Below are 144179 nucleotides of genomic sequence, written 5' to 3' on the forward strand. Positions count from 1 at the left end.
CCTTCCTATATTTCTTAATTTTAAAGCAATTTTAGTAATTTTATTTGTTGTTTTAATGTTTCATACTGTTGTTTTTATTGATTGTAAACTACCTAGAGTTGCCTCTAGGCAAAGCGCATATAAGCTAAATAAATAAATATCTTTTTTCCAAGACCATTAAGTTTCCTTAGGCACATACTTATACCATACCAATGAACTTACATAATATAAGTATTATACACAGCTGGAAGTTATTCTTAAGACTTCACTACTCATTTTTCAGCTGTTATCAATCTTTCCCATTATACATTTTTTTCATTACAGTAATTCTAGGATTAGTTATTAATTTGGTCTTCTAGATGCTGTACAAGTCTGATCTCTACTTTTATTGTCTTCAAAATGTTTTAGTTCACTTACACAATATTATGCTATATTTCAATGGAAGGAGAAAGAAAATAATCTATTGTACTGGTCTCAGATGTAATTGACTTGAATAATTAAGTGCTTCCATGAAATCACCAGGAGCTGTGCTCAACTAGAGTGCACTTTTGCTTTTTATTTAAAATTAGCAGATGATGTATAGCAGTTGCATTTAAAATGAAATAACTGTATTGTGCAGAATAATAAACAAGGAATACACTCAAAATATTGTGTTGAAATGCTGTAATTTATTCTGGAGCATATCATATAACAGCCAAATTGCTATGCTCTTATATATTTTAAATAGTGCATATAATCAGGTTTCAGCGTCTTACCTTCTGCTGTAAAGATCAAATAAAACTGTGTCTGAATATGGATTGTCCCAATATCCAATTGTTCTCTCTCCCAAGAGCAGTGCCAGCTCTAGGGATACAAACTTTTAGGAGGCATCAGAAAAAGACTTTAGAAATTCACAATAAAAAAGTGAAACTAAGTAATGGTGCACTCTATGAGCCAACCTGCCTGGTCATGGATTAATTATAATTTTGCAGAATAGTTTCCATTTCACAGTGGGTGATATTATAATTAATATTTGTGTGAAAAGGATGAAAATGTCTGAAAAAATAAAACAATTCAAGGCTGAAAATTTTAAGTGTAAAGCTCAAAAACTCAAAGAAAAAAAAATACAAGGCCCCTTTTTGAAGTTCCTAAGGAAACAAAATTAAGAGATGAACCAAACCATAGAGAATGGCAGAATATGACCTTGGTGCCATCAAAGTGACTGGAGCTAGCCAAGACAGTTTAATTTATCTGGTCAGCACAACTGTAACTAATTTTCTGATCTTATCATAGTTCTTCATGTCATCAATTACATTTCAGTGTATGTGTTTTTCATGCTTTGATCAGGGGTGGGTTCCAAATTTTTTTACTACTGGTTCTTTGGGCGTGGCTTATTTGGTGGGTGTGGCTTGGTGATCATGTGACTGAGTGGGTGTGGCCAACTTGAAGTCACTCAGGGCAAGGTGGGGCTGCACCTTGCTGTGACATCAAGTTGGCCACACCCACTCAGTCACATGACCAATGCTGCAGAGACAGGGCGATTTCTCCTGGGGGACAACCAGAGCTTTGCCGCCTCCTCTTTTCCTCAGAGGAGCTGCCTCCAAGTCCTTGCAAAGGGACACACAAACACACATACACACACACAATACAACACAACACAACAGAGTCACACACAATGTAAAAACAGCTGCACTTCAGCCAAAATGGCCCCTGCAACAGCAGGAACCTCACACAGCCACAAAAAGCTCAAAAATCAACTTTCACACTTTACATACACACAACACAACACAATATAACTGACTCACACACACACAAACAAACACAAAAAGCCACATACATCTTTGTGAGATTTTGTGTGTTTGTGTAGTTAGAGTGAAACACTACAGAAATCTCCACCACTACACCAAATCTCAGAAAGCTGCACAAATATTTTATTTTATTATTTTATTTTATTTGTATTTTTTAGATCAGGGGTCTCCAACCTTAGTAACTTTAAGATTTGTGGACTTCAATTCCCAGAGTTCCTCAGCCAGCAAAGCAGGCAGATTGAGTTGCTCACTGAACAAGGATTGCAGGCAGGCAGATTCAGTTGCTAGCTGATGCAAGTGATGTAAAGCATGGCTTTGCGAGCCCGAAAGGAGCGATTTATTTATTTATTTATTTTATTTATTTAATCATATTTATATACCGCCCTATCTCCCGAAGGACTCAGGGCGGTATAATTAGGTAAGTGAGGAGGGGGGATTGGTGGGCAAGAGAAAAAAAGATTTTAAAAAGCTCCTCTGACAATCCCAGCTGAAGTTGCTTAATCGCAACCCAGAACCTCTTAGCTCAGCTGGGATCGCCAGAGGAGCCTTTTAAAACCTTTTGTTTTAACAACCTCTTTGGCCAAAGAGGTTGTTTAAAAAAAAACTTTTAAAGGGTTCTGATGATCCCTGCTCAGCTGTGCGATCATCAGAAGGTTTTTTTACTTTTAAAATCCTTTTTTTGGCTGAAGAAAAGATGCTTTTAAAAGAAAAGAAAAAAACCCCAAACCTCTGATGCTCGGGGAACCGGTTTGGGGGCGTGGCCAGCCAGCCATTACTACCGGTTCTCCGAACGCCAGCAGATTTTTACTACCGGCTCTCCAGAACTGGAGCGAACCGGGAGCAACCCACCACTGGCTTTGATGGATTAGTGACAAATGTAACAAGATGGATATAGTAAGGCTAACAGGTGTGTTATCATGTGTAACAATTCAGCAAATTCCTGAGGCTGAAGTGAGGTTATTGGCTCTTGCAATAAAGAAGTAAGCTAAAAGAAATGCAGGATGATTCTATAGGCATCTGATTGGGGGAAAAGAGGAAAGAAAACGTTTAGCTCTATAAAAAAATACTACAAATATGAAAATGGATTATTAAAATGTAAACTTTTCATTTATTTGAGACCAGTTATGAGCTTTTATAAAGCAAAGTTGCACTGATATAATTTCCTAAATTCTGTTAACTTTTAGCCTGTTAATAATTGAAATCTGGACCATATTAAGAAATTATTCACACTAACCGAAAAGCATAAATAGAACCTCAATAAAATTATAGAGGTGAAATTTAAATGGTATCAGGCATAGCAACCTTAAAAAAAGAAAAGAAACAGTAGAATTAAATCAATTATGGAAGAATTCTATAAGTATTTTATAGGCTTAATAATTCTTTGAGATGATGATAGTGATATTCCAAGGAAAATTGGAGCAGTAAATCTTACTTAAAACTAGGTAAGATCTAAGAGTCGAAGTTTGCTAAATCACATCCCACAGCTTGTCATGACTGACAACATTGAAAGCCTTTCTATAATCAAAAAAACACATGCTGACTTCTTTTTGCTATTCTTGTTTATTCTAGCATATGGTAACAATATCTCTTGTTCCTCTGCCTTTTTAAAACCAGCTTGAGCATTTGGCACCTCCTTTCCTATGGAGTACTTGGTGCTCTGTAAGTTTGGTTGCTTCTTTACAGATGTTTCATTACCCAGGTACTTAACATCATCAGTACTAAGGAGTTTACATTTATACCACAGTATTTATACAGAGTACCTTGCCCTGTCAGTATTGGTGAGAGTATAATTTTCCCCTTGGTAGTTCCCTAATGAGGACATTGTTTAGCTGGTGTCAATTCCTGCTCACATGGATGCAACCCAGCAGCCCACTTGGCAAGAAGCTCTTTCATCCAATCCCCAATAGACAAGAAGGAATCCTTGGCAGGCAGTAGCAGCTTGCAACCTTCCCTGCCAGCTCTCCCCCCCTCCCCGACTTTTTGTGGAAGCTGGTAGAGAAAATTGTAAAAGGCATTCATATGATTGTGGGGCCTTGGCAACCAGGCATAAGTGTGAACAGGTTGCCAAGCACCTAAAATATTGGCTGTGTAATTCTAGAGGGGCTGGTACAGTGTTTTACAACAGCTGGAAGTACTTTACAGGCAATATTTCAAATGATCATTAAACAACCATCATATGTCAGGGTCTACCTATCAGTGGTGGGTTTCAAATTTTTTTACTACTGGTTCTGTGGGCATGGCTTGGTGGGCGTGGCAGGGGAAGGATACTGTAAAATCTCCATTCCCAACCCACTCCGGAGGAAGGATACTGTAAAAACTCCATTCCCTCCCCAATCCAGGGGAAGGTTACTGCAAAATCATCATTTCCTCCTGATCAGCTGGGACTTGGGAGGCAGAGAATAGATGGGGGCGGGGCCACTCAGAATTTTTACTACTGGTTCTCCGAACTACTCAAAATTTCTGCTACCAGTTCTCCAGAACTGGTCAGAATCTGCTGAAACCCACCTCTGCTACCTATGTTTCCTGTCTGGTATACTGGTACTATATCTTTCATCTTACCTGCTCCTCTGTTGTAGAAAGCATGATGTTAGCATGCTCATAGGGGAGGCTATTATTGCCATTAGCTGGTGCCATATGTAATTAATCTTGTCTTTCTAGGGCACAGGTGTCAAATGCAGTCTGTTATTAACACAGCTGCCTGCAATTACAATTACTGCAGGTTCGAGTCCCACCAGGCCCAAGGTTGACTCAGCCTCCCATCCTTTATAAGGTAGGTAAAATGAGGACCCAGATTGTTGGGGGGCAATACAAGTTGACTTTGTATATAATATACAAATGGATGAGACTATTGCCTAACACAATGTAAGCCGCCCTGAGTCTTTGGAGAAGGGCGGGATATAAATTAAAAAAAAAAAAAACTCACCACATCATGTTGCCGTCACGTGATTTTTGCAGTGTTTTTCCCATTTGTGGAGCTGGGGTGGGTGTGGCCTGCACGTGATGCATCCAGTTTGACACCCCTGTTCTAGGGCATCATTTGAAGAAAAGCAAGCAACGTGTTTATTAAACAAAATGTCCCTTTGAATTACATTGTGAAGATTCGTATCCACAAAAAATCAGAATGATATTTAATTGATAAAAGGATAGGGTCTTTGGGATCTGATCAATTCCCCGTTGTCCTTGATTGCCATTTTATATTACTGGTATGCTCATTGATAAATGCTAGAGCTGTGATGGAGAACCTATGGCACACGTGCCAGAGGTGGCACACAGAGCCCTCTCTGTGGGCACATGCACCATTGCCAGCTGCTCTTCTGGTCTTCCGGGCGCTGGAAAATGGCCTGAAAACAGCCCGAAAAATGGCCAGAAAACAGCCCGGTCATTTTCAAGCTGTTTTGGGGCTGTTTTGAGGCTGTTTTTTAAACCATTTTCAGGCCACTTTTTGGATGTTTTGTGAACCGAAAAATGGCCTAAAAATGGCCTGAGAAAGGGCCAAAAAATAGGCATGCGTGCGCCGGCCAGCTGGTCTTTGGGTTTCCAGTGCTCCGGCGCATGCACAAGCACACACGCACTGTTCCGGTTTGGACACTTGGTGCCAAAAAGGGTTCGCCATCACTTCACTGGAGCAATATGCTTTGCAGGCTTTTGGATCAGTGGTGTTTGTGCAAATCCTTCTATTATTTATAAAATTTAGAATATTTGAATAACCTCTCCACTCATTTTCAACCCTAGTGCTGGTACATTGAAAAGGACCAACTTGTATTTTCTTTGGGTTGGTAGAACATTCTGCTGTATTCCCTAACATCAAGGTCAGGGATAAGAAAGAAGAAAGTTGGCAACTGTCCAAATTAGACACAGCATTTTGCAGTGTGTAAGCTGTTGAAATATTATTTAAGATAGATTTCACCTTTTGATTGGCGAATATCCGAATGGAGATAATTCTAAATGTGTGGGGAAAGGTCTTTATTTTAATTAACGAATTATTAAATTGCTGAAAAAAATCCAATTTCTATTCATAGTGGGAAGCCAGTTAATATGAACAAAATCAATGGCATGAGGCTGGCAGTGAGAATAGCTGGCACAAGAAAAAACAAACAGAGCCTCTGGAAGCCTATCTTCCTCCATTAATGTTATTACAACAGACAGAACTAACTGATTATGTTGATATATGAAGAGAGAATCCTTTTTATTGTCTGGGCTTGAAGGACCAGAATATTTGCTATTTTCAAACTGCTAATCAGTTGGTGGGATAATCAGCACAAAAACTCACTGAGAGTAATTGCTTTCTGTATCTCTGGTAACCATCCTGGGTAGGCATCAAACACTTTCTTCCAATCATTAAGTTTTACAGAGATAATTGCTAATTGCTCAGACAAGGCTATTATAGCCTGAGTAGTTAACAGACAATGTTTAGTCCAAAAAAATCTGAAGGGGTGTGTTCAGGAGGTATTATTTAACTTATCAGCTAGAATCTCATTGGAGATATAGAGCCAAATATTAGCTTCAAAATTTGCAGTGTGCTTGCTACAGGCAATATTTTCCTGGAAGTCATCAGTCCACAGGAATATGTCTCCCACATTGGGAAGGGAGTTTGGTGTTTTGATGCAGTTTGAATCTGTTTACAGAATTCCAAGAGCTTAAATCTACAGTTGAAATTTTTGAGGTAAGAAGGTAATAAATGGTTGTTTTGCTGCTTCTGCTGGTTATTATTATTATTATTATTATTATTATTATTATTATTATTATTATTATTATTATTATTATTATTATTATTATTTATTTGATTTTTATACCGCCCTTTTCCCGAAGGACTCAGGGCGGTGTACAGGCAGAAGTAAAAAAAACAGACAATACAATATACAGTTTTAAAATGCAAGTTAAAAAACTTATTATAATTAGCCTAAAAACTTTAAAATATATAAAAAACTAAAACCCCATTTAAAATTAGTAATCAGAAATTTAAAATCGATAAAACTTAAGCCAGCCCCGCGCGAATGAAAAGATGTGTCTTCAGTTCGCGGCGAAAGGTCCGAAGGTCAGGTATTTGGCGTAAACCCGGGGGAAGCTCGTTCCAGAGTGTGGGAGCCCCCACAGAGAAGGACCTTCCCCTGGGGGCTGCCAGCCGACATTGCTTGGCGGACGGCACCCTGAGAAGTCCCTCTCTGTGAGAGCGTACGGGTCGGTGGGAGGCATACGGTAACAGCAGGCGGTCCCGTAAGTACCCAGGCCCTAAGCCATGGAGCGCTTTAAAGGTCGTAACCAAAACCTTAAAGTGCACTCGAAAGGCCACAGGTAGCCAGTGCAGTCTGTGCAGGAGCGGTGTTACGTGGGAGCTACGCATAGCTCCCTCTATCACCTGCGCAGCTGCATTCTGGACTAACTGAAGCCTCCGAGTGCACCTCAAGGGGAGCCCCATGTAGAGAGCATTACAATAATCCAAGCGAGAGGTAACGAGCGCATGAGTGACTGTGAACAAGGCATCCTGGTCAAGGAAGGGGCGCAACTGCCGAACCAGGCGCACCTGGTGGAAGGCCCTCCTGGAGACGGCCGTCAAATGATCTTCAAACGACAGCTGTTCATCCAGGAGGACACCTAAGTTGCGCACCCTATCCTTTGGGGCCAATAACTCGCCTCCAACAGTCAGCTGCGACTGCAGCTGACTGAATCGGGATGCCGGCATCCACAGCCACTCCGTCTTGGAGGGATTAAGCTTGAGCCTGTTTCTCCCCATCCAGACCCGTACGGCTTCCAAACACCGGGACAGCACTTCAACAACTTCATTGGGGTGGCCCGGGGTGGAAAAGTACAGCTGGGTGTCATCAGCGTACTGCTGGTATCTCACCCCGAAGCCACTGATGATCTCACCCAACGGCTTCATATAGATGTTGAACAGAAGGGGCGAGAGGATTGACCCCTGCGGCACCCCACAAGTGAGTCACCTCGCGGTCGACCTCTGCCCCCCTGTCAACACCGTCTGCAACCGGTCGGAGAGATAGGAGGAGAACCACCGATACACGGTGCCTCCCACTCCCAATCCCCCCAACCGGCGCAGCAAGATACCATGGTCGATGGTATCAAAAGCCGCTGAGAGGTCTAATAGGACCAGGGCAGAGGAATAACCCCTGTCCCTGTCCCTCCAGAGATCATCCACCAATGCGACCAAAGCTGTCTCCGTGCTGTATCCGGGTCGGAAGCCGGACTGGAACGGGTCTAGATAGACGGCTTCATCCAGGTATTGGGGTAGCTGTCGTGCCACAGCACTCTCTACAACCTTCGCAACAAAGCGAAGGTTGGAGACTGGACGGTAATTACCCAAAATAGTTGGATCCAAAGAGGGCTTCTTGAGGAGGGGTCTCACCACCGCCTCTTTCAAGGCGGCAGGGAAAACCCCTTCCAACAAAGAAGCGTTAATAATCCTCTGGAGGCAGCCTCGTGTCACCTCCTGAGTGGCCAGTACCAGCCAGGAAGGACACGGGTCCAGTAAAAATGTAGTGGCGTGAAGCCTCCCCAACAACCTGTCCATGTCCTCGGGAGCCACAGGGTCAAACTCATCCCAAACAGACTCAACAAGACGTGCCTCCTCTCCCTCGCTTGGATCATCCCAATTTCGGTCCAGACCATCCCGGAGTTGAGCGATTTTATCATATAGATAACCACTAAACTCCTCGGCACATTCCTGCAAAGGGTCATCCCGCACCTCCTGATGAAGGAGGGAGCGGGTCACCTGAAACAGGGCGGCCGGGCGGTTATCTGCCGACGCAATGAGGGTGGAGGCGAGAACGCCGCCTCCTCACTGCCACTAGGTAGGTCCTAGAATAGGACCTAACTAGTGTCCGATCAGCTTCGGAACGACTGGACCTCCAGGTGCTCTCTAGGCGACTTCTCCGGCGTTTCATCTCCCTCAGCCCCTCGGAGAACCAAGGGGCCGGACGAGATCTGCGCCGGGTCAGAGGCCGCAAAGGCACGACACGGTCCAAGGCCCCAGCCGCGGCCTGTTCCCAGGCCACAACTAGTTCCTCAGTCGTGCCGTGGGCCAGATCCTCGGGGAATGGCCCAAGCTCCGTCAGGAACCTCTCGGGGTCCATCAGGCGCCTGGGACGGAACCAACGTATAGGTTCCGTCTCCCTGCGATGGTGAGTGGCGGTTCGGAAGTCTAGGCGAAGGAGAAAATGATCGGACCATGACATTGGTTCTGTTACTAAATCATCTAATTCAGATCATTTAACCACTGTCCAGAGATATAAATCAGATCCAGCGTGCCTCCCCCCATGTGTGTAGGGCCATCATTTATTCGAATCAGGTCCAAGGCCGTCATGGAAGCCTGGAACTCCCGAGCTGCAGTCGATAACAAGCCAGCTGATGGTAGGTTGAAATCCCCCATGACTATAAGTCTGGGGGTCTCAACCGCCCCAGCGGCAAGTACCTCCAACAGCTCGGGCAGGGCTGTGGTCACGCAGCAAGGAGCCAGGTACGCGATCAACAAGCCCAACTGATTCCTATGGCCCCACCTCACATAGAGGGATTCACAGCCGGCAATCTGAGGAACAGTGGCCTCCCTCGGCTCTAGATCTTCCTTAATGACAACCGCCACCCCCCCACCCCTACCTTGGGCCCTCGGCTGATGAAATGCTCGGAAACCTGGAGGGCACAGCTCAACAAGGGGAACCCCCCCCCTCTGGACCCAACCAGGTCTCCGTAATGCCCATAAGGTCCGTGGACTCCTCCTGAATAAGATCGCAAATCAGGGGAGCTTTATTAGCCTTATTGGTTGTTAAAAAGTTCCAAGACTGGTTCTATGCTTCTATTTTTTTCTTACTTATACTGCAGGGACTTTTAAATAAAGCTAATAAAATAAAATATTAAGACAGATTATAATAAAATAAATAAGGGATAAAGAGAAGGAAACAATAACAAAAATCAAATAAAATAAGAGCTTGTAAGGAATTTACAAAAAGTACACATAATTTAGTTTCTTCTTGGAAAAAAACAGAAGTTTTGTTATTACTTTTATCATTTACAAGACATTTTAAAGATTTAATCAGTTTCAAAAATTACTCTATCTCCCTAAGAGAGTTCTAAGTATCTAATGAAAGATAGAATTACTGAAGGATAACAGAGTGATGAAAGAATTAGATAAAATGGACATGGTAAAAAATGTAAAAAGTTAAGAAATTTGAGTTAAGAATTTTATTATTTGAAAGCAACTGTTTTACAAATAATGAATATTTGAAAAATAGTAGAAAGTCAAGGCAGCTATCATATGAATGCAATGCTTGATTGTATTATAAAATATATTTGCCCTATACAAGATTGAAATCTCTTCGAACTATGGTTGTATAATTGAAAGACGTTTCTAGATCGTGATATTATGTCCTATAGTCTCCCAATCTGAATGCCTTTCAAATATTTGGACTTCATTTCGCAGCATTAGCCAATCTTAGAACCACATTTTAAGGCCTTTCCCCCCCACATCACAAAACAAAACAAAAGCATATTTTTTAAAAAAGAAATTAAGGTAAATATTAATTTAATAAGTATATACTTTATTTTTAATTATCAAATGCTAAAACCATCCATCTCCCTCACAGATTATAAAATATTACAGGCAAAACATTACATACAGTGTAATAGATAGTCCTCATCTTACCACTTTTCCTTTAGTGACTGTTCAAAATTACAATGAAAAAAGTTACTTATGACCATTTTTCACACTGATGACCATTGTAGCATCCCCATGGTCGTATGATCAAAATTAAGTATTTATATATGTATTTTTGATGGTTCAGTGTCCTGGGGTCAATGTTTTTGCTATCTTCTGACAAGCAGTCAATGGGGAAGCCAGATTCACTTAATAACCATGTTACTAACTTAACAACTGCAGCAATTCACTTAACTGTGGCAAGAAAGGTTGTAATATAGGGCAAAACTCACTTAATAACTGTCTTGCTTAGTAACAGAAATTTTGGACTCAATTGTGATAATAAATTGAGGACTACCTGTAGTCGTTGACTTATGACCACAATTGAGCCCAAAATTTATGGGTTTTTTAAAATTTGCATTTATATCCCGCCCTTCTCCGAAGACTCAGGGCGGCTTACATTGTGTTAAGCAATAGTCTTCATCCATTTGTATATTATATACAAAGTCAACTTATTGCCCCCAACAATCTGGGTCCTCATTTTACCTACCTTACAAAAGGATGGAAGGCTGAAGGACCATTGACGTTGCAAAAAGTGATCATATGACCCTGGGACCCTGCAATGGTCATAAGTATGAACCAGTTGCCAAGCATCTGAATTTTGATCACATGATGCTGCAAAGGTTGTAACTGTGAAAAATGGTCGTAAATCTCTTTTTTCAGTGCCGTTGTAACTTTGAACGGTCACAGAATGAATTGTTGTAAACTGAGGACTATCTGTACTACCGTTTCCAGGGGAAGAGACAAGGAAGACATCACTGTAAAAGCTTTTGCTTTGAAGTATTTTTGTCGCTTATACTTTATTGGATGTTATGAAGGAAACAGTAGAGCAGGAACGGTAGGTACATTGGTGCTCTTATGCACGCCCCTTATAGACCTCTTAGGAAAGGGGTGAAGTCAATAGTAGACAGTTTTTGATTAAAGCTTTGGGGACTTTGAGAAGAGATCACAGAGTCAGGTAGTGTATTCCAAGCATTAACAACTCTGTTACTGAAGTCATATTTTCTGCAATCAAGTTTGGAGCGGTTAACTTTAAGTTTAAATCTATTGTTTGCTCTTGTATTGTTGTGATTGAAGCTGAAGTAGTCTTTAACAGGAAGGACATTGCAATAAACTATGAGTTAAACACAGGTCCTGTCGGAGGTGGCGGAGTACTAAGTTTTCTAAACCCAGGATTTCAAGTCTGGTGGTATAAGGTATTTTGTTGTATTCAGAGGAGCGGAGAACTCTTCTTGTAAAATATTTCTGGACACGTACAATTGTGTTGATGTCAGAAATGTGGTATGGGTTCCAGACAGTCGAGCTGTATTCAAGAATTGGTCTAGCAAATGTTTTGTATGCTCTGGTTAGTAGTGTAGAGTTTTTGGAAAAGAAGCTGCGTAAAATTAGGTTTACAACTCTTAATGCCTTTTTTGCGATGTAGTTGCAGTGGGCTTTGGCACTTAGGTCATTGGATATGAAGACTCCAAGGTCTTGGGGGTGGGGGTCATCTGTAAAATAATGTCCGTCAAGTTTGTATTTAGTGTTTAGATTCTTTTTTCCAATGTGTAAGACAGAGCATTTGTCTTACATTATGAAGCACAGGTGGGAAACCTGTGTCTTGTCAGATGTCGCAGAAGTCAACATGCTCCCCAGTGAATCCGGGGCTGCCAGGAGTTCAACAACATGCAGTAATCCGTTTATCAAGCCTCCGTCCATATTTAGGAATAACCAATCCATTTGCCTCCATGTGCACACAATCAGAAGGGACCAGTGGTACATACACCCTTTTAAGGCTGCAATTTATCTTCTCGTTCACTCGGGGCAGTGGGTTCCAGTGAAGTCGACAGGCGAGACTTTACTTTCACTAGACGTACCTAGAGCATCCGCATCGAGTGTTCAATCCCGTCTTCTGCGTACACACGTTCAATTCCCGATGCCTCGTCGCTTGCGAAGGAGAACCCCCCCCCCCCTTTATTAATTTTGAATTTTTTTTCGCGGTGCAGAACAACATTCCGGCACATTGGGCAAGAGTTAGGAAGAAGGAGCTGTTGCGAACATGACGGTGGATGTGAAGAAACCGCCTTACGAGGAAAGCTCGGTTTTATGACACAGGCTGGAATAATGGCATAGTTAGCACTAGTGCAGGCGCCATTCCCCAAGTATGTTGACTGCCTTTTAACGTTCCTTGTATGTGTAGGTTTTTGGTTTTTTTTGGCCGGCCTTTAGCTATTTCAGGGTTGGGAGGCGGAGGAGACGGGGAGACAGACAGACAGACAGACAGAGGCTGGCTCTGCTGGCGGAAACTTACTCCCGCCTCTCCTCCGAAGACCAAACAAAGCGAGAGGGACAGGAGCGACGGCTCCCCGGAGGGAAGGAGAGTCCTCGGCTGCTGCAATCCCTGCCGCCGACAGCTGCGCGGGAGAGTAACGAAAGCGCGGGGACGCTTAAGGCCTTTTTTTTTTTTTGGTGGTGGTCTCGCGGGCGTCGAAAGGCCCGGGTTGACGAGGGATCAGCCGCGGCAACGGAGCCGCGTATACATTCCTCCCCCACCTCCCCCGCGTGCATCTCAACCGCGGCCAGGCGGGCTTGAGGTGATATTGGCTGCCTGGGTGAAGGTGGGGATGGGAGGGTGGGGGGGCGGAAAGGCTGGGGACTGCGACTGCTTTTTGCCCCGGGTAGGCGCGCGCCGCGGCGGGGCTGCGCGAAAGCAGAGCAGAATGGTGGGGAGAGGGGAGGGAAGAGGTCGGAGAAGGCGAGGCGGGCGTGGGAAGAAAGCAAAGGAGGCGGCGTGGGAGGGAAGGAGGGGGAGCAGATGTGGGAGTCAACGGCGCTGTATAAAGGCGGGAGAGATGCGGCACGGCGAGGGGGAAAGGAGGCGGCGGCGGCGGCGGGGTGGTGGTGGTACGAGAGGCTTCCTCGACCCCTTTTTGGGCTCGGCTGTCCGGGTTCAGCTTTGAATGGGGTGACCGGCTTCTCAGTTGCGGGGAAACGGCGCGGGGGCGGCTCCTGAGGGGCATCTAAGCCAGCTTTGCCTCTGGGAGAGAATGCAAAAAAGACAGCCGGCTTTCGCTTCGCTTGGCCGCAGGTGTTTTAGCCCAGCCTGGTCAATTACTGAGGAGCTGATCAGCAAGAGCTGCGGCGGGTGTCAGATGTCCCTTGCCTGTTGACCCAAGACGCAGCGCGTGCTGTGGTGATTATGTGACGAGCTGTCTTTTTTTTTTTTTTTTGGTCGAGTTGTAAGATCCCCGGTTGTGTGAGACGTTGGAAGCTTCATGGTGAGACATGGGGTGCTTTTCTCATTCCATTCTCTTTTTCTTGACTGTCTGTTTACTCTCTCAGAGCATCAATTAAGGCTGTATTGTTACATGTAAAAGTGAGATTGTATTGCTAGCGGCTGTACAGGTGGGAAAGTCAAAGAAGAAAGCGAGTATTTAGATCCAAACAATGAGAAACCTGAATAACGAATACCGTATTTGTTAGTGTTGTTGATTATGAAATGACAAATAGGACTTCTCTTGTCAGATACAGAATGAGTTTATGATTTGCTTCAAATAGATCCTAAGGCTATTCTGAACAAATCACCAATAATCAAGATACAATTGCAGCAATTATCAGATATATAATTGCATACATTATGGACAAGAAAAGGGGTATGTACTTAATTGTAGACAGGGAAAGGCCATCTTGATAATTTGAAGATCAGCTACTATTTATGGTTAATTTTCAGAATAGATAGCTGAAAGATGCAAATATTTGTAAACTATGGGAGTTTGTTATGTAATTAAGAAACTGGGCGAAAGACTAGGAAAATAATGAGCAATCGCCATCCCTTTTCCCTAATGGAACATCGGATTTTGAATTATGCTGCACTTTCTTGTACCCAAAACACTGCATAGTATTTTCTGGAAGAGCAGAAAACATTGTAAGTTAGTATAGTAAAATGTTTGTGAACATTCACTGTAAGTCATTTAAAGTTCTTAAAAGGAAATTACAGATTTATTTTTAACTTAACTGTCTATACCAGTGGTAGTCAACCTGGTCCTTACCGCCCACTAGTGGGCGTTCCAGCTTTCATGGTGGGCGGTAAGGGTTTTATCCGATACTTAAGCACTTTCCTTTTTTTAAATTTAATTGACTTTTTAAAAAATTTTCATAGCATTATTTAAAAACATTTTCATTAAGTTTTCATAAAATTTCCCGTGACAATTTAATTTTCTGAAAATATACTATTTGTATCACCCGCACATAAGTTTAGTTCATGTTACGTAAGTGAAACTAAATGGCGCTATAGTGCGACGGCAAACAAAAGAGCCTCGTCCCAGAATAGCTTGCTCATCTCCTCCCACATCACCCAGCTGTAACAGACAAGCAAAGCTGGTAAGCGCCCCCCCCAACTCAATCCACGATGCGCAAGAGGCATGCGCAGAGGATGATACATTTTATAAATCACCATTACTGTGGGACTGGTGGGTGGTTAGAAAATTTTACTACTAACAGAGATACAAAAGTGGGCAGTAGGTACAAAAAGGTTGACTACCCCTGGTCTATACGAAAAAAAAAGATTAAAAGGATAAAACAATAAGAGAACTTGATGTGAATGAAGGACAATGTCAACTAAAGAACTGGCAGCTATATTGTGTATACTAATAATACGAGTAGTCCTCAATTTTCAACCATTCATTTAGTGGCCAAAGTTACAATGACACTGAAAAAGTGACTTATGACCAGTTTTCACATTTAAAACTGTTGCAGTAACCTGGTAGTCATGTAATCAAAATTTGGGCTCTTGACAACTGGCATGCATTTTTGCATGGATGTTAAGGATGTTAAGCTAAGTTGTCTCTCATTAGACTTTCATACTACAAGTTACATTTTAATAACTGGGGCCTATAATCTTGACAAATTTAGAAACCTGTAACACACTCCTTTAAGTGTGATGGCTGCAATCCCATGTACATCCTCAGCAACCCCCTCTCCTGAGATACACATAGTGCTCACTCTCCAAGTGTTCTTGCAAGACCCTTAAGATGGGTTCTTTCACCAAGTCTGGATTAATATATTTATGGAGCCCCTGTGATGCTTCTTGATTGTTACGATTCCTTGTCGTGGTTTTTATCCACTTTAATTGTATAATCTGATGTTGTGTAAAGCCACCCAGAAACTTCTGGAGTGAATAATCATAACAAATCTAAATAATTATTTTTATGTAACCAGGACTAAGCTCTGTTCAATGCAGTAAAAACATGTGTAATAGATCACTTGATCTCAAAAGCATTTCTACTCAGTTTGAATTGAAACCTACTAAATTATTCCTATAAGTTGTCTCACTTTTAAGCAGAACTGGTATCCAGATGTAATTCTTTTTTCTGCTTTCATTGCCTGTTTACCTTTTTCTCTTATTGTGAAAGCAGGGAGTGAGTGCATGAGTGAGAGAGTTTATCCCTAGGCAGCTGAGATTCTGAAATGTAAATTTTCTATCATAGTACACTACCATATTATGTCAATAAATATTTCAGGATTTGATATTTAAGTGTATAAATGTTTTCTGTATAAGCATTTTATTTGGAATTAGGAGGTGCTATGAGGGAAAAGTGCTTGTAATATATCCCACGTTGTATATACCATCTCAGTAGTGCAATTAGAGCAGTCCCTTATGTAAATTCAGTTCCATAGACTACTCAGCAGAAGGAATAAGAGGACTTGCCAGTAAAGAGGGTTTATTTATTGAAGTAAATATATTTTACAATCTAAGGAAATCTCTCATAGTGTAATTACCAAAATGTATTTCTAAAAACAAGTACTAAATTCAGCTTTCCTGAAAACAAATACTAAATTGAACATCAGAATTATTTTGTTTTAATCTATGCCTATTTACATGTAGCATTTCTTAGATATTTTACTTTGGATAACTATAGAAGTATGACCCTCTTGTCAGCTTGAACCTGATATGAAGGCTGGCTGCGTTTGTATGCATACTTAAAAAGAATTTAATCCAATTGAAATCTAAGTAATCCTTGTTAGGAGCAGATCACTTACAACAGGTTATTCTTTGGACTAGGTCTAGGATATAAGAGACACACAGATGCAAAGCTGTACTGTATAAGCATTTCTTAATTCACTAATTCAATCCTTTTGGTAGACTAATTTTAGATCTACTCCTAGGTTATTGCACAATTTTTCATAAGATTGGTCTTACTAGATTTCAGAGTGACTCTGTTTTATTTGCTTAAAGTCTGTGGGAAAACTTGGAGCTTGATTTTTAGTAAGACCTGTGGAAAAATACAGGCATGCTAAACTTGGAACAATTATTTTGGGTAATTGTGTTTCTTTTTTGGAGGGGAGCTATTTTATATGGGTGAGATGCTTTTCTTTTTAATTTTTATTTTGCATATTATCACTTTGGTACTCTTTCCAACAAGCATTGCTTTGGCATGATAGCGTAAGAGCAAAAACAATGTCATTCTGCAGAAGCTTAGTGCAGGGCCCCTTCTATGAGTCATCATTCTTAGCTTTTCAGATAAACTTCAGTTGCTACTTTCTTAGCACTGGATCACTCACTAAATGCTGAGAAGAGAAAATCTTCACCAGTAGTATCAGTAGTTCTGTGAAGGAGTAGATATGAAATTCACTGCGGGCAAAGAAAGGGTTTTCAAGTAATTTGGTGAAATTTCCCTGAGTTTTAAAAATTAATTATATATTCCCATGATTTTTTTTAAATTGTTTTTCTCCCTTTACCTTCAAATTAAATTCTGTATCTATTAGCCTTTTGCAATTTCAGATTTTGTGTTTAACTGATATTTGAAATATTTTGAAATAGATATTTTTAGTTTGTTTTTTAATTTTTAAAACATACAGTAATAAAAGTAAAAAAAATATTATTTTTGAATACATTGAATGTAGTAGATATTTCAGTCAGGCACAGCAACACTATTGGGTCAAGTTTCAGTATTGATTTACATGTGTCATAACATTCAGTTTATTTCTAACAGGCTTCATACAATGTATTATCTTGTGCTTAGTGCCATTGCTGTCCGTCTTTATTTAATATAAACGATTGAGTGCTTTTATTTCAGTATAGTATAGTACTATATTTTAGTATAGTACAGTTTAAGAAGCTGTGATCATTTCTACCTCAAAAAGAGATACCCTTCAAAATGTTATCATTTATTGTTTTCTACATTACTAAGAAAATAGCCATTACCACTCAGTATTTTCAGTAGAAAACCCTTTAACCTTGTCAAAATGAATTATGTGGTAGTAGATTCTAACAGAGAAAGACAGCCTGCTAGATTAGATTATGTGCTTTTGCAAGATTATGTGCTCTTCAATAATCTTTAACATTTGAGAATAGATGTAGATCTACATGAATGCCTATGAATCTACATCTAGGCTGTGAGTATTTGGACTTAGATACGCATACTAATTACGATTGTACATGATGAAGCTGAATATCATGAATATAAAGCTGACAAAGAACTCCAGCACTGCAAAGGATCATCCCAGCATGTTTATAGATATTACGTAACATGGGTGATCAGAATTTGATAGATGATGGTCAGTATCATCTTCTGATAGTAATGAAAGAAATTAGAGCTGGACTATTATGAACCAGTTGAAATCCAGTCTGAAAAATATTGTAGCAATGTTTGAATCTGTTACAATTATACATTTTTTAAAGAGTATTTTTCCTTCAAATTAAGGTGGGTTGTTAAGGTAACCTAAGAACCAAAGCAGACAGGCTTTCAGCATTAGGCCCTAGAGATATCTTTGGTCAAGCAAATAAAAAGGCTTGTCAGCTGTAACAGAGAAGACGCTTGCTCAATAGACCATATACCCATGTACCACCCAGAAATGTGCTAAGCTCGGATAACCACATCCTGCTGTTTTGCAGAAAATGTACTTTGCGATCATGGTAAACATGTTTGTGTGACCCCCTGATATGATATCGGTTCCCCATTTCTACTATTCCTGGAATTATACCCATATATGGAATGTAACTTGCTGAGACAATGTATTTGCTGCTTGCACGTAGCAATAAGGTATATAAAGCCTTGCTGGAAAGCCCCTAACTCGTTCAGACTCACAGCTTTGTTCTGTATTTGAACCTGCGCATATAATAAACCCTTCCTTCCCAGAGGAGCTGGCTTGTGTCTTGTCATTCTACAACAGCTTCGTGGCGACCGCGGCAGGACTACAAGCGAGACGACATCTCGTTGAGGGCAGCCCGACCCCTCGGGCCCACCCAGGGGTCACTCCTGAACATTCTCCAGGCGCCACGGGGGCCCAGCCTCCGGGAGACGGCAGTGACACCTTGGCGGGGACGACGGTGCTGACGGCTAGTCCAAGAACTCTTGCGGGAAGGAACGGTGGTCTGAACCGAATCCTGGCCAGGACGTGTGTGTGAAGACGCCGCAGGCGAGTATATGTAAACTGTTTCTGTACCTATCTCATTTGAAGATAGAAGAGGGGGCCCGATCACCCCCCTGGACTCGGGACGGCTGTCCTAACGAAGTCCGGTTAAGCTGTGTGGGAGGTTAAGCCAGTGCAGTTCCCATTTAGTGACCGTTGGAACGTCCGGCGCTACGGGTCATTGGCAGTGTTGTTAGGATGGGTGGAGGTAGTAGCACGCCAAGCACCCCCTTGGCTTGCATGCTGAAAGGGTTTGAGAAATATTTTTTTTTTTTTATATATTTTTTTTTTAGTTTTTTAATTTTTTTTTTTTGCAACAAACAAACAAAAAGAAAATACATTATTACACCCTTGTGCTATACATAAAAGGAAGATTTGGGTCTTCGGATATATCCTCATGATTGCCAAAATCCACGTTCTCGAGGTACAGGTACTGAGGCGTCCAATGTTCCAAGCGCAAAGTCCACAAATGGTTTCCAAGTCTTCCAGAAAATATCTTCTTTATACACACCACTTCTAATTTTAATATCACATGTCATTTTATCATTTAAAGCTAATTTCCACATTTCAGAATTCCACTCTTCTATTCTAAAAATCACATCTAGTTTCCAATATCTAGCTATTATAATTCTACCTATTATAATCATAATTCTAATCAATTCTTTTCATATTTTGTTAATTCTATTTCCTTAATTACCAACAATAATATAGTTTCCACTCTCAATGTTATTACTTTCCCCATCATTTCAAATATCATTTTCTCCAATTGTTGCCAAAACTTTTAACCTTATCACAATTATACCACATATGTTCATAAGTCCCCAATTCCATCTCACATCTCCAACATTTTTACTAGTTTTTATCCATTTGTGACAATCTTACTGGAGTCAAATACCATTTCCAAACAACTTTATAATTGTGCTCTTTAATCCTTATAGATAAAGTTCTCATAATTCTACTCTTCCAATTCACATTCCAATCTGATTCTGGTATTTCAATATTAAGATCTTTTTCCCAATTTGTCCTCATCACTCTTTGTAATTTTTCATCAGAATTTATAATCTTATAAACCCTACTAACGAGTCCCTTTAGCCCAATTTCATCTTTCATAATCCGAGATACTAAATATTCAAATTCAGTTTCACATCTATTTATCGAATAATTTTCCTTTAGTTTTTTGTCCATTTTCTATCTGTATTTTTCAAACCAACTTAACCCTAATTTTTCAATAATTTCTTTATTCCTCCTTTCATTTCCATAACTTTTATCCAATCTTTAATAATTTCTATATTTTCCTCTTTAATCACTTCATTACGTTTTATATTATTTTTAATCGGCCAAATTCAGTTGTCTCCCAAAAAGATTATATCCGGAATTAAAATTTTAACAAATTTGTTCCACATTTTACTTAATCCCTTTAACCAATAACTTCTACTTACACATTTTAAATTTGCTTTATCTAAAAACCACCTTGATCCAAATTTCTCTATATCCCTTAACTCTAAATCTCTCCAATAATTATCTTCACCTTTAAGTATTTTTACCACTATCCGGATACCATACGCACAGTAATAATTAAATAATTTGGGGATTCCTAATCCGCCTTCCTTTTGATTTTGATACCACATTTTCTTCACTAATCTGGGTCTTTTGCCACCATTGCAAAATTTATCCAGTTTTTTCTGATATCCTTCAATATCTTTCTCTGTCAGATTTAGTGGTAGCATCTCGAATAAAAAGTTGAACTTGGGCAGCAACATCATCTTACACATTGCAATTCTACCAAACCAAGACAACTTTAAAATTTTATATTTATCTATCTTCTTCTCAATTTCGTTAATCACCACATCATAATTAAGTTTTTTCAATTCTTTAACCTTAAGTGAAAGCACTATACCCAAATATTTCAATGTGTTTTAATCCTTATCCCAAATTGCTCTTGCATATTCTCAGACTCATTACCATTACTATCCATCAATAATTCTGACTTTGACCAATTTACTTTCAATCCTGTCATTTCTTCAAATTCTATCAAATGCTTATATATCTTTTTCAAATCTTTCTCTACATTTTTCAAAATAATTAAAGTATCATCCGCATACAAATTTATCTTATACCCCTTATATCCTTCTAATTCTTCATCTTTTTCTATCATTTTTGTCAATATTTCCATAGCCAATAAAAATAATGTTGGGGACAGGGGACATCCTTGTCTCGTACCAGCTTCTAATTTTATCTCTTCAGTTAATATTCCATTCACCTTCACTCTTGCACTGCTCTTTTGGTACAATTTTGAAATAACATGTATAAACTTATTACCAAAGCCTAAAGCCTCCACAATTACTTTAATTGTTTCCCATTGTACAGAATCAAAAGCTTTAAAAATATCCAATGATACTATACCATATCTATATATAGACTCTTATCTGCTTCTTCTCCTACTGTATCCTCACGACTCTTCTTCTGTTCAACCAACACAGGTGATATTTCTTTCCTCTTTAACCCTTTGGAGTCATCAAGACCCTCTGTAAAATTGGTTTGACTGCTGTCCTTTGATCTTCACTAAGACTCTTTGAAAAATTGGAATCCCAGTTTGAGAAATTTTTTGGTTTTTGTTTTTTTTTCAAAATGACTCAACAACTTTCAGAAACGCAGCAAATTGCTGCAGCTTTAAATAAAATTGGGGAAAAAATAGCAGCACTATCAGAGCGTATAGATAATTTGACATTTAAACTGACATCCGAAGTGCAAAATTTAAAGCAAGATATGGATGATAACTTTGCTAAACAAAAAGAGGAAATGACAATGATTAAAGATGAAATGGAGCAGCTGCATGTGCATGAGGCAAAAGCAGATCGGCAAATTGGCAAAATATTTTATAAAAATGAGCAGCAAGATAAGAGAATTTGTCTTTTGGAGGAAGAGATGCGGAAATATAATTTTGTTATCAGAGGAATCTCGGAAGAAAGGGAAGATAAATTGAAACAGCGGGTTTTGAAATGGATTAATGATTTGGATACGCAACTTACGTTCACAATAGCAGACCTGGCAAGCGTTTTTAGAATTGGATATAGAAGGCAAAATGGTTCTAACAGGAATGTGCTTGTCAGGTTCGCAAATCTTGGTGATAAGTTGGAAGTTATGGCCAAGTTAAGAGAGTTGGGAGATGCTTTGAAGTTTGAAGGGAAGACTATTCAAGTCTTCCCGGATATATCAAGAGAAGAAAGGGCATGGAGATTTTTTTTAAAACCAATTACAAAAGTTTTGAGAGATAATGGAATTAAATACAATTGGAGGCCACCACAACAATTGAAATTTTTTTATAAAGGAAGGATGCGTACAATCACCCCAGATATAGATGCATTATTATATTTACGGGAGCTTGGACTGATTGAGATGGAGGATTTAATGGAGATAAAAGATCAAATGCTTCAGATGGGTGGAACATACGTGGAAACATCAATCTCAGAAGAAGAAAAAGGGGCTATTTGAGAAATATTTTAACAAAACACAGTACAAGGTTCCCTACCCCCCGGTGACCAGAGAACGCCTGAAATACCTGTGCCAAAAACAGTGGCCACACCTGGGAACGGGCTGGCCAACCGAGGGCTCGTTTAAGTGCCAGACTATCAGTGACCTATGGAACCTGATAGCGGCCAATGAGGAAAAATACCCGAACCAGTTCCCTTACATTGACCAATGGTCTAATGCAGTGGACGAACAGGCAGATGACTTATTGCAGTGTCAGGCTGAGATGGTCCGTTTATGTGTAGCCCGCCCGAGGGGGAAGGGGAAAGGGAAAAAGATGGATGTGATCTCGAAGCGAGTGAAGGATGTGAAGGTATCCGAGACAAAAGTATCGGATACCAAAAAGCAGATATTGGTCCAGGAGGAGGAAACTATCCTGAGACCCCCGCCATATGCACCCCCGCCGCACCCAGGAGCGCCACCCCCACCTCAGCCACAGGCAGGGGAAGGAGAGGCGCAGGCCGAGGGAACCGCTGGGGATGAACCAGTGGTTCGACCTAAAGCGAAAAAGCAGCCAAAGAGGGGGAGACCGCCTAAGGCAGAGAGGGTATGTGAATGTTCATTTAGGCTGTAAATTCTCTTCCACTCTGTTTCAAAAAAGGCACTCATGAAAGACTTGGAAATATGAATATAATTTGAGCAGCATCAGTTGCAGAAAAATAATGCAATAAAATGTATTTAATTTGTAAACCCTATTTTTATTATACATAGGAGTATTCTGATTTCATTTTGTATTTGAACATTCTTTTTTATGCTTAATGTTGCAATGTTATCAGCTGAAACCGGCTGGTTCACACACCCATGCTCAATTGCACAATGGCAAAAAAGGGAAAAAATATCAGATTTTATTTTATCTAGCATTGCTACTATTGCAAATTAACAAATATGAAATTGTGGTCAGTAAAATGCAGGTGCATATGAATAATAGTTTAAAAAGCAAAACAGAAAAATTTTGCCATGAGAAACTTTGGGAAATTGTTTAGTACTGCAGTAAATCATGTAATAAAACATTCAATTTTAATATTACAAACTGAAAACAAGAAGTGTATATATACCAGTCTTTATCTGAACATGTTAAACTAATACTTTATTTGCAATTAAGAAGATGATACAAGTAGTCTTCGACTTGTTGGACTTGTTGGACAAGTAGGACTGGAAATTCCATCACTAAGTGATCTGGTCGTTAAGTAAATCATGCCTGATTCTACATCCTTTTTTTACCACAGCTATAAGTCATTAAGCAAATCTGGCTTTTTCCATTCACTTTGCTATTCAGAAGCCCACGAGTAGGTCACAGATGGCAATGATGTGACTCCAAGGATGTTGCAACTGTTAAAACTGCCAGTTTTATTTATTTATTTATTTATTAGATTTTTATACCGCCCTTCTCCCGAAGGACTCAGGGCGGTGCACAGCCAAGTAAAAACAACAAGCACATAGACAAAATTAAAAAGCATACTAAAAAACTGATTATAAAATGGCCAATTGAAATTAAAACTAAAGTAAAACAATCCTAAAACCCCACTTAAAATTTCCTCAAGCTAGCCCCGCACAGTGGAATAAGAAAGTCTTGAGCTCGCGTTTAAAGGACTGGAGGTTGGGGAGTTGACGCAACCCCGGAGGCAACTCCATAGGGCTGGAGCCCCCACAGAGAAGGCCCTCCCCCTGGGGAATTTTGATCATGTGACTGGAAGCACAGCAATAGGTGTAAGTGTAAGGGTCAGTCATGAGTCACTTTTTTCAGCACTGTTGTAATTTTGAAATGAATAGAATAGAATAAACTTTTTTATTGGCCAAGTATGATTGGACACAGAAGGAATTAGTCTTGGTGCATATACTCTCAGTGTACATAAAAGAAAAGATACCTTCATCAAGAATCATAAGATACGACACTTAATGATAGTCCTTCGGGAGTCCTTCGGGAGATAGGGCGGTATATAAATATGATTAAATAAATAAATAAATAAATAAATAAATAAATAGTCATAGGGTACAAATAAGCAATCAGGGAACAATATCAATATAAATCGTAAGGATACAAGCAACAAAGTTATAGTCATGCAGTCATAAGTGGAAGGAGATGGGTGATGGGAACGATGAGAAGATCAATAGTAGTGCAGACTTAGTAAATAGTTTGACAGTGTTGAGGGAATTATTTGTTTAGCAGAGTGACGGCTTTTGGGAAAAAACTGTTCTTGTGTCTAGTTCTGTTGTGCAGTGCTCTGTAATGTCGTTTTGAGGGTAAGAGTTGAAACAGTTTATGTCCAGGATGTGAGGGATCTGTAAATATTTTCACAGCCCTCTTTTTGATTTGTGCAGTATATAGGTCCTCAATGGAAGGCAGGCTGGTAGTAATTGTTTTTTCTGCAGTTCTACCCAAGGAGCTGCTGATCCAGTTATCCTCTGAAGTCTGTGTCTGTCTTGTTGGGTCACAGAACCAAACCAGACAGTTATAGAGGTGCAGATGACAGACTCAATAATTCCTCTGTAGAACTGGATCAGTAGCTCCCTGAGTAGTTTGAGCTTTCTGAGTTGGCGCAGAAAGAACATTCTTCGTTGTCCTTTTTTTGATGACGTTTTTGATGTTAGCTGTCCATTTTAGATCTTGCGATATGGTAGAACCTAGAAATTTGAAGGTTTCTACTGTTGATACTGTGTTGTCTGGTATTGTGAGAGGTGGAAGTATGGAAGGGTTTCTCTTAAAGTCTACCACCATTTCTACAGTTTTGAGTATGTTCAGTTCCAGATTGTTTTGGTTGCACCATGAGGCTAGTTGTTCAACCTCCCGTCTATATGCGGATTCATCATTTTCTCGAATGAGACCAATCACTGTTGTGTCATCTGCGAACTTCAGTAGTTTAAAAGTTGGATCGTTAGAGATGCAGTTATTGGTATACAGAGAGAAGAGAAGTGGGGAGAGCACACAGCCTTGGGGGCCCCCTGTGCTAATTGTACAGGTATCTGATGTGATTCTGCTTAGCTTTACTTGCTGCTTCCTGTTTGTTAGGAAGCTTGTGATTCACTTACAAGTCTGTTCAGGTACCTGTAGCTGGTTTAGTTTAGTTAGAAGAGTGTCTGGAATGATGGTATTGAATGCTGAACTAAAGTCTACAAAGAGGACCCTTACATAGGTCTTTGGAGATTGTAGGATGTTGTAGGATGTAGTGCAGAGCCATATTAATAGCATCATCTGTTGATCTATTTGCTCGGTATGCAAATTGCAAGGGGTCTAACAGCGGATCCGTGATGGTTTTCAAGTGGGACAGCACTAGCCTTTCAAAGGTTTTCATAACTACAGATGTTAGAGCAACTGGTTTGTAGTAATTCAGTTCCTTGATAGTGGGCTTCTTCAATATTGGGATGATAGTAGAGCGTTTGAAGCAAGAAGAAACATAGCACACCTCTAGCGATTTATTGAAGATTCGGGTGAAGATGGGGGCCAATAAGCAAGAAGGAGTTATCTTTTCTGGTCCTGGAGCTTTTCCTGGCTTTTGTCTGTGAAATAGGTCTTGCACTTTCTTTTCTGTGATCACTAGTGAACCCAATGGGATGGGTCAGTTGTAGGAGGCTTGGCTGTTGTTGTTGTTGTGTCTGAGATGGGGGCTGTGGAGGTAGGTGGCTGTAGTTTCCTTTCAAACCTGCAGTAAAACACGTTCAAGTCATCTGAATGGTCATAAGTCAAGGACTGCTTGTCCTGTATTTAGAGCAGCAATATATCTCCAGGTCAGACTTCCTAAAATTTATCTGAGAAGCATTTGGATTATCATCCTGTATCTACTTGATATCACTTAAAGATAATTAATAGTTGTTTATATAGGATTTGTTTTTAGATGGTGAAACATATATTACAGTAATGTATCCATTTAACATATTGATTAGTAATATAATTAAGTATAGTGAATGATACTATGGTTAAAACAAATTAATTGACATAAAAGGGGGCATACATTTAAAAGATGCATGTAATTGTTTTGTTTTTCAGATGCAAAAATGTCTACAGATGCTTCAAGACAAAAAGGAGTGTGGCGACAAACAAGAGCACTTTTTTATAAGAATTGCTTAGTTAAATGGAGAACCAAGAAGAGTAGTGTTCAGGTCAGTTGATCTGCAATTTTCTAAGGTTTGAAGAAGTTAAAAGATTAATCTTTTCAATGTTTTTTTAAAATAGTTAATGATAATAGTTTTATATATTTATTTTAGTTTTAATTATGCTGTCCAGAGTCACTTGTTTGTGAGATGGGCAGCAATATAAATTATGGTATCTAAATAAATAAATCATTTTGTTCATTGGTTTGAGCTCTGTTTAAAATTGTTACATCAGAATTATTCTTAGGCTTCTATGTCATTAAGTGATCGTATTAAGAATAATGCTTTAGTTTGGCAATTTCAATATTTGTACAAGTAATCTTCAACTTACGACTATAGTTGTGACAGGAATCTTGGGCATTGGGTGAAGTACCTGTTAAGTGAGATGTCCATGTGAACGCTTTGCTCAGATACTTTAATCCCAGCTCTCCCAGTTGTGGTCATTAAGTGATCATGCAACTCATTAAAGTGATTATGTGGGGATGCCTTGGGGTGGGAGAGGCTCTGGGAGGACCTGCGCCATTGGCTCGTGGAAACTCCCGTGGACCATGAAGTCTCCGCTGGCTACAGGCTGACCAGTACATGAAAAGGTGAAGAAGGTTGGGCCCTTTCCCTACCCCACCATGGCTGGGAGCTCCCACCCCTCCCCCCTGTACCACCATACACGGGTCAATTTATTTTTGCCTTTTTCTGAAACTGCTGAAAAAGCCTTTGTAGATTTCAAAACCATCACCTTTGCTAGCATTCTGATCATTCTAAACACCTTTAAATTAAAAATGAGGACATTCTGTAGGAATAATGATTCAAAGGTACAGAATTTAAGATAACACAATAAACAAGTCTCTGTTTTTACAAATTTCTTCAGAAACTGAAACTAGATACTGTATGACTTCTTCCACTGAATGGATTAACCTGATAATTTACCAAACCTTTGAGTAATTTTGAGAAATTTAAATATCGAATCGAACTATCAGTTATATTCAAAATATCCTCAATATATAAGAATATTCAGCTCCAGACATTTTTATATTTTATATACACAGTTTTGTAACTGTGTAAAATTAAACAAATCAGTGGTTCTTATATCAATTAAATTATGTCTTGTAATTTCCCAGTGTTGCTTCTAGGTGAGATGGGCAGTGTATAAAGCATATGCACCAAGACAAATTCCTTGTGTGTCCAATCACACTTGGCCAATAAAAAATTCTATTCTATTCTATTCTATTCTATTCTATTCTATTCTATTCTATTCTATTCTATTCTATTCTATTATTAAATAAATAATGAGAGGAAATAAAAAATATTTCCTGAGATATTTTAATTGGAGAACAAATAATTCCATTTGCAATCACAATAGATGGATTAAGATACTATATTTTATTCCAAGAAATTATCACGGGGGGAATCTATATCTCAGAAAAACATTAAAAGTTTAATCTGTACGACATCAAAGGCTTTTTCTACACCCAGTGAAGCAACTACTACACAATCTAGTTTCTCTGATTTTACTTTTAAAATATTAATCAGTCTAGTATTATCTGAAGCTTATTCTTTAATAAATGGCTTAGCCTTTTATAAAACCAAATTGTGCAGAATGAATTATTGTAGGTAATATATTATGTTTCTGAATGCCAGAAATACAAGCAAGATTTAAAGAAATCATGGATTTGCTTATACCTTTCTACAGGATTTTTTCCAGGCTTCAATATTACACTTACATGAGCTTCACAAACAAAAGAGTGTAGCAGTCAAATATCATTTAAAAATATTTTTTTAATATACCACCAGCAATATGAGAATAAAAATCTCAATATATACTGTATGGTATAGAATTCTACTGGATTAATCATGTGGACCAAGGTTTTTCCTCTCTTCATTCTGTTAGAATAAAAACTAAAAACAGATTAAGATACTGATACATATACTGGAGTGTAAAGAATATAATTTTGCTTTATTGGATTAAGCATATCCATTTTTATTGGGCACAAGGTATGGATTGTAACTCCAGTTTTATGTTAGGGATGTTTACAAATGAAAATTAAGCTTCTCTTTCAGCAATATTGCACTTAGACACTGGGACAGTTATTCATTTCCTGGGGTCAAGTATGTAATTGTGACTGAATAAGGCATGCTGAAATGTTATATTCGTATTAGTCTTAGCCTTATGACCACACTGAAATAGCTATATGTGTGAAGTTTTCACATGTAATTATTCTTGTTTAATTATTAATGATCTGTTCTATCAAACGTTCATATTTGCCAGAGAAAATATGAATGCTAAGACTATAAGCAGGACATTAAACTGTGGTTTGTGCATCTTTTCAACATTAGATGACCTCATGTTCTATTTTAATTTTATAAGTACACTAATTTAGCAAACTGCCTGCTCTGCTGGCCAATCAAAATTTGTTGTTGCCAGAGTGTAGATGTTATCTCTGAGTCCCTGTACAATAAGTGCCAGTTAAATCAAATCCCATCCTGCAAGAGAGTGGAAATTAATTCTGTCCCATCTTCAGCTCTAGATTTTGAAAAAGTCTAGATTTATGTTATTCAGAGAAAGCTTCTCTCTCATCACATGGGGAATAGTAGGCAGTATTAGTGCAGCATATGATTCTCTAGCCTCATATGCTGCACTGTGGCCATTCATTTATAAGCCAATAGGCAATGATTCTCTAGCCTCATATGCTGCAATTAGTGAATGCTATACAAATATCCAGATATGTAATGTTTAAATACTGAAATAACAGATTTTTAAGAAGAGACTCTGTTTCAGTGAGTATTATAAACAGCTGTAAGTGGTTGTTTCTGAGTGTTACCCATTTTAACATGTTGATTTTATTTGTGCAGGAAATTCTGCTTCCACTTTTCTTTTTGTTCTGGCTAATATTATTGAGCATGATGTATCCGAATAAGAAATATGATGAGGTGCCTGATTCTGATCTTTATTCTGTGGATCACTCTAGTATCTCTGAGTTTGTTGTTGGCTACACACCAGTGAACAATGTGACGAGAAAAATCATGCACAAAATGTCTGCAGAATATTTTACAGAAGGTATTATAAACAAACTCTTCTGTTCTCCCAAATGTTTATATTTTTTCTTGTATTTGCTAGGAAGATGCAGTTAGAAAAATAGATTAAACATGTTATTTCCATATAATAGCACACACGTTGTTATTTCATATTAAATATTTATAAATATTCTTTTATATTAACACCCATTTGTTTATTTTTGTTTTCCTTCTAAAGCTTATTCTAGCTATATGCCTCGTACTGGTGTCCCAAATGAATCAGTCATCCTATACTCTTTGTGAGCCATTGACGTTCTTTTGATTGGAGTGGGATACAAATGTGATAAATACACAAAATAAATAATAAAAGCCGTATTCTAATGTATCTAATAATAGAAAAGAGATTCAGAGGCTGCAGATCCAAATTTCACCTAGGATCCAGCAAGTTCCATGTGAACAAAACAAATCGATGAATGCCCCCTAACAGCAGGGACCAGAACCACTGGATATGTATCCAATGGAGTTAAACCTCATCCAACTGGGCACTGGCCAGGAGAATTGTTCTTATGTCTTTGTTCCTCATGATGAAATAATCTTGTTATAATGCAGTCTGTGTTGAAAACCCATGCTTTTTAGTATAGGTAATCCTCAATGTATGACTGCAATTGAGCCCAAAATTTCTTTTGCTAAGTGAGACAGTTGTTAAGTGAATTATACCCCATTTTACAAACTTTTCTTGCCACAGTTGTTCAGCGAATTAATTGCAGTTGTTAAGTTTAGTAAGACGGTTGTTAAAGTGAAACACACTGCTTACATTGCCTTACACACTGTAAGCTGCCCTGAGTCTTCGGAGAAGGGCGGGATATAAATGTAAATAAATAAATAAAAAAAACCCTGGCTTCTCCATTGACTTTGCTTGTCAGAAGGTTGCGAATGGTGATCACATGACCTCAGGACACTGCAACCGTCATAAATAAGAGTCAGTTGCCAAGTGTTTGAGTTTTGATCACGTGACCATGGGGATGCTGCAATGGTCATAAGTCTGAAAAATAAGTCATAAGTCATTTTTTTAGTGCTGTTGTAACTTCAAATGTTTGCTAAATAAAGTGTTGTAAGTGAAGAACTACCTGCATACAGAATTCTATTCTATAGACTTAAACTGATCCTTTCAAAATAAGTTTTTTATTTTGCAAGTATACGTTACTCTATTCATTTTAAAAAACCCTCGTTTTTAACAGAGACTTAAAAATTTAATTTGACATCAATATCTTCAGATATACATTAGGCTGAATGTTATATGTAAACCAAAAAATACTTTACAGTTAATAAATGAGACAGTTACAGATAGGTTTGCACTTGCATTGGTACAAATAATCGGAGATGAAAATAATTAGAAGAAATACTTTTCTTTTATAGGAATCACTACTGAAGAATTTCTAACTGAGCAAGAAATGCAAGAGGCTACATTTCGTAGTCCCCGAAACTTTGTGGGTGTAATATTTAAGGATTCTATGTCCTATCAACTCAGATTTCCTCCTACAAAGGTTCCCGTTTCTGCAATTCATGTGGAATCAAGAGGTATTTAAATGTATATATAAATATTTGATTTTTTTTCAGACATAGAAGTGATCTTTTGTAAAATTCTTTTTATAATTTATTACTCAGTAATATTTTTGTCTTAATTTCATTATGAGTTTTTTTTGTGAGTGCCTATTTGGAAGAAGGCTACGTTAAATATGACTTTCTTTACTCATATATTTTGTATGAAATCTTATATCCTAGTATGAAATTATAGATCAGTTTATTCATGCCAATATAACTACTTAGTTGAAGATAAAGTAACTTTTTCCATCTATATGGCAGAAATATTAGCCTATTTTTGATGTTGTGGAATAGTTAGAAAGCAAAAAAAATATTTTTTTAAAATTTTTTACAGCCAGTTGTCCAAATCCTTCCAAGATATGTGAAGCTGAAATCTACTGGCAGTATGGATTTACAGCTCTCCAGATCTGCATTGATGCAGCTATTATTCAGGTAAATATAAATGGTTAGCGTACAACTCAATATTTTTTGTATTAGTCAAAATACAATATAATATTTACTTCTTATATATGAAAATGCTTTATCCAAGTGAGCAGTTAAGCTAAGCAGTGATCTGAATTTGAAAAAAAAATACAACAGGTAATTTGGAACACAGAGCACTTCTTGACTGGTCCTTAATGCTATATTTGATTGAAGAAATGTTTCCTAGTCAAAGTTGTCTATCAAGTCTCCATATTATGGTTTTGTCTTCAAATCTAGACAGCGCACAAACTGTTTTGAGTTTTGAATTAATGTTCATACTTAATCGCTAAATATAAAATGCTTTTGCTTGAGATGCCACATGCATGTAAACAAAGTGTATTTTGGATTTATGATATATATCATTGTGTTTCCTTGTATTGACTGCTTAATTCATTATGCAGTTAAAATAAGTCCTTGTTGATTGTTGAGGACAATACGGTTATCTGTCTCTTTAGGTATCCTCCAACTGTGCACTGACGAGGACTTTTAATTGAATCCATCCACTTTGTTGCTGTCTATCTTCTGATTCTTTTTACTTCTGCCTTTCTAAAATTACATTTGCATAATATATTCAGAATATAAAAGCAATAACACTTAGAATTATATCCGTTTCGCAGTACTTTACAGACTTCTGTAAGTAGTTTACAGAGTTTGCATTTTGCCCCCAACAATCTGGGTCCTTATTTTACCCACCTCGGAAGGATGGAAGACTTACTCAACCTTGAGCTGATGAGAATTGAACTGCCGGCAGATGGCAGAATTAGCTTGCAATGCTGCATTCTAACCACTGCACCATCATGGCTGTTAATAATTTGTGCCCAGTCATGTGTGCCTCCTCTGGATTGACTTGATCTATAATACTTTTGTTTTCTTTTGTTTTTGCTATTGATAGAATTTCAACTGTCAGTACCACAGTTTATTCCATTCCGCTTGGAAACCATCCAGCCCAGGAACTGAACCATTCTGCAATGATTGGATCAGTTCCAATACTTGTTAAAATAAAGTGGCAAAGGAGCTTTCAAAATATCAATGTTACTTTGTGATATCGCTGAATATTTATCTGATTCATAAAGTGATTAATATATTAATTACCACTAATCCAATATATAAAATGACTTCTAAAAAAAGGGGAAAAATATTATTAAAAGCTTCTGAACCTAACAACTTCTGGTTATGAACTACAACAATTTCAGAAATTAAACTCTATTGGTTCTTTTGCTTCAAACAATGTGCCAACAGCTTAATAGCTTTTTCACCTGATTACCAGTAATTGAAATTCAGTCTCCTCAAAGAGGATTCAACCTGATCAGACTAAAAATCACTCGGCTGCAACTAGGCTAATGTAAATGTATTAGAAAGCTGATTTATAGGGCTGGTTTTTTTTTTTGCCTAATCCAGTAACTGTTCTTTAACCAAGTTTTCTATCCATGAATACAGAATACAAAACATTTTTTTCTTAATGCCCTCCTATTTTATTTATCCCACTTTTTCTGTATTCTAAAATTTGAGCTACCAATAGAAAAAAAGCAAAAATAAATATATAAAATAAACCAGACCTCCTTTGTAAAACTCAAAATACTTTGCGTGGAGATATAAAATAGATAAATTAGACTGGTTTTAAATTGTTTTACAGCTTTGGATATAACATTCATTAGCAGAAGCTATTCCAAAACCTGGTTTAACAATCGTTTTCTTTTTTCAGCTGAAGACCAATCATTCAGTTTTGGAAGAACTGGAACAAACAAAAGCTGTCATGATGGGGGAATCTGCTATTTTGGAAATAGATAATTTTCCCCGTGCCATCATTCTGATTTACTTAGTGATTGCCTTTTCGCCTTTTGGTTATTACTTGGCAATCCATATTGTGGCAGAAAAAGAGAAGAAATTAAAAGAATTTTTAATGATAATGGGCCTTCATGACACTGCCTTTTGGTGAGTAGGTTCCTTAGCTCTTCCTTTTAAACAACTGCAGCAGCTCTTGTTCAGTTGTACAATTTGAGAGAAAAGGTACAGCATCTTGATTGTGTCCCAAAGTAAAAAAGTCTCTCTTTAGAAAACATTTCAGGCTGCTCTCAAACTTTCCTAGACTATTTCTTTGTTTGGATAGATATGACTACATTGTGATATATTTTAAACACCGAGCTATGTGAAGAATGAGATGTAATTTTGAAAATAAAAATGACACTTGAAATGTTTGCAGTCTTTGGTCACAATTATATCATCTCTAGTCTAGAATAGAATAGAATAGATTTTTTTTTTTTATTGGCCAAGTGTGATTGGACACACAAGGAATTTTTCTTGGTGCATATGCTCTCAGTGTACATAAAAGAAAAGATATGTTCATCAAGAATTCTAAGGTACAACACTTAATAATAGTCATAGGGTACAAATAAGCAATCAGGAAACAATCAATATTAATATAAATTGTAAGGATACAAGCAACAAAGTTACAGTAATACAATCACAAGTGGAAGGAGATGGGTGATGGGAACAATGAGAAGATTAATAGTAGTGCAGATTTAGTAAATAGTTTGACAGTGTTGATGGAATTATTTGTTTAGCAGAGTGATGGCCATCGGGGAAAAAACTGTTCTTGTGTCTAGTTGTTCTGGTGTGCAGTGCTCTATAGCATCGTTTTGAGGGTAGGAGATGAAACAGTTTATGTCCAGGATGCGAGGGGTCTGTAAACATTTTCACAGCCCTCTTTTTGACTCACGCAGTATACAGGTCCTCAATGGAAGGCAGGTTGGTAGCCATTGTTTTTTCTGTTTTCTGGTCTATTATCACTGTGTATATATGTTATCAGAATTACTTTGTAAACGTACAAAGTTTATTTAGAAATGTCTCTTTAAATGTAAGCTGATTTGCTTTTCTAGATGATACTGTTATGCTGAATGCTTTAAAAAACTGACTAATGCTTGTTTGCAGATTCTTTCGGTGCATATGCGTGACAAAGCTTTAAATTGAGGGCAGATGTAAAGAGGATGCATGAAGCACTTGATTGGTGGAACTGCAGAGGCTTTCCTACCCCCTCTCCTTTTTTAAAAATGTAACTAATATGATAGAGATGTCTAGTTTTCTTCTTCTGGAAAATTTGGGGGAGTCTGATTTAAAAAAGGAAATATGTCCATTTGCAGCTATCTTTTCCTCTAAATAACATTCCCAGAAGTTTTAGTTCCACACTTTCGGTCTCTCTCTCCCCCTCTCCCTCCCTCCCTCCTCCCCTCATCAAATAGTATTTCAAAGAATAATTATGATAGCATTCTTGAAGGATTTGCACTAATTATCACAAAGCCTAGTTTTAAACAGTCTTTTGTTGAAATTTCTTAGATAAATTTCATAAACAAATTCCTTAAATAATATTAGATATTAGATAATATACTATATATACTTATATTAAATAAACTTATATTAACAAACATGATTTCTGCATATTTAAGGCAAAATTGTGTGTGTGTGTGTGTGTGTGTGTGTATGTTTTTGTAGGTTTTCACAGATATAGGTATGTAGGTCTTGGCACACAGCCCATTACCATTACAGGAGGTCACATTCCCAGAACTCAGGACGTTTCCACATAGCCCATTACCCAGGTTGTTACAGAAAACTAATGGGCACACAACTAGGACCACATCCACACAGGATGCTACAAAACAGCCAACTAATCTGCAAACATCCACTCCACCTACCAATCAAGATGCAACCACACAGCCAACAAGCAACAAAGCCAACACTCCACACCTCCCCACCAGTATTTATAGAGAGACGGCAGCTCTGACCATGCTTTGCTCGCACAAGCACGAAGTTGTAAGCACTAGTCTGAAGATGACAAGTGGAAGTCCACATGCCGTGCATGCTTGCTTTGCTCATGCGCGCGCATTACAAGCACGCACAGACCTTCAGCACATGCACAAAACCAGTGCATGCACAGAAGGTAAAAAACATGTTACTTCCTGGTTAAAACCAGGAAGTAATGAAACCTGGGCAGCGGGTGTCGCCGGGGGATCGCTGAATCACCGGTCACGATTGCTACCGGATCACGAGATCCAGTCAGAACCAGGAGCATTTCACCTCTGTATAAAACTTAGATTTATATATCACTTCACAGTCCTTTGCCGCCTTCTCTAAGTGGTTTACAGAGTCAGCCTATAGCCCCCAACAATCTGGGTCCTCATTTTACCGATCTCAGAAGGATGGAAGGCTGAGTCAACCTTGAGCCAGTGAGAATCGAACAGCCTGCAGAATTGCATTCTAACCACTATGCCACCATGGCTCTCTTATATATTAGCGATACATAGAAAAATACACTTGTATACTTGTGAATTTAGAAGCATCTTGAATTGATGCAGCAAGAAGATAAAAAAGAAAATTTTGGGAAAATTCAATGAACTTTATTTTAAGATACTATAAAAGGATTTTTCCAGCGCAATGACACTTTTGTGTAAAGGACAGGTCTCAAGGTATTCCTCTATTTTCTTGAAAAATCCAGATAGTCATGAAACAATTGCTACACAATTAAAATATGTTTTAATATTATTGCCGCTTCCTCTGCTGGGGTCAATGATGACTTGAGTTGTATGGTGTTTTGGATATGCTTTCCAAAGGCTGTTTTGGAATGTGCATAGGTATGAATGTAGTGCCTGCCTGTAACTCTTAAGACAACAGCATCTTTTCCCAAGAAGATAGTTTGCAAACAAATTCTTGTTCCTGTGCTCTAGAGCAGGGGTCCCCAACCTTTTGGACCTCAGGGACCACTAAGTCCATAATTTTAAATCCTGTGGACCACTAATACGAATCCAGCCCGCCACTTGCTGAAGCGCCTGGGCTCCCAGTGACAGAATGGGGTCCTTCAGGCACTGTCCCTCCTCTCTCTTTCTCTCTTTCTCCCCCTCCCCTCTCTCTCCTACTCTTTCTCTCTCATTCTCTCCCCCCCCTTTCTCTCTCTCCCACTCATTCTCTCATCTCTCTTTCTCTCTCCCCCCCTTTCTCTCCTCTCTCTCTCTCTCTCTCCCTCTTTCTCTTTCTCCCCTCTCTCCCTTGCTCTCCCATTCATTCTCTCTCATTCTCTCTCTCATCTCTTTCTCTCCCCCTCCACTCTTTCTCTTTCATTCTCTTTCTCTCCTCTCTGTCTCTCTCTCCCTCTCTTTCTCTCTCACCCCTCTTTCTCTCTCTCCCGCACTCTTTCTCTCTCTTTCTCTCTCCCCCCTCTCTTTCTCCCCCACTCTTTCTCATTCTCTCTTTCTCTCTCCCCTCCACTCTCATTCTCTCTGTCTGTCTCTCTCATTCTGATTCTCCACACGTCCCTTTCAGAGCCAGGTGGCTTCCAGCAAGAGCTACAAAGAGAGTGGCCCTCCTGGGCAACATCCCCAGGAAGGCGGGCAAGCCAGGCAGTGGAGCACCCTTCGAGTTTTCCCTTCGGCTGAGTAAGCAGCCCAGAGACTCCAAGAGGAGGAGGCGGTTAGAAGAGGGAAGGGGCGGAGTGCTCCGGAGAAAGAAGACGCGCTGGGAAGGACCACTGCCTGCTGCACCGACCTTGTGAAATTGAGGGAGAGGTGTTGATACTTAATGCAAGACATCCCCCTTTGGCCCCATCCCCGTACTTCTTCCAAAAAGGCGGTGCTTTCATTCTCTCTCATTCTCTTTTTCTGTCTCATTCTCATTCTCATTCTCTCTCATTCTCTCTCTCTCATTCTCTTTCTCTCTATCATCACATGGGCCAGCCAGTGTCTTGGGGCTGAGAGGAAGTCAAGCGTCTCCCCGAGAGACTGAGGTACAGGAGCACCAACAAGGGCCAGAAGAAACACCCTCGAGATCCAGCTCCCGCTCTGGAATATGGAGTGAATCTCCATTCCCCCCCTTCCCTTGCCAGGCGAGGAGTGACTAGGAAGGGAGGGCGAGGAGCAGGGACAGCCACTGGTGGGTTCAGCTGACAGGAAGCTACAGCAGGGGAAAGAAACAGCCCGGGGTTCCCGCCACCTGTGTCTTCGACCTGCCTGCACTGCCACCCCCCCTTGCACCATTATCTCATTCCGGTGAGGGCTGTGCTGCAAAGTTACAAATTGCCCGAACCTCCCTCAACAACGGAGATTTACAGCCTCACCACGAGCTGCCTGGCCAATCCCATTTTCCAGAGCTCTAGTCACAGGACTGGCCATTGCTTATCTGGGAGCAGCTCCTCGATCCGGGTGCACCATGGACCACCAACATTTTCTCAGGGACCACCAGTGGTCCACGGACCACCGGTCGGTGACCACTGCTCTAGAGCATCTTTTCGGAATTGCACACAAAAGACTTTGAAGTCCTACTAGATACTTACTACTTACCTTTACTTGCCTAGATATTTGCAAAGCTTTTATCTTTTGTATTAACAGTTTTGCAGAATTCTGTAATTCTTCATGTTAGGTTGCATGAATATTAATGGGCTACCTAGACACATTGATAACATTCACTAAATCAATTTCTTATGAACACAGGTTGTGGAACAAATTGTAATGGTTTGGTTTACACATAATACTGTCTGTGGACATGCCAAAAACAAGTAGTCTTCAATTAAAAACATTTCATTTAAAGGGGACTAGCCTAGTTTTATTCTACAAAAAAATCACTTGGTGAAATGGGCAACTATATAAATTGGATGGATGGATTGATGATAATGTTCACGAAAGATTCAGTTTTTAATTGCATGGTTGTTTTTTGAAAGAGCTAGAACATGGATTGGCAATAATGGGCAGTTATTATGTTATCACTGATACCACTGAATTATGTTCCTTGAATCCTCAATTAAAAAAAACCCAAAACTAGCTGACCTTCCCAGACAACAAAATATGGTAAAATATCTGTTGCTATATTAAACACCACAAGATTTCTGCCTTTTACATTTGTTAAATTTATTTTTTTGATGTCTTGCAACATTATGCAAAATAGCATGATGGTGCCTGCTGCTTGAAAAGATTGCTGATCTTTGAAGCAGAGGTAAGTTATTTTTGTGTAGTAATACTTATAGCTTTGAATTCATGAATCTTCATTGTATGTTTTCTTTTTTAGGCTTTCTTGGGTTCTACTGTACACCAGTCTGATGTTTGTCATGTCTCTTCTTATGTCGGTCATTGCAACATTCTCTTCGCTTTTCCCCAAAAGTAGCAGCTTTGTGATATTTCTTCTTTTTTTCCTGTATGGAATATCTTCCGTAAGTGTTTGTGTGTGTGTGTGTGTGTGTGTGTGGTCATTGTTATTATATTGTGGTTACCAGTAATGTTTGAGTCTTATTTGACCTACATACGCAATTTGCTGCTGCTATGGTTTTCTTTTCATTGAATGATAGTTGGCAGAGGTCTGATGCAATTTTATTTGCTTAGATTGCTTAACAGATATTGCTTCTTGTTTTTGTTTTGAGTATACTTTCTGATTTACCTAAGTGTTTTCTGTCTTCAGACCTGTGATGTTTTGTGATGATTACAGACATCACTATTAATAACAAATATTTATGTAGTCCAAAATGCACTAATATCAAAGTTATGTAAATAACATGACATTATTATATGTCTGGCTCTGTATATTGAATTTGTTGCCCATTCTTATAAAGGAGCAGTTGTGCAAATTATGTAATCAGCACATTGCTATCCTCATTTTTAATTACTTACACATCAATTAACAAAACTAAAAAAACCCATAGAATGTCATGACTTCAGTTGTTTCTCAGTCACTGACATTCCTGAACTGGAAAGGGCTCTGTTTGAAAAGGTAATTTGACCTTGGATACAGTATTATTTTTTCAACTCACAATGAAAACCTAACTTGCCTTTAGTAGAATCCTTTTATATATTACGTTATATATTTTTACTTATGCATAAAGTAAAATTGAATATTGCAGTCTATGAAAGCCAAATTATTCTATCTAGAAATTTATAAATACCTTGATCATCTCTGACTTTTAAATCCTCTGGACACCCCAAAACACGTAATTTGAAAATTAAAAAAATATATCAATCCAATGAAAACCATTGGTACGTTAAATTTTAATGATTCTAATTGTTGCGATATCAACATAGAGACCATCATTTCAGCATTTTACTGTAAAGTTTCTAATGCATTGAAATAATTGTTTCATTTCTGTTTAGGTTTTCTTTGCATTCATGCTGACTCCTCTTTTCAAAAAATCAAAACATGTTGGTACAGTTGAGTTTTTGTCAACCCTGGCTTTTGGTATTGTGGGTCTGACAATTTTCCTGGTAGAGGATATTCCAAAATCCTTTGTGTGGCTGGTAAGCCCTCTGTGTCAATGCACATTTTTAATTGGTGTTGCACAGGTTAGTAAAATACATTATTTGCATATTGCTATACAACTTTTTATGGTTCAAATCCCAGCTATAGACACTAGTGAGAGAAAGTCAGGCATAGATATAGTATTTGCCTTGTTCTATACTTGCAGTAAACATGTTACTTGCTATTTTCTTTATCAGTTAAAAATACTTTTTTTAAAAATCAAGGACTGGTTTGTGTAACAAACTAATAACCATAGAATAGGAATTGAAAGATATCAGACAGTTGTTGTTGTTAAGCAATGCAATGATAAAGCACAGGTCATGTAACCACACTTCTTAGTGATAGGGGTCCAAGTTGCTATCAAAACCCAGGAGCACTGGCAGTGCAGTGGTTAGAATGCAGTATTGCAGGCAAACTCTTCCTACAATCTGGAGTTTGATCTCAACGGGGCTCAAGATTGACTCAGCCTTCCATCCTTTCAAGATCAGTAAAATGAGGGCCCAGATTGTTAGAGGCAATATGCTGATACTCACAGTGTAATACAGTATAATGGAGCAATACATAAGTCTTAAGTGCTATTACTATTGCTATAACTCCCAAACGTGTGGTTTGGGTCATTAAATAGGAAGAGGCAAGACTCTGAGGTAAAAAGTGTGGGCAGTGCGGCAGATGAGTGCTAGGAAGCACAAGCAGGTCAGTGGGGTCACAGGAGGGCTGGTGAAGGCCAAGGGCAAATTGGCAGAAGCCATACAGGGGCCACAGGAAGGAGGGAGTGCCACAGGCAATCACATGCTATAGAGTGGTTGGCGTTGGGTGCTACAGAATAGGAGACTCTGAAATCTTATAGTCCATAGTGGGCTCCTTGTGAGAAAAGGTGGTGAAAGTGATTTACTGGGGTGTCTTGCGACCTTCCCTGTTGGCTTCCCCATTTATTTTGCTTGTGAGAAGACAGCAAGGAAGGTCACAAATGTGATCATGTAATGCAGCTTGCTGCAGTGTAATCATGACCCAAGCACCCAGATCACAACCATATCACAGCAGTCCAAACATCAAGGACTGATCATAAATCTATTTTTTCAGCACTAGTTTTGTAACTTCGAGCTGAAGCAGTGGACATAAGCTGAAGACTACCGATACGTAGGAAATGATTATTAGTTGCAATCTTGTTTAGAAGCTTTATCAACTACGCTTTTGTGAAACATTTCACATTTCACAAACATTTCATATTTTTGATGTAAACCCTGACATTTAGGTCATAATAAATTCATTACGTTACAGCAGGAACAACAGCTACTGTTCTTCTCTGGAAGCTATTTCTGTAGTAAATGTTTGCATGCTATATTCTGATCATTGTATTGCTTAATATTGCTTAATGGTTTTTTTTCATGACAGTCACTAGTTTATATGACATTTCAGATCAAAAAGCAAGGTTGCAATATAGCCAAGTTTTGAAATTTCCAATCAAAACTGTGGATCAACAGGATAAAAGCCTATGACCATTTGAAAACACGATGATGCTTATATGTGCAGTAAATGTGTGCTTATTTTTAATATAAATATTAATTGCCTGAGTTTGAAGATAAGAATTAACTTCAAGAATATTAAAATTAGTATGGGTAAAGCTAATTATAAAAGTAAACAATAAACAAGCTGTATCCAAAATACCCAAGCTAAACCAGATCAATGATGAATCCTTAAGAATAAAGTGGTTTCAAGTTCATTGCTAAAATGGAAGAATTCTTAGGTGCCAAGTTGTGCTAATTTGCAATGGAGTGCCCTAAATGTTAATTACTTCCCTAATATTTTAATGCTATGATGGTATTCCAAATAATATTCAAATTCCATATTTGTTTGCAGGTTATGCACTTAGAAGATTATGAAGAAGGAGTTAATTTTTCAAATTTAACTTACGGACCTTATCCACTTATTATTGCTATACTGCTCCTGGCTCTTGACAGTGTGCTTTATCTGCTATTAGCAGTTTACTTGGATCAGGTTATTCCAGGTATGATTGAATGTCTGACTAAGAAAAAAAGATTTCAACTAGAATCATTTATTTGATCTGCACTGGATTCAGAATTCAAAATATATGTATCAACAATGTGCATTTTATATATACCGTATATACTCGAATATAAGCCGATCCGAGTATAAGCCGAGGTCCCCAATTTTACCCCAAAAACTGGGGTAAACTGGGGACTCGAGTATAAGCCGAGGGTGGGAAATGAGGCACCTACCGGTTGGGGAAACCCTCCCTCCCTCAGCTGAGAAGGCTGGCGGCTCCCCCGCCCCGCCCTCTCACTGCACCGGCAGGGCTTCAGTCCGGTAAAATGTGAAAAAAAGAAAAAAAAAAACTCGAGTATAAGCCGTATATACTCGAGTATAAGCCGAGGGGCTTAAAAAAAAAACTTGAGTATAAGCCGTATAGACCCGAGTATAAGCCGAGGGGACGTTTTTCAGCACAAAAAATGTGCTGAAAAACTCGGCTTATACTCGAGTATATACGGTAGTTGTAGCAATACCTACATTCTGAAGGATCAGTGCATTTCTCTGCAGGGATTTTTTTTTGCAATCCGAGTACTTGATACAAAACTAGTATGATTGCTTCATAGCATTAGTACATTTGTTGAAAGTTAAATTTATGACTGTTTGTGGTGTTATTTCATATGTATTACAATATAACATTCAGTTTATTATATATTATATATATTTATTCAGTTTATTATATACTATATAATTCTTTGTATGATACCTACATATATTGTTGTGACAAAATAAATAAATAAATAAATAAACAGTTTTTTTTTTTAAATTGACACGTAATAAGCCTGAACTAACTGCTTTAGCCATTATAATTATAACATAACCCTTATTTCAGAGAAACTCAGCAAAAACGTATGAATAACTCTTAAGAGAGTTTATTAGATATTTGAACTGTTTCTTTATACCTTTTCTCTTGAAAAGTTGGAAGTTGTTTGATTTAATCAAAAAATAGCAATTTACATTCAGATGTCTGTTTTTAGTTTTAGGTTGTCAGCAAATCAGAATTTGCCATTCTGTTTAAAGTGCATATAATTATATTCCAGTCCAAAACCACTTCTAGTTTAACAGAGAACATTTCTCTGTATGTTGAGGTAGAGAAAATACTTAACCATGGAGTTAAAGTTATAAGTAAAACTTTTACTTGCACATTGCATTTGCAACTTTCTAATGTATCAAAGGCATCAGAAAGTATAAATACTTGGAATGCATGAGAATAAATTCTGCCAGTTGATGAATTTTATTGTGCATAGTTTATTTCATGTATACCCATGTTACATTAAAAAAAAAGTTCACCACAGATGGGTTCATTCTGAATGTTAATGTTGTGACCCAGGCCCAAGTAGGTAGCAGTAATGCAGTCAGTCCAAAAACAAACAGACTTTATTAGAACAACTGAGAATTAACTCATTCTCAGCATAGTCCAAACTAAATCAAAGCAAATTCTTCATAACACAATTCTTCAGTCTTATCACCAATCTTGGTCTAATTAGGCAAACCACCAAAGGCTTTTCTTGACAAAAGTTCAAAAGCAGAAGATGCCAACAAGAAATAAATGCAGCAAGACAAGGAGCAAGGCTATCAATATTGCTTTCTGGCAAAGAGCCCAAATGCCATTGCTGGTCTTTTAAGCCTTATGGGAGGGGCCAATCATGTCTTGGCTCTGCTCCCGAGTCATCCTCTTTGCTTTAGCTGCTCTTGCCTTCTGGCAGCTCTTCTCATGCGTGCACTAGTAATAGGCTCCTCCTGTTCCTCTGCCTCACTACTGTCGGCCTCTGGAGGCTCCGCAGTCTGCACATCACTCCCAGATGGCCCTGGCCCCATCTCTGCCTCTGACGCAGAGCCCTCATCTGGGCCTTCCCCAGCCTCCAGGACTGGCCCATGTTCTTCCTCAGCTTCATTGCTTTTCTGACTCCGTTGCCAGCTCCGCAGGCTGCTGGCGGACCACAACAGTTAAGCCATTTCTTAAATAGTATGTTGTTGAATATCTCATAAAGAAAACTCAAATAATCTGCATTTTGGCATAGTGAATTATATGAACCCAGTGATATACTTCTTGATCTATTTGAGCAATAGAGTGTTGATTTATTTTATACTGAACATTTAGGACCATGTTCTTTTTCTGAAATTTGATACAGGTAGTCCTCGCTTACAACAGTTTGTTTAGTGACCAAAGTTACAACAGTACTGAAAAAAATGACTTATGACCGTTTTTCACCCTTACAGCCATTGCAGCATCCCCCTGGTAATGTAATCAAAATTCAGACACTTGGCAACTGACTCGTATTTATGACAGTTGCAGTGCCTTGCAGACCTTCCGTGACCTTCTGACAAGTAAAGACCAATAGGGAAGCCAGATTGACTTAACCATGTGACTAACTTAACAATTGCAGTGATACACTCAACAGTGGTGCTGAGAAGGGTCATAAAATGAGGCATAACTCACTTAACAATTGTCTCACTAAGCAGCAGAAATTTTGGGCTCAGTTATGGTTATAAGTTGAGGACTACCTATAATTAATGAAAATAATTAAATCGTAGACCAGCATAAGTGAACATATATCTTTTAAATGTTTATAATATATTATAACTAGCAGCATTTAATATTTGTAGATGTTATTTTTCTTTTATTGTTCAGGAGAATATGGATTGCGTAGACATTTTTTTTTCTTTCTCAAGCCCTCATTTTGGTCAAAGAGAACAAAAAATTACAAAGAATTGTATGAAAGCAATATTAACGGGAACTTAGATTTCAATGAGATCATTGAAGCCGTATCATCAGAGTTTCAAGGAAAAGAAGCTATCAGGTATGATTGGCTATTCTGTGGTTTCCTTTCAACTGCTAAAGCCAGGTGTTAATATTTCTTTACCTAATTTGAAATTTCTTACCTAAGTTTGATTACTCAGAAGTTTGCATGATCAGCAACTCTGGACTAAGATTGAGTTTGAGGATTTGAGTGCATGCAATGTAAATATTATGTAATGAATTTCATATGTGAATTCCATGAAGGGAAGAGGTTTTTTTTAAAGACTGTATAAAGAATTCACTTTGCAAAAGAAAAACCTACTTCCAAACTTTTTGCTTAGAGCATTTAAGCACCATGTCAATATTTGACCCAGCTGTTTTAAGGCTGTTTTTATGTCATGTGAATCATTTTGCTTTGGCAACAACAATAAAGAAAGCATTCAGGTAATCCTCACTTAATGATGGTAACCGGGGCTGGATCATCTCAAAGTGATCCAGTGAAAAATGTAATGTAACATGACCACATTGCTAAGCAACGGCCATTCTTAAGTGACCCCATAGTGTCATTAACCATGATATCACGTCACCATTTGCGACCTTTTGCCAGCTTCCCCATTGACTTTGCCTATTGGAAGCTGGCAGTGAAGACTGCAAATGGTGATCACATGACTGTAGGACACTGCAAAATTGTAATTGCAAGCAGAATGCTGAGCAAGCATGGGATTGCAATCATATGACCACAGGGATGCTGTGACTTTCATAAAGACAAGGACCAGTCATAAGTAGTACTCATTCAGTACCATTATAAATTTGAACAGTCACTGCTTGACTGTGTATGCACAAAGACCCTTGAAGTGACCACACAAAGCTTGAAGGAATGTGGTTTTTCAATGTTGTGAGCATTCTGTTTAGAGCAGTGGTCCCCAAACTTGGCAGCTTTAAGACTTGTAGACTTCAACTTCCAGAATTCTCCAGCCAGCTATGCTGTTTGAAGCTGCTTCAAAGAAGTTTGAAGACCTGGTTTAGAGCATCAATCCAGATACTCTGAGAAATCTTTTTTTTTTTTAATTGTTGGCAAAGAGAAGGTTCACTTTAGAAAAAAAAATAGTCATTTCTCTACTAAATCACAAAATTGGGTTAGATAGATAATGAATTATAGCAAGGATATAGCAGGGCCTCTGTGGCTCAGACTGGTAAGACAGTCTGTTATTAACAGCAGCTGCTTGCAATTACTGCAGGTTCAAGCCCCACCAGGACCAAGGTTGACTCAGCCTTCCATCCTTTATAAGGTAGGTAAAATGAGGACCCAGATTGTTGGGGGCAATAAGTTGACTTTGTATATAAATATACAAATGGATGAAGACTATTGCTTGACATAATGTAAGCCGCCCTGAGTCTTCGGAGAAGGGCGGGATATAAATGCAAAAAAAACAACAACACTGAAACTATCAGTGTTTATAAAATATAATTTTAATTAATGGTCAGTAAGCATAAATTAATCTGGTCATCCCATTATGTGTAAAAATCAACCATGCTGTCTACATGTAGGAATTGCATTACATATGTGAGTTGTATATAGCAAGCATGTAATTGATCATAAAAGTAAAACGTCAAACATTACTGGATTACTGCAATGCTCTCTACATGGGGCTCCCCTTGAGGGGCATCCGGAGGCTTCAGTTAGTCCAGAACGCGGCTGCGCGGGTGATAGAGGGAGCCCCTCGTGGCTCCCGCGTGACACCTATCCTGCGCAGACTGCACTGGCTACCTGTGGCCTTCCGGGTGCGCTTCAAGGTTTTGGTGAACGTCTTCAAAGCGCTCCATGGCATAGGGCCGGGCTATTTACGGGACCGCCTACTGCTACCGAATACCTCCCACCGACCCGTGCGCTCTCACAGAGAGGGACTCCTCAGGGTGCCGTCGGCGCGACAGTGTCGTCTGGCGACGCCCAGGGGAAGGGCCTTCTCTGTGGGGGCTCCCGCCCTCTGGAACGAACTCCCCCTGGGACTCCGTCAACTTCCGGACCTCCGAACCTTTCGTCGCGAGCTTAAAACGCATTTATTCATCTGCGCAGGACTGGGTTAGTTTTTTAAATTTATGGGTTTTAATTGGGGGTTTTAAATGGGGTTTTAAATTGTATCTAAATTTTTAGGCCGTTATTGAATCAGTTTTTTATATAGTTTTTAATTTGTATTCTATGTATTGTGTTTTTTATTGGCTGTGAACCGCCCTGAGTCCTTCGGGAGAAGGGCGGTATACAAATATAATAAATAAATAAATAAAATAAAATAAACATAGTCAGATGGTAATTTTTGCCGAGAGGCTGAGGCAAATAAAGTAGCTACAACAGCCTGAATGTTCAACATGTAGAAACTTTCTAAAGAGCAAATTATGGTGGTTTGTATTCAATATAATGAAAGTTGTTTTACTAGGTGCTTAGGAAATCTTTGTGCGTGAATTAGTATTAAAACAAATTGACCCATATCCTTTCAAACACACATGTAGAACTGTTCTGCCAACTTTTTTCCTTTAGTATTTCAAACATGGATTTATTTGTTTATTTAGAGTATGGCATGTCATACAGAGACTAGCAATATATATTAATATTTGACCTAGATTAGTAAAACACAGTAAAATATAAATGTTAAAAATTTCTATGTTCAAATACCAAAGTCTCTAGGCTGTGTAACCATTGAAGTGCAGCATCCTTTATGTTAAAAATCAGATACTGGACTGGTATATGCCCTCAGCCAATCACGATGTGATCTACAGTTTGGCGTGAGATCCAGCAGTCATAATTAGAGGGGGATACTATTCCCCCATTTATACAGAGTCCCAGCAGACATCATCATCCTTTTCAGTATTATCCATTGCTGACCTTTTGTGTAGTCATTTATCTATCTACCGATATCTGGGCATTCAGTGACCCATTTGGCTTTCCATTGGGAATCAATGTTAAAGTCGTTGAGCAGATGTTCTGTAAGTGATATATAGTGTCTTTAGAATTAAGAAATGTGCCCTTTCACCTTTAATAGCAGTATTATACTGAATTCAACTATTTCTTATGTTGACAAGAAAATTAAAATCCAAGGGAAAAATAGGATACTGAATTTAGACATGTTCCTTACTTAAGAGCTCTCAGAAACTTAGAAACTTTCAACTATGCTTCGTGAGTCTTCAGTTACCATTAATTTAGATTTCAGTAATATTCATGCTAACATGATGATTCTTTCACATTGCTTGCTTTTATCTTGCTGAAATATGATCAGAGTTTAGCTTTCATTAAAAAAAAATTGAATTACCATGTTTTCTTTCAGAATCAACTCTGTCCAGAAATCTTTTGTTAAAAAGGGTGAAACTGTGGAGGCTTTAAAAAGTAAGAATTTTGGTATTTTCAACTATTTATTGCAATAAAAATTCTTGAAGTTTAAGTGGGGTTTTCTTGTCTTCTGATAACTAGAAACTTGCATGTTGGCAAGTTCCTGTTCAGTGGCACATTAAATAATCTGAGTTTATTATGTTGATATTATGTTAAACAGAAATTGTTTTTCAAAGGTGAATGCAGTTTTATATTATGTGTCTTAATGTTTAATAGTAATGTAATGATTATTAGTGTGGTATAATATAATTGACTTCTCCTCTTTTAGCATAATCATATCATTATTTTATTAGATTTATCTTTTGATATATATGAGGGCCAGATTACAGCATTACTTGGACATAGTGGAACTGGCAAAACGACATTAATGAACATTCTTTGTGGATTGTGCCCACCTTCTGATGGTAAGTATGATCAAAACAATTTTGACTTGCCATATTTAATGGCAAGTAAAGAAAAAATGCAGTAGTTTAAGTTTTATATATATATATAATTACATTTTGTTTTGATCTGTTCCATTTTCTGTGGTCCTTCCAATGATTAATGCATAAAATCTATTCCAGTGGATCAAGACTTCAACCCAGGGGTGAAATGCTCCCGGTTTGGACCGGATCGCCCGATCCGGTAGCAATGGCAAAAATCCCTGCCACCCCCTCATTCCCAGCTGAGCCGTGCGATCATCAGAGGGTTTTTTTTAACTTTTAAAAGCATTTTTTCTTTGGCCGAAAAGATGCTTTTAAAAGTTTAAAAAAAAGCCTCTGATGATCACGCGGCTCAGCTGGGATCATCAGAGGCTTTTAAAAGCACTTTTTTACAACCTCTTTGGCTGAAGAAAAAATGCTTTTAAAAGGCTCCTCTGGCGATCCCAGCTGAGTTGCCTGATCATCAGAGGCTTTTAAAAACATTTTTTACAACCCCTTTGGCCAAAGGGGTTGTAGAAAAAATGCTTTTAAAAGTAAAAAAAAAAAATTGGCCACCCCCACCCAGTCACATTACCCCACCACCACCAAGCCACGCCCACAGAACCGGTAGTAGCAAATTTTACATTTCACCCCTGCTTCAACCCCAGAATTTAGGAGAAAGGATTGCAAATTTTTCCATAGCAATATCCTACCCGTGCAATGCAGAATACATGTACGTAGCTTGACATTTCTGTTATGAATAAGTTATTTCTGCTCCCTTTTAATTATACATTGAGTTCCATTTCAACTAACTGGAACTTATAATTGCAGGATGTTGGAATCATATATTGAGAGTGTAATCTTGATGTTCACTAGCTTATCCCTTTGTCCTGTTTGATTTCCTAAATATATGTTTCTTTTTCTACCCATGCACTAATGACAAATAAAAACAAAGTACAAATAAATCTCAATTTGTAAAGAGAGGGGATTTGTAAAAAGAAATTGCTGTGTACATGATGCCAAAACCTACTGTATCACCCTCAACTTCATCACTCCATCTTCCATCATTCCAGTGGTACTCTATTCTCAACAATTCTGGGTAGCTCACAACAATCAAAGAATAAAGTATTATAAAAACAATAAAGCATACGAGATTAAAATATGGCAAACTTATGAAACCAAATGGAATGAAGCAAGGCGTCTCCCTCTCACTCACCAATCGCTAGGTTTTCACGGCTGTTTTAAACAACAACAGAATGGGGGCTATTTGTCTCTCAGGAGGAACCAGGGGTGAAATCTAAAAATTTTCCCTACGGTTCTGTGGGCGTGGCTTAATTGGTGGGCGTGGCTTGGTGGTCAGATGACTGGGTGGGCATGGCCAATAACAATAAATAATAAAAATAATAAACAAAGTATAAAAAAACAATAAGAGGTACCAAAAACCAACTTTCATACTTTACACACACACAACACAACGCAACACAACTGACTCACACAATGTAAAAGCAGCTGCACTTCATACTTCACACAGTCACAAAAAGCTCAAAAACCAACTTTCACACTTTACACACACACAACACAACTGACACACACACACAAATGCCACATACTGCTTTCTGAGATTTTGTGTGTTTGTGTAGTTAGAGTGAAACACTACAGAAACACACCAAATCTCAGAAAGCTGCACAAATATTTTATTTTATTATTTTATTTTATTTTATTGTGGACTTCAATTCCCAGAGTTCCTCAGCCAGCAAAGCCAGCCAGCATTAATTGATCACTGAGGAAATAGATTAGCTAAGCAATTGATTCTGTCTAGGCTGAAAGTGAAACTGCTTTCAGGCTGGGAAAAAAGCCATGCGTTCATCAGTAATCAGATAAGTGCCTTAGAATCTCTACTCTTACTTGTAGAAAACATGGCTTGGGACCTGGGTACTTACGGGACCGCCTTCTGTTACCTTATGCCTCCCACCGACCCGTACGCTCCCACAGAGAGGGCCTTCTCAGGGTGCCGTCCGCCAGACAATGTCGGCTGGCGGCCCCCAGAGGAAGATCCTTCTCTGTGGGGGCCCCCACTCTTTGGAACGAACTCCCCCCTGGTTTACGTCAAATTTCTGACCTTCGGACTTTTCGCCGCGAACTGAAAACATATTTGTTTGTTCGTGCGGGGCTTTCTTAAATTGTTGAATTTTAAATTTTAAATTTTCTCTCTAGTTTTAATTGGGGTTTTTAGATTCATAATTCTTAATTATTTCGGCCATACTGTATAATAAGTTTTTTAATTGTATTTTAACTGTATATTGTTATTTTTTATCCTGGCTGTACACCGCCCTGAGTCCTTCGGGAGAAGGGCGGTTTATAAATCCAATAAATAATAATAATAATAATAAAAGTAAGGTTCTGCTGATGAGGAACTCAGGTGAGATCGCCAGAGGAGACTTTAATTTTTAAAAAAAAAAAGTTTAAAGGCTCTGCCGATCTCAGCTGAGGGGCGGGATCCTCAAAGGCTTTTTTTTACTTTTAAAGGCATGTTTCAGCTGGAGAAAAACTGGCTTTTAAAAGTAAAAAACAAACAAACCTCTGCTGATGGTGCGGCTCAGCAGAGACGGGGATGGGGCGGGGCCAGGGATTTTTGCTTCCGGTCCTCCGAACCAGCAGCTGCCATCGCTACCGGATTACGCGAGCCGGTCTGAACTGGGAGCATTTCACCCCTAGGAGGAACCTCAGTGCAAAGGGCTACTATAGAGAAAGCACACGTCTGCGATACTGATAGATGATATTGTTTAATTAAAGGAATCCAGAATGTACAAACTTTGCAGGATCAAATCTACCAGGCAAGACATCCCTCAAGTAGCCAGGCCCCATGCCACATAAGACTTAATATTTTGATTGGCTCCCTTTCTACAATCTATCGAAATACACATGTAGAAAATAGTGCACTTTTTCATTTTATTTTTTTCTAGTTTTAAGGCCCCCAAACTTGGGGAAAATTCAGGAAGGGAGAAATTTTTTTGATTTCCTGTTGAAGAAATCTCTAATTTTGATGGCTGTTTTATGGTCACAGTCCAGTAAAAGTCCATTATGTTTTATGATGTATACATGAATTTATGTATTTTAGTAGCAATCATTTTCTTCTGTGTTTGTGTTTATCAGGATTTGCATCGATCTATGGATATAGAGTTTCTGAAATAGATGAAATGCTAGATGCCAGAAAGATAACTGGAGTATGTCAACAAATAGATGTATATTTTGATGTATTAACTGTGGAAGAAAATTTGTCAATAGTTGCTGCAATTAAGGGAATACCTCCCAATTATGTGATACAAGAGGTGAGTAGAATACAATGTATTTATTTTTAATTGTCAAAATGGTGTCATATATGTCCTTCAATAAAACAAAGATAATTTTACATGAATATGTAATAATAGTATTGACTGCATCTTTTACATCCAGATTCCATACTATATTTTGAGAACTCTTCTAAAATGGAAAAGCTTACAGAAGTTAGGATAAAAATATTAAAAATAAAAGAATGATATGAGATAGGTATAGGCATCAGTAATTGTTGGTTTTCTTGCTACTAGTTCTTTTGCACTTTCAAATACCAGTTCGACCTATTTTAAAAGAGATATGATTAGCTGAAGCAAAATATTTTTTAAAAAACCACTTTAATGATTGGATGGATGGATGGATGGATGGATACTGTATTGGTTTTGGAAACCTCACTTTAACTCTTCCAGAGTAGGATTGTTTTTGAAATTGCAGGGAATAAATAACATGGAGTTTTGAGTTATTGTCATAACCTATTATATCATGGTAAGTTACAAAACTTTTAGATTCCTTGAGCTTTAGTGACAATAGCCTGATTAATTATGGGATTACTTGCTTAATTATCTCTAAATATTTTTCATGCTTGATTTTGAAAGGTCCAAAAGATTTTATTGGATTTGGATATGCAGCCCATTAAAGATAACCAAGCAAAAAAACTAAGTGGTGGACAGAAAAGAAAGCTGTCAATCGGAATTGCAATTCTTGGTGATCCAAAGGTAAATAGCAAAATAACTGAAATACTGGTAGTAATACTCTTATCAGTTGCAAACCACATACAAACTGAACTATAATTGTGTTGTACAAATTAGGAGAGTTGGGAATAATAAAATACTGCTTGCCCAAGCAGGTCTTCAACAGCAGCAGTCCCCTCAACAAAAGCTTAAGCAAATAATACCTTTCCCCACACAGGAATATGCTATCTCCTCTCAACTGGCCCTACTTAATCTTAAAAGAGTATTTTAAGAACATTTTAAATATACAACCTTACAAGAACTTGGTTAAGATTTCACATGGCTTTCTAACTGCCTAAACATTTTCATTGAAGAATACTAAAAGGAATTACAGAATATAAGGGTATTTATTCAGATGTGTACATCCATATCCACAGAGAAATAACACCAAATTTTATTTTGGGCTCTTATATGTTGCTTTGTTGCTTGTATCCTTACGATTTATATTGATATTGACTGTTTCCTGATTGCTTATTTGTACCCTATGACTATCATTAAGTGTTGTACCTTGATGAAGGTATCTTTTCTTTCTTTTACACTGAGAGCATATGCACCAAGATAAATTCCTTGTGTGTCCGATCACACTTGGCCAATAAAAAATTTTTTATTCTATGTCTAAAATACTTATGGCACTTATCTGAACAACACTGCTTTAAAATAGATTCAAAATAACGTTACTATAAATTAAAGCATATAACTAATTTAGTAATATATGGTGTCAGTAAAGAAAAATCAAGAAACTTTAATTCAGAATTACAGCCGGTCAATAGAAATAAGTACTGTATTCAAGCAAAAACAACTCATGATTATAGTGCACACACCAGTGAACTGAGGTTCCGGAAAAGGATTTTTTCAGCATATAGAAGCAGACAAAGTTCCACTTTTCTTTGACCTGCACATGAATGTGAGCACATACACATGTGTGCGCAAACGCGCGCATGCACGTGTGCAAACACGCAGATTTTCTGCTCAAAGCTATAAATCCAAACAAATAGGCATTCTTTTATTATTTTTACGTCATGATTGGCTTATTAGTGAGATAAAACATATTCACTTTTGGAAGGTAATGTACTGCGAGGCAGCATCTTCTTTTTGATCAAATCTCTTCTCTGCAATGAATGCAACAATTAAGTGTTTTTATTTGCTGAATAACGTTTGCTGAAGCATATGTTAAGGCCAGCTTCCCATAGTGCTTATCTGTGTTTGTCTATTACCTACCCTGCAAAGATTGCTCTTTGCCAAATTTGCTGGGAAAGTGGACAGGACAGGGCAAATAAAGATCAAGCCCATGTATTTGCACTGTATTATCAAGCTTAATCTTCAGTGTTTTTGAAATACAACAAAATAAGGGATTTTGGAACTGACTGGTTAGTAGGATACATTGCATTCACCCACCTGCCAGCCTGCTGCAAATCACACAGGACTTGCAATTTCCTGCCAACTTCTTCCCTATTGACATCACTTGTTGGAAATTGGCAGGAAGTTTTAAGTCACTGTCAGATGAGGTCATCAGTTCAGAACCTGTCATCCTCAATTAACAATGGAAACTTGCTATCCCTAAATGATGCAATATCGTGACATTGAGCTTTACGTCTGCATCGCTGAGTGGTGGAAATTTCGGTCCCAGTTGCCATTGCTAAGCAAGGATTAACTGTAATTCAGCTTCCTTCCCCTTTAGTACTCGGCAAACTGTTGTTGTTTTTCAGTTACTCCACCCATCATGGGGCTTTATGGGACTTCTCTCCACCTTCCCACACACATATATTTTTCCTATAGTTTTGGTGCCATACAGCATTTGTATTTGTAAAACGAATATTTAGTTTTATTTATTGTTTTCCCTGGCTGTTGTTTAGGTGTTACTCTTGGATGAGCCAACTGCTGGTATGGATCCATGCTCCCGACATACTGTTTGGAACCTCTTGAAAAACAGAAAAGCCAACCACGTGACAGTGTTCAGTACCCATTTCATGGATGAAGCAGACATTCTTGCAGGCATGTTCAATTAGATGCCTGTTAGGTTAGATATATATTATCCATAATATAAATAAGATAGTTTTGGTTGCTACCGTATAAGATTTATCTATTTATGATAAAGATCCCTTCTGGCCTACTTCTAGATCGGAAAGCTGTAATTTCTCAAGGAATGCTGAAATGTCTTGGATCTTCCCTTTTCCTTAAGACAAAATGGGGAATTGGCTATCGTTTGAGGTACAACCACTTTCTGTTCTGTTCTAATGTCTGTCACAATCCTGCTTCAATATTTCCGCTCTTTAAACACATTGAAATAACTTTGAAATTGAAATTATTTCATTCTTGGGTAATCGTAATACGAATTGGATTGCATGATTAACATTGTTACCATGCTTGGCTTGAAGCTGTCATTGAAAATTACTTGAGAACTTCAGCTAGTATGGAATATAGCTGTTCAAATTTTTGTTAAGACTAGACTGCTCATCTGTAATGTCTATCCTACTGTCAGTTGCTAGTTCAGTTTTAAATCTCAATTCAGAGTACTTAACATTGATCTTTAAACAATTTGAATCCAGTTATTATTTGAAGGCCTGCTTATGTTTGCATTAATGTACCAGGGAAACAGCAAGTAAGTCTTATTTACTTGCTCCTCCATTATTGCTTAAACCTCTTAGTAGTCCTCAAATTACAGCCATAACTGAGCTTAACATTTCCATTGCTATATGAGATAGTTGTTAAGTGAGTTCTCCCCCCACTTTACAACCTTTCTGGCCACAGTTGTTCAGTAAATCACTGCAGCTGTTAAGTTAATTACGTGGCTGTTAAATGAATCTGACTTCCCCATTGACTTTGCTTGTCGAAGGTCCCAAAAGGTGATCACATAATTCTGGGACACTGCATCTGTCATAAACATGAACCAGTTGCCAAGTGTTCAAATTTTGATTACATTGCCATGTGGATGTTACAATGTTTGTAGGAGTGAAAACCGGTCATAAGTCACTTCTTTCAGTGCCATTGTAGCTTCAAATGGTCATTAAATGAATGGTTGTAAGTTGAGGACTACCTATATATTCCTGACTTTGGTCTGGTATCATTTAAAGGAGTTTTAAACTATACTTGACCTCTGGTCTGTAGTTTAAAATTGTTGAACTTTTGTGTTGGGTTGTTCAGTACAGTGGTGGGTTGCTACCGGTTTGCATCGGATCGGGCGAACCAGTAGCTACAGGTTTTGAAACCCGCCCCTGATTCAGTAGTCATTTTTTTAAAGTGTTTAGATTTTGCTGAAATTTATTGAATTTTATAGTGTAAGTACCCTTAGGATAGTAACAAATAACATTTATGAATACCCTTCATGAACTGGATTATGAAAATACAGATATAGGCAGCAGTAAGGAGTAATTCTTCTTATTCCTATAGTGAATGTCATGCATCCCTTTGCAAAACAATGATGTCTATATATGTTTCTTAGTATGCACATAGATAGGTATTGTAACACAGAAGCTACAGCATCTGTCATCAGACAACACATCCCCGGATCAAGTTTGCTAAAACAGAACGAAGAACAACTGATATATGCATTACCATTTAAGGATATGGACAAATTTTCAGGTATAACTTTTTTTTCTATTAAATTGCAGAGAAGAGCAGAAGACTATGTTTCTAATTGCACTTGAGCTCAAAGGCTATAATATTAATATACATAGAGTTAGCTGGTGGTTACTTTAACAGAGAACAGCTAACCCCCAGATACATTTATTACCTAAGCATTATTGTTTTCTTGCTTCTGGAATAAAGTTTTGGGGAAATTAGAATACCGTTATTGAGCAACTATAAAAAGGGCATTGCAGAAAAATATGATTGCATTTACAAATTCATTACTAAGACCTCCACGGCTAATTTTTCTTGTAGCGCTGTTTGCTGATCTAGATACCCATGCTCATTTGGGTGTTATTTCTTACGGTGTTTCCATGACAACCTTGGAGGATGTTTTCCTCAAGCTGGAAGCTGAAGCGGAGATTGACCAAGCAGGTAAGGGGGGGGGGGAACTGCCAGCTTCCTCTAGTGTGTTTTAAATACAATATCATAAATGTTGTCTCATTAGTAATTGTTTCATTATTCAATTATATTTCAGCTTATAGAATAGTAGAATTTCCCATTTTTTAAAATTGTGTTGGGCAATGACATTTTTGGGACGGAAGCTTCACTGGTTCCTTCAAATTGTACAGGTAGCCCTCAATGTATGATCACAACTGTGCCCAAATTTTCTGCTGTTAAGCAAGATAGCTGTTGAGTTTTGCCCCGTTTTACAACCATTCTTGCCACAGATGTTAAGTGAATGAATCACAGAATTTATTAAGTTAATAGCACGTTTGTTAAATGAATCTGGCTTCCCCATTGATTTTGCTTATCAGAAAGTTGTAAATGGTGATCACATGGCCCCAGGAACTGGAACCATCATAAATGCCACTTGCCAAGTGTCTGAATTTTGATCACATGACCATGGGGACGCTGCAACGGTTATAAGTGTGGAAAAACAATCATAAACCACTTTTTTCAGTGCTATTGTAACTTCAAATGCTCACTAAATGAATGGTTGTAAGTTGAGGACTACCTATATATATTCACACACACACACACACACACACACACACCCCAATCGACTTGGAAGTAAATTTAAAGCTGGACAAGCTATTCTTTTCTCTTTCTTAGATTTTAGTGTATTCAACTCAGAAAAAGTAGAAGAAGAAATGGATACAAAATCTACTGATGAATTAGAGCAGAGCCTACTAATGCTCTCTGGAGTAAAATCTTGTGTGGTGAACAGGAGATCTCTCTGGAAAAAACAAGTCACAACTATGGCAAAGGTTCATTTCCTCAACTTAAAACGGGAAATTAAGTCAATGGCAGTGGTGTAAGTATCTCAACTTTGAATTAATCTGATTTAAAAGCAGATATTGCTGTTATAACGGAAGCAATTAAAAGCATGAATTATGTATGGTCGCTTTCAACTAGCCTGGGCTATTTTCAAAATGAGTGGGTAATAGGGAAGGCCGTTTATGAAGCATAGCAGCATCATTCCAGAGGCAAGAAACGTGTGACAGCAGTTGAAGGAACATGATGGAAAGAGGTGGCTGAGAAGGCAACAGTTGTTCCAAATGTCCCTACTGGCAGCTATTATGATTTCTTGTAGTGTTTCTTCGAAAGTTATTCCTGTAGCAATAGCACTTAGACTTATATACCAACTGAAGTCTGTTTGCATACTGTTAAATTGACACTAAATTTTTACATTTTACTGCCAATATTCTTTTTTCAGATAATAATGATTCCTAAATTTGATAGTTTGCATCAACTGACTGGATGCAAACACCTTACTTGCTAGCTCTATCTTATTCCCCTATCTTATTCCCCTTCTCTCTCAGGGAAGGGAGAAATGTTGGCACAGCTCAGTCTGATTGGTTAATCGATGTCTCGCTCGAGCAGTAATTGTCAAAAATATTTTTTTCTGTATACTTGCTGCATTTCATTGTTTACTGAAAGTTTTAAAAGTATTTACAAGCTTATTTGTAACCGGTGTGTGTTGCAATATAAGAAAATTCATATTCAAAACCATTTAATTACAGTTCTCAATATCTCAAGATACCTTTAGTCAAAGACTGATGGACTGTAATGTAGTGCAATGTAATGAATTCCTCAAGACAGGCCTGCCTAATCCTGATCTAGTTCTTAAATGGACCTCTGCGTTTTCTTTTCTTTCAGATTTTTGTTATTTACAGTGTTTCTTGTTATTCAGATTTTTATGTTTGTTGTGCATCACTATTTGAAAAAAGCTGTAGTTCCTATACAGCTATCTCCAGATTTATATTTTCTTAAGACCAATGAAACATATGACAAGTACAAAACCAGTCTCCTCATTCAAAACTTCACTGGTAAGAAATTTAACAACTACATTTTAAATGCAATATACTGATTGGCTTTATTTCCATTCCAGTTCTTTATTTCATATTTATAAAATCTACTACGGGTGGACTTTCTTGTTCCAAAGGATTATATCCTAGCTCTGTGATGGCGAACATATGGCATGCGTGCCACTTGTAGCCATATCAGTGGGCACGCCGGCTCAGCTCCAGCATGCATATGCACGCCAGCCAGCTGATTTTCGGACCTTTTGGGCCCACCAGAAGTAGGGAAACAGGCTGTTTCCTGCGTCCGGAAGGCCTATGGGAGGTGGGGAAGGCCCATTTTTCTTTCTCACATGGCTCCAGATCCTCTCTATGCATCTAGGGAGGGCAAAAACAGCCTTCCCCAGGCCCTCCATAGGCCCAAAATGGCCCGTTTCCCAACTTCCGGTTGGACAGGAAGTGACTTTTTTGCTGTCCCCAGCCTCTAGAGACTTCTAGAGTGGCTCTGGAGGCTGGGGACAGCAAAAAAGTCACTTCGTATACAACCGGAAATTGGGAAATGGGTCATTTTGGGCCTACGGATGGCCTCCGAGGGGGTGGGGAAGGCTGTTTTCGCCCCCTCCCCCCCCCCAAGATGAATAGAGAAAGCAAAACGGGCCTACTGGGCCATCACGTGCCAGGACCGGGGAAGGGGAGGGGGGTTGTGTGTGCATGCACAGGGCAGGGCGCATAGAATTATCGCGAATCTTCCCTCCACACCCCCTCCATCCTGGCACGCGATGGCAAAAAGGTTAGCCATCACTATCCTAGCTTTTCAAAACAAAATACAAAATTGGAATTGGAAACGCCATCGCTCACTGAGTTGTGGTGAAGTGAAACATTACATGACTGTGTGCCAAAGTTAAAGCTTCTGTTGTGCTGCAGTTGTTAAGCAAATGACTGTACATTGTTAAGTGCAACGTCATGTAAGGGTGACTTGCAACTTCCTGCCAGCTTCCCCACGATCACATGACTGTGAAGATTGCAAGTTGGAGGACCAGTCAGAAACTATTTTAGCATTGTTGTAACTTTGAATGGTTGCTGACTGAGGCAGTCAGTAAGCTAGGATTTACCTGTATTGATACAATATCTTGGGACTATGGGGATGTTTAAGAGCTGGAAAATGATTGAAAAAACTACGGAGATTCTCCCAAAAGTCATAGAAGAGAAATAACTGTATGGTAGCCACGTTAGACCTTCGGTTCTCTCATTCAGTTTTATTTCAAATAAAGAATCAGTAATAAAAAAATTTAAGGAAATCATTTTCAAAATAAAATACAGTAAAATGATACCTTGGTATTCAACTGCTTTGAAATTCATCAGATTTGGTACTCAACGAATTTTGAGGTGAACATTTTGTCCTGATACTCATCATTCATTTGATACTCACGGCAGAGTTAGAACTTGTCAGTGCCGGCTGCCTTATGACTCACTACATTATTCCTTATGGGAAAAATTTGTTTGGTACTCATTGTTTTTGGTACTCATAGCACGTCCCAGAACCAAATGATGAATACCGAAGTACCACTGTATTCATAATAATAAAATAAAAATAAAAAGATTACAAAATAAAATAAAGAAGGCCTGGGGTTCCTAATTCCATAGTTGAAATTAGCAGCACTCCATTTCTCTATTTAGCATTTTAAAGAATAATGTGGATTGCTGAGAAATTATAGTGAGTAGGGGAGGCCGTTGTAGAGTTCTTTGTTTTCTCCATGGAAGAAGTAGCTTGTTTTAAATGTTAGGAACACTGCATAATGTTTGGGTTACTGATAAATTGACCAGAAGGTACATCCATATTTTTGCAGAGCAAAATGGTAGATCGCATAGAACATCTGTACCAAAAAAAATGGATGTGCAAAGTGGATTGTCATGAATAATGAATTCAAGTTCACATAGACAAACTATGGATAAGGAGGCCATGAATTATAAGGTTCAGCTGCATATTTACATGTAGGTTTCAAACTAACAGATGTCCAATGGAGAGCCTAACCTTGTATGCATCTGCAGGAAAAAAAGGCAAGGTTGCATCATAAACTCTTTCCCTTTGTGCTATAAAAGGTGTTTCATGATGCTGCAATTTTGCTTTTGTTATTCTGGTCCATCCCACTCAAATGCCATTTCCTAAGGCTCTCTAGAATTGAAAAGGACCCCATTCTTTTTTTAAAAAAATATTGTCATCCCTCTCTCCAGATCATTCTTACATTGTACCTGAATCTCTTTTTAGAGTTAACTGTGGTTAAATTTTATATACTTAAATTGCTCTGAATGTATGGAATAGTTGTGATATTTTTATGCCATGTTCTCCTTTTTTTTAATCTAGGGTCAAACATAGATGACTTAATTAGTGCTCTTAGAAACCAGAATATACTTACAGAAATACGCAGTGACAGTGATTATGAATCAGCAGATTTCCATAGTACAGCATTAAACAACAGTGGATATGTGTCGTTTGCCCCACATAGTGCAGCATTAAATGTATTTAAAGTAGATAAGGTAAGAAAAGATAATAATTCTCTTTGAATATACAGGAATTTAGTAAAATGTGTATGTAATTATATGTAGTTGTACAATATGATCTGAAAACAAATGTATTAAATTTGCTAAGGACAGAACAATCTCAGGTTAGTAAGTTTGTAGATGGTGAATTGCTTTTGGATACTTCAGTTCTGTGAGGGAGTAAAATGTATACATATCCATAAAACGAGAGGGGGGAGAGAGGGAAAGGAAAGAGAAAGAAAGGAAGGAAGGAAGGAAGGAGAAGGAAGGAAGGAAAAGAAAGGAAGGAAGGAAAGAAAAAGAGAGAGAGAGAGAGAGAGAGAGAGAGAGAAGGGCTTCAGGATAATCACCCAAATCTAGTAAACCATTTGACAATACCACCTAGGATTCAGCAGAGTTGCAGAAATACCTTGTGATCACATCATAAAGAAACTTTTATCTGTTTTAATAATATCATTGATTTAAATTTTAAACAGCATGAATTATACCATACTGCATCATTTTATGCTTCTAAAAGTTCATTTTAGTTCCTTTTTTGTAATGAGGTATTTATCACTTCTTGTTGTATTATACCCAGATGTATTCTCATAAATATAGAAGTTTAATTTTTATGTTTGTTGTTGCAGAGTTATATCTTTACTGCTGCTTTTAATCGCACCATGATACATTCTTTACCTGTCATGATGAATATTATTAGCAACTTCTACCTACACAGTTCAAACATAACTGAAAAGATCCAAGTTTGGAGTAACCCTTTCTTTCAAGTAAGTGAATGTGACAGTCCAAATGCTGATATTGTAAATTCTTCATATAATGATGGATAATGATGCTATATATTAGGAATTAAACGATTTTGGCCATTCTTTTCAGTATTCTACTATAGCTCCAATCTGATTCAGTGGATTGATGTTACTAAGCATTTTTTTACATTGTCATTTGTCCATGTATTTTCAAATTTCATTTGCTCTAGTTTTATCTTTTACATAATACAAATTTTCAGAATAATTTTCATGTATGTGTGCTGAAGAAATTCTAAGCTGGGAAATTTTTTTATTTTATTTCTTTTTGTCACAGCAGTATACACAAACATTGTCATAAATAAAACAACATATCTTGAAGAAAATACACACACACACACACACACACACACACACACATATGTATGTATGTAAAAAAAAATGCATCAACTATATTAATTTGATATAATGAAGGGAACAATAGGACAGGAACGGTAGGCACTTTTGTGCTCTTATGCACGCCCCTTAAATGCCACTCGAGGCCAGAGATTCCCTGAAAAATGAAGATTGGAAAGTCTCAACACATGTTTTCAAGAAAATGTACTTTGCTAATTGTGTATAATAGATTGTTGCAGTAACTGATCTGGTTTAAAATGCTCATGACATACACTGATTCTCAACTGGTTATAAGCTCTGCTTCCATCTTTCTGGTAATAATTTAAAGAACTACTAACTATGAGACTTGAGACATCTTTAAGTCTTGTCTCAAAAGTGATTTTAGTGCTGTCATGCATGTAATGCTCTTCATTTTCTCTGCTTTATGATTTGAAAGAATGCTGGAACCAAATACTGCATACTATAGCTCATAGCACAATACAGCTCATACCTCCATGGCAAGATAAAAAAATTCTCTGCATCTTAATGTAGGCATAAACTGGGTTGTAATATTATAAAGAACGTATAGGTGTCTTGAAATTTATCAGTTATAGGAAGGGGTAATATAAAAGGGAAAAACACCTAGTATTAAGGCTTGTGGTAGTGGCTAGAAATGGTTGCAGAGCAGTTTTGAAATGTCATGTCGATTCATTTTTGTCAGTATCAGGTGATACATCAGAAAGGAAAATTGTATTCCTAAATACAATTTAGGGTTTAAACATGTTATTTAAAGTTCTAGAATTCTGCCTATTTTTCGATGTATGAATAAAAATTCATTACAGATTGGAATTAGTTGGTATTGTAGGATTATTTAATATGACACACGTGAAATGCAGTTAGCGAGGCATGATCTATAGGATACCAAAATAAGCAGGCCATAAGTTTAGACTTTGTTAGACTTCAAGGTTAATTAAAAAAAATAAATTTTCTTACACAAAAATCTCTTATTTTCAGGAAATCACTGACACAGTTTTCACTCTTGTGCTGTATTTTGAAGCTGTCTTACTAGGAGTTCTTGTCACTGGAATGCCATCATATTTTGCCATGGAGAATGCAGAAAATCACAAGGTAACAAATCATGTTTTTTTTAATATATATCTAATGGATGGATGGATGCTGAATGGTGTACAAATTAAAACATATCCAGTACAATAAAAATAAGAAACTAATAACCCATAGACTGATATGCCCATTTCTGTGGTGTGCCTTTGAGTTAGTTTTGACATCAATTCCTGATAAAATGCTAGAAAAGATTATCAAGCAGTGAGTGTATAAGGAAGAAAGTGATTATTAAAAACCATTCGAAAGATTGTGTTAAAAAACAAGTTTTATGTTGAATAAATAGAACATTGTGATATTGCTACTACCAAATGGATTGCTGAATAACCATAGCCAATTTATGGTCCTCAATGAATGTCTCCATGAAAAGAAATACGCATCAGGATTCTGTCCTGGCACAGTATTTATCAACATTTTTTTTAAAAAGAGGATAAAGGGGATGGTCAGCAATTTTGTAGATGATGTGAAGCTTGGGGGATGGGATGGAAAAGATTGCTAACACTTGAGAAAACAGACTCAATGTTAAAAGGATCTTGATAGACTTGAACTTTGGCTCTTTTCAAACAAAATTGCAAGCAATGTAGACTTCTATACATATAGAGGTACAATGTAGATGGAACCTGGATCAACAGTAGTACTTGTAAGAAGAACCAGGATGTCCTGGTAGACAACCGAATGAACATGGGTCAACAGTGTGTTGCTGCTGTCAAAAAAGCAAATGCAATCTTGGTCTGCATCAATAGACATATGTCAATTTCATGGGAAGTAAAGTTTTGCTTGTATGCTGCCCTGGACAGACCTCATCTGGCATATTGAATCCAATTTGGGGTGCCATAATACAAGAAGAATGCTAAGAAACGGAAATGATACAGAGAAAAGCAACAAAGATAATTGGGATTGGAAATAGTATTCTATGAAGAAGAATGGTTAAAAAATGTTCAGCCTTGAGAAGAGAGGTATGATAGCAGTCTTCCTGATACCTAAAAGTCTATCAGGTATGGGAAGAGAGTATGAATTCATTTTCTGTAGTGCCCACAGTTAGAACAATTACCAGTGATTGGAAATTTTACAAAGATAATCCAGACTCAGAATAAGGAAGAATTTCCTGTGAGAACTATTAAATAGTGGAACAACTTGTCTCATAGAATTATCTGACTTCATCTCTGGAGATTCTGAAACAAGAGTTGGATGGCCATTTGTCTGAGTTGATCTGCCCTAGGAGGGAGTTGGATTAGAAGACTTTCAAGATCCCTTACACCATCCTATGATTCTGTTAAATGCCAAAACCTTAGTGATACAACCCAGGTGGTTTATATGCCACAGTTAGAATATTTTCCTGAAGCAACAGAAATATTTGATTGAGTCCATATTCATTTTCTTTTACATATCACATCTCAATTACCATTAAAGGAGTTGGAATAACTTAAAAGACCTTTTAACTGATTTCATGTTATGGGTACTTCTCAGGTTACAACGGCAATTGGGACCAGAATTTCCATTGCTGAGTGACATGGTTGTAAAGTCAACATCACAAAACCACATCAGTCAGCAGAGGCAGACCCAGTTTGCCATCATAACCCAAAGACCATATGGTTCATTAAGAGAAGACCTCACATCATGACATGGCCTATTGGGGCTGTGTACCAATTGAGCCAAGTCAGAGTGCAATTTAGAAGCTAAACAGGCAATGGGATATAATTTTTTTAATTTCCAGAAACGTTGTTATACAGTTGAAACTCAAAAAATTAGAATATCATGCAAAAATTCATTTATTTCAGTAATGCAACTTAAAAGGTGAAACTAAAATATGAGATAGACTCATTACATGCAAAGCGAGATAGTTCATGCCTTGATTTGTCATAATTTTAATGATTATGGCTGACAGCTCATGAAAACCCCAATTCACAATCTCAAAAAATTAGAATATTGTGAAAAGGTTCAATATTCTAGGCTCAAAGTGTCCCACTCTAATCAGTTAATTAAGCCATAACACCTGCAAAGGGTTCTTGAGCCTTTAAATGGTCTCCCAGTCTGGTTCAGTAGGAATCACAATTATGGGAAAGACTGCTGACCTGACAGTTGTGCAGAAAACCATCATTGACACCCTCCATAAGAAAGGAAAGCCTCAAAAGGTAATTGCAAAAGAAGTTGGATGTTCCCAAAATGCTGTATCAAAGCACATTAATAAAAAGTCATGTGGAAAGGAAAAGTGTGGAAGAAAAAAGTGCACAAGCAGCAGGGATGACCTCAACCTGGAGAGGATTGTCAGGAAAAGGCAATTCAAAAGTGTTGGGGACTTTCACAAGGAGTGGACTGAGGCTGGAGTCAGTGCATCAAGAGCCACCACACACAGACGGATCCTGGACATGGGCTTCAAATGTCGTATTCCTCTTGTCAAGCCGCTCCTGAACAACAAACAACATCAGAAGCATCTTACCTGGGCTAAAGAAAAAAAGAACTGGTCTGTTGCTCAGTGGTCCAAAATCCTCTTTTCTGATGAGAGCAACTTTTGCATCTCATTTGGAAACCAAGGACCCAGAGTCTGGAGGAAAAATGGAGAGGCACACACTGCAAGATGCTTGAAGTCCAGTGTGAAGTTTCCACAGTCTGTGTTGATCTGGGGAGCCATGTCATCTGCTGGTGTTGGTCCACTGTGCTTCATTAAGTCCAGGATCAACGCAGCCGCCTACCAGGAGATTTTGGAGCACTTCATGCTTTCTTCCGCAGACGAGCTTTATGGGGATGCTAACTTCATTTTCCAGCAGGACTTGGCACCTGCCCACATTGCCAAAAGTACCAAAACCTGGTTCAATATCCATGGGATTACTGGGCTTAATTGGCCAGCAAACTCGCCTGACCTGAACCCCATAGAGAATCTATGGGGCATTGCCAAGAGAAAGATGAGAGACATGAGACCGAACAATGCAGAAGAGCTGAAGGCCGCTATTGAAGCATCCTGGTCTTCCATAACACCTCAGCAGTGCCACAGGCTGATAGCATCCATGCCACGCCGCATTGAGGCAGTAATTGATGCAAAAGGGGCCCAAACCAAGTACTGAGTACATATGCGTGCTTATACTTTTCAGAGGTCCGATATTGTTCTATGTACAATCCTTGTTTTACTGATTTCATGTAATATTCTAATTTTCTGAGATTGTGAATTGGGGTTTTCATGAGCTGTCAGCCATAATCATCAGAATTATGACAAATCAAGGCATGAACTATCTCACTTTGCATGTAAGAGTCTATCTCATATTTATCTCGCATGTTTCACCTTTTAAGTTGCATTACTGAAATAAATGAACTTTTGCACAATATTCTAATTTGTTGAGTTTCTCCTGTAGAACTTCATTTCATGTACATATCAGTGCCATTGCAAAGTCTAGTGTGAAAGCAATGTGCAAATTGGCTCCCAGTGAAATTTGTATCAAAATTATTAATATCCATATTATGGACATGATAAAGTTTGAAGAAGTACCATTAGGAGAGGTTTTGCTATATTTTGGCTGACTCTCATAGCTATATTTTGATTTAATCACTATCCTAACTATAATTGCTGATCACTCTAAGGATTCTAAGACACTATGTAATTACTATCACTTCTAGTATGTACTACTTAATCTGTCTTTTAATTTTTTTCCAGTCTTTAAGATGTACTTAATTTTTTTTAACTTGATGAATTGTTTTTGGATCCAGTTTTATTCATGTCTCAATGTTTTGTCCATTTTTCAAAAATAACTTAATGTTTTAATTGTTTACATTTAATAAACTTTTATATTCTTCCAGTATTCAGATTATATAATGGTTCAGTATTTAAAAAATGTACCACATATAGCATGTAGTTATGTTTAATATTAACATATCAGCTACATACAGAAAGAGCAAAATCAGAATGAATGATGAGATTTACTGCTGCAATATGTTATCTACCTACCTATTAACCTATCTGTTATTTATTTTGCAGACAAGAGCTTACACCCAACTTAAAATCTCTGGACTTTATCCTTCTGCTTATTGGTGTGGACAAGCACTAATTGATATACCATTATTTTATATAATTCTTCTTCTTATGATAGGAAGTTTATTTGTATTTCATCATGGAGTTTATTTTTTCCCTGAGAAGTTTCTTGCTGTGGTAAGTTCTATTTTACAATAAATACATTTTCTATTATTATTTTTTTCAAATTATTGTGAATACATTTGGATTTTAAACTGTCTCTCCACAAAAGTGAATAAGAATATTTTTACTTTTTTTTTTCAAAATTGAAAACCATGTTATTAGGCCATATTGGTTTATCTTAAGAAGCAAAATTCCAAACAAATGCTTTTCTAAAAATCATTTTCTAAAAAAAAAAATAGACTGATTATTGCTTGGTGTAATAAGAATGTTTAATTGATTTATTAGATTTGCTCATTTTATTCATTTACTAGTATGCCAACTCTAAGCCAGGAACTCATGTTGTGGCTAGGGAAACAATAAAAGCATAATTAAAAATTTGCTTCTTTTGGAAATGGGTTATAATATTGCAGACATATGGAAGTTCTTTATTCAAGATACATTTTTATCTAGTGAAAACTCAGCATTGTTGCTAGAATATACTTCTTTCACATCCTCATTCTTTGTTAGTGTTGCATTATTACTTTAATGTATTATTACTTTCCAGCCATTTTCGGTAACGAGAAATCCTCTGTTCCAGTAGAGGAGATTGTCTGAGTTCAGGGTTGAACCGTGGAGTCCTTGGTGCTCTCTTAGCTTGGTTGTTTGTTTCCAGACTGTGCAAGCAAACCAACCAAGTTCAGAGAACCCCAGGGGCTCCACAGAATCCTTTGTACCTCTTCTATCACAGTTCCTACAAAAAGTGTTGCACAAATACGTATTTTCATCAGTGACTGCAAGAAGAGTTTTGAAGAATTTTGTTATTCAGTCACTAAATTGTGTCTGACTCTTTGCAAGTCCATGGATATAGCATGCCAGGCCCTCCTGTCTTCTGGAGTTTGCCCAAATTCATATTTGTTGTGTCAGTGACACTATCTAACCATCTAATCCTCTGCCATCCCCTTCTCCTTTTACCTTCAATCTGTCCCAATATCAGGGTCCTCTCTTCCCATTTGGCGGCCAAAGTATTTGAGCCTCAGCTTCAGCTTGAAGAATAGGACAGCTGTATCTATACGAAACAGATGAGAATAGAAGAAAAGGAGCAGGAATTAAGTGGCCTCATAGCTTGCCTGTTAGAAAATCCCTTTAGGCTTATGTACTACTTTCTTTATCCCTGATCTTCAAAAATCAACTAAGAATTTTCTTTTCATCTGCAGGTTTTTTGCCTTATTGGCTACGTTCCATCCGTTGTCATGTTTAATTATATTGTCTCCTTCAGCTTTAATGCCATACAAAATACCAAAGAATTTTGGTCATTTATTTTTTCAGTGGTAAGTTAAACTTATTTGTTGTTTGTATTACCCACCCCTCTTATATAATATAACCCTGGTGGCTAGCAATAAACAGACAACTATAGATGTATGAAAAATAAAAACAACAACCCCATAACATTTTTTTTAAATGACACACTCCAGCCAGGACATCATAATAACTCTATTCTAGTTATACATGTGTTGGTTTAAATTTCTATCCTGGCCCATTGCCTGGGGGAAGAACCAGGTGTTTGCAAGTCTTCTGGAAAGCCAAGTGGAAAGAGGCCTCCAGATCTTGAAGTGAAGGTGTTCCAAAGGAGAGGTATTTTTACAGAGAAGGCACACCTCCTAGATCAAGCCAGGTTACATTGTTTAATAGAGGAGGTCTGGAACACACCCATCCTATCTGATTTAGCAGTGCAGGCAGATACTCTCAGGTGTAGCCAGTCCTGTTGATAACCTGTCCCATGCATGCAGAGCTTTAAAGATAATAACCAGCATCTTGAATGGCATCCAGAAGGAGATTGGGAGCCAGTGCAGCTCGGATAGCAGTGATGTAACATGTGCAAATCATAGAGCACTCAAAGCTGTGTTATCTGATCTATTCTGGAATACTGATTGCCTTTTTTTGAAACACACTGGTCTACCTTCTTTAAAAATAGAGACACTGGTCTATTAGCTGCCTACAGTGCTGATCAGCTGTAGTGCGGCCCTTCGAAGCGCCACGGCTGTCATTTAAGGCCATTTGCAGCTATATCACCACCGAGAGCTTCAGGGACAGAGAAGAGGAACAGCAAGGCGTGGGCAGTGGGGGGGGGAGGGATTTTTGCTACCGGTTGTCCGAACTACCCGCCCCCATTGCTACTGGATCACACGATCCGGTCCGAACCGGGAGCATTTCACCCCTGATCCTAAGATGCCCTTATACGTTAGCTACAATGTCTTTCTACTATGTATTTGATGCCATGCTGGGGACATGGAATGACATTGGATAAAAATAAATAACAATCTTTTAAATTTTCTTTTCTCTTTCAGGCCGCTTTAGTTTGTTCTGTTGTCATCGAAGTCGCCTTCTTTATGTGGTATTACACAACAGCCGCTGTTCTTCATGTTTGTTTTTCTGTTTTTGTTCCCATCTATCCTCTTATTGGGTGTCTCATTTCTTTTATAAAGGTAGGTTTTCTAAGAAATTGAAACAGTAAATTTATTTCTGGCATGTACTAGGAGAATAAATGGACATAAATTAAATTACTATCGGTATGCGTAGGTATATATACCTGTATATTTATAAAATTATATGTGTATATTGTTCACTTAAGACAAATACTGGATAAATATAAAATTAGAGACCATGTATGTTACGAAAGACAATAAGTTACAATGCCGGAGAGGTGGGAACAGAAAATATTTTAAAGGGTGATTCTGCCTTCATTTTAATCATATTTATGGAGAGTTTGTTGGCTGTCCTTCCCACCAATGCTTAACAATATTGCAGATTGTGCTGTGAAGTGTTTCCCAAGCCCCAGGAGTAAATATTGATCGTGTGTAAAGCATTTGGATAGCAAAAGTTATTTCACTAGAGGGTTAAATTACTTCCATATTTTATCTTAAATACGATTATGATGCTGCTCCTTATAAGCTGAGAATTAAAACATGAGAAAGTTACCTTCAGGCTGAATGAAGATCAGAAGATTCAACATATAATTTGGATGCTACATTTAGCATCATTCCATTTCAATTAATACTAATTTCCACCGTAATGCTTTCCACCATAATACACACATATAATTTTATAAACATTTGGTTATTACAACCATATCAGATAGTATACAACAGAGGGACCCTCTCATTTGACTGTCCTGGATACTTTCTGAATTTAGCTTTACTTCCTATCATTTTGTTATTGTTATCACTTCTTTTCACGATAAAAGAAAGATTGATTAATCTTGATACTACTATTGGTGACAGAGAGTAGTTTATAAAACCTATTGTATTATAAGTTATCACTAGTTTATAAAAAACTAGTTACTGGATTCAACTGTGATTCTAAATTCTACTGATTTCAGAAAGAATAAATATTTATTGTTTTGTTAGATAGTGCGGAAACTTGATAACAAGATGGAGAAGCACTCAGCAAGATTGTTGATTTCTGTTGCAGCGGTAAGCACCTTTTAAATAAAAGATCCAAGAGATCAGCTACTTTGTTACACCTAGAAATAATAACATATTGTGTTGTTTATTTTATGGTTAGTCTGTTTATAAGTTGTGCAAAACTATGATATGTTTAAAAAATGGTTCAGCCATTGTGAGGGACACTCCCCCTCACCTACAAAAGTAATAGTATTATTTGATTTTGCAGGAGCATTGATTATACATGGAATAAAAAGCATATACATTCAATTGTATTGTGTTAAATGCAGTATTATGAAAAAAATGTGCTATATTATGAAGACAATTTAAGTTGCTTTTGGACTTGGTGGGAAAGGAACACAGAGTTCTTAGCTACATGGAGGAACAGAATTTTTCTTCAAGACCTTAACAAGAATTGTGGGGTTTTCAAGTCATCCTTTTAGTTTAGGTTCATATTTATTGCTTGGCCCTGAAGAATTATTTCAGCTGTAACAATTGTATCTCTATTGATATAAGTGGTTTACTTCAAAGGCCAGCATAGAAGCAGCAGACCAATCTTGCCAGTGCTGTATTTAAATATTATTGAAGAATATTTCTTTCTTTCTGGTATGCTGCCCAGAGTTGCACTACTCAAGATGGGCAGAATATCTCTTATTTTATTTTCATGTTTCTTAAATATGAAACAGTTCTTTGTGATGATAGGTGACAATGACCTTAGGACACTGCAGCATAGACTACAGTCTGATAAGAGGCAACTCAGTCAGTAGGTGGTAGAAAAGCGTTGCCAAATGGACCCTCCCTAGTATTCTAAAGACTAAAAAGAAAGTGGGGGGGACATAACTTCAGTCTTGCAAGATTCTGCTAATGTAACCTTACAATAGCAACAGCAATAGCACCTAGATTTATATACCGCTTCATAGTGCTTTACAGTACTCTCTAAGTCAGAGGTCTTCAAACTTGGCAGCTTTAAGACTTGTGGACTTTAACTCCCAGCCAGCTATGCTGGCTGGAGAATTCTGGGAGTTGACGTCCACAAGTCTTAAAGCTGCCAAGTTTGAAGACCTCTGCTCTAAGTGGTTTACAGAATCAGCCTATTGCCCCCAACAATCTGGGTCCTCATTTTACCGACTTCGGAAGGATGTAAGGCTAAGTCAACCTTGAGCTGGTCAGAATCGAACTCTAGACTATGGGCAGAATTAGCATGCAATACTGCATTCCAACCCCTGTGCCACCACAGCTCCGAAAGATATAGAGTTGGTGCTCTTTGTTGTGTTTCTTATCCTGGACAAAGAGTTAAAATTAAACTTGCCAGACTGAAAGTATTTTTCCCCTTCTCTTTTTAGTCTCCAGAAAACTAAGGAGGGTCTCTTCTGAAACACTTCCCGCGATTTTTCCCCCATTTGCAGACTGAGCTTCCTCTTATCAGAAGTTGCCTAGGCCTGTGCCCAAAGTCATTCTCGCATGCCATCACAATCCTATTATTCAGCTTTGACATGGATTTTGAAAAGTGAAATAATAGAATGTAAAATGGACCCTCAATCCATTATAGTCATTTTACTTTGTGCTATATTAGGGCAGAGTGGAATTGTGGTGTAAGTAATTGATGGACTCGGGCATTTTTTTTTTTATGTCATGCATATTTGGTTTAACAGAAACCTAGGGCAAAATACAATACACAGCATTTTAGAAAAAATAATACACACAAGAATATCACCATAAATAAAATTAAATTTTAAAAGCTAGAATGTTAAAGACCAAGATGAAACAATAACAAATAGCATTTAAAAAACGGATGAAAAAAAATATTCTGTAAAATCAAAACTTAACATCTCTTTTTTGTGCATGAGATTTATAACAGCATTTCGGATAATAATGTCAATGTAGAACAATACCTCATAACTTACAACCACAATTGAACCCGAAATCTCCATTGCTAATCAAGAAAGTTGTTAAGTGAGTTTTGCCCCATTTCATGACTATTCTTGCCACATTTGTTAAGTGAATCACTACTGTTATTAAGTTAGTGTCATGGTCATTAAGTCAATCTGGCTTTTCCATTGACTTTGCTTGTCAGAAGGTGATCACATGATCCCAGGACACTGCAACTGTCATAAATACAAGCCAGTTACAAGTGTCTGGATTTTGATCACATGACCATGGGGATGTTGCAGTGGCTGTAAGTGTGAAAAATGGTCATAGGTCACTTTTTTCAGTGTTTTTGTAATTTTGAACGGTCACTAAATAAATGGTTGTAAGTTGAGGCCTATCTGTATTCAGCTGCTACAATGAATTATTTTGTAAAACGTTCTATCATAATCAGCTGGCATTCTAAGCAGCGGTTTTCAGTTGTCTGTTTCTATTGTACTTGCTTACAAATTGTTGTTGTCTCTAGCAAAACAGAAGTTTTAACATTTTTTTTTCTTTCATATTAGCCATATTTGCAATGTATAGCTTGGCTCTTTCTTCTGCGTTATCTTGAAATGAAGTGTGGGGGGAAATCAGTAAGAAAAGATCCATTTCTCAGGTTGGTGTAACACTGATAAGAAAACATAATATTCTAGTATCAAATTTCAGTAGGTAATGATAAATTTCAAATATCTTTTGAAGAAACTTTTTGTCCAAATAAATAAACAAACAAATAATGCTTTATTTGATATTTCAGTTTCACTGCTTAGAAGTCTATATGTGCTTACCCTTGCATCTGTTTTAAAAAAAATTTATCAAAGGGAAACAGAAAACATATTGCTGAACTATAGTATTGAACTGGTATTAAAGAAAAAAAGGATTGGAAAGAATAGTCAGTTTCTTGCAGTAAAGCTTGGATTGTTCATTAAAATTCAAAATATAATTCCAAGGAAAACACATAGATGTAGAATAAAGAATGTGTAGGTTGGTGTCGCTTCCAGACTATGTAGCAGAATGGATGTTTGAAAAATACAGGTATTGATAATGGCATTGGGACCAGATTTGCCATCGCTAAGTCACATGATCATAAAATAGGATGTGATGTGAATTAGCAACAGCAATACCAGTACTCTGGGTTGTCATCATGAATTGAATCACTGTGGGTCGTTAAGTGAGAATGTCACATGGTCATCCCCATTGATTTTGCTTATGAGAAGCCAGGAAAAAAAGATACAAATGGCAACCATGGGGATCTGCAATGGGAAGAACTCTGAGGACCTGTCATAACTATTACATCACAGATTGGAATAATCCCTGAACAAGCATATATATTTGTGAATGCCTTCTGCTGATCATATGTTTTATGAATAGTTTGGTAGTGAATCTGCAAATATCCTTGTGTTGACCATCATTCGTTCTATAGCTTCATTTGAATTAATGGGCATTATCATTTATTTTTACATACGATCCAGCTTCTCCTGACCTTTTCCATTGATCATCTTTTATTAAATGTAACAGCCTCCTAGACTTTAAAGTATGTGGCCTGAAAAGCTTTTTCTTTTTCCTGAAAGATGTTTCAACAAAGGGGCAGACTTGTAACTGTAGCTTTTCTTCCTGTTGTGTTGAATTGTTCCTCACATCATGACACCTGGGGACTTTTTCCAATTAAGAACATGCTAATTTGAGAGCTCTTGTAGCTGACTTACCTTATTGTTGAATATTATATGGAACATTTTCCTGTTTATTTTGTCTGTTCAAAGAGCCATTGTACAGAATAAATCTTTTTATCTGTTTTCAGAACACCTAGGAAGCCCAAGCCCTGCAAACTTCCGGATGTGCCGCACGATGAGAATGAGGATGAAGATGTTACAGCAGAGAGGCTGAAGGTTAAAGAGTTGATCACTTGTCAAAGCTGTGAAGAGGTAAATCTTCCCATCCCACGTAGCGCTCTCTCCTTACTGCAAACCAGGATTGAAAAGGGTAATTTGCTTAGGTATCTGGGAACAGCTGATGAGTGGTATCTGAGAAACTGAGACTCCATGAAGATGGGCCTGGTTACATTTTATGGAAACCTAAAACCAGCCTGGCTTCTCCCTCCATCACCATGCACCTAAACACTTCCTTCTTTCTGCATTCAAGAAAAATAAAAAATAGTTCACTAGCTGTCCTTGTGCTGAGTGTTATAGCACATTTCTCCTGTCTCTACATTTTGTATGTTGCCGTGTCAGGACCTCTTCATTTCAGCTCCTTTGTGATCCACCGTGCAATGATATAGCAGGAACTGGGAAACAAGAGGAGTGCTTTTTCCTATGATTGTTCACACCATATCTCCTAGTGTCAGAAAACCACAAACAACTTGGGAAACATAACTAAGCCTGTTTCCCACACAATGTAAAGAAAGAATATTTTTGTTCAATATTACTTGTGTAGGATAGGGGAAATAGTGATCTCATGTTGAGTGGATAATCTCTCCTTCCCTCCCCTCTCCCCCAAATCTGGAAGTGTTTTATCTATGTACATTCACTTTTATGTTCTAATGAAAAGAACCAGGTTACTGACTACATTTTTGTCCATTTAAAGGAATGTTTTGGCTTGTACATTCATTCTAGCTCAGATGTAATCTCTGTGTTCTTTTTTTCATTAGAAACCAGCAGTTTTAGTCCACTGTTTGCACAAAGAATATGATGAAAAGAGTGATTTTCTTCTTGGAAGGAAAATAAAGAAAGTAGCAACTAATTGTGTTTCCCTTTGTGTAAAAAAAGGTTAGTGTTACAATTATTTATTATGGACTCAATATTAAAAAAAAATAAGATGGATAATCCTGCCAAGCAAAAACTGCAGACTCTGGTATTTTTTTTTTCCTTAGGGGAAATACTGGGAGTGTTAGGTCCAAATGGAGCTGGAAAAAGCACGCTAATAAATATTCTGGTGGGAGAAGTTGAACCAAATTCGGGCCAGGTAATTGATTTTAACCATTTTTTTAGCAGTTTTTGCAACTGGATGTTATGGGTATTCTCATCTAAAAGAGATCTTATAATGCATATGATAATTCTTTTTGAATTTATAATATGAATAACTCATACTGAGATTGCATATCCATTAGTATATATTATGAATGATGAAGGAATAGCATTGGAAATATATTTCTTACCAGTGACGTGTCTACTGATGGCTTTTCATGTATTCACCTTCATATAATCCTCTTTTTGTGATTGTTATATACTTTCAACTGAACAAGAATAAATAAAATGACCTGACTACAAAAGTGTGTGCTTGAACTAAGCAAAATGGGGAAGGGAACAAAAGTAAAAGGGTTACATTGTGGACTGTAATCCTGTATATTATTTTCTTTTCAGAAATGTCCCAAAACCTGAATCCTATTAGGAAGTAGGAGAGCTATCCAAATGGATGGATGGATTCAGATCCTTTTTTATATATATTACATTTATAACCAACTTTTCTTCTAAGGAGCGCCAGATCACATGCTTTCAGTCACCCCTCATCTTATATTGAGAATAGCTATCCCATAAAATAATTACCAAGAATCTATTCAGGGAGCTCAGTGGAAAAAGTGGAAATTGAAACTTTGTTTGAACTACTACACCACACTAGTTAAAGAGAACTCCTTGAACTAATAATATCTTATTATTATCATTTCAGTAAGGCGTGCTTATGATAACTTTTAAATGTTTCTGGCCTATTAATTAGAATCATGATCTGAAAACAATGGTGTATCTACAGGTGCTGATGGGTGACTTTTCTTCAGGTGATAATAATGAAGATGATTCCATGAGGTTTGTGGGGTACTGTCCACAGACAAACCCACTTTGGCCTGAAATCACATTGCAGGAACATTTTGAAATATATGGTGCCATCAAAGGAATGAGTGAAAGTGACTTGAAAGAAGTCATAAAATGGTAAGACATTGCTAGTGAGAAAAATAATTCATTAATTTTTTGCTAATGATTCATTAATACATATTAATACATTCATTAGCATGTATTAACATCATGGTGTCAGCTGTCCAAACTGTTGACTTTTTGGGACAGTTGACACCATAATTTGTTGTTAAAACTGCTTTATAGGAAAATTTCACAGCTAATTAGTATGTTGAAAAAGATCATAGCCTGTGCTGAGTATAAAGATCTGTCATATTTATTTCTTTTCATATTGCTAAACTGTCCATATCCCTCAAACAGGCTCTGTGTGGTATACAATGTAATATAAATGATAAATAAAACAATGTATAAAAATTAACATTAAAATTAAATTAGGATTAAAAATTTTTAAATGGTACACTAATGACAAACATCAAAAGGGTAAAAATTCTAAGATGGCCATTAAATGTTGGTTTTTACAAAATGGGGGGGGACTAGCCCACAGTTGTCCTCTATGCCCCCCACGCAAGGCCACAGAACCAAGATTTGATCCCTTTGTGGAGGACCAAGAGATTGGGTGCCATATTGCTTTTTTTCACATTACAAGACAGAAAGATGAGTGAGGTTTTTTTTCCCCCAGCATCTCCAGTGCACTTGACTTTAAGGAGCAGCTACAGGAAAAAGTAAAGAAACTTGGAGCAGGAGTCAAACGAAAGGTTTGGTTTTCTTCTGAAACAGTTAACTTTCTAATTCATGCTATGGTAAATAACAAATAATGGCATAAACATTTGACTATGCAAGCAGAGAAAAATGTTCCTTCCCTTAACCTTTTATCATAGCTATTAGGTATTGTAAGATAGTATCCCAAATATCTTTTTGTCTGGAGGAATAGAACTAAAACTACCATCAGGTCATTTAGTCGCTATCTCCTCTTTTATATGTGCTCTGTTACATAAAATGAAATTTGACGTTTCTTTGAAAATAGGGATGTAGAGAATCTCGTTGAGAGTTTCTGAAGATTTGAGTTCATTTGTGCATCTTGAAGTGATTTTTTTTTTTGGCTTGGCTTGGCTTGGCTTTACCTAAAGTAATTAACCATCATTGATGTGTTCCCCCTACCCTGGTCTCTTTTTTTAGCTATGTTTTGCCTTAAGTATGCTGGGTAGTCCCCACATTACTCTACTAGATGAACCATCTACTGGTATGGACCCCACAGCAAAACAGCACATGTGGTAAGTGTCTCCAAAGGACGCAGAGAATATATTTAATGTGAAATCACAACCATTTATTTACTTTCAATATATCCATTCTATTGCATAGCAGGTCAGAATGGGCAGTGGTTAATGAAAGATCCTCTCCGTAGCCTTTAAAAGGCATTTTACTCTTGATAAAAAATAATTTAGGCATAACAAATTTGGCGAAAAGACAATGCTCATAATAGAAACAAAAATGAACATATTGGAAAGTTGCACTCCCAAGAAGCAGAGAAAGGCTTCTATTCTTTCTCCATATGCCTTTATGTAAATATCCAGTCTAACAGAACTTACGAAGATTAACAGCCTTCATATTTCAAAACTCTTTCAAAACAGTTAGCCATAAACCGCTTCAAACTTGATTGCAGAAAATATGACTTCTGTAACAGAGTTGTTAATGCTTGGAACTCACTACCTGACTCCATAGTCTCTACTCAAAATCCCAAAATCTTCAACCAAAAACTGTCTACTATTGACCTCACCCCATTCCTAAGAGGATTATAAGGGGCGTGCATAAGAGCACAATAGTGCCTACCGTTCCTGTCCTATTGTTTCCTTCATTATATCAAATTAATATTATTGATGCATATTTTTACTTATATATTTTCTTCAATACATGTTGTTTTATCTATGACAATTGTTTGTGTATACTGTTGTGACAAAATAAATTAAAAAAAAAACAATACACAGAGATAGAAACTTCTCTTATCTACCGATTGTGTCAACCCTCCTTGCTTTCTTCATGGTTTCTCTTTGCTCTTTGAAGGTTTAAAATTAATTGTAGGTGAAACTGATCGTGCTAGTAGTTCTGCAAGAGTGCTGCCAGGGCTGGCTTTACTTCACTCACACATTATATTTCATTTTTTTAAAAGAAGGAATGGAGAGAGAATGTAGTAGTGCCAGACTGATTGGGTTGCACCTGCCATTCTGATCAGGGAAGGCATCAGAATATAAACCGCTGAAAAGTGATAAAGGGAGCTTTTCTTCATTCTACATAGATGATCTGGTGGATTCACCACTGAGAGAGCATCTGTTCTCTAACCCTGAAATAGAAAATGGCAACATCAGCAAAATTTAAAATAGAAACATCTTTTTCTTAATTTTCAGCTGGGAAGTTTGGAAAAGTAAAACTTTTATTATGACATACAGTACACTGCAGGTCTTATTGCTGCAGAGGTTGTACAAGTATAGTCCACAAATTTCCCGATTGTTGGCATAACGTCCATTCTGCTACCATTCTGGCTCACTTTTCCCAATTACCATTTGCCTCCTTGATCTTTTTTGTCTTACTGTCCAACTTAATAATTTTGGGGAATCTTAGATTGCAGAGGTCTTTGTTCAATTTCATGGATTCATGCCGGATCATGGTTGGTTTTTTAATTGTTTGTTTACTTATTTTTATTTTTTTAATGCAATTTCAAGATTTTATTGGTGCATGGTAGCACTAAAAGCACTGATTCCAAACTGTTCTACTTGCCATAATTTGCAACTTCACATGCAAAATTTTAAAGGTACATCAGGTGCTTATCAAGTGTTTAGAAGAAGCACCATCATAAATAAAATTTTGATGGAGAGTAGAATCTTGCCAGCAGAACAGTTAGTGAACCACAGCAAAACAAGAAATGTAGAAAAAGGCATAACATTTAAGACTACCTCACATTGTAGAAATCTTTCTAAGTACATATCAGTTCTAGTCCCCTACATTTGAATGATTTGCAGATTGGTTAAAAACACAGATTTTGTCTGTTACATCAGAGGTCAATGACACTCATAATATTTATGAACTTCAGACTAGTGATCGTCCTAGGTAATAGGCCTTTTAAAGAAGAGTTATAGGTTTATTTTATATCACAGCAGCTTAGTACATTCTTGTATTTCAGAGAAGCTTTGCTGATACAATATATAAGCAACTATCTTCTGCATTTTCTAGATTTATGAATTTAGTTTAACATGGAAAGTTAGAATTAAACTTACATTATGGGTAGCATTATATACTTTTAACAACCTAGACCAAAGCAGAAATGTAGGGAAGTTTTATCAAGATTTTATCTGGTCCAACCTAATGGTTTGCTGAAGCAGCTTTTCAATGCCATCCTGCATCTTGATAGTTTCAAATCTTCTGCTGTACCGTTTGAAAGGCACCCCGTCATGACCAATGAGGAATTTTCAAAATGCCATGCAATGTCACTGCGGCACACGGGATACCAAGTTATGAACTTTGGATCAGTCATCAGAGACACAGAATCATCATGTGGGACAGGCAATGATTCTTCCAGGAACTTGAAAAGAGGAATGAACTTTTTCCCCATTAACTTCACACGTCTCAAACACAGGGAAGTTGGGCTCATATCCATTGCCTGGACGGACAAATTTCAGGGAATTCAGGATCTCTTCATTGATGGCATTTTCCTGGTGACCAAACTGGTTAGAGGGGAAAGCGAGGACGGTGAGCCCTTGAGAGTCGAAACGCTGCTGCACTTCACGAAACTGAGTGAAGTTGCAGCTCGTTGTGCCTCAGAGCGAATCCATGTTGGAAACCAGCAACACCTTTCCCCACAGCGAGCCCAGATCAGTGGGCCCCGAAGCCCCGAGTGGGAGCGCCTCAATGCCGGCCAGACTATAGCTCGAGACACCAGCCATTGCAACGGCACAGGAGGACCTGCAAGAACTGCCCGGATCATGGTTTTTAAAGTATCACAAGGCAGCATTTGTTTAAAGGGAACTGCTATATTTTTCTCCTGAAAAATATTGCAGCCTAAGAATATTATACCCATCAGCTATTTTAGCAGTAATAAGTTTTCCCAAAGCAAAAGATGGCTAGAGGATACTGATGTCAGACAGGCTCATATTACCTCTCTCAAAGAGTTCTTTTTAATGGCTATAGCTCAGACTGAAGGAGAAAACTTTTTAAAAGCAATAACTTGGATGTGGAGTTAAGACTACATCTCATAATTGAGAATAAGTGAGATAAAATATCGAGAAGTCAGCAAAAGATTGCAGGTGTCATCTCTGCAAATAAACTGATGAAACAGTGGCTCATCAGATTAGCAGTTGCAAGAAGATCGCACAGATTGCCTACAAACAATGGCATGACAAAATAGCAATTATGGTGCATTGAAATATCTGTAAGTAACACCATTTGCCTACAAGAGAGAACTGGTGAGACTACAAAATAGACAAAGTAATGGAAAATGAAGAAGCTAAAGTGCTCTGGGACTTTGGAATTCAAAGAGGCAAGCACTCATCACATAACACCCCAGACTTAACAGTTGTTGACATGAAAAAGGCTGGATAGTGGGTGTTGCAGCAGAACAAAAGAACTGGCAGTATACGGGAGATACTTGAATAGTGGGGTGTCAAAATCAAGGCCTGGAGTGCTTAGATCTGGCCCCGGGGCTGCCCTGGAAACACTGAAGGACTGGCCTGTGGTGCCTCTTGCCAGTTAAAATCGAGCTCCGGAACCTTGTTTGCTCTGGCAGAGCGCTCAGTCCACCATAGCCACCCCTGGCAAGAGTGACATTGAGTTGGCCACACCCACTCCAGCTCCCTGAGGTCAAACACAACCCTGAGGCGGCCCTCCATGAAATCGAGTTTGACTCCCCTGTTGTATAGGTACAATATAGTAGTCAACTTGAACCCTTCACATGTAGTTATGGTTGCTTTCACCTAACAAAATGAGTTGTTCTATCTGTGAATTGTGGCATAACTGGTTGGTTATCTTTAATTGTTAAGTATTTTCTTTTTTAATTGGCTTTAGCTTTTTTAAAAAATTTCCTGAAAGCTGCTCAGGAATGGAGGAACATAGAAACCAAATAAATAAATAATACTCCTTGCCATAGCCATCATTTATTTATATTGGAAGAGTTGAAGACCAAAGAACATTTCCAGACTTTAAACTTACTCTTTCAAGGGATGAGCAATGTTACCTAAAATAGACCGAACCTTATTTTTTTTATTTTCTTACCAGCACCAGCAGCTTCCCACTTGTTCTTCCTAGCTGTGGCTTTAGTTTTGGGAACGATTAATAGATTTGTTTACACTAATCAGATTGGGACTGCATAGACTGATATAAAGAAGAGTTGACTTAGCAAGACTAATTTTTCCTGAGTATCTATTATGTTTTATAGGAAAGCCATCCGAGCAGCCTTTAAAAGTAAAAAGAGAGCAGCTATTCTGACTACTCATTACATGGAAGAAGCAGAAGCTGTGTGTGATCGAGTGGCTTTCTTGGTGTCTGGAAAATTGAGGTACCTTCTCTAGATATTGAAGTGTTTGGGGGGGAAAAAAACCAAATTTACAATTAACACCAACTTCATGATTTTAATATCAAATCCATTTTTCCTGCTTTTCTCTTCTTCCTGCCCTGAACATCTGATAGGTGCATTGGTACAGTTCAACACCTCAAGACTAAATTTGGCAAAGGATATTTCTTAGAAATGAAATTAAAAGAAGTTCCAGATTTACAGATGAGGGAACAGCTCCAGAGGGCAGTTTTGCGTATCTTTCCCAATGGAAGACCTCTGGAAAGGTAAAAAAGCTGTTGTTGCAAGTCAAGTGGCTATTAATCAATTCCTTCTCTACTAGAGCTGTCTCATTACACTGGGCATAAGAATTAGAGAGAATAATGGATGGATGGCAACATGCCTGATTACAGTAGTGCTTGATTCATTCTAGGCCCTTCCCATTAGCTAATCTGATTTATACCAGCTAGGTAAAATCTTGACTTATAAGTTTTAATCAATTTTTTAAAAAAACATAAAGATGCAATTTGAGAAGCCCAAGCTACTAGTTCAGATTCAACAGTTAATCCATGAAATGAAATTTATTCTATGGACAATTGGTTTTTGTTAAAAAATCATGGAATGCTTAACAAGCAATTTTAAAGTAGATCTTTTTCCTATTAAAAGATGATAGTAACTTAACACCAAGTTACGTACAGCAGTATTATTGCACAACAATTATGATGTACTGTATATCAAGTATGCATACTATCTAGGTATGTGCAAAACATTCCATCTCTAAAGATAGAATGTTTAGGAACTCGGGATATATTTTTTAAAATTTATGGACCGTGCTGATTCAGCTGTAACATGGTCTGTTCACAATATGGTCCTGAAACAAATTGGTTTTGTGTCCAAAGGAAGAATAGGATGTTTTGAAAATTGCAGAGCATTTGGTCTCCAAAGACAAAACGTCTTTCATATAATCCATATTTAGTATTTCTTGTAATTTTTGGCATGTATAATAGAAAACTACATCTAATAGAACCTTAATAATAAATGCTGACATTTGTATATATTGTACAAATATACTTATTCATTTTAAAATTCTTATATGCAGGTCTAATATTGCAGGATAATCATATTGATAAGATTCCATCGTAGTTTTTAATTTCTCATCCCTTACCCATAGATGTACAGTCTTTTCACTAAGGCTAAAATAGAAGCTGGCATCTGTGTGTACCTGTACACCACAGGATTAGTAGGGATCCTTTCAGTTCCATTCCTCATTGTCTGTGGCTCTTCACTTTCCTATTTGTAATGCTTTTTCCTCAAGTATCTATGTTCTAAGCTCCTTTTGTAGTGTTTTGATTGTTAGGTCTGAAATTACGTCTTCAGATTTCTTGTTAACTTTTTGATAAAGACTATTTTATTTCGAAAAGGTTTTTAGAAAGTTTCATCTCAATTACGTCTTGGAGATGGGTGGTTTCTAAATATGATAATAAAAATGAATATTTGTCTTTGTAAATTGAAATCCAAACAGCTTAGCCTTAATTTTGTTTAGTCTACAGTGGGACAGAGAGTAAGCTTCGGAAAGACTTTCAACATCTCTAGTGTCAGTTTCTTGACCATGGCTGACCATGACCATTCTTCAGATGGCTGCCAGTAGGCCAGAAAAGCACCTGGAGAGAGCTTCTTCTAACCAGATGCAGAAACTTTGGATAATTATTTTCATCACCTGTGAGACACCTTTGTTTCAAGCTGTCATTCATTTTTCAAACCAGGACTTCTCACCAGTTCTCCCCCTCCCCCCTTTGTTTTGTCATTAGCATCATCCACCACTGAACTACAGAGTGTACGGTCTCCTAACTCTTCTCTTTCTTGTAAGGATTTGGGACATTTTTCCTTTAATAAAGTAATGAATGCTCATTCATTTTCATCCATTAGCTGTCTTCTGCTATTTTTTTTATCACCATCTGTGTTTAAAAACTCTGCTGGTCTCCTTTAATGGAACTTTCCCTCCTGAATCCTTTTTCTTGTACATTTATTTTTCTGCCTCTTTTTCTGACCTGTTTTCTGTCTTGCTGAACTTTTCTTTAAACACTGGTAGTTTTTCAAACTTTAAAGCATGTTCCTCTTTGCCCTTTATTAGAGAACTCTTCCTTGGATCCCTTTTTGTCTTTAGATTACTGGACTGTTTCTTTTTTCTGATCTGAGGTTTCTGAGAGTATCCTCCCATAATTGATTCTTTATTGTCTTCTAATGACATGTTCAATCCATAGTTATCAGGATTTCAGCCAGGAACTCAACTAAGAAAACATTTTGTCAAACAATGAATGATATTTCAGTGCTAAAATCTTAACATTTTATTGCTATTTCCAGTCCTTTTTGGACCTGATGGCAGTATTTGACATCGAATATTGTTGATTAAATTATGGTTCCTGAGCATCATTGCCAATGTGCTTGATTAATATAAACGTTGTCTTCTCCTTTCTCTGCAATATTGCATGGTGGATTAGAGTCTCAGCAATTTCCATTTATATTAAATGTCTTCCAGGTATCAGTCCTATATTCTGTTTTATTTATCCTGAGTTCCCTGATTTACTGGATTATTTATTTATTTAATCAGTTCCCTAATTTACAGATAGGGTTTTCAATATCATTGATACACTGATAATGCTTTGTGATCCTTGATGACATTGCATGGCACATATCTTACTAGTATTTCCTCTTGAATGTCTTCCCATCACCTCAAGTTGAATATGCATAAGACAGATATCGTATTTGGCCTGATTATCCTTCCTGTCCTGTATTGTGTCTTCACTTATTTGTCTCCAGGGATCTTGGTTTTTTTTATTGATGATCATCTGACTTTATTTGTATATTTATTTATCAATTCTTTATAGCCTCCCATCTCAGAACACCCATTCGGCAATCTTAGAGCAAGGGCAACTAATTTGCATTTATCTATTTACAGTATCTATCAATTTTGTGTAGCTGCTCATTTCACAAAAATCTGGTGGGTGCGGTTCAATAACCCAATAAGCAAAAATTATAAGTATAACAGAGGCAAAATATATTACAAAAATATAAAAAGACAAATGAAAAGATAATTATTATAAAAACAAATAGTGTTGTGATGAATAATTGTAGGTAGAGGGTGGGGAACAATGGAGAAGAGAATAGCTTTGTTAGTCCTTGCTGTGATGTTTTTTGTACTCTTAGATTACTGCAAGTATTTTGGCAGATGTTCCTCATTGTGTCTCAGGTCTTAGTCTAGCACAGTTCATTCCCAATGATTTGAATCATTCCCACTCTTACATTCTGCTGTACCAAAAGGCTCTACTTATTTGAACCAACACCCAGTACCAAAACCATTGGTACTTATATTTGGAGTTCTCTGGTCACAAATTTCTCAATATCTATTTTATTTTCCTCTGGAATCCTTTTTATTCCTTATTTCATTTGCACCAGACCGTCCTTCAGTTTCTCCCTCCAGAATTGTAGTCTTCTTTCAGGATTTTGGCCTTGCAATTCTATAATCAGCTCCCGTCTTGTCTTTTTCATCTCTGTAAAGTTTATTGGCCTTTTAAAGGGATTGAAAAGCTTTTCTTATATGGCTGTTAGTTAGTCTAGGGCAGGGGTCTGCAAACTTGGGTCTCTTAAGACTTGTGGACTTCAACTCCCAGAGTTCCTCAGCCAGCAAAGCAAAGCAAAGCTGACTGAGGAACTCTGGGAATTGAAGTCCACAAGTCTTAAAAGATCCAAGTTTGCAGACCCCTGGTCTAGGGCCTGGTTATCCCATCCTACTAATTAATCTTGGCAGTTTTACATTAATTCTGGTTTTATGCAGTGTATATGCTCAATTGTATCAGAGTGCATTGTTTCTAAACATGTCTCTGTGATTAACATTTTTTACTGGTTTGGCTATTACGTTGTGAATGTACAGTATGGAATTCTGTAATCACTGTCTTTCTGATTTATACTATATCTCAGTAAAGGTATCTAATAAGCTGTTGTTGTTATTGTTATTGTTGTTGTTGTTGTTATCTCTTTTATTCATTAAACATGAAACTCAGTCAACTGAACATTCAAAGATGCATTACAAATACCATTGACTGGTGCCAATGGTTGATATGGGTTGCTGCCAGCATCCTGGATATCAACCAAGTACATTATTATTATTATTATTATTAATAATAATAATAATGGATAAAGCAAAGATAAAACAATTGTATTTATCAGTGATGTCCATAAGCAAGGTCAGTATTCTCAAAATGGTGAGCATGACTGTACGTACTGTTTTTGTGTGTGCGCAATGTACAATGCATATTAAAGGAGGGCAGGGCTTCACTTCTTGGTTGCTCTATCATTTTGATGTCATTGACCCTCCTTGTACAATCCTGATGTCTGATGAAATATCTAATAACATTGCATTAAAATACTTAAACTAATATTACTCAAACTATTTGTTTTAGAATACACTTCCTTTCTTTTTATTTGTTGCAGTTTTAGCTCATTATCATCATACAAAATCCCAAAGGAAGATGTCCACTCACTCGCCCTGTCTTTTTCCAAACTTGAGGAAGGTAAGGTAACAGAATAATAAGTGAACTGATCATCTTAGAATGTCTGTCTCTTTGTTGACCTTTTCACTTTTTAAATAATCCATCCTTATCATTTTGCCATCTCATGTCATCATAATCATAATAACAGAGTTGGAAGGGACCTTGGAGGTCTTCTAGTCCAATCCCCTGCCCAGGTAGGAAACCCTATACCATTTCAGACACATGGTAATCCAACATTTTCTTAAAAATTTCCAGTGTTGGAGCATTCACAACTTCTGCAGGCAAGTTGTTCCACTTATTAATTGTTCTAACTGTCAGGAAATTTTTCCTTAGTTCTAAGTTGCTTCTCTTCTTGATTAGTTTTCACCCATTGCTTCTTGTTCTACCCTCAGGTGCTTTGGAGAATAATTTGACTCTCTCTTCTTTGTGGCAACCCCTGAGATATTGGAACACTGCTATCATGTCTCCCCTAGTCCTTCTTTTCATTAAACTAGAAATACCGAGTTCCTGCAACCATTCTTCATATGTCTAAGCCTCCAGTCCCCTAATCATCTTTGCTGCTCTTCTCTGCACTCTTTCTAGAGTCTCTACGTCTTTTTTACATTGTGGCGACCAAAACTGAATGCCGTATTCCAAGTGTGGCCTTACCAAGGCATTATAGAGTGGTATTAACACTTCACATGATCATGATTTCATCCATTTCTGTTCAGTCAGATACATTTAATATATATCAAGCTATTGTAACAAATGAGATTTTAACTATTTTCTATTCAATCTCAAAGTGCTGAGAAGCATAAACATAGCACCTATCTGCAATACATTGAAGCAACTATATCTGTTTGCAGGATTGTGCAGCAGCTGCACAGAGCAGCCCATGATTTTTAATATATTGCAGACAGATGTTGTGTTCATGTTCCCAGTCACATTTTGGTGATTAAATTCAAAGGGCTGCATATCCTAATTTTGAACCTTTCTGACTTGCTTTCCGATGGTGTAGAGATTAGTTGAACATTAGAACTGTTACAGAGGTGTGTGTTTTAAGAAGTGAACATTCTTTTTTTTAACCTGTAAACACTGTTTGACTAAGTACATCCATGAATGAAAACCAGTTCCACACTAATACACTACTGCTGATTTCCCTCCCTTACTTTTCAAAATTGCAAAGGAGACTTTGAAGAGGAAAAGAAATCCAACAGAATTTCTCCTGTTAATAGCAATAACTTCCACTGAGAAAAAGCATTCCAACAGATTAACTAAAAGTGCACACAAAACTTGATTTGGTCTCAGTGCAGCAATTAGGTAGTAGTTTTATAAATCATCATGTGAATGGCAGGGGTGAAATGTAAAATTTGTTACTACCGGTTCTGTGGGCGTGGCTTGGGGGGTAATGTGACTGGGTGGGCATGGCCAACTTTTTTTTTTTTACTTTTAAAAACATTTTTTCTATAACCTCTTTGGCCGAAAAGGTTGTAAAAAAATGCTTTTAAAAGCCTATGATGATCAGGCAACTCAGCTGGGATCACCAGAGGAAAAAAAAACTTTTAAAGGGTTCTGACGATCCCAGCTGAGCCACGAGATCATCAGAGGCTTTTTTTTTTTTACTTTTAAAAACATTTTTTTTGGCCAAAGGGAAAAAAAAACGAACTTCTGATGATCACGCGGCTCAGCTGGGATGGGGGGTGGTAGGGATTTTTGCTACCGGTTCTCCGAACCACGCGCCACCATCACTACCGCATTGGGCAATCCGGTCTGTACTGGGAGCATTTCACCCTTGGTCCATGGGCTTTTGTAATGATCTAGCTTTTCAATAGTTTTGGCATCAGATAGAATTGGTTGTTTTGTAAAGTATCTTAATATCAAATATTTTGATACCTGTCTTTCAATGACAATTAACAGTTTTTAATTCTTTCAAACAGCAAAACATGCCTTTAATATTGAAGAATACAGCTTTTCTCAAGCAACCCTTGAACAGGTAACTCAGACAGACCTTTCCAAATAATTGTACTGTGTTATACTTACTAATGCTTATATACATGTTTTTTTTTAATTCTGTATAAACAAACAGTAATTGAAATGACACTCATCCATAGTTTCTGAATTTGATTTTACTCATTTCATTCATAAGTATTTATTTTATTTATTTATTTATTTTATTCAATTTTTATACCGCCCTTCTCCCGAAGGACTCAGGGCGGTGTACAGCCAAGTAAAAAATCACAGTATAAATATTAAAAGAAATTAAAACAAACATATTATAAGGAGGCCAAATTTAAAACGAATTAAAATATTAAAATATAAATAACCCCAATAAAATTTTAAAATTTTAGGCCAGTCCCGCTTGAATAAATAGGTGCGTTTTCAGCTCACGGCGAAAGGTCCAAAGATCAGGCACTTGACATAAACCAGGGGGAAGCTCGTTCCAGAGCGTGGGAGCTCCCACAGAGAAGGCATTGTTTGGCGGACGGCACCCTGAGAAGGCCCTCTCTGTGAGAGCGTACGGGTCGATGGGAGGCAAATGGTAACAGCAGGCGGTCTTGTAAGTACCTGGGTCCTAAGCCATGGAGCGCTTTAAAGGTGGTAACCAAAATCTTAAAGCGCACCCGGAAGACCACAGGAAGCCAGTGCAGACTGCGCAGGAGTGGTGTTACATGGGAGCAATGAGTTGCTCCCACTATTACCCGCGCAGCTGCATTCTGGACTAACTGCAGCCTCCGGGTGCACTTCAAGGGCAGCCCCATGTAGAGAGCATTGCAAGTAAACTTGACTTTCATCTCTGCACCAGATTAATTTAAACTCATCATATTCTTGTTTAAACATGCCAAGTCAAAATTTTCCATATGCCATAATCACTAACAAATAGGCTCATGAATACTGACCTCCACTATCTACGATGGCTTTGATCAATAAAAGATTTTAGATAATTTGTTGTATTAAAAACAATTGTATTGTTTGTAGGTTTTTGTGGAATTTGCCAAAGAGCAAGAAGAAGAAGACAATTTTGGAACATTAAATAGCATGCTTTGTTGGGAACGAACCCAAGGAGAAAGAGTTGTTTTCTGATATATTCCATGTTGCAGACTTCAGCTTCTACATTCTTCAGGTTTTTTAAAAGGATTATTTTTATTACTTGAAATTACTTTATTCTCCTGGAGTGTTCATTAATTATGTATTAGAAAATGATTACTAGTAATTAGGAGTACAAATAATATTGATTCTCAACATCTAAAATGCAAAATTGACCCTATTCTCTTTATCTTATATACAGTACCTCCAGTGTTTGTCTTTGGTAAATGGTTTTTTTAATGATATATGCTTTCTGTTATAGAATATGATATTCTGAATTTCATCATCCACGATCTATCTAATTTCCATATTATTGCTGGAAAAACATAATTCTGAAAAAGTCTGGTTATAAACCCATGATACATATTTGATTTTAGAATCTTATTTTCAAAAGAACTTTTGACTAACTAGAATACTGAGAATTTTGTCTGCATGGTTAAAACTTTAGTAGAATTTGAATGAAAAATTTCCTTTGAATATGAAATACTCCAATTGCTCTTCAGTATTTACTCTGTAAATAGTGAATATATTAATAATACACACACACACAGTTGGACTGGGATGCAAATGTAAGATCTATCTTTATAAAATTACAGCTATCCTAGCTATTTCCTAAGTTGTCAGTATGATGGTTAAAAAATGAATTCTATGATTTTTTTTTACAGAAACTTGATTGCATGTGAAGGTACTAATGGTACAATAAAATCATTAGACAGAGAAAATTGTATCCTATGATTAATGATTGTAACTATGATTTATGATCTGTGCTCTATCACTTTGTTGTTTGTATGTATACTGAGAGCTTATGCACCACAGACAAATTCCTTGTGTGTCCAATCACAATTGGCCAATAAAGGATTCCGTTCCGTTCCATTCCATTCCATTCCATTTGCATCTGTCTTTACACAAAGGGAAAATACAGACCAACCTATCAAAAACAGCACCACAAAAAACTGATTAGGAACACAAGTTAAAATAGGGAAGAAAATGGTAAGTGAGCACCTGTCTACCCTAGACGAGTTCAAATCACCAGGACCATATGGATTATACCCCAAGGTCCTGAAGGAACTGGCAGATGTGAACTCAGAACCACTGAACTATATCTTTCAAAGATCCTGGACCAGGGAACTGCCAGAGGACTGGAAAAGAGCTGGATTCATAACTGGCTGACCAACTGGACTCAACGTGTAGTCATCAATGGAACTGCATCTACATGGAGGGAGGAATGCAGTAGGATACCCCAGGGCTCTGTTTTTGGCCCTGTACTCTTCAACATATTCATCAATGATTTGGATGTGGGGATAGATGGGGAATTCATCAAATTTGCAGACAATACCAAGCTAGGAGGAATAACCAACACTCTGGAAGATAGGCTTAAGATACAGAAGGATCTTAACAAACTTGAACATTGGGTGCTATTTAACAATGAAATTTAATAGTGAAAAAAGTAAGGTTCTACATTTAGGCAAGAAAAACAAAATGCATAGGTACAGTATACGTGGTACCTTGCTCAACAGTGGTGACTGTGAGAGGGATCTTGGAGTCCTAGTGGACAATCACTTAAATATGAGCCAGCAGTGTGCTGCAGCTGCCACAAAAGCCAACACAGTTCTAGGCCGCATAAAAAGGATAGAATCAAGATCACATGAAGTGTTAATACCACTTTATTAATGCCTTGGTAAGACCACATTTGGAATACTGCATTCAATTTTGGTTGCCACCATATAAAAAAGATGTTGAGACTCTAGAAAGAGTAGAGAAGAGCAACAAAGATGATTAGGGGACTGGAGGCTAAAACATATGAAGAACGGTTGCAGGAACTCGGTATGCCTAGTTTAATGAAAAGGACTAGGGGAGACATGATAGCAGTGTTCCAATATCTCAGAGGTTGCCACAAAGAAGAGGGAGCCAAACTATTTTCCAAAGCATCTGAGGGTAGAACAAGAAGCAATGGGTGAAAACTAATCAAGGAGAGAAGCAACTTAGAACTAAGGAGAAATTTCCTGACAGAAAATTAATCAGTGGAACAACTTGCCTCCAGAAGTTGTAAATGCTCCAGCACTGGAAGTTTTTAAGAAGAGATGAGATAACCATTTGTCTGAAGTGGTGTAGCATTTCCTGCCTAAGCAGGGGGTTGGACTAGAAGACCTCCAAGGTCCCTTCCAACTGTTATTCCACTCCACTCCACTCCTCATCCCTATCCCTATTCCAAAAAAGGATTACATAGAAAATCAAGAAAATACCTGTATACTCACCTTGTGCAGTAGTATTTTACTATATAAACATGCATGGTAAACTAAATCTATGAATGACCTTTGGAGAGCATTAACTTCTTGTACATTTGTATGTTGAGTTAGGTTATTACATTGTTTAATTCAGTTTCCATATTCTGTTTTTAAAAATTATTTGAATTCTTTGATAAAAGAAATAATTAAATTAAAAAGATGTTTCTAGTCTACATTTTTTGGAAATGCAACTGGTCAAGAACTCTTATTGCAGCATTATTGTTGTGTGACACGTTGCCTTAAAGCTTTCTTTAATCAAATAGCCTTTCCTTTCCCTGTCTCAGGATTGTGCTGCTTAAAATGGCCTTGCTTTTTCTTTCCCTTTGTTTGCCTGATTCAGTTTTTATACCATCACACCTGAAGCTATAAGCAACATAATTCTGATTCTTGAGGATTTAAAATGTTTGCAGTCCTATTATATTGCATGAAGATAAGTTCCAGAAGCAGACCTACTTTCAAAAAAACAAACAAACCCATTGATACATTCTTCTGTTAAGAAACTGCCACATGTATGGGCTGACTTTGTTGGCAGTATGTGGATACAAATTTGAAAAATAATTACCGGTCGCAGGAAACTAATAATGGGGCTACTCCAGGGGTGAAATCCAGCAGGTTCTGATAGGTTCTGGAGAACTGGTAGCAGAAATTTTGAGTAGTTCGGAGAACTGGCAAATACCACCTCTGGCTGGTTCCAGAGTGGGGTAGGAATGGAGATTTTGCAATATCCTTCCCCCAGGAATTGGGGTGGGAATGGAGATTTTGCAATATCCTTCCCCCAGGAGTGTGGTGGAAATGGAGATTTTGCAGTTTCCTTCCCTGCCACGCCCACCAACCCACACCATGCCCACCAAGCCACGCCCATAGAACCGGTAGTAAAAAAAAAATTGAATTTCACCACAATGGTCTATCCATTTGGTTTTCTTGGCAGCAATTCCTAAATGTTTTGCCACTGAGTTTTTAAAATTGTCAATCTAACCTGTCCTGTATCTTTGATGTATCATGGTGGTTGCTCAAGAGATTTCTAACTCATGACACATTGATCTGATCCTATCCCTTCATTCTCGTATCCCTTTATCCTTTCAGGCATTGAAGAATCAAGCTGGCATTGACAACTTTCCTTCTTCCTGGGACTGTATATTGATATATTTGCTTAGTCAAAAAGTGGTTGGAGATTTCTACCTTTCCTATCAGAAGACTGAGGATTGATTTGGCTTCCAAGAGACTTCCCAACATTGAACTCAATAGTTTTCTGAGGTGTGCGGGGGGGTCAGTGCAGCCCCTCTATTTTTTTTATTAGTTGAGCAGTAGCCAGTTTGTTTGTAGTCTTGTATTCCAGTAGACTTGCAGAAATTAATTTGTGTATCATGTGGTTTCATTCCTGTTTGACTTAGCTCACAATTTCTGGCATGTTTTCACTCTAGGAACCTATTTGTAAGGGATCTTTCCTCAGAATGGGTATCAAAGTTGCACTCTTCGCTCCATCACTCTCAAAGGACTCAACCAGTTTTTTCTCAAAGCTGTTCAATACAAAACATGGAGCCTTGCTACCGTGGTGGCTGCAGATGAACATTTTAGCCCAGGAGTTTGTACTTCTAAAGCTAGGATTATATTTTCTAAAACATTAAGACTGTTCATAGCAGTTTTTCTGTCTTCTGAGCCGGTCACTTTGTATTTTCCACAGGAAAGGGATTATCCATTATCTTGATGTTCCCTTATTCTAAACATTCTCACTTTCACTGCAAGAGGGTTCCCTTTCTCTTGTTCCAATTTTCCAAAGAACTGTATTTCCTAAATGTTACACAAGCACTGAAGATTATCCTTTGCTTTCCTCAGCTCTTCAAATGGTCTTATTTTCTGTTCATTAACATTGGAACAAGGGATGTTTACACCTGCTTCAAAAACCTCATTTGCATGGTAGCACAAAACACTTTTCAGAGAATCGGTAGCCCTTGCTCTCATCTTTCATATTCAGTTTTACTTGCATCCCACTGATTTCATGAATTACTTCTATGTAAATGTCAAAATTGTTCTGATTTTAAAACACATTCAGTTTCTGTACAAAATCCTAATAGTTAAGAATAATATATTACTCACAGATCTATCAGTGGTAAAGTACTGTAGTATTGTTGCTGCTATTATGTTAAAGTGCCTTGCTGGAACTTTGTTGCTTGTAATAAAGCATTCTAAAATGTCTGTTTGTTGTTCCAATATAAGGATATGAATAATTTATTAGTATAATATAAATATTGAAACATTTTACTGAAAATTCCTTCTGCTACAGGTAGACTGTTTTGAGTTTCACCACTACACGTTCTCCATGGCTTATTTTACAGCTAGTCTTGACTGTGACAATACACTGCACTTTACATGGAACTATCCTTGAAAATTGCCTAAAGATTGCAATTGGTACGAAATAATGCCAAATTGTTTTTCTGAGCACAGTATAAAGTAGTAGTGCTATAGTTTATAATTAAGGCAGAGTAAGACTGATTTGCAAAACAGTCATTAGGTAAAGATAAAGGTTCTCCTCGCACATACGTGCTAGTCGTTGCTGACTCTAGGAGATGGTGCTCATCTCCATTTCAAAGCCGAAGAGCCAGCACTGTCCGAAGATGTCTCTGTGGTCATGTGGCCGGCATGACTAAACGCCGAAGGTGCATGGAATGCTGTTCCCTTCCCACCAAAAGTGGTCCCTATTTTTTCTACTTGCATTTTTACATGCTTTCGAAACTGCTAGGTTGGCAGAAGCTGGGACAAGTAATGGGAGCTCATCCCGTTACATGGCAGCACTAGGGATTCGAACCGCCGAGCTGCTGACCTTTCGATCGACAAGCTCAACGTCCTAACCCCTGAGCCATTTTTACCGCGTCCCTGTAAAAACAGTCAATACAAACTTAATTATACAAGTAAAGGCTTTCATGATTTTCTTCCTGTCACCAGTGGTTTTTCAGACATGCAGGAAAGGTCCTTTTTCTACATTACATCCATCTTTTGAAATAAACTCCCTTGAGAATTATGTTTGGCATACTGTAGATCGATATTGTTGAACCTAACTTTCTATGAAAAGGGTTTTTCCATGTGAATATGTACAGGTGTAAGACAGATAATCTATATGTATTCAGATAATTAAATGTAACCAATAGTTACCATTTTAATTCAATATTAGTGTTTTTCCCAACAATTTATAGTGTTTAAATATTTTTTCCTACATGCTGTCAATGAGAACAAAAACCAAAAGTTAATAGAAATGTTTTATGGAATCAAAAGGATATGAGATAAACTCAGCATTCTTGGTAAATTAGAAGATTGAGTCCTTATTTTTATTCAATAAGTGGTCCCAGCCATGTTCTTAGCCAATTTATAGCAAGTGCTGCTGCCATTTCAGTATTTTTTTTAAAAATCCCTGTACTGGTATGATTTAAATATCTAAGTAAATAATTAAAACTCTAAAGCAATCAGCATGAAAGCACTCATTAGTCTTAAAGCACTTTGAAAAACTCACTGCCATTAAACTTTTACATTGTATAATCAATATTTATAAATTACATAATACAGTCAGAAGATTGCACTATAACATTATGAAAAATGTTTTTTAAGATGTAATTGAAGTCCTCAAAAATATTGTACACACAAGAGTCCCTTAAGAAGAATCCTTTCAAACCCTAAAAGCCACCTCAAATTCAAGTCCCTCTCGATCTCAGATTGAATTTTTTTTCAATTTAATTTTTTATTAGCTTATCAAAATATAAAATACAAAGAAAATGAAAAGAATGGGGAAGGAAGAACGGAAAAGGGGAGAAGAAAAATACTGACTTCCAACTATTTTTAGTGTAGTAAAGTAATAGTGTTCAGCCTCAATCTTTTACTTTTGCATACTACAAAGTAGCCATTTCTATAACAATAAACATATCTAATCAACAGAACCCAAAATCAAAGCTTCATCTCCCTCCCCACTTAAAGTCCAGAAGCAATTTCCAAGTAGAAACAAAGTTAGTTGTATTCTTTTCTTAATTAAAGCAGTCAATTTAGCCATCTCTGCTCACTCCATCAGCTTTTGCAGCCAATTGTCCATTGTGGAATTAAGGGATCTTTTCATTTTTGTGCATAAAGCATTCTTGCTGCTGTCAAATTGAAATTCAATTTTCTTGTATTCACTGGAGGGAGGGAATGAATTTCTGCCACTTCTCTTTCAATATGTTAAATGCTAATACAGGCTATTTCTACCCGTCTTATTTTCACTCCAGTGGATCCCCTCAAGACAGGGATGGATCGCCTGCACGAATTGATAGCCTCTTTTGTGGTTTGCAACCAGTATTAGTGGCTTCTGATCCTGGGATTTTGCTGGGAAAGAGTTGCACTTTCTCTTCCCAGTATTATGGAAATTAGATCTTTTGAGTATATAATCAGTTAAAAATGCACTGCCTCTGACATCTCCTGCAGTTCTATGATTTATAACTTTGTATTCTCAGATCCAAAAATTGTTTTTTATCTAATAACCAAGTTTTTCTTAATGTTTAATTTTTCTTTCACATTCATTGCTCACCCAGTAAAGAACTGACTCTTGGAGGCTTAAAAGGAAATGTCCAGAGAATGAGAGTGCTTGGGATCCCGTGAATTACTAATATCTTCTAGCAAATTATTAGGATGTCTATTTTGGGACCATTGCCTACCCAGGACCAGCAGTTGTGGAGTTTTTTATGGCTGCTGCCTATATACAAAGTTGTCTAACCATGGACCAATATGAGCTAGCTGGCACACCACAACATAACTTTTCTTTCCTTCCTATCAGAAATACATGGAGATATTGAAAGTTTGAAAAAAAAATCTGACTTGAATTTAAAAATATCCAATTGAACATCTACCGTACTTTAGAAATTGGTATTTGCTAATCTAGATGTTTAACATATTCTGGCACAAAGGCATAGTAAAAGTTGGTATTTAATTTCCCTATAACATGTAAGAGTTGATTCCAAGTCTCATCCTGGATAATAGTGCATTATAATAGTGCTGCACATAGATACAATCAATATCTGGAAAAGAATTTGGACTAATTGGGGTACCGTTATATGAGATCACTCTACCCTAAAAATCTGCAATATTTTAATAGCTCAATAGAATTTTGAATACATACCGTATTTTTCGGAGTATAAGACACACCTTTCCTCCCCCCCCCAAAAAAGGGGTGAAAATATGGGTGCATCTTATGCATCAAATGTAGCCCCTCCCACCCACTGGCCCCCACCCTTTGGCCTCTGCCTCCCAGCAATTTACCTCCTTGCAGCAAGAAGAAACAGGCCCATTTCAGCTTCAGCACAGCCTAATTACCAAAAGTTGATTGTCCCTTGGATTGGCCTCCCGACTTGCAGCTGTTTCATGCTGCAGGGATTGCCATTCCCTATTGCTAGGGGTGGGGGGCACATTTTTTTTCTTGTGCTAATCAAGCTATGCTGAAAACAAAAATGAAAGTAAAGCAAGTTGTTTGCTCTTAGCTGCAACAAGGCAAAATTGCTGGGAGGCAGATTTCTTTTTGTTTTCCTCACCAAAAAAGGTAGGTGCGTCTGTGCGTCTTATACTCTGAAAAATATGGTATATTCACAAATGGCATCAGTCACAGCAAAACAGAAAATACCTATTTCCTAGGGAATGTGAGGTTAGATTGTCCTGGGCTTATTTAAAAAAAAAACTTCTTTATATCTGGTTATTGCCATAATAAATTGTCAAGCTAACCCCTCTGTTGTAAACATAGCCCAAATTCAGCAACGTATATGACTTACCAAAATGGCAGCATCGGAAAGAGCACACAAGATATGTCAGAAGAGATGTTAGAAGAAGATCAAATTCAGAAATGTTTTTGTGGCAGAGAATTCTATCCATGAATTCTTTCATAGAATAGCAATATTCCATTGGCTTTACACCAAGCTGAGATTGAGTATTTACCTCCCTAAATACTAAGAGGTGTGTGCAGCTGGGCCTAATCTTGTCCAATTTCTCCCTTCTGATATAATCTATCCTTAAGAAGGTGTTCTTGAAGACTATCTGAGAAGGTTCCTAGTTTGGGATAGAGCCAACTGAGTCCAGGGCAGGACAGAAATGATAGGATTGCCCAGCATCTCACTGGGTCCCCTCAGCTCAAAAATGCTTCCTCCTGGCTCTCTACTCTCTTCCTTGTCTGAGACCAGGATATGAAAGAAGTAATCTTTGCATTCCCCAAGCCACTTCTCTGCCTTGATATCCTTAAGATGCCCAGCACTCTTGCCATCCAAGTTCATGGGTTCGGGATAGAGCCAAGACGCAAGGATCCACCTTGCCTTTTCCTGGACCGCCTCTGAGGTTGAATCCTGATGCAATTAAGGACTCAGATTGGAGGCAAAACCACACTTTTAATCCTTTCCCTTCCTTTCCTTTCCTTTCCCGTTCCTCTTTTCCCAAGAAGCGGGAAAGTTGCTCCTAATAAAGTTCCTACCGTTATTTCCACCCACAGCGCTGGCAAGCAGCTAAGGCGGCGGCGGCATAGTGCCCTGCAGCAACTCCGCAGCCAAGGGGACAGCCGAGGAGGCGCTCCGCCCTGAGCGAGTGAGGGGGTGGGGGAGTCCGACTTTGCCGTCGGCCTCCTGTCTGCCAATCCGAATCGACGAGGAGGCGCTGCAGCGCAGGGAGCGCCGCTGGTGGCCCTTAAGGCTACTTTTCCGGCTGCGCATCTAACGGGACTAAGAGGCGGCGGACCGAGGTAGCAAACAGGCGCGGGAAGACAAGGCGCCGCGTAATGTAAAAAAAAGTGGGGAGGAGAGGAAGCCGGGAGAGAAAAGTGGGGCGGGGGCGGGGTGAAGGGGGGGGGCGGGAGGGGAAAAAAGTGGCGTCAGGAAGGATGAGGAGCCGTGCACAATTTGGGGCGGGGGTGTAAGAAAAGCTGCCTCCCTCCCTCTGGGTGGGGAGGCGGCGTAAAGAGGGAATCCCTCTGCCTGCTTGCCAGCTGCGGAGACACAACGCAGCGTCGCCGGCATTTGCTCCAATGGCGCCACTTCAAATCGAGCCGCCGTGACTAAGCAAAACTTGAAAGGTGTCGAAGTGGTGCGAAGGGGTTGGGGGGAAGCACCGCTTCGTTTTGCTTCTCCGGCGCCCTTGAAAACTTATTTTAGGCTGGCTTCTTGCTGACTGAAACGCCCGCCCTTATAAAAGGCGCGGTGTACGGAGCCTGAATAACTTAAGTTAGGTACCAATAACACCCAAGGTTAGAGGTTCAGTTCAGTGGGAATCTAAATACCCCAGTCAGCCCTAAACCTGCGGCTGGCCTCTTTAACTTAACTCCGGCCTTTTAGTTTCTGGTACATAAAAGTCACCACAACTACTTTCTGCTTGCGTGGCTTCCTTGTAAATCCATGACTTTCCCGTGATTCTTTGACAGACTTGCCGACCCTGGTGACATTTTCGTCTCCTTGATCTGCAATGAATGGGGTGCGGTTAGTTCTGGACAGGATTTAGCGGTGCTGTGAATGGAGCCCTCACCTTTGAATCCTTTTGGGAGTATGCATTGACTTTTGGCTCCCTGGAAGTGAATTGTCCGAAGACGCCATTTAACTGAGTGCCGGTAAAAAAAAAAGGTAGGCAGAAGTAAAGTTTAGCTAAACAGGGATTTAGGTTGTTTTGGTTTGGGGGCTCAGGCAGCTGCAATAAAGCTAATAGACTCTGAATATGAAGAAAAAGAGTGTTTAGTGTGTATAAGTGATATACAATATTTATCATTCAGAAGTCTTATTAGATCCAGTTCCTTGGGATTTCAGGACTACCAAGATATTCATGCTGTCTGTCTCTCTCTCTCTCATCTATCTGGGGAAATGCATGATATTTGTTTTGATGTAGTTACTTTTCAGGATAACACTACAATTACTATGGTATGCAACCCTGTCATTATTTACGGTATTTATTTGTTCACGGTTTATTTGCCACCTATCTCGCTTTGAGGGTACTCTAAGTGGCTTACAGCAATAAAAAGGAAAAAAATGTGAAAAGTGTAAATAGAACAAAAGATAATAGAATAAGATAAATAATGAAAAAAATAGAACAGTGAGAATACAGCAATATGATACCCAAAAAGATGGATGGGTGGAAAGAAGAAGGTGGGGGAGCGGGTGGGGTGCCATCAATCCAGAGCTGTTCATAACAGAAAATTCACATGGATGGGGAGAAAGATTTGCAGTGATGGGTGCATTGGCTTCCTTGCCTGTTATAAGTGAAGTTACCCAGTAGGTACTACAATATAATGCTGGACAGCAGCTATTCAGTGTGAGACACGCTTTCATCAATAAAGTTAGGAATATTGAAAACAAAATACAGATTGCTGTTAAATAAGATGCTAGCACTCATGACCTGCATGGTAGCATATATAGTAGATTATCTTATGATGCAACTCTCCTTGACTTTGAATTGGAAATATGATTTGATATATAACTATGAAACTTGAAGAGGCAGTTTACTTCAGCAGAACTTCAAACAATACACTCTTAAAATGCAATCACAAATTGATTTGCCCCATTCCTGTTTCTTTCTGCCATAAACATAATTTGAAATCTGCCATTGCAGATAAATGATTTCTGCAGATTTTTAATATACTCTTGGTTGTTTTTTACTGTTCTTTCTCATCTCAGTATACCATATTTTAATTTTTGTTGTCCTCCTATTTGGGTTTAGACTGGGAAACTGCTAACTACTACAGATCTGATGGTCTGGACCTGAGCTGTAAAGCTCTGTCAACAAAAGCTGATACTCTCATCACTCTGTGCTTAGAGTACTATAATGCACTCCACACCAGCTTGCCTCTAAAGATAAACTACAAAATGTGGCATGCAGTATTGATTTATCAAGCCTTTAAACCTCAGATCTATGATGCCTCAGGGTTCCTTTACTTCAGGTTGAAGCTTCCCAGCCTATGCATGCAAGCTAAGAGATAATGCTTAAGGCCTCTGCTTAAGAAGAAAGCAAAGAGACATGCAGTGATGCCCCTTTGTTGGGGAACAGCATTCCACTGGAAATGTACCTACCATCCACCTCATTTGTTTTCCTCAAACTCTTTTAAATTAGGCATTTGGTGATTTCATTACAATATTCTCGTTATAAATGCAAGCATTGGATTTCCATTTTTATTAGGTTGATTATCAGGTTCTACATATTCAGCTTTTTATTTTGTACAAAATAACTTTTTTTAATAAAAAACCTGTATAATTTTGTATTTATTTATTTTGTCATGTTTATGTAGTGTATATTGGAAGTGGTGACCCTTTGGGAGCTGTATGCAATGAAATTTCATTTTAATGTATGCCAGTTAGTGTGCATACAAAATGACAAAGTTGTTCTAAGTCTAAGCTGGGTGATACATACATTCTGTACATACAAACCGTTGAGTTTCAGAATGTAAGCTCTCAACATTTTACTGAACATTTCCATGATAAGAAAATGCCGTATAAGAATGACAATGTTTCTTTCCCAAACCTAACATTGCTGTTTTGGTAAAGTACCATTCGCAGAATTAGAAAAAATATAAAGCTGGGCATTTAAAGAAGGTAAAAATTAATTTTATTTTCAGGCTACACACACACACAAAATGTCTACAGAGGCTCCAAGACAAGGAGGAACATGGCGACAAACCCGAGTTCTTTTATATAAGAACTGCCTAATTAAATGGCGGACAAAAAGGACTAGTATTCAGGTGAGCTGTTCAGAAGTATTGTATTTTAATCTCATTTCAACATTAAACCATCTGATTTATATCAAACATAGCGAGTCAGTATACAGGTGCATTCTATTAATAAAATTTCATATTTTATGAGTGTAATACAATATCACATCTCCACTATATTTTTATTCAGAATTATGTTAATTTTTGTTATGACAAAGTAAAAACAAACCATAAATGAGCCCAAATCATATGACTCAGACAACCATTACATTTCTTACAATGTGAATAGTAAAAAAAAAAATCTGATATCCACCCTTTTCAAAACATTCTTTGAGAAGTCCATTAAACACAGAATAAGATTTTTGAATGAATTAACTTATTTAAATTTATTATTTGAAATTATATTTAAAAATTATGTTTTTTGGGGAAATGCATAAAATTTAATTGATGGTTTTACTTCAAATACAGAGAGGCTTTAAAGATCATTATATTTCAGTTATCTCTGAAGCTGATAAAGCATCAAGTCAGTTTGTTTTATCAAGGTTTTATTTAATGGACAACCACTTGTCCAAAATGGCATACTGTAGGGTCTCCTGTAGGATTAGAAGACAAATGATGCTTCTTGCACAGTTTTTCATTAAAAGAAATCTAAACTATCCTTTAATTTATCAATTTCCCTTCTAGGCAATCACTCTGCTCTTTAAGTACCCATTTTTTTTGTTTGTTTTTTGATCAACAGTTTACACATGACTGTGATCAGATAACTTGCAAGACCATATCTATTATATAACATTGTTAAAAGGGAGTTTATTTAAGAAGCACATTACACACAAAGCTCAGTGGGACTCCTTTCTCTCATTACTAATTAGAGAAGCAATTAAAATCTTTTAACAAGAAGCAAGCACACTGACTTCCACACTTAGTTAAGTGTTATTGCTTTAGAGCATTCTTCACCCATACTTACTCATTCCCTCATGCATTAACTCAACTTACTGATGAAACTGGGAGCTGGCCACGCATTTATTCAAGGGTGTAAGGATTTTCTATCCAAACAGGAAAATCTTTTGTTTCAAGTACGATAACTAGGCTAATTGCAATGTCCAAGCTCTGATATACAAGATGGCATGTTAAGTATTTACTTCAACAGTCAATACCCTCATTCACACAAACATAGACATGCATACCTTCATACATATAAGTGCATATAATATGCAAAACATACCTGAAATTGCTCATCTGTTATATATACCTCTCAGAGTAGTGATGTAATGTACCATTCTGGATTATTTTTCTTCTGTCCCTATTGATCTGCCCATTACAGAAATAAAGAGGCATTTCCTGGAAGCAAATCCTCCAGATAGGTTGCATTTTGTGATATTCTAGATAGGCTCTGGTCCAGAATCAAGTCTATGAAACATCTTTAAGGAAGACTTTAAAACATGGCATTAAATAATATCATTACTTTTCTTTTTCAAGCAGATACAGTGAAAATAACTTATTTAGAATGCAACTTGATGCTTCTACTTACAGTAAATCAGCAGCACTTATTATTATTATTATTATTATTATTATTAATAATAATAATAATAATAATAATAATAATAATAATAATATTATTGTTTCGATTTCTATACCGCCCTTCTCCCAAAGGACTCAGGGCGGTTTACAGTCAAAGTAAAATCAATTAATACAAAATACTTAAGATGGCATCTGATTTTAATGGGCAAACAAACACATTTGCGTGGTTTACTTTATTCGTAGTATGCAAATTGAATGTCACTGTTCTAATAAACAGCTCAGCCAACCTGTTTGCTAAAATATGCTTTTAATTCATTTCATTCAATTCATTTACTTATAAAATGTTATTTTTAAGTTCTTGTAATCTATTGTGAATGTTGTGCGTATGTTATATTCACAGAAGGATCACAAAAAGCAAGATAGTGGTTGTGGCAGGGCTATGTTGGCCACATTGCTGACATATTATATGAATACCCTTAATTCTTGTTTGTTTCTCTGTAAAAATTGAGTTTAAGGAATCAGTTTACTATTATTGTTGTTAGACTTTTTAATCCCATCTTTTACATATTTTGGTCAACTAAAAGCATCAGACATGTATGCCTAATACTCATGCCTACAATTTTAGCTTAAAGTCATCTGCAAAAATGTCTCTGGGCCCTCTGCAGAAAAACAAAAGCAAAGCATGGGCAAGCAGGATGATAGAAAATATTCCAGGAAATTTGGGAAGGTTGTAGGGAATAGTTGTCTTATCAGTTTGCCTTCGGATAAATGGGTGCTTTCTGATGAACCCCTCTTACCGTGCCACCTGTTTTCTTAATGGGTGAATTTTAGGCTGCTTTTATCTGTGCTTTGTTTAAAATACGTTGTTGGTTAAAGTTAAAGCTCCAGTTGCTGTCGTGTCCCACTCCTCTGCTGACGGCCGGGTCAGGGAAATCCGAATCAGGTGTGCCTCTGCAGCTCTGCCAAAGTCCTAGCAAAGTCCTCAAGGCAGGCAGGAGACCAGAAAGTGACTTCAGCAAGATATGTTTAGACTTTGCCTGACTCAGAGAATGCCAGAAAGCAGATCCTTTATATAGGCCATGGGGTGTGGCTCCATGACTCAGCACTTATCCAGGCCTGCCCCTCCCTTCCTTCTGTTGCCTCCGCCTATCAAGTCTTCTGACGCGAGGGTCACTCCAGTCGGCAGCTGTTGGTAATAAACCTTCCTCAGGCTCACATGCTGTGGAGGAGGGGGAGGGGTTTAGTTGCTCCGTTTGCCTGGGCATGGAGCCAGAGCTGGGGGCTGGAGGTATTTCTTCTTCAGTCTGTCTGGGCATGGAGCCAGGGCTGGGGACTGGAGGTATTTCTTCTTCCGTGTTCGGAAGCAGATAAGAAGACCCCGGCTGAGGTGAGATTGGACGAGACACAACAGTTGCGTGTGCTGCACTTTATTGCAAATATAATTGCAAATTATTGTTTTATTACTCAGTTCTGTTTTACTTTTCTCACCTGTGCAGGAAATCCTCATCCCTCTTTCCTTACTAGGTTTGCTCATTATCATCAGCATGATCCAGCCAAACAAAAGGCAGGGAAGGATGCCAGATGCAGTTCTTTATTCAACAAATCGCACGAGCGTTTCTGAGTTTATTGTAGGCTACACGCCTGTAACTAATGTGACCAGAAAGATCATGCACAAAATGCTTTCAGAATACTGCCCAGAAGGTACCGAGAATTTGTATGGTATTTTGTCCTAAATAAACTGTTTTTCCTTTGGAAGTTATAATCCTTAAATGCAAATCAGTTGTGATCCCCTGCATGAAAATCTGTTTTCTCCTATGTAAACAGAATTTTAAAACTTGCTTTCAATCTTTGGCAATTTAAACATGCAAAAAATCCCAAACGAACAATAGGATGCTCTTTAAGCTTGTTGTTGGATCATTCAGTGCAAAATTTGTGAATAAAAACAGAATAATACTCCTTTTAAGAATAAGAAGTAGGTTAAATTAGGTAATTTTTTAAATGTTAACTTGGTTCATATTAAAAATGAGTATTATTGTATTCTTTGTATTGGAGTGTTGCATTTGTAAGAAAAAAAATTTGGTCTCTGAAAGGTTTGGGATAATTACAAGTTGAAATATGGTGCATTAAGCCTTATAGAAGTTTGTTACCTATTTCAGCTTTTTTTAAATTGAAAATGATAGCTAAAATTTTAAAAAAATGATAGCACCACCAAGTTTTGACTGCTTGACTTTGAAAGGGCTAACGCAAAGTGTTGCATGCATTACACTGGATGTTCATTCCTAATTTACAAGATGTATAAACTGGATGTCAGATCCCAGAGTTAATAATGGCAGTGCAATTACCTCGTGGATATCATTTGGTTATTGAGAATATGTAGTTCCAATATAGTTTGCAAATGTCATTATCCCTGGTGAATAAGTACAAATAGAATAGTTTATTATTTTGCTGGGTTCACAAATGAGTAGAACATTTGAATATATACTACTGCACTTCTACCACTATAAAATAAGCTTTTGATGTTTTGCAGGAAAAGAGGTGCAAGAATTTCTAACTGAACAAGAAATGAAAGAAGCCAGCCTTCTTAGTCCAGAAAAGTTTATAGGTGTAATTTTTAAGGATTCTATGTCCTACCATCTCAGAGTTCCTCGACAAATGATTCCAGAATCTTCAAGCCATTTAGAATCAAAAAGTAAGTATATAAGATATATGTGCTCTTTAAAAAAAATAGAGCACTTATCTTGCCTAATTTTGTGCAATGTTGAAATAAGAATGTACGGAATTTATTCTATAAAAATAGTATAATAAAACTGTTTAGCAGTAATAGGTAGTAGGAGCTATTGGATGTGATTTTAGGCCATGCAAATTATGTAAATTCCAATAATTTGGTGAAAGGGATGACATATCAAAGGAGTAAATATAGTAATATTATTAAATAGATGCTTTTATATTTCTGGAGATTAGAATTATTATTGGCCACCATAGTTCCATTGGGCCATTTGTCCATCTCATCATGATATATAGAATAAGGGAGATACAGTGAGTTCACAGATCATTGGGATTTAAACATATAGAACAGAAACAGCCCAGTTTAGCATATTTAAACAAAGTTAAGCTAATATTTTCTTTCATATAATCTGTTTTTTCCATAGCTAGTTGTTCGACGTCTTTTGAAATGTGTGAAGCTGAAGTATACTGGTACCATGGATTTACAGCACTACAGATCTGCATTGATGCAGCAATTATAGAAGTAAATGTTAAATAATTTAGAATTTTATATACTTGAAGTTTTAAAAAAGTAATGTTTTTTTTTTAAAGTTTGACAGTGGCTAGGTTATATATCACATAAGTTTTATTTATTAAAGTAATTAATTGAATACATTGTAGCTGGTTAAGTTCACAATCAATAGTAAGAAAATATAGTTTAGGTCCATGACAGCGAACCTATGCCGCTTGTGCCAGAGGTGGCATGCAGAGCCCTCTCTCTGGGCACGCGCGCTGTCACCAGCTGCTTTTTTGGTTTCTGGTGTGCACATGCACGTTGACCAGCTGATCTTCGTGCATGCTGGAGCCCCGGAAACCCAAAGACTAGCTAGCCAGTGTGCATGTGCATGCCAGCCACCTGGCTTTCAACTTTCCAGTGCTCTGGCATGCACCAGCTGACCATGTGCATGCACACACTGGAAACCAGAAGACCAGGTGGCCAGCACACACATGCACACCAGCCAGCTGGTCTTTGAGTTTCTGGGGCTCTGGTGCATGTGCACATGTATTCTGGTTTGGGCACTCAGTGCTGAAAAGGTTTGCCATCACTGGCTTAGGTTAACCATACTAAACCAAGATACATAAGCCCCATAAGTATGTAGTGTGGCATATAAACATTGGCAGCATTCATTCATATCTGAGAAGAAATAGATTAGGATTTCTCCATGAGGAGCAAGGCATTCTCAGACTCCTACAAAACAATTAATAAAACTCCCAGTGTTTCAATGTTTAATGTAAATAATTAGTAATTTATTTGTTTCCATTTCCAAGGAAAGAACTGGTCCTACTTAGGTCCTGTTCTATATAACTTTAATATCTGTATACTATTAAAACTCTCTGCTGTGTAACCTTTAACTCGGTGAAATAGAGCATCATAGGGCAAACTTTTTTTTTAACCAAGTACTTCAAATGGGCTAACTAATAGACCACCTCCAAAATCTGGGACTCATGACTTTTATGCAATTGAAATTTGACAAATTTTATAAAACATTTTAAAACATAAAAAATATAAAGCATTTTATGATATACCTAATACAAAATGTCCTAAAATATTTCCCATGGGTCGTCTCCTGATGTTTGACTGTGCTATACATTTCCAACATGGGCTACTTTAAGGCAGATCCATCTTTGAAGTATCTCTCTGAATTTTAAAGAAATTTTCTAGTACATTAAAAACTCTACTATTGTTGAAGGCATTGATAAATCTGTTAACGAAATATTTCTTAAATGATGATCAGTATATTCTGATATATACATACAATACACACATACATAAACACAGAAGTAGCTTGTCATTACCTCCTTCCTGGCCCAAGGTCACTCTGCTGGCTTAGTGCCTAAAATGGGGCTAGAACTCCCAGTGTCCTGGTTGTAGCCTGATGCCTTAATCGCTACATCAAACTGGCCCTCATAGATCTATTTTTAATAATATAAATATGTAGGAAATGTCCCATCTTAGTGAAACATTAGTAGTCTGCTTGACTGATTTTTAGATAGAGTGATGATATGAAACAATCCCTTTAAGTTTCATATGTTAGGTAAAACAAATTGTTTAATTAAATCTAAGGCTTTCCCCCCACTAATAGTAATCCTTCCATTGATAGAAAAAAGAGAGAGTGCTGTGCCACCAACAACCTCACCCCAACAACTAGTATAACCTTACCAGGCCTGGGGATGAGGAGGTGGGACTGAGCCCATTCAGTTGTTATGTTAACTTGTGACTGATGTTCTTGCTTGTTTTTTTAACTTCAGCTGATGTTTTGTTTTTGTTTTTCTGTATTTTTTATGCTTTCATATTTTTCTCTTAATATTGTTAGATGCCCAGAGTCATGAACTTGAAATGGGTGGCTATATAAATTGAAATCAGTCAATCAACCTGTTTGAAATGGTTGTGGAATCCTGAATAGCAGACCTGAAAAAGCATAGGGGGTATTGTAGACAGGAGGAAGAAATGCTGTCAGGATCAGATTTTTACTTGGGCAAGACTGGATTTTCCCCTTTGATATATTCAAGCTTATCTCTGATTTTGAAAACATACACAATCTGCAAGAGCTCTGGGTAATATTCAACTTATTTTAACTTTTCCTTTTTCCCACCCTAAGTTTAAGACCAATCATTCCGTTTTGGAAGGCCTGGAGGAAACAGAAGTTGTCATAATGGGGAAATCTGCTGCAGTGGAAATCGATTATTTTTTTCGTGGAGTCATTCTGATTTACTTAGTGATTGCTTTTTCTCCATTTGGATATTATTTGACAATCCATATCATGACAGAAAAAGAGAAGAAGCTGAAAGAATTTTTAATAGTGATGGGACTTCAAGACACGGCATTTTGGTATGTGAGTTTATTTATTTAATAAATAAATAACTCAAGGCGGTGAACATACCTAATACTCTTTCCTCCTCCTATTTTCCCCATAACAAAAATTCCATGAGGTGGATTGGGCCGAGAGAGAGGGACTTGCCCAAAGTCACCCAACTGGCATAGAGCTTTTTGTCCAAAAATCTCAAACATAAACAAGTAAAAATAATACCTTCTCCAATTCTTTTCACATGTTGACTGGAACATTGGAGTATAACAGTTTTTCTAATTAAATATAATGCTCTGGACAATATTTGTATAACAAAATAGAATCTGTTTGGAGTGAATATGGTATGTATATATCCTAGATTGTGTTGCTATATTATTGTTTGTAGTTATTTGTGTGCTTTTATCTTGTTTTAATATTTCTTATTTACTATTTACATATTTTCTTCCAAATGCGTTAAATAATTTTCAACAACTGGAGTTTTTCCTTTGTGCTTTAGCTATCAAATAGGAGTCAGTTCTTTTCAGTTAACAATTGCTGTTTTGAAATAATATTTGTTAACGTACAAGAGATAGGGTTTATGATTAATATATATTAAATCTATAACTTTGGGGCTGTAAAACTCAAGGCCCCTGGGCCGGTTCTGGCCCACAATGTGGTTGGATCCGGCCCACAGGCCGTCCTGGTCTACCCAATGCGAAAAGGAAAGATCAGGCCAGTGTGACATCAGCCTGGTCTACCCAACATGAAAAGGAAACATGTCAGCAGTTTGGGGAATGGCGTCAAGCTGGCCACACCCACCCAGTTGGTCACACCCACCCAGTCGGCCATGCCCCTCCCTCCCCCCGAGGTCAGCCACAGCCCTGATGAGGTCCTCAATGAAATTGAGTTTGACAGCCCTGTACTAGAATGTAATAAAATTCAAAATATATGCCAAAACAGAAAAAAAATGTTTGAAAATAGTAGTTTAAGAAAAGTAGAATATTTCTTGAAAGGAGATACAAGATACATTGAATCTTTTTGCTTATACAAGGCTGTTGAAGATCGTGAGAGAAGCATCCTAATCTGTACTTCAGGCTTTCTTACACAAAAGTACAGATAGTCTTCCACTTACAACAGTTCACTTAGTGACAGTTTGAAGTTAGAGCATCACTAAAAAAAACTGATTTATGACCATTTTTCACAGTTGCAATCATTATAGCATCCCCATGGTCATGTGATCAAAATTCAGATGCTTGGCAACTGACTCATATTTATGATGGTTGCAGTGTTCAGGGGTCATGTGATCACATTTGCAGCTATCTGACAAGTAAAGTCAATGGGGAATCCAGCTTCACTTAACAACTGTGTTACTAATTTAACAAGTGCAGTGATTCACTTAACAACAGAGGCAAGAAAGGTCGTAAAATGGGGCAAAGCTCACTTAACAAATGTCTCACTTAGCAACAGAAATTTTGGGCTCAATTGTGGTCATACGTCAAGGACTACACCAATGGTGGGTTACCCCAGGTTCAGACCGGTTCATAAGAACCGGTAGTAAAACTGGCGGGACGCTCTGCCCACTGACCCAGACTTCATCAGGAAGCTTCTGTGCATGCGCAGAAGCGCACGCGTGCGTATGCTCCCCTTGTGAACCGGTAGTAAAGGTAAGTAGAACCCACCCCTGGACAACACTATTAACTTCTTTTAAAAACTTTATAGTTACAAAATCATATCAACATCTTGTGATGATCACCTCCATACAAGCATCTGTACCTCAATGCTTATAGGCAGGAACAACAAAGCATTTATGTAGTAGGACACAATGAGGGATTTCAACGTGCAGATACTTTTCATCATTTGTAATACCATAATGTACCGTAATTCTCTGTAATTTGGATCGGGCTCTTCTAAAAATTGTGGAGTAACAAATTCAAAAACTAATTGATTACAGATTTTCCTGGAATCAGCATCTTTCCAACATAGTTCTTTGCCGAATTTTTTCCCATATGTCTTTGAAGTAACTGTCCAAAGTATAGGTAGTACTTGCTTACTGGCTGCCTTGTTTAGCAAACATTCAAAGTTACAACAGTTGGGGGGGAAAACAACAGCTTTGTGATCACTCCTGACATTTATGATGGTCGCAGCATTCCGCAGCGACCTAATTACCATTCATGTGGTTAATAACTGGCATGCATAATTGTCACAGCATGCTACGGTCATGTGATTGCCATTTGCAATCTTCACAACCAATTTTCGATGAGCAAAATTAATGGAGAAGAAGTGAAATGATAAGTCACAGGCACAAGGTATCTTATCAACCATGGTGATTTGCTTAATGATGGTAGCAGAAGTGACATTGTAAATCTGGGTTGGTCATGTGATTCTTCATTTAGTGATTGCAGTTTTTAGTGATAGAGTTGCCGGTCCCAGTTGTGGTCAGTAACAGAGGACTATCTCCATTGTTCTGTTCAATCCATGCTTCTACTTTTCATGAAATCATGGAAATTAAAACTTAGGCTTCTTTCATCTTCGGTACATGTTTACAGTTCCATTCTGATTTATTTCATTCTCTTTCCCCAATTTTCCGTATTTGCTTCCTGTTCCTTCCTTAACCATTTTTTTTTAGTCCTACTTATTTATTATTTGTTATTTATTTTAAATTAAATTAAATTTCTATTTTCCAATGCTATTGCTATTTTGTAAAAATTTCAGAGTAAGAATGGAGTGAAAGCAGATGAAACAACTTGAGTAAATAAAAAAATGTTAAACCTAATTTGACTAAATTGCTGGAGGAACATTTAAACAACCTTAATCAATTGTAACAAGATCTCAGTTTTTAAGGTAACTAGTCACTGAGGGACACACCAGAGATGAATTTAAATATGTCATTGCACTGATTGTATATTTTTTAGAAAATTTAGTTTTCTAAATTGGTGCTGGGTGGTTAATATTTTTTTTCTTGTTAATTATGTTGGATTCATGGAGATTACCTGGACAAGTCCCTGCAGTTTTCTTGGCAAGGTTTTTCAGAAGTTCTTGGCTATTGGCTTCTTCCTAGAGCTGGGAGAAAGTGACTGGCCCAAGGTCACCCAGCTGGCTTTGTGCCCAAGGCAAGACTAGAACTCAAACTCTCCCAGTTTTAGCCTGATGCCTTAATCCTACACCAGACTGGCTCTGTCTTGATAAATGTAAATGTAAATGTAAATAGAAAAATAAAAATAGTATAATCTGGGGAAAGAAGATAAAAGGAGAATGACTGGAACCTAGGAGGAATCCGGAGGAAAACTCTTTCTGTGGAGATAATATTAGCCTTAGGATAAATCTCAGATTCAAGCAGTAATTTTTAGATGAATTTTAAAACAATTTATTTTAACACATTGGAATAGTACAGCCTTTTCATTAAAATAATATTTGTGAATAATTATATTCCTTCCACTAAAAAAAACATAAATCTAATATTAATTGTTTTCCACCCATTAATAGCCAATACTTAATAGAAAACTATCTTCTTCTGAAGTTTAACCAATCTAATATGTTACAAGAAATACAGCAATTATTTTGTACTGTTATAATATCTGCTACAGTTCTATGTTTCTTTGCTTTATTTATTTCATGTAAGAACTTCTGAAAGTGCTGGCCCTCTTCATTGCCCTGAATATTTTCTTTCAAATTACTAATTTGCATGGGTTATTTTAAATTCATGAATCTTTGTTTTGTGCTTCTTTTTTCTAGGCTGTCTTGGGTCTTGCTATACTCCAGTCTGATATTTGTTATGTCCTTTCTCATGTCGATCATTGCAACATTCTCTTCACTCTTTCCTCAAAGTAGCAGCTTTGTGATATTTCTTCTTTTTTTCCTATATGGAATATCCTCCGTAAGTGTGTGTGTGTGTGTATTTGTGTGTGAATGCACTCCTTGTCACTCTGTTGTGGATACTGTGTTAACAAGTGTGAGTTCACCTGGCTGTTGATGTTGCTAGGGAATAGTTCTAGGATCTTTGCACAAAGGTAGCCAACAATTCAGACAATTACATTTAGGATATATGCCAGGAACTTGTGTAGTTCAGGCGTATTCATTGTTTTAAACAAAGAACAGCACATGGATACAAAGAAAATGGATAATTATCCAAATTATCCATAAGTATTCTGCCAAATCAGGAACAGTATTATATATGGATATCCAACACTTCCCAAATAATCAGAAAAGTTGCTTTGAAACGTGTGGGAATGAGAATGTAGAAGATATTCACAACTAGGATCCTGGAACTGTCTTCTGCAGCTATCACATGATTCTGGGAAAAGCTATGGCTGCTTTAAAGAAATATAGATAAATCCAGGGGTGGGATTCAGCCGGCTTGGACCGGTTCGCGTGAACCGGTAGCTCCGACGATCAGCTGGGAGAGAACCAGTTCACTCCGATGATCAGGTGGGCCTGCCCACCTGCCCCTGCACTTTACTTACCGTTATCCTCTCGGCCGATTCACACGGCAGAGCGGATTGCTGCCCTCAGTTGTGTTACTCTCCAGAAGTAATGTGGAAGGTTAGTTTTGTTAAAACTCTGCACGCACGCACGCACGCACAGTGATCACCGAACTGGTTATTAAACCGGCAGGATCTCACCACTGGATAAATTTATATTTATATTCCTGTACACTTTGAAACAACTTTTTGAAATAAATTCCAAAGAATTTCATTTCTAAGGATAACACCCCATTACTACTCAATGCCCATTTATGAAAAAAACCATTCAGTTAAGAAACAATTATTGCAAAGGACTCAGTAATATTACAGCTAATCTTAGGACTGGTCACTTAGCAACCATTTAAACTTACAACAGACCTCCCCCAAAAGGTACTTACAACCCTGTTCTGACAGCTAAGGCCACAACCACCCCTGCAGTCATATGACTGCATTTTGGGACTTGGCAACCAGCCTACATTTACAGCTGTTTGCAGCATCCCTCAGTCATAGGCAGTGATTTAGAATGTTTACTTAAATTTTTTGGCAAAAATGTCCCATAGCGAAGAATCGGTTAATTTAACAACTGTGGCATTTGCTTAACAACGGCTATAAAGAATAAGTCAGCCATGTGGGTGACCCGCTTTATCCTGTCACTACTTACAACTATAGGAGGCAGGGTCTATTAGGGTAATCGGTTATGAATTACCTGTACTTTATCCAAAATAGGAAACGAAAATATCATGGCATTTTACCATATGGCAATGTGAGTATTATGTATTATTTATATAGATGAATTTTCTTCCCTGTAGAGCTAGACAATCAAGCTGCAAAAAGCAAAACAAAATCCCTCATATATATATATATATATATATTAACCAGTCAAGACCCTAAATGAAACAAGCAAAAATCCAAAAACCTAGATTGCATCATAATATTGCACATAACATTATAATGTGTTAATATAGCCATATTAAAATTATGTGCAGACAGAAAAGAGTATAAGCCTCATTAAACAAAATATGTTCTCCAACAATAATTACATAGTTATGAAAAAAGCAGCTATTTGCCGGGGAAAGCCCTTCCTTAAGGAGAGTGGGTATCTCAGAATGCTATCCGCCTGCCTCTCCATTATCTTAGTAGGAGTGATCTAAGACCGCAGTCCAAGCTTCGCAGTAGGAGACATTTATTTGATTCTTTCTAAAAATCAGTCTTCATATTTTGGCTGCTGGTTAATAACAGTCATGTCTGATGTGTAAGAAGTGGAGGAAGCTGAACCAGAACTGGAGGTTTTCAAGAAGAGACTGGACAGACACTTTTCTGAAATAGTATAGGTTCTGCTTGAGCAGGGGGTTGGACTGGAAGGCCTCCAAGGTCCCTTCCAGATTTCTTTTCTATTCTATTCTATTCTAAATTTGTACTCGGTTTAAGTTCTGAGTATTGCTCAGTTTAATGTTTTAAATTTATAATTGTATCATCCAGAATGAGGAAGTTTTTAATAGGGCTTTTGCTCTATTGGAACACCACAATTTTAGTGCTTAGGAGGTGTGAAATCTCAAATGTGAGGACAGTCTCTCTTTCAAGGATAAGATATGCATTGCATACCCAGAAATGTATCTGAAATGATAGTAAACAATGTACTCCCCACACTTTTTTCCTACTCTCTGTAGGAAGTTCTGTGTGAGGTGTGAGATAGACATCAGGTTTTTGTCTTTTGAAATAGGTGGCCACATATAAAAATCTGATTTTGACATTTTGAAGTGAAATTTCTTGCACCCTGAAACGTGTTTTCTATTTTTATTTAGATTTCTTTTGCATTTATGCTAACATCGCTTTTTAAGAAATCCTCGAATGCTGGCTCTGCACAGTATTTCACGACTGTGGCTTTTGGTGCTATAGGTGTTACTATCGTCCTGCTGCAAGACTTCCCAAAATCCTTTGTGTGGTCATTAAGTCCACTCTGTGAGTGCACATTTTTAGTTGGTGTTGCACAGGTTAGTAAAAAATTCTATTGGCCTGTTACCATTATTTGTGACCCACTGGACTTTATTCTACTTTGATACATCTATCCTTGATTCTAACATTCAGTAAATGTAATACTTATTTTTTAATGGATTTATCAATTCAAATGGGTATTTTATTTTTAAAATGGGTGTGTCTTTTTAACCTTGAAAGCTATGCACTAATTCCATCTTAATTAAAATTAAAAAATTTAATTTAATTTAAATTTAATTAAAAAAGAGATTTGTGAGTTGGCATTTGATTTCAACAAAAAGAACTAATCTCATATCATAAGCTTTCATACTGTATACTGTATGAATGGCATTATCACAGTGAATCAACTGCTCAATGGTTTGTATAAGTTTGTATTGCCTTAGATCTAGGCATAGTTTTTCATGAGCTTCAATATTCGCTTTTGATATAAATGTCACTTCCAGTCAGTTTCGTTTTGCTATAAATTCAAGCTGCAAAAACCCTTTTTCCTGCTATTCCCTCTTGGCAGGAAAATTTTCCACTCTGTTTTTCTCTCTGCTTAGAGTACATTTTATGTGCCAGAACCATGATATTAAACCATATATTGGCTTCTCTGGAGAAAATATTTTTTCCAGCACACTTCTATAGCAAAATGCAATTGCAGTGGGATGAAGCATAGGGAGAATTAGCATAAATTATAAGAATAATGTGAAACTACAATCATAGGTATCTGTGGGAGGGAAAGGGGCCAAGTGTTATCCTTATGGAAATCTTATAACTACTCTTGCATCCAATGTCAGGGCGCACATACAAAAGGATGGGATTTGCATTAGAACATCACAATGCACATTTCATACATGGTTTGTTATCAAAATAGTAGTGCATGTCTGTGGGTACAGACTTTAGTTTAAAATAAGAAAGATGTAAAATATATAGCCTCTTTATTACATGTTGCTCCCCAGTATTCCTTTTTGCTGCCTTGGCCACCATTTCTGTTTTATTGCCAGCTGCAAACCAGAAATGAAGACTTAGAGAGGAGAAAACCTAATAAATGTAGAGGTCTGATTTTCTGAACATTCATTAGCTTCATTAGGGGCCTCTGTGGCTCAGACTGCTAATGCAGTCTGTTATTAACAGCAGCTGCCTGCAATTACTGCAGGTTCTAGTCCCACCAGACCCAAGGTTGACTCAGCCTTCCATCCTTTATAAGGTAGGTAAAATGAGGACCCAGATTGTTGGGGGCAATAAGTTGACTTTGTATATAACTATACAAATAGAATGAAGACTATTGCTAACATAGTGTAAGCCGCCCTGAATCTTCAGAGAAGGGTGGGATATAAATGCAAATAAAATAAAAAAAGCTTGTAGCTGCTGGTTCCACTCTGAATTCAGCTTGGGGGAGATTTCCTTCTCATTATTCTCTGATAGTTAGAGTTATGTAACTCTTAACTTTTCCTCAACGTTTTAATGCTACAGCACTTTCACATTTGCTTGCAGGTTATACACCTGGAAGATTATGAACACGGAGCTGTTTTCTCACATTTAACCCACGGCCCTTATCCACTAATTATTACTCTTACACTATTGGCTCTTGATAGCATGCTGTATCTACTCCTAGGGATTTACTTTGATCAGGTGATTCCAGGTATGTTTATTACAACCGGAAAAGAATGTAAATGGTGAGATATATTCAGTAACCGTTCAGTTACAGTACTTAAGTAGGGAAGAAATAATTTTGAATCTGAAACTTAAGTCTTGGTGAGAGAGAGCATCCATGGAGTTTAACATTCTGCAACATTCATATATGTTACAGAAGGTCAGAAAGAAGCCATTACATATAGACTTACAACCGTAATGGAGCCTGCTCATTCATTGGCGGTTTTAAGTTGTGATGGTCATAAAGCAGATCATCATATGATTGACCCGATTCTACAACATTTTTGTTTGTGGCAGTTGTTAACCCAATGCCACTGTTCATTCTGAGATATTTTTACTGGCAGAGCACTCAGGCTATCACTGACGCCCCCAACATGAGTGATGTTGAGCTGGCCACACCCACCCCAGCTCCTTGAGTTCAAACACATCCCTGATGCGAACCTCAATTAAATCGACACCCCTGCTGTAAACATCTGTAAATGTAGGTTGGTTGCCAAGCACCAGAAATGTGATCATGTGACTGTTGGGAGGTGGGCAGCTGTGGGAACTTCATACGTGGGTTGTACGTATCTTTTGGGGTGGTCCATCATAACATCAGATGATCACTAAGCGATCAGTTGCAAGTTGAGGACTATTTACATACACAGTGAACTAATTTGCCACGGCGGTGCAGTGGTTAGAGTGCAATACTGCAAGCTACTTCAGCTGACTGCTAGCTGTCTCCAATTTGGCAATTCAAAGCTCAACAGGCTCAAGGTTGACTGAGCCTTCCATCCTTCCGAGGTGGGTAAAATGAGGACCCAGATTGTTGAGGGCAATAGGCTGACGAGGGCTGTAAAGCACTGTAAAGCGGTACATAAGTCTAAATGCTGTTGCTATTTCTAATTTACAAATTGTGCTAAGCCATGGTATATTAAACCTTAATTGTTGTATAAGCTAAAATTGGCTGAGTTTGCACAACTTAATATGCCATTACCCATGGTTTTCAAATCTCAATACATGGCTTCATATCGTGCAGTCAAAAATAAATCATGTTATGAATGGTGTAAATCCAGCCAATTAGGGAACAATTTTTTATGCAGCAGGATAAACATTCAAATGTAAATCTCAAGATAACAGTTTATGGACTGCATAAGGAAATACAGAATCACACTACATACTGTAAATTAGATAGGTATGTGAGTAGTTGTACATGCTCTCTGCCTACATTTTTCTCAGATAAAGACTGAGTGCCATACTTTTCTAATTGACAAATGGAGAAAAACTCTTCAGGCACACATGAATCTGAAACTCCAGTCATAAATCATCTGTCTAGTTCAGGATCAAATGAAGATATACCTCATTCAGGGTTAACCATTTTAAATCATTTCTTGTGCATTTTCTAAGTACTGAAATAAATCTGACCATTAAAATCACATCGGTTGACAACTAAATAGACTATGGTACTATTTTTGCTGGCAAGCCTTGACAGTATATACTTTGCTTTCTTAATTTGTCTTAAATAGGAACAACATTTTCAGATTATTTTTCTACTTGATCTTGCTTATAACTATTAGTTTTGCAAAGTTAAAAAGGGAGTAAATTTGCGAAAAAAGAGAGTAGTGCCCAAAAATGAAATGGTGCAAGCTAGTGGGAGAAATGTGGTCTTGATCAGTTGGAGCATCTCTTTTCATTGTTGCACACATAGTTTAAAACCATCTTTTTGAACTGCCTCAGTACTCCAAAATATTAAATATTTACCCTTTATATATGGGTATTTTATTTCCAGGAGCATATGGATTGCGACGAAGTTTTTTCTTCTTTTTAAAGCCCTCATTTTGGATAAAAAAAACAAGAAACTATGAAGAATTGTATGAGAGCTGTAGTAATGAAAATCTAGATTTTAATCAGGTCATTGAACCTATACCTTCTGAATTTAGGGGAAAAGAAGCTATCAGGTATGACAGATTAATTTTGATTAAATTTAAATTGATCAAATTTAAATCCACGATGCCAATTAATATATATTATGTATGTAAGGAAAATAACAGGGTAATTTGTTTATGCAGCCACAAATAAAGAACAACTTTAGTTGAATATACTTTTTCTTTTTAAGGTTCAGGAATGTGAAAATAAATATCTGCCATTTAAATATTATATGGTAATTTTCATATATAAGTATTCTTTACTCTGCCATGTGAAGTTATTTTGTGTGTGTTCTTTATAGAGCTGTGGTGATTTATAGCCCAAGGGAAAACAATCCATATTGGATGTTGGTTGGCATTGGTTTCCATACCCTTTTACTACAACACCATAAAAAGCATTTGTATGTCAACCGTCAAGGTAGACCCGATCAAGAAAGAGACTTCCTTGCATGTCTTGTCTCATCTCATCTTGTGTCAGAAATGCAGGAACTAGAAAAGAGAAAATTATTAATTTAAATTTGAAAATATTAAAACTTTAATAAAAAACATAAATTTATATTGTTCTAACCCAACACCGGGCCACATTGATGGCATGGGTATTCCCAAGCAGAAAATCTTCTGTGTACATGACAGTCCCGGGAGGCACTGTAAAATTTGGATAGTTGCTTGAATAGTGCCACAACATCAGTAAATTACCTTGTCCAGTGGGAGAAACCTCCATTTTACCATGTTGTCTTTAGTTCTGCCCCAAACCAGCTAAACTTCATGCATGTAAAAACTACAATGTACTCTGCTTAAAAATTGTATCTGTTCTTAAAAATTGTATCTGTCTGATTTTTTCTTCAGAATCAGCCATATTGAGAAATCTTTTGTTAAAAAGGATGAAATTGTGGAGGCTTTGAAAAGTAAGAGTGTTTAATTTTCAGTAATCTGTGACATTGGAATTCTTGCACTTTGTTAACAGTGATCTAGGCGAGTAACTCTTAGCAATCATGATTCCTTAATTCTTCAAGGACTTTAATTATGTTCAGTATATGCTAAAGCATGCCACTTAAAGGTCAATAAAATGTTATTTCAGTGGCATTCTAAATGTTTATGATGGGGCTAGCAGCAATGCTTACTGATATACATAATTCCCCTACTAATTATTTTTTTTAATAGATTTATCCTTTGATGTATATGAAGGTCAGATCACAGCATTGCTTGGACACAGTGGAACAGGCAAAACAACTTTGATGAATATTCTTTGTGGATTGTGTCCACCATCTGATGGTATATATTGTTAAAATGTTTTCATTTTTCTTTCTAATCCCCACTTTTTAAAAACCTTGCCCATTAAAATCCCCTTTGTTATTCTGTACGTATGTAAAATGCTTAAGATATAATGTCCCATTCCCCTTTGATGCTTGTGTAAATTGTGTTGTTGTTGTTGTTAGTTACGAAGTTGTGTCCGACCCATTGCGACCCCATGGACAATGTTCCTCCAGGCCTTCCTATCCTCTACCATTCTCTGGAGTCCGTTTAAGCTCACGCCTACTGCTTCAGTGACTCCATCCAGCCATCTCATTCTCTGTCGTCCCCTTCTTCTTTTGCCCTCAATCTTTCCCAGCATTAGGCTCTTCTCCAGTGAGTCCTTCCTTCTCGTTAGTGGCCAAAGTATTTGAGTTTCATCTTCAGGATCTGGCCTTCTAAAGAGCAGTCAGGGTTGATCTCCTCTAGGACTGACCGGTTTGATCGCCTTGCAGTCCAAGGGACTCGCAGGAGTCTTCTCCAACACAGTAAATTGTGTACAATGTGTCAAATATGAATGCATAAAGTTTCATTTGGATTTCATGAGCAATCTACTACAGCAGACAATTCTGTCCCTTTATTAATTTTTAATGTATTATGATAGCTTTACTTATTTCACTGTATTCTGTCTGTTGTTAGCCATCTGATTATTTCCTCTCTTCACTATTTTTATAAATTAGGCTTTGCATCAATATATGGATATCAAGTTTCTGAAATAGACGAAATGCTAGATGTAAGAAAGATAATGGGAGTTTGCCAACAGATAGATATTTTTTTTGATGTATTAACTGTGGAAGAGAATTTATCAATTATTGCCTCTGTTAAAGGCATACCTCCCAATGATGTAATACAAGAGGTGAGTCAGTTAAATACCACTTATATTCTGTGCTCACTGTTATAATTTTGATAAAATAAAATTAACAAGAATATTTTTTTGCAGCGAGATTATAATCTACCATAGCATTCATCAAGCTGAAGCCCATTTACATATGTACCTTTTGAAAAAGTTAACATACATATACCTGGATTACTAAAAAAATTATACTAAGACAATGGGAAATTAGAATATAGAATTAAGTGTGTAATTTAAGTTTGAAATGGTTAATTTCATAATATTTTCTTTTTTTAAAGAAACTGTAAACTAGGGACACCGTAAGGAAATATCTTTTATCAAACCAAATTCTGGTTTTTAACAACTTTTATATCTATGCTTGGGTGTGTATGTTTTGCATCTCAAAATATCTTCCAACGAATCTCTTGACTGAGCTGTTCAGCTGATTGCTGGGTGTGAGAAGGTGTGAAACTATTATGAGCGTTCTTAATGTTTTTAATTTTAAACTGCCTAGAATCTAGATTGAATTGGTTGGTATACAAGCTTGTATAATTAATAAACACAATAGTGCATAATATTTATTATTATAATACATAATATATACCTAATAAACATAATTAAAACCCTTTTCTGCTGGATTTTGTAAGGTTCAGAACGTTTTATTAGACTTGGATATGCAGTTCTTTAAAGATAATCAAGCAAAAACCTTGAGTGGAGGCCAGAAAAGGAAGCTATCAGTTGGATTTGCAATTCTTGGAGATCCGAAGGTAAATGCCAAAAGGACAAAACATTTATTTTTTTCCCCATCTCATTTCATCTTGCATCTATGCAATAGCCAAGTATTTGTAAAATTAATTCCATTGCAAAATTATAATTTCAACTGACCATATTTATTTATTTAATCAAGTTATGTAATTGCCCATTTCACATACAGAATATGATTATGGGAGGCTTACAGTAAAAATAAATGAAATGCACATGATACAACGAATCAAGTACATAGCAGCCCTAGCAATTATAATGTATAAGGTGAAAACTGATTGTTCTTTCAGTGATTGTTTAGCTTGTAATCTTTGGTCAGTTCTGATAACTGAACGATGACAGATGCCTGTTTTTTAGTCGCAACATATCAAAAGATTGTCAGTGCTACCTGGGCAGATTAGCATAATAACTAATGTGATTACAGCAGTACTGTAGTTTTTCAATTACATTACTTCAACAATACTTATGAGAGGCTGGAATGGCTGCAACCAACTCACCATGGGACAATTCAACAATTCAATTTAAATAATTGAAAAGTCATTTTAAATTTTATCTTTCACATTTCATTTTGTCTCTCCTTTTGCATCCTTTCTTTAATTATTCTGTTCCACCAATATTAAATTTCTTTAATATTAGTGTATCTCTTGTCCCCTAGCGAATTGTGCCATGGTAAGTTTTTTTTTTTTTTTTTGTTTACATTTATACCCCGCCCTTCTCCGAAGACTCAGGGCGGCTTACAATGTATAGGGCAATAGTCTCATTCTATTTGTATATATTTACAAAGTCAACTTATTGCCCCCCCCCAACAATCTGGGTCCTCAACCTCAAGTTGGTGTAGTGAGTTGGCTGTGGCAGATTGGCCATACCCATCAGAGGCATGCTAATCAGACATATATAGAAATTGATCAATTGATTAAATAAACTAAAAAAATACAGTGGTTAGGAGACCAGTCCCATTTTTTTCTTAAGTATTTTAACTCTGTGGAGAAATTACAAAATTCATTTTGCAGTGCGGCTCATAACCACATTAGCATTGCTTATGGTTCTGAAAAGAATAATAGTGCTATGAGGAATTCATGCTACTATGAGCTCCTCTAGTATTGGCTGGGAATTGTCCTAATACTGAAATATTTGAAGGAATCCAAAAAACCTAAATGGGAATAGAATTGAAAATATTTGCATCAATTGATTTGTGTTGTTTTGAGCCTGCTTCCAAAATTCTCAGATACCTTTGCAGGAAATCTTGGATTAAACAATGTCAACAGATGTGGAATTAATAACATTGTAATTAGTAAGGGAAAAGATGGGATTTGCTAGAGTTGCTGTCAGAGAGCCAAGGTACCTCAGTCTGGAAAAGGTGACTTGCTGCTACAACCACAGAACTGCAGAAGAAGTGTAAATCTTAAGTGTGGATATGCCCACAATAGAAATATTTTGTTATAACTGGTATAAAGTTTTTTTAGATTAAATGGTAGAAGTGATACAGACAGTCCTGAGCTTATAACCATTTGCTTAATGACCATACAACATCACTGAAAAAAGTGCCATATGACTGCTTTTCAAACTTACGACCATTGCAACATTCCTATGGTCACACAATCAAAATTTGGATGCTTGGCAACTGACATGTATTTATGACAGCTGCATTGTCCCAGAATCATGTAATTATCTTTTGCAAACTTCTGACGAAATCAGTGAAGATACCAGATTCACTTAACAGCCATGCTACTAACTTAACAACTGCAGTGATTCATTTAACAACTGTAGCAAGAAAGGTCGTAAAACTATATTTCTTAGCAACAGAAATTTTGGACTCAATTCTGGTCATAATTTGAGGACTACTGTATTTAGGATGATTTCTATTGTGAATTCCAAATTAGGAGTTTCAACTTTGGGTGACATTAATTTATACAACTTCTTTTTTACTTTGCTCATTGCTTTCTTATAATGGTTATATCCTTATCACATATAATTTTGTGATCATATCACAAATGTTTAGAATAGAATAGAATAGAATTTTTATTGGCCAAGTGTGATTGGACACACAAGGAATTTGTCTTGGTGCATATGCTCTCAGTGTACATAAAAGAAAAGATACCTTCATCAAGGTACAACACTTAATGATAGTCATAGGGTACAAATTTAACACTTAATGATACAACGCTTAATGATAGTCATAGGCTGCCAATTAAGCAATCAACATCAGTATAAATTGTAAGGATACAAGCAACAAAGTTACAGTCATAAGTGGAAGGAGATGGGTGATGGGAATGATGAGAAGATTAATAGTAGTGCAGATTTAGTCAATAGTTTGACAGTATTGAGGGAATTATTTGTTTAGCAGAGTGATGGCATTTGGGGAAAGACTGTTCTTGTGTCTAGTTGTTCTGGTGTTCAGTGCTCTATAGCGTTTTGAGGGTAGGAGTTGAAACAGTTTATGTCCAGGTGAGGGATCTGTAAATATTTTCACAGTCCTGTTTTTGATTCGTGCAGTATACAGGTCCTCAATGGAAGACAGGTTGGTAGGAATTGTTTTTTCTACAGTTCTAATTATCCTCTGAAGTCTGTGTCTGTCTTGTCGGGTTGCAGAACCAAACCAGACAGTTATAGAGGTGCAGATGACAGACTCAATAATTCCTCTGTAGAACTGGATCAGCAGCTCCTTGGGTAGTTTGAGCTTTCTGAGTTGGCGCAGAAAGAACATTCTTTGTTGTCCTTTTTTGATGACGTTTTTGATATTAACTGTCCATTTTAGATGTTTTGATAGAAAGTAGTAATAAAGTTATTTATGCTATATTCAAAATGATGACTTAATGATACATGTGTGTGTGTTTACATATATTTATTTAGGTATTGCTATTAGATGAGCCAACAACTGGTATGGATCCATGCTCACGGCAAACCGTTTGGAACCTCTTGAAAAACCGAAAAGCCAATTCTGTGACAGTATTCAGTACCCACTTCATGGATGAAGCAGACATTGTTGCAGGCATGTTGAGAGATACGCAGCCCATGAATACAGGAAATATTCCTTTGATGGTTACTGTCTAAAAAAAGAATAACTAAAGATTCCATATACTCTTGTTTCTAGATCGGAAAGCTGTGATTTCTCGAGGAATGCTGAAATGTCTTGGCTCCTCTCTCTTCCTTAAGACAAAATGGGGAATTGGCTATCATTTGAGGTATTATTAGCTTCACTGCCTATTTCAAATAGATTTATCAACTCCATTACATGTACCTAAGCTTTATAAAGTGTTTCTGAACCATCATAATTTTATTTCACAAAAGAGAGGGTTGATACGAAGGAAGAATGTGAGTTACTTAACAATTGGTTATTTAGGAGGACAATAATGATTAGCAAGCCTAATAAAAAAGGCAGATTGTAATGCAGCCTGAGGACCAATGAATAGTGCTCAGCCTATAAACATTTTAAATAATTAAAATTAAAATGCTTTTTATTTTAAATGTCATAATGCTATGTTCTCAGCTGCAAGTATGAAGTAGCATTGTATGAGATATAACAGTAAAATTATCTGAATAAATTTGTAAAATATTCAAGCAATCAAACATGAAAAGATCAGAACTTATCTGCCTTCTTGAAGTTTAACATTTCTGTACTGGTTCTGTTAGATTCGGGCAATAACGAGGCAGGAGACCAGGATAGTGACAACAGCTCTTTACTATATGGTGAACCCAGCAGCTCGGGCTGGGAAAACCCTCTCTTTATATACAGTTTAGCCAGAGGCTTCATCCAATCAGCAACGTGCTTTTTCCCGCTCAGTTTTCCCTCCACAATTCTTAAAGATACATTACACTCCTTCCCTCCCAGAGAACACTTTACCAATATTTACATAGAATTAACATCTTATTTTTCAACGTAATCACGCAAGTAGACTGGGCGTCTCCTGACTCTTTCGGACCTGCGCAATTCATTTTCTGGGAGTGAGTCGAGCTGACCGGAGGGACTGTTTGTTCCTCTCAGCTCCTCCTCTAGGCCATCCGGCCCTGGATTATTTGCAGAGTCGTCCCTGCTGTTTTCAGGAGGAACCGGTTGGCGTCGCTGGACCTCCTGGAACTCAGATAAGTCCCGCGTTTGCCCCGGGTTTGAGTCAGCTGTGGATTCAAACATTGGATAGTCAGGGCCTGTTTCGTCTGATTCTGATTTACGGTTATCGTTTCCTTATTTGGTCTATGTGGCGCTTCCATACCCGGCCATCCTCTATCTCTACTAGATATGATTTTGGTCCTGTTATCTCTAGGATTTTCCTGCTAACCAGGTCGGGCCTCGCTGTAGTTGTGTGCCCACACTAGGTCGCCTACTGCCATCCTCTTGTTTTACCGTGTGCCCTTTGTAACCGTCTGGTGTGTAGTTTGGGTTTAAGCGGTCTAGTGGGCACCTAAGCTTCCGACCCATTAATAGTTCTGCGGGCTGCGGCCAGTTGTTACACAGGGGTTCTGTGTTGGACTGCTAGGAATGTATCGATTTTGTTTGCCAATCGCCTGGCCTGATTCTGGACAATGCTTCCTTTGCGCTCGAACGAAACGTTCTGCAAGGCCGTTCGTCGCAGGGTGGAAAGGCGCCGAGAGGACATGCGGATGCCCTCCTCTGCCAAGTACCCCTCAAACTGGGTTGCCGTGAATTGCGGGCCGTTATCGGAGACTAAAGTGTCGGGCAACCCGTGGGTTACAAATAGGTGCCGTAGGACTGAAATCACGGCCTCGGCTGTCATGGATCTCATGAGAATGATTTCCAGCCATTTGGAGTAGGCATCGACTACTACCAGAAAGGTTTGGCCGTGGAAGGGGCCGGCAAAATCGATATGGATCCTAGACCAAGGGCCCTGGGGTCTCTCCCATTCCCGAATCGGGGCCGTTGGGGGTAGCGGTCTGGACTCCTGGCAGGCCTGGCATTTCCCTACCCTTTCAGCAATTTCCATATCCATTAAGGGCCACCACACATAGCTTCTCGCTAGACCCTTCATTCTCACGATCCCTGGGTGGCCTTCGTGAAGGAGCTCCAATACCTTTTCCCTCAATTTCTCTGGGATCACCACTCGATCCCCCCATAGCAGGCACCCCCCTTGAGCTGAGAGTTCCCCACGTTTTTACAAATTCTTTAAAACGCTCGCCCGGCGCAGCGGGCCAACCTCTTTGTACCCAACCAATTACAGTCCTTATTGTAATGTCCTTGTATGAAGCCCGAGCCACCTCTTTGGATGTGACTGGGCCAGAGTCCAAAGAGTCAATTAGCAGAACTGGTGTCCCGGGTGGGGTCTTCGATAGTCTCTGGTAACGGGCATCTGCTCAGGCGTCTGCATGCCTAATTCCTTCCTGGCCGGTGTAGTAGTTTGTAAGAATACGCCGCTAGGAAGATAGTCCATCGGGTCAGTCTGGGCGAAAGCGCCACGGGCGTTGGGCGGTCGCCTGCCAACAGTCCTAGCAAGGTCTATGGTCCGTGATGATCTCGAAATCACGACCAAATACATATTCGTGGAATTTCTTTACCCCGGAGACTATAGCCAAGGCTTCCTTATCAAGCTGGCTATAATTCCTTTCAGCTGATGACATGGTTCGGGAGTAATATGCAATAGGGGCTTCTGTGCCATTTGGCAACCTGTGGCTGAGCACAGCCCCACCCCATAGGGAGATGCATCGCAGCTTAACACTAATGGCAGCGTGCCATTGTATTGGATAAGGAGGCTATCACTCGATAGGAGATTTTTACCCTTGAATGCCCTAGCTTCCGCCTTTCCCCAAGACCATGCAGCCGTCTTTGCTAGTAATTTATGCAGCGGCTCGGCTACTGTTGCCTTATTCTTAAGAATACGCGTAGAAGTTGACCAGACCTAAGAATGCCTGTAACTCCGTTTTGTTCTTTGGAACCGGGGCCTTCCTGATGGCCCGTACCTTGCTTTCAGTGGGGTGAATCCTTCCTGTCTATCCGGTAGCCCAGGAATTCCACAGATTCAACCCCGATCTGGCATTTGTTCAGTTTAACTGTGAGACCGGCAGACCGGAAAATGCCCAAAACTTTTCGCAGCCTTACCCTAATTCCTCTAGATTCTCAGCGGATACCAGTACATCGTCAAAGTATGGTACCACCCTGGTAGTCCTGCAATAGCCGCTCCATTAGGTTCTGAAATAACCCTGGAGCCACACTAACCCCAAACTGTAACGGGTACACTTAAAAGCCCCTCTGTGAGTCACAATTGTCTGCGCTTGGCTGTGCTGCTATCTACAGGCAGCTGTTGATAGGCTTGGGCCAAGTCTAGCTTGGCAAAACCTGCCCTTGCCCCATTGAGTGCAGTAAGTGCTGTACCACCGGACGGGTAAGCACTCTTTGCAACGCTTTGTTAAGCGTTGCCTTATAGTCAGCGCAAATCCGGACCGACCCGTCCGGTTTGACTGGGGTGACTATAGGGTCTCCCACTTAGCATGGTCAACTGGCACTAGAATTCCCTGGTTTACTAGCTTGTCCAGTTCCCGGTCAATCCTGGGCTTTAGGGCGACGGGACCCTCCTAGCCTTTAAGCGGATAGGGCAACTTGTGGGTCTAAGTTAAAAGAAATAGGGGTCCCCGTGTACTTGCCCAGGCAGTCTCTGAAAACGTCCCCAAATTCTTTCATGAGTGCGTCTTTGAGGTTGACTTCGTTTCTGAAGATTCCAGTCACTCCCATGCCCAATGCTCGGAACCAGTCCAGTCCCAACAAGCTTGGCAGGGTCCCATCGACTATGGTGATGGGCAGAGTTTTCTTGTATTGTCCATACTCGACGTGGACGGACGTTACCCCTCGAACAGGGATGCGATTCCCTTGGTAGTCTTGTACCTTTAATTTCTGTGGTTTCAGCTTGCGCTTTGCGATGGCGGGTAAGGCTTTCACGAGTGTCCCAGGACATGATCGTGATCGCTGAGCCGGTGTCCACCTCAATCGGCACGGCACCCCCTCAATCTTTGCCTTTGTAAAGATTTTTTTTTCTAGGCGTGTTGATGCGTGACCCACTCTCACGACAGTCTGATTCAACTTCGCGCCTTTTTTGAATTGACCAATCACGGGCCGCTTAGCGTTCCAGCGCTCTGGTTGGTCAGTTTGAATTTTGGCGGGAAGGTTGGGGTGCTCGACAGACCTGTGCTAGGTGCCCTTCCTTTCGCACCGCCGACAAGTCACATCCTTAAATTTGCATTGTTGTCGTTGGTGTTGCCCTCCACAACTTAGGATACAAGCAACAAAGTTACAGTCATAAGTGGAAGGAGATGGGTGATGGGAATGATGAGAAGATTAATAGTAGTGCAGTTTTAGTCAATAGTTTGACAGTATTGAGGGAATTATTTGTTTAGCAGAGTGATGGCATTTGGGGAAAAACTGTTCTTGTGTCTAGTTCTGGTGTTCAGTGCTCTATAGCGTTTTGAGGGTAGGAGTTGAAACAGTTTATGTCCAGGTGAGGGATCTGTAAATATTTTCACAGTCCTGTTTTTGATTCGTGCAGTATACAGGTCCTCAATGGAAGACAGGTTGGTAGGAATTGTTTTTTCTACAGTTCTAATTATCCTCTGAAGTCTGTGTCTGTCTTGTCGGGTTGCAGAACCAAACCAGACAGTTATAGAGGTGCAGATGACAGACTCTTAATTTGTACATATGATTAATAAAATAAAATAAATAAAATAAAATACTCAATAATCCCTCTGTAGAACTGGATCAGCAGCTCCTTGGGTAGTTTGAGCTTTCTGAGTTGGCGCAGAAAGAACATTCTTTGTTGTCCTTTTTTGATGACGTTTTTGATATTAACTGTCCATTTTAGATGTTTTGATAGAAAGTAGTAATAAAGTTATTTATGCTATATTCAAAATGATGACTTAATGATACATGTGTATGTGTTTACATATATTTATTTAGGTATTGCTATTAGATGAGCCAACAACTGGTATGGATCCATGCTCACGGCAAACCGTTTGGAACCTCTTGAAAAACCGAAAAGCCAATTCTGTGACAGTATTCAGTACCCACTTCATGGATGAAGCAGACATTGTTGCAGGCATGTTGAGAGATACGCAGCCCATGAATACAGGAAATATTCCTTTGATGGTTACTGTCTAAAAAAAGAATAACTGAAGATTCCATGTACTCTTGTTTCTAGATCGGAAAGCTGTGATTTCTCGAGGAATGCTGAAATGTCTTGGCTCCTCTCTCTTTCTTAAGACAAAATGGGGAATTGGCTATCATTTGAGGTATTATTAGCTTCACTGCCTATTTCAAATAGATTTTATCAACTCCATTACATGTACCTAAGCTTTATAAAGTGTTTCTGAACCGTCATAAATTTATTTCACAAAAGAGAGGGTTGATACGAAGGAAGAATGTGAGTTACTTAACAATTGGTTATTTAGGAGGACAATAATGATTAGCAAGCCTAATAAAAAAGGCAGATTGTAATGCAGCCTGAGGACCAATGAATAGTGCTCAGCCTATAAACATTTTAAATAATTAAAATTAAAATGCTTTTTATTTTAAATGTCATAATGCTATGTTCTCAGCTGCAAGTATGAAGTAGCATTGTATGAGATATAACAGTAAAATTATCTGAATAAATTTGTAAAATATTCAAGCAATCAAACATGAATAGATCAGAACTTATCTGCCTTCTTGAAGTTTAACATTTCTGTACTGGTTCTATAATGGAATGTTTGTAGTAAAAAAATAATGCACACTTTTCACTACAATGACATTAAAGCAAAAACAGTAGTAGAAAACGATCAATTGTTAGAAGCCTTCAAACAGATTTGCTATAATGAAAAAAAGAACATTTTTCACAGATCCTGGCCCTGTACCTTCAGCACACTAATTGTAGCACTTCAACACTTTTATTTATTTATTAAACTCTTAAGTGACTCTGGACGGCTTACAACATTTAAAAATCCAGAAGGTAAAACTCCACAAAAACCCCACCCCATCTCCCCATGTCAGCAGCAACCCAATCAAATAACTTGGTCATCTCCCTTTCCATTTTGAAGTCCCCAGGACTGCTGACAAAACCACATTTTTAATCTTTTGGGAAAGCATCAAGATACTGGTCAGCTGTACCTCCAGGAAAATGACGTTCCAGAGAAAAAGGGCCACCCGCCAGAAACTTCAATACATTTGTTATAGTATAGATCCTATCTGTGAGGACCAAGAACTAAGAACAACACATGAAGTTACTTCTGAATATTTTTCTTTATTGTTGTTCAGTTGTAGACAGAATCTTGCTAGATTAAAGCAGCTAGATAGCGTAACTATAGATATACTCTGAACTACTAGGGAAGCTCTTAGCATACATTCTCTGTTATAATCATGCTTGTTATGTTTGAAAATAGTGAGATTCATGATGTAGCAACAATGTTTTTATCCCTGCTATGTGTTTGATCTTCTTTAGTATGCAGATAGACAGGTATTGTAACACAGAAGGTACAGCATTCTTGATCAGGCAGCATATCCCTGGAGCCAGTCTGTTAAAGGAGACTGAAGAGCAACTTGTCTATGCTTTACCATATAAAGATACAGACAGATTTGCAGGTACAACTTTTCTCTTTTTCTCCACTGAAAATTGGAAGTTGAAATCTGAGGCAACAAATGGCGGGAGTAGCCATATCAGCAAGCACCACACTCGCTGCTGAGTGTTTTGAAACAGGAGCAGTCTGGGATAGTACTGGTACAGTTGTGAGGGGGCAGCTGTGGTCGATTAGTTGTATGAGTGGGGTGCATACATTTCTTGGCTATGAGGAGTTACTAAGGATTGGGGGAGGGGGGGAGAAGGCAAATAACATTAGATTTGGGAACAGAATTTGTTCTTAATCTGAGGACTTTCTGTTTATTGTTCTTTGTTCTTTCTTTGCATACCTGGAGCCCAACGGTTCCAGTTAAAGTAAACAATTGGCTATTTCCTATCCGTATTGTGCTCCATTGTTTATGTACACTATCTCAACCCTGGACTGCTCAAGTAATGCTCCCAATGTCTTGTTTCAGTCTGGAGATTGTGTGAGTCTGTATGGAGAGGAACAGACTCAGAATCAATTCTAGCAAGACGATCTGGCTCTTCTGACTCCAGGAATTTTCCATTATTAGTCCTAGTTGGGATAGTTGGGATAGTAGTTCCCCATTCAGGACCAATGAACAGTCAGTAGTTTTCTTCAACTTGCAGCTCCTGCTCAAAGAGCAGGTGGCAGCTGTGAACAGGAAGCGCTTTGAAGAGATTCATTTCAGGCACCAGCTGTGCCCATTCCTAGATTAGGAGATTCTAGACAATCACTCAAGCCTTAATCACCTCAGAGTCGAGTGTTGGAATGAATCATGCAATGCACTTTTAAGGATCTCTCAGAATTGGCAGCTGTCCCGGAATGCAGCCATATGCTCATGGTACATTATGAAGCAATGGATACCACTGCTTCATAACGTGCACTTCACAGTTCATTGTAACATTTGCCACTTAGAAAATCCTCCATGACATATTTCATATACCTCCAATAGTTTCTGTAAAGCCAGGCAGAATAGCCACATTCTAGGTCCCTTTGATTAAACAATGTTACTATTGGGCACAAGTAACAGGACCTACACATCTGAGATTCACCCCCACTACTTTTATTATATTCTGTCTATAATAAGGAACCTACCCAGATTACCAGCCTCAGCCTGGCAACAGGTAGATAACTTAAGTGGGTGGGAGGTCAGTTCTGGACCTCTTATGGCTGCACAGTGACTCAAGGCTAATACTGCACTTAAGGCTCCTTCCCTGCATGGCTGGATGTTTCCCAACCGTTACTTTCCAGGATCTAGGAAACACACCTTTTCAGTTGTAGCAGCAATCCACCCTGGGACAGCAACCCCCCCTGCCCCCTGCCCCAAGATTCATATGATAAATACCTTGGTGATATTCAAGGAGTCTTTGAAAATGTAGCTGTTCCCCAACCCTTGATTTAGGAGAGTGTTGTACCCCTACCTGGTATTATTTCCTTGAAGAACTGCATTTTCTGGATGCATGATTTCTATTTCCTATTGTTGCATTCTTTTCTTTTTTTAATTAAGTACAGGTAGTCCTCAAAACTCCTAATTCGGAATTCACACTAAGTACAGTAGTCCTCAACTTAGGATCCCAATTGTTCCCAAAATTTCCATTGCTAAGCAAGACAGTTGTTACGTGAATTTTACGACCATTCTTGCCACAGCTGTTAAAGGAATCATGCCGGTGATTATGTTAGTAGCACGGTTATAAATGGCTTCCCCATTGATTTTGTTTGTCAGAAGGTCACTAAAGGTGATTACAGGATTCTGGGATACTGCAACTGTCATAAATATGAACCAGTTGCCAAACATCTGAATTTTGATAATGTGACTATGGGGAGGTTGCAAAATTATAAGTGTGAAAAATGGTCATAAGTCACTTTTTTCAATGCCGTTGTAACTTGGAAAGTTCACTAAACGAATGGTTTAGTGAACCATTTAGTTGAAGACTACCATTTAGTTGAGGACTACCTTCGGAGTCTTATAGAATTAGCCCAACTCTAAATCTAATCAATAAATAATCTGAAAAGGGATTCAAAAGATTTGAATGCCTTTTCAAATACCTTTTTTTGCTATTTTTATATGGAAGAAAATGATTACGGCTCCTCTTAAAGAATGCTCCAAGTTTTTTTGGGGGAAATAATGCTTCTTCTTCTTCTGTTCCCTCTAGCACTCTTTGCTGATCTAGATACTCATTCCCATTTGGGTGTTATTTCTTATGGCCTTTCTACCTCAACTTTAGAAGATGTGTTTTTCAAACTGGAAGTTGAAGCAGAAACTGACCAACGGGGTAAGAATATATAACTTCATGTGGTATTTATCATATGAAATTATTAAAAGCGTATTTCATCCTAGTAATATTTGTAATTTGGAGATTTCTGTACAAAACATTACATTTAATCATTACAAGATGATTAAAACTCCAAGAAAAGAGTAATATATTTATTTCTGAGAATTGTGCCTTAAGAGTATATGTATGTGGATGTGTATATTTTTTTCTCCTATGAATAGTGGTGATGTTCTCAAAAAAATATCGCTGAGCTGATATATTTAATTTAATTTAATTAATTATGAAATGTTGCTAACAATGTGATGCCAAGAGTTATACAGCTATTTGGAAAAGATAAATTTATAAACATTTTTTTCTTTTTCATTTTTCTTTTATTTCCCAGATTTTGGCGTTTTTAACTTGGAGCAAGCTGAAGACAAAATGAATAGGAATTCTGTTGATGAACTAGAGCAAAGCCTGTTAATGCTATCTGGGAGAAAATCTTGTGAGATAAGCAATAAGTCTCTTTGGAGAAAGCAGGCCCTTGTTATTGCAAAGGTTCATTTTCATAGTTTTAATCGTGACATTAAATCAATATCAGAAGTGTAAGTATCTTCAATTGAGTTTCCGCCACATTTTGGAAAGTGTTTAATTGATATGAAAAATATAAATAAGAAACTTTGTTCTTAATTGGTTGATCATACTAGTTACCAAAATTATAAAAATGTCCTGTGTAGAATTAAATGTAACTTGTTGAAAATAATAATACAATTTATGATTTTAAATATAGTAAATTTCTCTCTTGAGAGTTTACATCAGTGAAAAACTGAGTTGATGGGCAAATCTGAGGCAGTAATTTTTAACACTAATAAGCTGAGCAACACAGGTTGCTTAACTTTGGAATTTTAAGTACCCAGAAGCTGGAGAAAAAGGAAGGCTAATTAGAGATAAAAGAAATGGATGTCAGTTCTCACAACAGTCATAAGAAATATCAGTAATGTTGTAATGAACTTTCATTTTATTGTATGACGATTAGTGTACATTTCAAAATGACAATAAAGTTTTTCTATTCTATTCCATTCCATTCCATTCCATTCCATTCCAACTGATATTTATATAAATCCATTTTTAATCATTAAGAGATTATTTTTGGACTATACATGTAGAACAGTATTCATATTGAATGTTTAGTCTATCCAAACTGTAGTGCTATGATTCATGGTTAATTTTGTAGATCTCAAGCAATTTTCTAAAATAAGAAAGCTTTTAAAATTGTAGGAGTAGAAAACTCTTGTAAAATCTTGTGCATATATTGCATATTTAGAAGGTTTTCCTCACTAGTAAGAGAATTTAAGGGAATATATATGTAAGCATATTGGACCTTCCTAATTTATTTATTTTTTAAATTAAGGACTAATTTATTTTTGCAACTAAAAGTGCAACATTTCTAAGATGATATAATTACACTTTTATTTGTATCTTATTTACTCTCCCAGTCTTGTAAACTGTTCTTTCTCTGCCTTTATCCTACCATGAATTTTTATTCCATTGAAAAAATTCTCCATTGCTCCCTTCATTTATTTATTTTGTCTCCCATTGTTCATACTTAATTTTCCTTCTGTATATGATTTTTAAAAATACATCAGATGAAATTAAGATTATTTAAAATTTATTTTTCTGAAAAAGTGCAAAATCAGAATTATTTACTGTTCAGCAGTAATGCATTCAGACGTGTTTAGTATATGTTTGTACTTAGCAAATTTAATATAGATAGATGGATTGGGCGATTTTTATAATACAAAAAAAAATCAACACCAGTTAGATGTTAGTCTACTTTTACTCTAAAGGACAGTAATTCTTTAATGTAATTTGACTCAACTTTATTTTTTTTTCTCTTAAAGGTTAGCACTGTTCCTAGTATTTCTTTGTGTTGAGATTTTTATGTTTCACGTGTATCAAGAATACTTGAAAAATGCTATGGCTCCTATCAAACTCTCTCCAGATTTATACTTTCTTAAACCAAATGAGACTCATCATAAATACAAAACCAGCCTTCTTATTCAAAACTGCACTAGTAAGTAATAAAAAGCACCACTATTTTTTCCAGTTTTTTTCTTCTACTCCTTTTCATATTATCATCATCATCATCATCTTTATTCATTAAACATGAAACTCAGTCAACTGAACATTCAAAAAGGCATCACAAATATCATTGACTAGTACTAATGGTTGATACGGGTTGCTGCCAGCGTCCTAGGTATCAACCAAGTACCTTCTTAAGATGTATGATGTTCCAAGTAGCGCAGGTTTTTGCAGTTCTGCTGGTGTCATTGAAGGAAGCTGCAATTTGTTGATGTATCTTATAAAATTCTTGGACATGGTACCAAGTGCCTCGATGACAATGGGTATCACTGTTACATGTTTCATCCATAGCCGTGTAGTTTCAATGGCTAGGTCACAATATTTCATGATTTTTTCCAGTTCTTTTTCTTTGACTCTGGCATCTCCTGGTACCGCGATGTCAATAAATTGTACGTTTCAGTTTTCGACAACTGTGATATCTGACGTGTTTATTATTATTATTGTTGTTGTTGTTGTTATATTTTAATAATATTATACACATTGGAAATCAACTGAAATAATATTTTCTATACATGGCTGAGATACTTAGTCTCAGCCTGAATTTTTCAATTTATTGAAGCTATTATTATTTCAAGCAATTTTTGCAGCCAAATGTTTCTCTTTTTCCTGATATCCAAGGCTTTGAAGAGCTGTGTTGATGAAGTGATAGACTTCCCTGTTGTAACTGCAGTTCCATACATTCAATGAGAATATATATGAAGAACTGTTTTTTTCCGTAACATGAATGGGGAAGTGCAATGCACCCGTTCATTTGAATGTAGGGAGATTATTAGAATGACACAGACTTGTTAATGATCACTATCTTCCTTTATTCATTATCTTCTAGGTATAAACATTGATGACATGATTGTAAATCCACTTCAGAGCCAGAATATACTGACAGAAATGTTCAATGGCAGTGATTATGTATCAGTTTCTCCTCATAATGCAGCATTAAATGTAGTTCATGTAAGCAAGGTGAGAAGATAGATAACTTATATTTAGCAGCTGGTAACACATGGTCTTTAACAGTTTATTTAAAACATAAGTTTTGCTAAAAACCAGTAATTCCATCCAGCGCTATTTAGTTTAGATTTAGTTTTGTTTTACTGGAGCAAAGCTGATATGTGTTGCTGCTTTGGATTTGTAGCTAATAAGTTAAATCTTTATTCTTTTTGCAGAGCTATGTTCTTAAAGCTGCTTTTAACCGAACCATGCTACATTCTTTACCTCTTATGATGAATATCATTAGTAATTTGTACCTATACAATTTAAATGTAACTGAAAACATCCATGTCTGGATTAGCTCTTTCATTCAAGTAAGTAAATGGAAACTCAAATGCTGATATAATAAAATGAAATGATAGAAAGTAGTACTACTTTCTGTGGAAACAGATGTTTAAGAGAAGTTGTATTTCTTTTGCATTGTCTAGTTGTACAATTTGTGAGTCACAAGATGAAACAGCCAATTTGCCATTTCCCCTGGTCTTCTAGTGCTTCTTATTTTTCATTTCCAGACAAGCTGGAATAAAAAATATTGAACTAGTGGTAAACATCTGAAAGTAAATTATGTGACATTTAAGTTTTCACCTATTTTCTATTACTAACATCTTTATCTTTCAGGAAATTACTGATAGAAGTTTCATAATGGTGATGATTGTTCAATGTTTGACAGTAGGTGTTACCATGACTGGATTGCCTTCATACTTTACTATGGAGAATGCAGAAAATCATAGGGTAACTTTACATTCAATCATTTGTTTAAAAATGTGAAGCAATTAAAAAAATCCATGTATTAGTCTAAAGCAGTGGTCCCCAACCTTTCTGGCTTGGCAGACCGGTGGCGGTGGGGGGATGGTTTTGTGCGAGTGGCAAGTGAGTGCATTCGCTTGTGCAAATGGACTGTGAGAGCATCCACCGCTCACACAGGTAAAGCTACGCACAAACTCACCTGCCATTTGTGCAGCCTGGTTCCATGGTCTAAAGCAGTGGTCACCAACTGGTGGGCCGTGGACCACTAGTGGTCCATGAGAAAATTTTGGTGGTCCCCAGAAAAATTATTTGCATTTTTTATATTGCACTAAATCAGGGGTCCTCAAACTATGGGCCCTGGACTGGATACATGCAATAAACGCTTGTGTTGCTGCAGAGTCTCCCCCTTCAGGCTCTTTTTGTTTGGGTTGGGGTCTGCTTCAGCCTCCTGGTGTGGGGCTTTGGGTGAAGGCTGGAGGGAAGTGCTGCTGCTGGCAAAGAGCCGGAGGGCCTTGTTCTAGTGGGACTGCATCATGGCCTGGAACTGGCTGACCATCTCAACCCACTGAGCCTCCAGGCACCAGTACCTGGCCTTGCACTCCTGCAGGTCTTCCCTCTGCTTGGAAAGCCTATGCTCCTAGTCCTAAGTGAGGTGCTTCTGCTGAGCTTCCTTCTCGGTCAGATCCAATTTGAACTGAGCCAGCTGTTTTGCCAACTCTTTCTCATGGTGGCTGCTTAGCTCCAGCAACTGCTTCCTGTTGGGGCCCTAAGGAGCCTGGCCAGGCAGGGGAGGAGTGGGTAGGAGGGAAGAGGTGAGTAGAGGCCGGTGAGATGCCCCTCGACGTGTGTGACATCAAGTTGGTCATGGCCACCCAGTCACACCCACCCAGCCGATCATTAAGCAGATCGTATTAGTGGTCCACGGGATTTAAAATTATGAATTTAGTGGTCCCTGAGGTCCGAAAGGTTGGGGACCCCTGGTCTAAAGCATGATTTGTCTGCCCATATTTATATTCAATATATAAACAGATGTTGGGTAAATACTTGAATTTACTTCAGTATTTGAATATATTTTAAACTGATACTCATCAATTATTTTAATAATTTCGTGCCTCTGTTACTGCTTCCACAACTTGCCCCTTGGGATTTGGTTAGCCGAACATTGCCTGTCTTTGGAAAGTGTTAAAGACCTGTTGTTTTTCTCCAGAAAATGATGGATGAGTTTTTGCCCGTACTTATGAATTTATATGTTAATCCTTTGTATTTTTCATATTTCAATTTTAATGTACCTTTAATTGATCTGTCATTGATGTTAGCTGCTTTTGAGTCATGTTCTGAGTAGGGTGGCTATATAAATTGATTAAATCAATCAAACAATATTTAATCATATTTACAATACAAAGTATAGCAAATAGCATGCATCTATGCCTGAGACCAACTTGAATAAAAAGTCCAGTCAAATAAATAAATAAATAAATAAATAAATTCTATTCTATTCTATTCTATTCTATTCTATTCTATTCTATTCTATTCTATTCTAAGATAAGATAAGATAAAGGAATTTAGATCAGCAGGTAAAGCAGGGATACGCAACTCAGATTAGACCAAAAGTTGGGCATATTAAGAGCTACATTGCAAAGGGTCAAAGTCAACTTGAAAAAATGTTAAAAACTGAGAACCAGCGAATATTTAAACGGATTAAATATATTGGATTATTTAACTATGTGGTTTTAGCACACACATGTATTTAGTTATTCCTGCCCTTGCTAATTTGACTCCTGAGTTTAAAAGCAAACAAAAAGAACCCTATTAAAAATTCATTATCTCAAAACGCATCAAAATTAGATTTTGACACGTTTGTCTTTTTTTGTTTTGTCTTTTTTTGTCTTTTTTTTTTTGACACACACACGTATGTATGTATTATATAGTGCTTTTCTGATTGTGTATTTTAACTTTTGGAAATTCAATAAATATTATTTTTATTAAAAAAAATCATTATCTCATACATCAGGATCTTCTCCTTCTCTCTCTCTCTTCCTAATGCATTCTTCATCCAATCCTGAGCTGTGATTACAGTTGTTAGATTTGTTCCAATATGCTGTATCAAATACTCATTTTAACCAATCTATTTTTTGCAGATTAAAGCTTATACTCAGCTTAAATTGTCTGGCCTTTATCCATCTGCTTATTGGTGTGGACAAGCATTAGTCGACATTCCTTTATATTACACTATTCTTCTTGTCATGACGGGGATCTTATTTGGTGTTTATCATGAAATTATTTTTTCCCCAATGAAGATCTTTGCTGTAGTAAGTCTTCTTATGTTCAAACAATTGTTCTTTGGCTTTTCTTCAGTTTATTTCCACTTACCACTTACTTAGTTCTTTTCCACTTATAATAAATTCAGGTCTTGTATTATTTTGTAGTCCTAGCCCAGAGGTGTCAAACTCGATTTCATTGCAGGCCCATTAGGAGTGTGTTTGACCTTAGCGGGCCTGTGTGTGTGTGGCCAGGGGGCATGGCAATGGTGAGGCATGACACAGGATTCTTGTCAGGGGAACCTGTGTAGGCAGAACTTCCCTGAGACCAGGGGTGAAATCCAGCAGGTTCTGACAGGTTCTGAAGAACTGGTAGCGGAAATTTTGAGTAGTTCAGAGAACCAGCAAATACCATCTCTGGCTGGCCCCAGAGTGAGATGGGAATGGGGATTTTGCAATATCCTTCCCCTGGAGTGGGGTGGGAATGGCGATTTTGCAATATCCTTTCCCTGCCACGCCCACCACACCACACCATGCCATACCATGCCAGCCAAGCCACGCCCACAGAACCGGTAGTAAAGAAATTTGGATTTCACCACTGCCTGAGACCCTCCCTCACTCTGATTATAATCTTCCTTCCTTCCTGCCTTCCTTTCTTCCTTCCTTCCTGCCTTCATTTTCTTCTTTTTCATTTCCTCTTCATTATCCTTTCTTCTTCCTTCCTCTCTTTCCTTATTTTTCCTTCCTTGCTCTCTTCCCATCTTTCCTTCTTTGTCTTCCCTCTTTCCCTTTCTTCTTTCCTGTCCCTTCTTGCATGCTCAAATACAAAAGGGGAAACATTTCTCCTTTTGTTTTGTGTTTAGTTTGTTTTGATAGTCCTCTACTAGCGAAAACACCCCCATTTTCAGCCTGGACGGCCTCCTTCAGCCCTCTGCCAGTGAAAACAGAGCTCAGTGGTCCACATGCAGCCCCCCCCTGCACCCTGTTTTTGGCCTGAACGGCCTGCAGCCCTCTGCCAGTGAGCTCTGTTTTTGCTAGCAGAGGCACTGTGGGCCAGTCCTTCACTGTTTCCAGGCCGGCCCTGCGAGCTGGTTCTAAGCACCCTGTGGACTGGATCCAGCCCGCAGGCCTTGAATTTGACCTGTCCAGACACTCCCTTTTTTAAAATGCCCATCTCTGGTAAAACATCACTTTAACAAAGAGGTATGCTGAATCTCTTAAATTCTAATAATTTTAAATACAAAACATCCTGTCTTAAGCTTGAAACAGTTGTATTACATGAAAATCTATTGATTCATATTCAAAACAGGTTGTTTCAATTATTCTGGATGTGTTTCAAGTACACGTGCAAAGTGCTTCCAAACGATCAAAACATCCTGTTTCAAAGGCAATATTTCATTCAGAAAATATTAATCTGAACTTTAAAAAAGTTACAAATTTGAAACAGTTCTGAATGCAAGACATTTTGCACAATTCTTAATGGCTTCAGCATCTCACTATTTTTATCTTGTAGGGTAATTTGTAAAAAAATAAAAACGTGTGTAAAATTACATATTAATGAACGTATTTCTTTTCTTGCAGGCTTTTTGCATTATAGGCTATGTACCCTCAGTAATTCTGTTCCATTATGTTGTCTCTTTCACTTTTAAAAGTATACAAAACACCAAAGAATTTTGGTCATTCATTTTTCCAACTGTGAGTAAACAGGCAAGAGCCTAATTTGTTTTTCCCATTTATTCAAATTTCTAATTTTGTTTCTCTGTTGATGTATACATCTTCACGTTGGAATATACATGACTTCAGCTTTTTTAAAAAAATTAAATCATTTGTGCCCTTATTCAGTCTGAGTAAACATCATGTATAGCTGTCTATTTTCTCTGAGTTTCATTTATTACAATGAATCAAATAATTGTTAGTTTAAGTCCTAATGTCCAGTTTGCATAATGTACCATCCCAGTCCTTGTAGCTCATTATCTACTATGGGGATCACACAAACTCTGTTTTAACAAACCATGATAAAGTTGTTAAAGCCGCAATGAGTTTTGTAAGAGTCAGAAGGTGCTCTGAAGATATTCCCAACTATCTGAGTATTAATGTGGAATATCATAGAGACAATAAGAACTCTAGTTTGATATTTCCTCCAAGAATTTTATTATGATTCTGTTTGTTTTGTCTTTCAGGTAGCTTTGATCTGTATTATTGTTACGGATGTAGCATTTATAAAATGGTATACGGCAGCCATTATAATTCACATGTCCTTTTGTATCTTCGTTCCAATCTACCCTCTTATTGGGTGCCTAATGACTTTATTAGAGGTAAGTTTACTATAAACTAAATTCAAATCAAATTCAAATCAGAATTCTAATGTGCCAAAGAGTACTATACATTATATTTAAATTTCAATATATATTACATATTTTAAAACTTGTGATAAACAACCATAATATGTCTTCAAAACAGCAATTTCCCTACAATTGAGACAGTGGAAATGGTTTATCCAAAGTTCAGTTTTAAGCTAAATTAGTGTCATGCCCCCGCTGGAGTCTGACTCTGAGATGGAAGAGGAACAGCTGACAGAGCGAGAGAGTGGTTCCATTGGCTGTGGAGGAAACTGGGGAAGGGCAAAGTCAGGCTGGGCAGAACAGGGGAGAGATAGAACAAGGGAGAGGGGGTTCTGATGAAAAGCAAGGCCCACCCCCTCCTCATCCTAGGACACACAGGGAAGAACGGAGAAGAGAGCAACGTGAGTTGTGTGGCTTACGAGGGAGGAGAGGGCCCTGACTCCCTTCACAAGATACATCTGGAGCTGGAGTTTAAAAGGAGAGGCAAATGGGAGGGGCGGTTGTCGGGAACAAACACTGAGTTCGTGTTAGCTGCTTTTTCTGAGTTCCTGGCATCCTCCCAACTGGTTTGATTTGCTGCCGTGCTACTTCAAGTCTGGACTTCTTATCTTGCTTGTACTGCCGGATTAATTACCTTATCTTGCCATGTTAGATATATAGTTGGAAGTTTTGTCTGCTTACAGGTTTGTGGAAGAGTTTTTCTCCAGACCGGAGAGTAAAGGGACGTTGGGGGCAAAGTATGGAGCTAATAAAGGGACTTGTACTTATTCTCTGGCTGGGTTGCCTTTGTGCCACGCCCCGGCTCGTCACAATTAGCACCATTACGAGTTCTGACCGCTTCTCAACTTTTTGTATTGAAAATGTTTTTGTATGTGAACTTCTTCTATTCATTTCAGAATTAAGACTTCTAAAATATAACTTATGTAAAAAGGCAGGCACTCTATATATCGAGGTGTTGGGAGATTGAATATAGCTTGGATCCACAGTCCTCATCAAAATTTATTTTCATTTTAATGGTATTCAAATTGATATCTGTAGTGCTATGGGCAAGAACAGTCTTGATGTGAGAATTTCCTATCATTCTCTCACATACCCGTATCTTTTTAAGGACCCACCAAATAAGACATGAGAGATGGCCCTTTCAAACAATGTCTGATGTTCAGTTGACAGAGGTGGAAGGTTATCAATAAATGTATCCAGAGAAGAAATCCAAAGAGTTATATAGCAGTCAAAGACTGAAGAGTTCCATGACATCTGGATTGGCATCAGAATTAAACAGTCTTGGACTTCCTGGAAAGAAATGGCAAATTAAAGACTCCTTCACAGGACCAATGACCATGGCAGGAAAAAGAGCTGGCAAATAGACCAGTTCTTCATAATTCTCTAAACAGGAGAGGACTTGAGGTCTTTCACAAATGATCTTTGTCTGGTTTAGAGCTCTGAGAATTGAGGGATTCTTGCTCAAACTATAGTTGGCTCCTTGAAATGGACACCGGGTTCACATGCTTCCTTTTCTAATCGCTTGGTTATGTCTTTTCAGCTATTAGGAACTTTCTGATGGACAAGTTTTAAAGTACTAATATCAATGGAATTACAGTCCACACTGCTTGTTTTGGAAAATAGTTGGGTTTGCTAAATAGAATTCCGAATCAAATCGAGAAAGGACTTTCTGTTGTATTCCAAAATATGAATTATTGTTGAAACATAAGAGGTTTTTTTAAAAAAATAATCCATTATCTGCCCCCCCAAAAAATGAAAAACTAATTAGAGTAATTATTATCTTGGTAGGAGACAAAGAAGATTGGCCAAAAAGTGGAAAGAAGTTCGGAAAGATTGTTGGTTTCAATAGTAGCGGTAAGAATCTTATTTTTTCTTCAGAATTCAAGAAATCTTATACATTTTAAGAAGGTTTGGTACATATTATATTTTTCTTGTTTATAATCTGAATAGGATTATCATATTCTAAATTCATGCAACATACGCAATATGTTAACAAAAGACAATTTACTCCTCTTCAACAGAACAGTCATGGCATGTATAAGCTACATAGTTTGGTGAGCTCTGGATAGAGTTACTGTCAAATATATCTTCATTTAGGGAACATATTCTAGAAATTGACCTACATTATTATATCCTGATTATTAGGAGCTGTGTTTAAAAGCAATTTATTGCGTCTTAAAAGCCTCCTCTCAATGAATACACTCTGAAAAAAACTGGGTCTCAGTTCAGGGCCAGCACAAGAACCACAACCTGTCACATATACACTTTGTCCTAACCATACTCTAATATTTAAACATTGTTCAACATTTTTTAGCAAAATAAAATAAAATAAAAATGGAAGCGCCCTATAAGTTTCCAAAATAAACAATAAATAGTTCTAGGTACACCATTGAGATAACAAGGGAAAAGATACAAGGAAAGATAAGGATTCCCATCAGTTTATTAGTTTTCTTCTAATATATTATTATAAAATTTTTGGAAGAACATAAGAACATATCAAGCTTGGAGGTTACGAATC

The 144179-nt window shown here is 37.7% G+C and overlaps 2 protein-coding genes and 1 pseudogene across 15 annotated transcripts in view; 2 read left to right on the plus strand and 1 right to left on the minus strand.

Moving 5' to 3' along the window:
• Window positions 1-12486: 12486 nt before the first annotated feature.
• LOC131193151 (cholesterol transporter ABCA5-like) lies at window positions 12487-93971 on the plus strand. 8 transcript variants are annotated; one of them, XM_058173052.1, is made up of 41 exons: window positions 12723-13037; window positions 18616-18861; window positions 26366-26478; window positions 29317-29521; window positions 30895-31056; window positions 31415-31512; window positions 33245-33474; window positions 38584-38725; window positions 39657-39845; window positions 41659-41806; window positions 44480-44648; window positions 47905-47963; window positions 48260-48370; window positions 51521-51696; window positions 52294-52413; window positions 54282-54420; window positions 54546-54636; window positions 55868-56007; window positions 56308-56427; window positions 57109-57310; window positions 58156-58325; window positions 60661-60833; window positions 61463-61600; window positions 62963-63076; window positions 67032-67202; window positions 68381-68494; window positions 69512-69649; window positions 70571-70636; window positions 73039-73130; window positions 74310-74433; window positions 75156-75273; window positions 75378-75469; window positions 76253-76428; window positions 77030-77105; window positions 77527-77621; window positions 81770-81889; window positions 82021-82170; window positions 86372-86451; window positions 88347-88402; window positions 89386-89530; window positions 92862-93971. In XM_058173052.1, exons 3-40 carry the CDS (start codon window positions 26374-26376, stop codon window positions 89488-89490), a joined length of 4974 nt encoding a protein of 1657 aa, XP_058029035.1. In that variant the 5' UTR covers window positions 12723-13037; window positions 18616-18861; window positions 26366-26373; the 3' UTR covers window positions 89491-89530; window positions 92862-93971. The 8 variants fall into 8 exon arrangements, with proteins under 8 accessions (XP_058029036.1, XP_058029039.1, XP_058029035.1 ...); XM_058173049.1 differs by lacking the exon at window positions 12723-13037 and adding an exon at window positions 13704-13721; XM_058173053.1 differs by lacking the exons at window positions 12723-13037; window positions 18616-18861 and adding an exon at window positions 12487-12605.
• Window positions 77635-81762, minus strand: LOC131193155 (glutathione peroxidase 1-like; annotated as a pseudogene).
• A 4422-nt stretch (window positions 93972-98393) lies between the features above and the next one.
• LOC131193153 (cholesterol transporter ABCA5-like) overlaps window positions 98394-144179 on the plus strand; it is a 58690-nt gene continuing 12904 nt past the window's right edge. For 3 of the 7 annotated variants that reach the window (XM_058173058.1, XM_058173057.1, XM_058173062.1), the window contains exons 1-28: window positions 98394-98505; window positions 99181-99376; window positions 101356-101478; window positions 104463-104667; window positions 105494-105655; window positions 106116-106213; window positions 108330-108559; window positions 112248-112389; window positions 114778-114966; window positions 116444-116591; window positions 118371-118539; window positions 119353-119411; window positions 119668-119778; window positions 120477-120652; window positions 121276-121395; window positions 124241-124379; window positions 124482-124572; window positions 130798-130937; window positions 133090-133209; window positions 133592-133793; window positions 135090-135262; window positions 136157-136287; window positions 136491-136628; window positions 136933-137046; window positions 139200-139370; window positions 140901-141014; window positions 141500-141634; window positions 143450-143515. In XM_058173058.1, coding sequence (XP_058029041.1) covers window positions 101374-101478; window positions 104463-104667; window positions 105494-105655; window positions 106116-106213; window positions 108330-108559; window positions 112248-112389; window positions 114778-114966; window positions 116444-116591; window positions 118371-118539; window positions 119353-119411; window positions 119668-119778; window positions 120477-120652; window positions 121276-121395; window positions 124241-124379; window positions 124482-124572; window positions 130798-130937; window positions 133090-133209; window positions 133592-133793; window positions 135090-135262; window positions 136157-136287; window positions 136491-136628; window positions 136933-137046; window positions 139200-139370; window positions 140901-141014; window positions 141500-141634; window positions 143450-143515 — 3648 coding nt within the window. In that variant the 5' untranslated portion in view covers window positions 98394-98505; window positions 99181-99376; window positions 101356-101373. Of the gene's footprint in view, window positions 98506-99180; window positions 99377-101355; window positions 101479-104462; window positions 104668-105493; window positions 105656-106115; window positions 106214-108329; window positions 108560-112247; window positions 112390-114777; window positions 114967-116443; window positions 116592-118370; window positions 118540-119352; window positions 119412-119667; window positions 119779-120476; window positions 120653-121275; window positions 121396-124240; window positions 124380-124481; window positions 124573-130797; window positions 130938-133089; window positions 133210-133591; window positions 133794-135089; window positions 135263-136156; window positions 136288-136490; window positions 136629-136932; window positions 137047-139199; window positions 139371-140900; window positions 141015-141499; window positions 141635-143449; window positions 143516-144179 lie in introns of those variants that run through there. The other 4 variants (XM_058173060.1, XM_058173063.1, XM_058173059.1 and 1 more) reach the window with 4 other exon arrangements.

Source organism: Ahaetulla prasina, chromosome 2 (assembly GCF_028640845.1).
Source record: "Ahaetulla prasina isolate Xishuangbanna chromosome 2, ASM2864084v1, whole genome shotgun sequence".
Lineage (NCBI taxonomy): Eukaryota > Metazoa > Chordata > Lepidosauria > Squamata > Colubridae > Ahaetulla > Ahaetulla prasina.

Coding starts and splice junctions, on each gene's coding strand:
- LOC131193151 (XM_058173053.1), top strand. CDS start 26,374: ATGTCTACAGATGCTTCAAGACAAAAAGGAGTGTGGCGACAAACAAGA. Junction 61,601..62,962: donor GGAGTAACCCTTTCTTTCAA/GTAAGTGAATGT, acceptor TCTTATTTTCAG/GAAATCACTGACACAGTTTT. Junction 75,274..75,377: donor TTCCCTTTGTGTAAAAAAAG/GTTAGTGTTACA, acceptor TTTTTTCCTTAG/GGGAAATACTGGGAGTGTTA.